General features: G+C 42.7%; 3 protein-coding genes across 3 annotated transcripts; 2 read left to right on the top strand and 1 right to left on the bottom strand.

The window, feature by feature from the left end:
- The first annotated feature begins 56,521 nt into the window (after positions 1-56,521).
- LOC107526362 (ubiquitin-conjugating enzyme E2 E1) lies at positions 56,522-116,413 on the top strand. The gene is made up of 6 exons (XM_087824920.1): positions 56,522-56,597; positions 57,750-57,934; positions 62,018-62,068; positions 111,955-112,087; positions 114,297-114,444; positions 115,619-116,413. The coding sequence occupies exons 2-6, from the start codon at positions 57,783-57,785 to the stop codon at positions 115,714-115,716; spliced, it is 582 nt and encodes a 193-aa protein (XP_087681046.1). The 5' UTR covers positions 56,522-56,597; positions 57,750-57,782; the 3' UTR covers positions 115,717-116,413.
- On the bottom strand, positions 116,119-126,685 carry NKIRAS1 (NFKB inhibitor interacting Ras like 1). Its single transcript, XM_016198786.2, has 4 exons — positions 126,587-126,685; positions 124,165-124,275; positions 120,315-120,556; positions 116,119-118,306 (listed from the first exon to the last, which is right to left on the bottom strand). The coding sequence occupies exons 2-4, from the start codon at positions 124,256-124,258 to the stop codon at positions 118,064-118,066; spliced, it is 579 nt and encodes a 192-aa protein (XP_016054272.1). The 5' UTR covers positions 124,259-124,275; positions 126,587-126,685; the 3' UTR covers positions 116,119-118,063.
- A 205-nt stretch (positions 126,686-126,890) lies between these two features.
- On the top strand, positions 126,891-132,914 carry RPL15 (ribosomal protein L15). The gene is made up of 4 exons (XM_016198875.2): positions 126,891-126,948; positions 127,620-127,801; positions 128,211-128,347; positions 129,227-132,914. Exons 2-4 carry the CDS (start codon positions 127,630-127,632, stop codon positions 129,530-129,532), a joined length of 615 nt encoding a protein of 204 aa, XP_016054361.1. The 5' UTR covers positions 126,891-126,948; positions 127,620-127,629; the 3' UTR covers positions 129,533-132,914.
- The last annotated feature ends 11,265 nt before the right edge of the window (positions 132,915-144,179 follow it).

The following is a 144,179-nucleotide window of genomic DNA, read 5'->3' as shown; positions in this document are numbered from 1 at the left end:
CTCTCAGACAAGCACCCTGCTGCAATACTCCGTCTCAGAGTCCACTTCTCAGGGATCCCAGCCGGGGAAACAGATCATTGACGTAGAAGCTAACACTGCAAGCACATAAAAGTACAATGCACTATAGTTGTGCTCACAGGACAATTGTAAAATAAATGTTTAAATGTTAGTACACTGCTTATCGCAACAATGAATTCCTTCAACCCTCGGTGCACAGCTTTATGTACATCATATGGAGATAAAAAGTCCTATGGGGTAGTTACCATTACTATACCATTTTACAGACGAGGCAACTGAGGATCGGAGAGAACAAATAAATCGTCCAAAGTGGCCACACGTTATGGCCAAGCCAGGGTCTGAACCAGGAGGCTGGTTCCAGGGTCCGTGCTCTCAGGCACCGCACTCACACACACACACACACACCAGGGTGCTTTGCACATGTCTGGAATATTTCTTCCTACAGGCCTGGGGCGTGAGGTCAAGGACTGTGTCAGAACCTCCAACACCGTCAGGCTCAGGAGGGTAAAAAAACCACACGAAGTATAAGAGCCTGAGAGGGAAGAATAGCACGAACGGGACAACAGATGGCAAATATCAGAGCAAAATTTCTAAAGTTGAAACCATGACTGTCATAGAAACGTAAAATGAGCGTATGCCAAACGCGTGTTCAGCTGAGTGTTTCCAAGGGCTACTGTGACAGATGACCCCAAGCCAGATGATTTAAACCAATAGATAGCCTGGCCGGGCGTGGCTCAGCATTTGAGTGTCGACCTAGGAGTCAGGCGATCGGGGTTCGATTCCTGGTCAGGGCACATGCCCGGGTTGCGGGCTCCATCCCCAGTCAGGGGCGTGCAGGAGGCAACTGATCAATGACTCTCTCATCACTGATGTTTCTATCTCTCTCTGAGAGGTCCTTTCCTCTCTCTGGAATCAATAAAGATATATTTTAAAAATTAAAAATAAACCAATAGAAATTAAGTCTCTTGAAGTTCGGGGGGTGGAGGGGCCAGAAGCTCACAGTCAAGGTGTCAGCAGGGCCACATGCCCTCCGAAGGCCCTGAGGAGAAATCCCCCCCTGCCTCTCAGCTTCCAGTGAGGCAGCATTTCGTAGCCTCCGTGGCTTGTGGACACGTCCCTCTGCTCTCTGCCACCATCTTCATATCACTTCGTCTTCTGTGTCCCCTCCTCTGTCTCCTATAAGAACACTTATCGCTGAATGTAATTCCCGCGGAGCTAATCCAGGATGATCTCATCTCAAGATCCTTCATCGAATTATATCTGCAAAGACCCCTTTCCCATTCAGGTGACGTTCACAGTTCCAAGGATTTGGGCATGGCCTATCTTTTTGGGAGCCACTGTCCAACCCACTACACCCATTAATGAGGGACCCAGCTGGATGGTAAAGTTAATTCAAAGGAAAACTGGAGACACAGAGGTTAATCTAGTTGGTCAGCAAAGGCAGGCTGAAATAACTGCTAAGTTAGAGACAAAGCGAATGGTTAATGTCTCACAGGGCAATAAAACTGACCTTTGGGGTTATCTTTTCCTGAAGACAGAAATCTGTTGGGACAAAAGTCTTTAAGTTAGCACATGACTTCACAGACTCACTCTAATCAGTAGTAAATGGAAAATTAAACAAAAGACACCTCTCAGACTAGTATTCTCCAATAGAACTTCCTGCCATAATAGGATATTCTATGTCTGTGCCGTCCAATCCAGTAGCCGCTAGCCACCTGTAGCTAATGAGCTCTTGAAATATGGCCACTGTGTCTGAGAAACTGAATTTTTAATTTTACTTAATCTCAGAAGGAAGGTGGAGAGGAGGAGGGGAGAGATTAATCAAAGAATTTATATGCATATATGCATAACCCATGGGCACATACGACAGTGTGGTGAAAGCCTGGGGGGTTGAGGGGGTCAATGGGGGGAAGAGGGGGGACATCTGTAATACCTGCAACAATAAAGATAACTTTTAAAAAAAAAGTTTAAGTGTAAAGAGCTACAAGTGGCTAGTGGCTACAGTATTAGCCTCACCTAGAGAATTAAATAGTTCCCGACAGGGCCTGATAGACAATGTTCTAATGTGCCACTGGATACGCTGTTGCCTTATTTCCAAATTTTCAGTTTTTCTTAAGATGTTAACAGCAGACTTCAAAATGGGCCGTCTATGGGGACTGGTGGCGACTGTGGAGACGGCCAGTTGTATGTCCATAGCACCAGGAAAGCACTTGTGTTTAATCCCAGTTAATCGTTGCCTTGTTGCCAGAAGTCACGTTTCAGGAGAAGCCAGGCATGTGGATTTTTATGCAAAATTGCTTAATATTTAGAGATTAGCCAATTGGCGACCTCTGCTCTAGAAGAAATTGACACTAATTATCCTCTCATAATCTGTTTATTTCTAGTTACTCTTGTTAATATGCCACACCACCCAGCACTGTGTCTGGCACATATTAGACCCCACCCCCACCCCAGTCGTGCAATTCATTTCAGTTTGACAAGTTTTGAGCACCTATTGTATGCTAAGGACTGGCTAAGAAATAGGTCATTATAAGGATGAAAAAGGCACTGTCCTTATTCTCAGGGTTTCCCAGCCTGACAGGGACACAACACAAAGCGCTTTGTAAAGTGTGGCGATGGGGGTGAGCACCAGGTGTCCTGGGAGTCAGGGTGCACCTGGCTCCAGCTGGGCAGTGAGGGGAGCAGATGACAACTGAACTGAACCTGGAGTAAAAGTTGGCCAGGTGAAGGGAGATGGAAGGGACATTTTTAGGCAGAGGCACTGGCATCGAGGGGAAATTGGAGCAGTCAGCATCACTAGAGCTTAAAATCTCAGGCCCAAAGTGCCAGGAAGTGAAGGGAGAGAGGAAGCAAGGGTCAGGTTACACAAGGTATTCTACCCACCACGGGGAGGGTGTTTTATCACTGGCTTATCAAGACAATGGGATGAATGAGTGGGTGAAAACATTCGCTCAGCAAATAGTCTCCAATATTTGGCTCTAAAGACACTGGCAATACAGGCAACGGAGGTTTATAATCTACTGGAGTGAGACAAATGGTAAACAAGTGAACAAATGCATAAGTAAGATAAGGTAAAATTCTAGACAGAATCTTCAGCCTTGAAGGGGAAACCGAGGAAACCAGACTGTGAGCGAACCAGACTGTGGGCGAACGACTGGCAGTTGGGGGGCGGGGGTGGTAATTAGGTAGCTGCTCTGGGAAAGTGGGATTTGATCAGGGACCTGAATGTCAAGGAGCCAGCCATACAATGACCTAGACTCAAAAGAACAGCGTCCCAGGTTCTTAACTCTAAGAATCATTTGGTAACCTTTTCTTATAGCCAGACTTAAAAAATAATTCTAAATAGGGAAACAATTAAAGAGCATTTGAGAACAGAAGGAAGAAGGATCACCTGTAATCTTACTGCGTCAACACCACTTTTCTTTTTAATCAGAGTGAGTTCCCCTCAGTCTGGACCCACAGGCGAGTGTATTCGATACACTTGATCATGATCAACTGTATGCATGATTTAGTAGTCCGCTCTTTTTACTTAACGTGGGAAGCATTTTTTGTGATAACCATAGTCCCGACCATTATAATTTTCCACTTCTGCATTATTGCCCATCCAATCTTTATTCTCCCTGCTACCTATTTAGGTTGTTTTATAAATTTTCATGTTTATGAGCATAAACATTTTTACACATACATGGTTTTCCTCTTCCTTTCAAATAGCTTTCTTAAGAGATTCCCGTGTCGAAGGGAATGCATATGTTAGAGCTTTGAATACAAGCTGCCAAATTGTTTTCCAAAAGGGGTGGGAAAGGAGATAGTGGCAGGGAGTGGGAGTGTGTGTGTGTGTGTGTGTGTGCGCGCGCGTGTATAAAAATATGAGCAGGCCAAAAGCAAGCCATCCTGCCCTGTGACTGGGGGTCGCTTTGCTCTCTATTATGTATTCAGTGCCAGGCACACAACAAGAGCTCCGTAATGGAATGAGTGACTGACTTCCAAGCCCAGGTTTTGCAGCTCAGGATTTGCCACTGAATTTGTTGTTATGCTCCAAAGGATAGAGAATTGACTCATCAGGAACAAATATTTTGCATCACTCTGCTTTGGTAGCTTTGGCTTTTGATTTAAAAACCAAACAAAAACAAAAAACAAATGCTAAATAGATGTTTATGGAGATTGGGCCAAGAAGGCAGACTGAGCACATTCAGCCTCCCTGTCCAAATCTCCAGAAAAGACTGAAAAGATCATGTTAAATGCAGTTTATGAAATCATGTTAAATGCAATTTGTTAAATCATCATGTTAAATTCAGTTTGTTAAATCACTGTGTTAAATGCAATTTGTTTCACAAACTGGGGAGTTCATTAAGTTGGTTCCAGGGATACAGTTTTCATGAAATACTTGCAAATAGCTGGTAATATGGGAAATTGAGGGAAATGGGGCTCTGTACCTACTTTTAAATAATCTTCCACTTCAGTTCCCATCTCTGCCTGTTGCTTGCTATTTTCAGCAGACCCGGGACTGAAAAAACTGGATTGTGAATAAATTCATGTCTTATGTTATATATCTATTTATATGTGTTTATGCATCCCCTTCAGCGCCTCCCGCACTCACTGGACCCAGGCTGTGATACACAAATACGGCGTTCACCAAGGGCCCTGCAGGGCCTGCACTGAAAGATAAGGATAATCTGGGTTCCATTGGTTTTTTTCAATTTTTATTTATTGATTTTTAGAGAGAGAGAAACATCAGTTTGTTGTTCCACTTACTTATGCATTCGTTGGTTGCTTCCTTGTATGTGCCCTGACCTGAGATTGAACCCGCAACCTTGGTGTATTGGAATGATGCTCTAACCAACTGAGCTACCCAGCCAGGGCCAGTGTAGGTTTTTATAAACAGCCTCTGATACTAAGATTGGTGGGAAGCTGATTTATTAGAAAATATTAACAGGGAGGATGGGTAGGAGAGTGGGGAAGTGGGACCAGGGAGGGAGGAGACCACCAACCAAGGGTATGATAGCAAACAGAGTCCTTCAGAGGGTAACTGGGGCTTAATGTGGGGAGCTCTGGAGACAGCACAAGTTATAACTCAGAGGTGTCCCTATCAAGGGGTGAGGGACCTGAAGAATTTATATACCCTGTCTGTACCAGTACACAAACTGTCCCCAGGGACATTAACTCCCAGACACTTTTGGGTTTTGGTGTGCAAAGTCCAGCAGGCTGAGGCCTGGCCTGAAAACAGAGACACAGATGCTGGCTGCTGGGAGCAAAAGCCTCGGGAGCCCTTTAGGTGAAAGTGATAAAGGGATTTGAGGGCAGGTGGATGGAGCTCTGCCAGCTCCTGCTTCAAGCTCACAGCATTAATCACCATGAGAACAACCCCTTGAAAGGAGACAATCAAATTTAACAACAAAAAAAAAGAACAAACATCTGAGAAATTGAAGTTAATTGAAAAAGAGAGAAGCTGACTCTAGAGAAAGTTTAATCAGTATCCTCATGGACCTAGAAGCAGGTATTACATCTGCTGAATCAAATACAGGTCTTGAAAATTGTTTTTGATCACTGCCATTAAAAAAAAACAGATGAGTAAAATAGCAGAGTGTGAACAGCTGGGGAACAAATTAGTGAGCTAGAAGACTGAACTGAGGAAGTCCCTAAAAAAGAGATAAAGGATATGAAAGAAAAGTTGGGAACGTGGAAAATAATTTCATAAGTTCCCACATCCACCTAATAACATTTTCTGAATCAGAGGACAAAGAGGATAGATGGGAGAAAATATTTTAATAGATAATAGAAGAAGAATTCCAAAGTTAGTAAGTACAGGAGTCGTCAGAACAAAACTGCCCAAAAAGACTCAAGCAGGAAAAATGAAAAATGCTGCATATGTAGTGGTGACATCATGGTAAAATGGTAAAATTCTAGAATACCACGGACGAAAGCAGAGTCCCAAATGGACTCCCAAGAGGAAAGGAAATTATACACTGGGGGGACGGGGGGGGGGGCTGATCATGCTGACCTCATAGTTCTCATCAGCAATAGTTGATGGGAGAAGAGAGTGAAGCTAGATCTTTAAAATTCTGTTGGGAAAAGGTTGTGAACCTAGGTTTGAAGTGAAAATATTCACATAGGGAACAAACACAGGCATCTCAGACAAGCAAGGACTCAGAAAATGTACTATTCACAAACCCTGTTGGAAACGATGGCTGGAGAACGCACTCTACAAAACGATAAAAATTAATTTAAGAGGAGCAGCAGCATAGAGAAGGAATAAAATAACTAATGAGAAAATAAACTGGTAAATGTTAAGAAAAACAAGTCTTAATCAGAGCTCCCATTTATCGAACACTTATAGCCTGTATAACAAATAGTAACCTTGCCGAAGATCATCTTCAAAGAAAGTGTCAAACCAACGAGCATTTCCAAATAAATGGGAGGCCTCTGTAACATCTTAATAAACGTCCCTGAAAATTGGTAAATGCAGAGACAGGTCCACCAGGGTCACGACTGATGACTTTGTTTCTATGGAGGTGTGAAATTTGGGGTCTGGGCGGACCCACATACCTGGGTGCCTGTCAGCTGGACCAACAGTCTTAGTCCTTGAAGGGGCTTCCTAAACAGCACACTCCCGCTAGCCCGCAGTCTCTCTTCTCAAACCACAGGTTGTCTAACTTGGTAAAACCTTGGTTGACTGAGAATGGATTTGTCTAATTTGCCCTCTGGTCCTTCTGTTACAGCACAAATTATTCCACTGAAACCTGCCAAGGGCTCCCCAGCCTTCCGCACTGACTGGGAAGTGAAGTTGAATAACAAATGTGCTCAGGCCATTGGGGAAATGTCTTGTTTGAAAAGAGAGGCCCAGCTGCCTTTGAACCGGTTGTTTTGCTTCGTTTTGTTTTTTTTGGTTTTTTTGCTTCAGACCCCCTTATTTATGACACCTCTCAGAACTTTCAAACTATTTGCTTTTCTCAGTGTGACTTGATTCTTTTGGAGTTAGGGGCCCCTTGCAGGGCACGCGGGTGGCATCACCTGCTTGTCCCCGAGTCGGGACCTTCAGTGCTATCCCTCTCCCTGCGGATTGCAGATCGTAATTACTTTCTGTGAAAGAGGGAGCCCCAGCACTGCAGCTTGGCGGGTCCGCTAAAAATAGAGCCTAGAGGTTATTTTTAAAAACCCTCATCCGGGGATCATGACCGTGAGTCACATTTCGCTGGAGTTTGCCTGCTGAGGGAAAACCACGTGGCTCCGTGGACGTTTTCAACCCTCCCCGAAACATCGCCACCCCTGCAGAACAGTCACACCTACCCCCCCAGAAGGAAATGAAGAAGGATTTGTGCACATGGAATTTTAAGGCCCGATTTAGTTTAAAATAGACATTCCGCATCCAAAGGATGTGCGCTATTTTCTCAGCACTAGCTCTTAACTGATGTTTGTCATGTGCTGGACGCTCTCCTTATTGTTAGCTTCATTCTCCTTTCCCAGGATTGTTCGTAATCTAATAAATACTCGCCAAGGAGGAGTTCCCTGGCATGGGAGGTATCTGTCTTCTCTGGGACATCAATTTCACTTGCTCACAGAACATTAAAAGGAAATTTTAAGTGATAAATGCATTAATCTACAGCTCCTTATGATTAGGCTGTTCTGGCTAAAACAGAATACATTATCTGTAAGACGTATTTCACACTCCCAAGGCACTTTAAAATAATGAAAACATATAAAATAATATCTAAGTAATTAAAGTAATGGCAAATAAAAACTTAGCTTTGTATGGAATTGCCTATTGGGGTAATATATCTCTTTTTATAAGCCCTCTGTGATGTTGCTATTAATTTTTAAGTAACAAAATATTGCTCTGGAACCAAAACTGGGATATTAACTACACATACACGGTTAATTGCTTTGTAAATGCAAAGTGCAAACTTCTAGTTTATGGGAATAAACCTTTGAGGTTATCTAATAAAATCTATACACAGTGCCCACTTCTGAGTCACCTGGGCAGTGGAGAAGACTCCCCCTATTGAATCCATAAAAATAGCCTCATTCGTCCATGTGCCTCTTCGATGAGCTGATCGGGGTGCATCAGGAAGCCTGGTTGTTCCGCACTTTCTCCCACCCTCGAGTGATCATTCTTTCTATCAACCCAGCCCCTTCCCTGATGACTCAGGCACTACTTAGTCTCCCATCCCCTTTCAGCTGATGGGTTTCCTGAGCCACAAGTAGGACACTTCTTAAAACAGCACCTTCTTATAGATGATATTCTGTCCCCAGATCAGCCTGTTCTCTGGGCAACCTCCTGCCATCCTGATGTCCCTAGTTCCCTGTGTCCCATGGAATTGGCCTAATGGCCTGATTTTTCTTTATTCACCAGACTGTGGTTGTCTCAGCACATCCCCAGTGAACCCATTTCTCCAGTGACCATGCTCAGTGCTCCACTGTATACACCACAGAGCCACAGACTGGGGTGTGGAGCCTCAGGTGCATGACTTAAGGACGCACTCACTCTTGGATTCAGGTAAGTGCAGGGTCAGCATTTGACAACTCGAAAAGTGAGTGCCTCCTTAAATGGTGCACCTAGTGCCTCACTCACCTACCCTCACCCTGATTCATTCACAATCCAGCTTTTCCAGTCCCAGATTGATGAAAATAGCAAGCAACAGGCAGAGAGGGGAACTGTAGCAGATTACCTAAGAGCAGATACAGGCCCCCTTTTCTTTGAATTCCTATACCACCAGCTATTTGCAAGTATTTCATGAAAAATGTTTCCCTGGAACCGACAGAAGGGACCCCTGGACTTGTGAAACAAATTGTTTTATATGATGAACTGTGTCTTACCAGCTCTTCTACAAACTAGTTAGAGGGAAAACACATGCCATATATATATATATATATACATGTATATATATATGTGTATGTATATATATATATATACATGTATATATATATATATAAAATCATTACATTTCCTAACATTTTAAAGGTTGTTATTTTTCCTCTTAGCGGTTTTCAATGTATATTAATATATTAAAGGTTCTGAGAATCCTTGTAGGAGAAAAAAAGCAGCCTATTCTAATTTGTTTCCACCAGGCTTTGACCACAGAACTTTTTGGGGGTGGGAGGCATCTATTAATATCATGCAGAACAGGTGTTGGGAGGAACTTGGTTTAGGAAACCATGATGGCGTAGACTGAGCTCTAGATTTAAGACGGGAGACATGAATTTGAAGCCTGGTCAGGGGCAACGGGCCCCTGCACACTGTTCACCCTATTCCCAGATCTGTAAACTGGGGGGTTGGATCAGAAAAAGGCTAAGGACCCTTCTAGCTGTAAGATACAAGAGCCCTCTGGCTATCTCTTCCTTCTTCCTTCACTGGTGACCACCCTCCCTTGGTTGGTGGGTCCCAGGGGAAAAAGATCTTTATATAAAAATGTGCCTGCCCCAAATTGGCACTTTGAGAGCAAACTTCAAAGTGGTATTCAGGTGAATTCAGGGAGAGCAGTCTCAGGCAGGAAATGCACTCTCCTTAAATATGTCAGAAACAGTACAGAAAATCAAACAGTGGGGCAGCCGAGAAGTGGCCACCCCTCCGCGAGCTCAGAGCTGAGAGCAAACTCTGTGCCAGGAAGACCTACGGGTACTGCAGCCCCTAAACCTTCCAGAAGTGTTGCTAAGGCTCAGGTTTGATTCTGCATCCGTTTAGCGACTTCAGTTAATTCCAGCTTCAAGCAAACTTTGGATGTTAACACTGATTGTCAGCCTAATTTTTATTCAAACATATCAATAGTTTCAAGGCCAACATTTAAAGGCAAATACTTGCTCCTTGTGCCAAAGTAGCCAACTTTTAAATAAGACACTTTTCCTGACTCACTAATAACCACCCTTTATCATTTTCCTCCCACATTTTGAGGGATCTTGTCTAGCAAATGATATTTACTGTCATTAATTTGTTTTCCCTTTTTAAAAGAATTAATCCAAAATGCTTATCACTTGGCTGTCTTCCCAGCCTAAAGCCCAGACACTTCTCTGAGTTATATTTATTCCTTCAGTGTAAATTTTTTTTGTTTATTTCGTATTGCTGTCGTTTATATTGAAGTACACGGACAGGACTTCTGTGACGCTGTTTAACAAAATACCTAATGAATACAAGCGAGTGCTTGCTCCCCAGCTGCTGCTGACAGCGGCTCTAAGGAGCGGGATTTAAGCACCTTTTAATTCATTCAAGCGCGGGTTTTCAGTGGACAACTGTGGGACCTTTCCTCGGGAGAGCTCATGTCCCAACTGAAATTTCCTATTCTCAGTGTAATAAACCTGTCACCAAGATCATAAAAAATTGGTAGGGAGTGCTTATTAAATGCAGATCCCTGACGCTCCGGGGCCCCACCCCCACCGTCCCATTGTGGCTGCCCCAGGGGCTCCCCAAACCCGCAGGCTCCATCCCCACCTTTCAACTTGCGCCTGGGAGAGTGGCGATGGGCTTGGCAACTCCCCAGAACCCAGGGATCTCCCCTTCCCCTCCCCTAAGGCAGTGGGGAAACGCTAGGGGCTCTTTGGCGGTCAGGGTTTCCTTTACAAGGAACCAGACCCTAGCAGCTCTGGTTTATTCTGGAATTCCCTGAGGATAGATACCAAGATAAGGAAAGATCCAGGTGCCCTGCCCTTGGAGAAGAGGGATCACCCAAATGAACGTCAGTACTATCAGAGTGGGTTAATACTTCTGAGATAAAAATCTTTACCTGCTCCCCCACTCCCACCCCAGTCCCTGCGTTTCTCCATCCCACCCCTTACCACCCATCCAGGCTTGTTAGCTCGCTGCCCCCAGGCAAGGCATGTGCCTGGGCAGAGCAGAAAAAATGTATCTTCTAGCTTAGGCTCCAGGAGCAGACTCATGTTTGCCTAAGCAAAATGGTAGAGAGAAGTGACGTTGGGCCCAGGCTAGCGTGGCTCAGTGGTCAGAGCGTGTGCCGGAGGGTTGCAGGTTTGATCCAGGCCCAGTCAGGCGTGTGCAGGAGGAACCGACCGATGTGTCTCTCTCACACCCATCTCTCTCTCTCTCTTTCTCTCCCTCCCTCCTCTTCTCCCTCCCTTCTTTTCCTTTCTCTAAAAATCAATGGGGAAAAAAATATCCTCAGGTGAGGGTTAACAGAAAGAAAAAATAATAATAAGATGTTTGAGGGAAGATTCATTCCAAGGCAGGAGAGGGATCAGGGGTGAGACTGGAAGGAGAAGCCAGGTGCCCTGCTTCCTAGCAGAATCCCAGGAGCAGCGAAACACGAAAGAGGCTTATAAAACCCGAGGACTGGGGGCACCTGTGCCCTGCTTCCCTTTGACACCCTCAAAGTTGGTGAGACCTCACGGAGGACCTGGCTTGGTGTCTGAAATTTCCACCCCATGACAAGGCACAGAACCAGCAGCATGAGGCCTCCACCCAGCACAGGACCCAGGGGGACAAAGTGATGTTCAGTGACCCGAGTAATGAGCCAGGACCCAGTGAACCCTCCAAAGTCTCAACCATGCATGAGCTAAACCAGAAAAGGCAGAAATGTGATTTAGATTGAGCTTCCACCACCCTAGAAAGGATGGAAGCTTAAAATAGAATTTAGAGGGTGGTGGGTGCAGGGTGGAGGGGGTCAGTGGGGAAAAGGGGGACATCTGTAATACTTTCAACAATAAATTTTTTAAAAAAGAAGGAAAGAAATTAGCTGTTTTTAAAAGCAAGTTGTGTTTATTAAAAAGGCCAAGCTCACCTTTTTACAAAAATGGGAAATTGGATCTCAGAATTCAAACTATAGTTTCATTAAAATCCGCTACAAGTATCCCCTGCTTTTCGAAAGTTCGCGTTACCACTTTGCTTTGACAAAAAAACCACATTAGTACCTATTTTCGTAACCCAAAGAAATCTGAAGAGGAGTTTTGCTTTTATGGAAAAAGGTGAAATCAAAAACAACATTCAGTGCTGGCAGCGGGCAGTTAGAGAGGCCGCAGGCACCCTAAGCTGGGAGAGCGGACTCTCCAGGCTCCGTCCCCAGCACTGACTCGGCGTCTCCGCATCAAGCGCCATGGCTTTGAACTGTGTCCAAGAGCATCTGTGCCTTATCTCCATTTATTTTGTGTCATCCCCCTAGCAAGATGTGTCCTAAGGTATGAGAAAAGCCTAAGAGAGTTCATAAGGGCGTTATGCTTAGTGTAAAACTGGATGTAATTAAGCATGTTGGTAAAATTTTGTAGGTTATTTTCTGGGTCTGTGAACTCTCAAAAAAATTTTCCATTCATTTAAATGGTAATTGCTTCTTTGCTTTATGCCATTGCAAATTATAAAAGGTTTCATAGGAACACTCTACTTTCACTTAGAGGGGGAAACCTGTATTGCACAGATCCGTTTCGGTAGACTGCTCTTTTCTTTGGAAAAACCGGGAGGTCTTAAATTTAAGGCTTTGCCTTTAATTTTATCCATTGGTTGTAGAACTCCTCCCCACCAATCTGTGATGCCCACTAATTGCTAAAAGGCAAAAGCCAAGACAGGAAGAAAAGTGGGGAAAATTTGGTAGCTTTGGTGCAAACTTGCCATGAATTGTCAAATTGACCCATCTCGTGTAGAGGAAGTTGACTGGAAGGGCCTAACATCAGTTCTCGTTCTCTGTCATTGCCAGTCCTGAGCAGCCTTCTCTTGTCTTAACCAGGTCCCACTTCTCAAATCATTTACAATAGGGAAACTTTCTTCATAAGATCCACCTCTCAACGGCCAACCAGCTAATCAAAAAATGTGTGTGTAGGAACCTGAGACAATCCAAATAACTAACTCTACCTGTTTGCTTTAGCCTTCGCCCTCACTGGGAGATTTGAGAGCTGCTGAAACACAAAAAATAAATTCCTGAGTTGAGTTTCCCTTCTGGGGCCTACCATCTGGTGAAGGCACGAATGAGCAATGATGTGCCCACAGGAAGGAAGAAATTAGGGGACTTAGGAGTGGGGCATGAGTACCACGTGGACCAGTGATTAAACCCTGGGCGACTCAAAGTTGCCTGGACTTCCAACCAAATCTGATTTGGGTTTTAATTCTTCAGGTTTCATTAGCCATTACAAATGAAAATTAGGCCCTCCCTGCCTCCCTCCCTCCATCCCTTCCTCCCCGGCAGCATTGATGAGCATTTAGAGAGTGCCTGCCACACCAGGAGTTTCACATTGGGGTGCCAGGGGCCTGAAAGTCGATGTGAAATTGCCAGTGTTTCCACCAAGTTGCCCCAAATAATAGGGCTCTGGGCTCCAACTAAATTCCTGAAGGAAAAGGCAGTTCAAAGGTGGCATAATTTGTCTCTGTTGGTAACTATTATTAATATATATTTTTAAACCACCACAACGCCTATAAGTCTCCATCTGAAAGCTTGACCTTCTCTCATTCAATACAGTCACTGAAGAATGAGCGAGGTGGAACTGCTTTTGCAATAGGCTTAGTAAGCAAGAGAGAGAACACTGAATGCAGGTTTCTCCTAGTGACAAAAGTGGGAGGTATGCGACAGTTTTGTTCTAGAGTTAACTTGTACAATAATGGGAGATTCTCCTCGCTGTAGAAAAACCCATATTTTGCATTTCCAGATATCTATTTTGATTTCTACCCTAGCATTTTATTATCAGCATCCGTAACTCTAAAAATATGTTAGAGTTGCTCTAGCCAGTTTGGCTCCGTGGTTAGAGTGTCGGCCTGAGGACTGAAGGGTCCTGGGTTTGATCCTGGCCAAGGGCATGTACCTCAGTTGCAGGCTCCATCCCCTGCCCCAGTGGGGCACTTGCGGGAGGCAACCAATCCATGTGTCTCTCTCGCATTGATGTTTCTATCTCTTTCTCTCTCTCTCTCCTTCCCACTCTCCCTGAAAAACAATGGAAAAAATATCCTCGGGTGAGGCTTAATTAAAAAATAATAATAATTAAAAAATAAAAATATGTTAGAGTGTTTTTGTTTTTTTGCTAAAATAGAATAAAAACATTGCTTCACCAAGGCATGGACATGGGGGGGGGGAATAAGTAATTATGCCCAGCTTTATAAGCTGAAGTTGTATTAAAGTGATTGATTGGTACTCTGCATGTCTTTTCCTGGGCTTCTTGTAACCCTAATAACATTGAAACCGCCACCTATAAGATAATTGCCTTCTGAAAGAAAAGAAGTGGGGAGTGTTTGCCTGTCTTCTTCAATTGACTATCAAATAATAGAACTGGAACTGGGTTCTGGGAAACGCAACCCTGCCAATACAGGGCCAGCGTTAGGCAGAACCAGCAAGTGTGTCCCGTCACCTCTCATTTTCAGCTCCTTCCATTTGGTTCCCTACCTTTCCTCCCAGTCCTTATTTATTATGAAGTACCGAAAGTATTTGTACAGAAAGTATCTGGGAGCTGGGTAAGCATGTAAAAGGTAGTTAAGGAAGGAAGGGAAGGAAAGAAAGGACATTGGACGGCAGAGCAGAAGGGACTTGGCTTCAGCGTGAGTGGGCCTGCAGGAGAATCCTGGCTCCACCTCTCAGCAGCTGTATGGTCCTGCAGCAGGTCCCTTATTCTCTGACTCCCAGTTTCCTCATGTGAAAACCTGGTTTGCTGGAAGAATTAAATGAGATGATGTATATGAAACACGTGGTTAGTGCTCAGCCGATGGTTTTCCCTGATTAGCCCATGTAAGTTAAGGTTTAAGAGCTTGATGTATGGTCACTTTTCATGGGTACTTTTTTTCTTTTAGGTTTTTATAAGACTTCCTGATGCATGAACTCAAAAGAGGAAGCCCTGTGGGAATTTCCCACATTGGGGCCGTCAATTGGGAAAGATGCGCTTGATATGTCATTGCCTTTGGGGAGTTTGTCCAATTATGCCACCAAGATAGTTTTTTCTGGCATTTCAATAAGACCCACTCTGCATCCTTTGTCACCAAAGAATTTTTGGCTTGTCTGTGTCTGTGGGTGATATCATTTGTGCTGTCATTAGGGCAGATGGTGGCCTGGGGCACGGCACTCAGAGAGAACCCCAGGGATGAAGTGACCTCTGAGATGAATGGTGTGCTCTTCTCTTACCATTCTCCAGTGGGTTAGAGGGTTATGAGGCATCCTTACATCTAGGACAGCGCCAGCTCACCCCTCTGTCCCTGGCTAATTATTAATAGCAACTCCTCCCTTTTCAGTCTTAAAATTACTCCAGTTTGGATGATAAATTAGATAGTTACTTTAATCAGAGTGAAGTTTATGTGAACAAAGACCATAAGTCACGGGAAAATAAAGTACTTTAGTTCATAGACTCTCAGATGCTTAGATTATATCCATTTTAAGATACGCCACCAGGTTGTGTACCGTTAAGAAAGAAAAACCCACCATGTTAGTTTGCTAGGCCTGCCATTGCAGAATACCACAGCCTGGGTGGTTTAAACAACAAAGATTTGTTGTCTCATGGTCCTGAGGCTAGATGTTCAAGACCAAGGTGTGAGCTGGCTTCGTTTCTTCTGGACACCCCTTGGTTTGTAGATGGCTGTCTACTCCCTGTGTCTTCATCATCTCTTCCCTCCCTGTGTGTCTGTGTCCTAATCTCTTCTTCTTATAAGGACATTAATTACATTGAATTAGGGTGTACCCCGAAGACCTCCTTTAAGTTTGCCACATTTTATAGACCCTATCTCCAAATACAGACACATTATGAGGTCCTGGGGGTTAGGACTTCAACATCTGAATTTTGTGGGAACGTAACACCCACCATTTAAACACTGGTATGCCATGAGTTGGTAGACGTACCTTGATGTCAGAGATATTGAAATGTGAACAACTGTACACATCAGAACTGCACAGGTCTAAAATACGGTCAGTCTGGACGGAGGACAACTAGTTCCGTTCTATATGCTTCGGTGATGGTGAGCACAGAAATCTATAAACCTCTTCATGTGGAACCGTCACTTTCTCCCCTTCACCCTCCTGGGGGACATGGGAGAGGAAGAGAGAGCAAAGCCACCCCGATTGTGATCTTGATTGCTTCCCCTCCCTGGTGTCTCACTTCCTGCCAATCCTTTTGTAACAGTGCCCCATGACTGCCCCTTCCGCTCTCCCCACCCACACCCACATCAGCCCTTAGCTCATACCTGGACAGTTTCCACAGCTTCTGAACCGGTCTTCCCACTTCCATCCCCTCCTTTCCCTCCTAATCCACCCTGACACAAGCCTTGGTCACAAGATGACTCTAAGAACTGTAGCCTTGGTCACGCCACACCCCTGGTAGGAAGCCGATGCTGGCCCTTCATTCCTAAGGAGTAAAAACCAAATGTGTCTCCACCTAACACTGAGGTGTGGGCCTCTGTGCTCAATCTGGCCCCAGTCTCCTATCCAGCTGCCTCCACAGCCCTCCAGCCCAGCTGGGGTGTCTGTGTGCTCTGTGCCCCTAGACTGGCTGGCTCGTGCTCTGGGTCTGTCTGAACGCTACCATGTAATTATTGCACATAGTTATTTATGTCTGACTCTCCAACTAATAGCCATCCACATTATCAAGACTGTAATGGACTCTATTAACCACATTGGCTGAGAAAGGCCTTGTTTCTCCTTGGCTCCTCCAGAAAGAATGAAAAGTATTTCCCCCCACCCCCTCCTGGATCCCTCCCGGGAGAGAAGGTGGCCTTTGTGTCCTGAAGTCTGACTTCCTTTGGCCCCAGAGAGAGTTAACAGCCTTTTTGTGTGTGTTTTCTGTGGGGGGAAAGGGAAGCTGCCTGGTGGGATGACCTCCACCTTTGTTTTCTGAGATACAGGCCACAATAACCTGGTGGCTCAGAATAGCTTTTATTTCGCCTGGAAGTATTTTATATGAATTTTAAATATTAGTTGCAATTTTTTAAAAAATGGGAGATTTCCCATGAAAAATCTAAATTTCTGGGTTCTCTTGAAAAACTCCAAGATTTTCACATGGCAAAAATTGGGCAGGACTGAAGTCATGCTGGTCCCCTTTGGATATGTCACGTACTTTCCAGTTTACCACAGTTCCCACCTCACCAAGGTCTTACACCACTTGCATCACTCATTTATGTACCTGCCTGTTCTTGGAAGCATCTGAGTCTTCAACCCCTGCTTAGACTCACCAAGGGGATTGATATGAAGCATTTGAGGGAAAGGAGATGGTGGCCATGAGCTTCAAGAGCAAAAGAGGGCCCTGGCCAGATAGCTCAGCTGGTTAGAGCATCACACCAATACACCAAGGTTGTGGGTTTGATCCCCTGTCAGAGCACACATGAGGATCAACCAATGAGTACATAAATAAGTGGGAGGACAAATCGATGTCTCTATCTCTCTCTGCCCCCCTTCCTCTCTCTCTAGAATCAACTCTTAAAAATTTATTTTTTTAAAAAAGAGTATAACTTCAGTTCACCTTAGAGAGGTCATAGTAGGGGCCTAACTGAAATTTATAAGGAAAAAATAATAAAAGTAAATAAAAGAGTGAAAGAGAGCGTCAATACTCCACAGGTCTTTAGAACCTGGGCATGTTCTAACATACCTTCCTGAGGGAGCAGGACCAGGGATAGAGATGGCTGGGCGAATGGATGCCTGTGAGGACTGGGCTCTAGGTGTTTTCTTGGAGACTATCAGGGAAAGTCCCCGTGGCTGAGCTGGACCCAGAGAAACTGAAGCTACCCTCACAACTGCCCGCAGAGGTGCCCACCTTTAATGGGCATGGGCAAGGCGCAACAGAATCAGGGACCACATGAAGCAAAGACCTGGTACACCTCCAATTTCCTGCCTGGCATAAGACCCACGGTTCTTGTACAACCTAAGTGGGGTCATAAACCCTTCATATCAGAGTCTATGGTGTAACCCCCCCCGGCAGTTGTTCAGTGCTCAACCTGAGTACTATATATATATATGGTCGCCCTGGCTGAGGACAGTGTGTGTGTGTGTGTGTGTGTGTGCGCGTGTGTGTGTGAAGCCTCTCAAACTGACTGATTTGGACTTCTCACCAACCCCGACCTTGGAGACCCGGAACTTCAATTTAATTTTTTAAAAGACATGTAATATATCTTACTCCCAAGTGCAGTTTAGTCATCAGGTTCTGTTACAAAAAATAAGTAGTTCTCTGGAGCAGAGAGCATGTTCCATTCTTCTATACTCCGTCCTGCAGAGCACATGGGTGTTGACTCTGACTACAGGTCTCACACAGAATCTCTCTCCCCAGGAAAACTCCCATCTGTCATTTTCCTGAGTGACCAGTCCTAGGCAAAACTGGTTTATGCCGCTCAAATGCCCTCGAGGCTTAAAGCCACTTTCAATGTTTGCAGCGAAGAGTTTCATTAGCATATGAGTTTCTGCTTATATAGACCAGTCAGTGTGTAATCTTTCCAGGGGGGAGTTCAAACCACCCTCTCTGCTTTTAACACTCTAGGCACTGCCTTAAAGTTTTGAGTACCTTGGATTAGAAATTCCACTTTTAGAAATTTATACTAAGAAAATAATCAGGAAATACCAGCCAAGACCTATATGCATAGAGGTTTATTGTAATGTATTAATTACAGCAGCAATAATAAGAAGCAACCTAAATGCTCCACCACTGGGGAGAGATGAAATACATTCTGACACACTCATCTGATGCAGAGCCACGCAGCCTTTGAAAAGAACGTGTGCAGGGTATTGGACGGAATGAGGAAATGGTTACCACATATGTGTAAAACCTCTAATTACCTCTAGATGTGTTAACATTTTTAAAAGGATGTGACTATTGTTAAAAATATTCCCTGTCTTCCCCAGACCCTGACTCTGGGTTCAGCCATGAGGCTTGTTTAATCACTGGGATATAAGCAGATGCGATGCTGGGAGAGGACTGAAAAGCATTCGTACCCTGGCCGGTGTGGCTCAGTTGGTTGGGCATCACCCCGTGCCCCGAAAGTTGCAGGTTTGATTCCTGATCAGGGCACAAGCCTGCATTGCAGTGTGCAGGAGGCAGCCGATTGATGTTTCTCTCCCTCTCTCCCCCTCTCCCTTCCTCTCTTTCTCTAAAATATTAATGAAGTATATTTTTTTTAAAACTTTTTCAAAAATTTTTTTTAAAAAAAGCATTTGCATCATTTGGCTTGGTCTCTTGAGTCTTTGCCAGAGCCATGAGAACATACCCAGGCCAGCCCACTGGTTCTGGGGAAGGGTGACAGACATGTGCAGCCAAACCAAAGCACCCCAGCTGAGCACAATCTGGTCCAGCCAACCCCCGGTGAAGCCACAGACCCGTGAGAATAAAGAACGGCAAACCCACTGCCGGGGGCTTGTCATGCAGCCCTTCTGTGGCCCCCAGGGACTGATACAGGGAGCAGCACACTCTACTTCTACAGAGATCTTGTCCCCGGTGATAAAGCATGCACACACTGGTGCGATAGTCCTTTACTCTTCTCTTCAAGTGCCCATTTGATCCATACCGAGTCCATCCAGGCTCAGGGGAGGGGACATAAACTCTGCTCCTCGATGAGAGGCGTATTACAATAACATTAGATGAACATTTGGATGGAGGTATTTTATGGCCTTCTTTGCAAAATATAATGTATCATATATAATTCTCAGAACATTGCCTTATAAGCACTATATATGTGTTAGCTATTTTCATTCAACAAATATTTATTAAACACCTACTATGCACCAGTTACTGTGCTAGGACATGGAGATGAGCAGGGCACATCACAGAGGTGGTCCCTCTGTTCATGGGCTAACCAAAGAAAAGCTGCAGGCTAAACCGGTTGTAAGAACCCCATAGTCACTGACTGGATGAGCTACTGGGCTGGAGATAATTTTCTAGTGCGTAGGGTAGCCTTGGAGGAGCAGAAAATAATTCTGGCTCTAGAAGCATTGTGCTGTGATTGTGTCTTTTGTGTCTTTTGTGTCTCAGCGTCTCTGAGTGTAGAAGGGGGAGGCCAGAGTTCTCAAAGGGCTTAGAGTCCAACTCTATTTCCATTTCGTTCAAATAGTTACTATAGCTTTAATGCAGAGCAGGTGCTGGGCTTGTTAAAAAGCAACTGAAGGAACCTGGCTAAGCTTAGGGGTAGCTTGCAACTCAAAGTGGGATCCAAATTGCAACAGCCTCACCCGGGAGTTAGAGAGAAATAAATGCAGAATCTCAAGCCTCACTCCTGGACCACTGAAGCGGCATTTTTATTTTTAAAAGTTAATCTATCATCTTAGCCATCTTTAAGGATGACCACTCAGTGACTCTGAGAACTTTTGCATGGTTGTGCAACCATCACCACAGAACTCATCTTACAAAACTGAAACTCTGTACCCACTAAACAATGACTCCCACCCCTCTCCCCCCAGTCCCTGGCAACCGACATTCTCTTTCTCTCTTTCTGAATTTGAATAATACTCTAGGTCCCTCCTGTAAGCAGAACCATACATTTGTCCTTATGTGACTGGCTGATTTCCCTTAGCACAAGGTCCTCGAAGCTGATCCATGTTGTGGCAGAATCTGCATTTTAGCAGATCTTCAGGTCCTGTGTATGCACATTATAGTCTGAGAAGCACTGCTTTACTAGATTACTGGGAGCTGAGCAGAGGAGGGGAGAATGTCTAACAGGGCAGTCTCGCAGGGATTCAGGCTTCCCTCTCTCCTCCTATAGCCACTGCTTTGGGATCATCTTCATGGCCATGTGTGTGAGAGCAATTTTGGATTCCTGAGATCAGCCACTTGGGCCCCAACCTGACAACAAATGAATGGCTAAACTATCCTCTGGGCATCTAAAGTTTCAGGCCTGCAGGAAATATGCTCATGAAAGTCTAACTTGTGTGTCACTCACTGAATAGCAATGACAATTAGATGTCTGTGGCTGGACCACACAGAGCTAGCAGCCCATTTAAGTTCACATTTATTTAATAACACATAGACTATCTAGTGGCAGCCACTATTCCAAGTAGTTATCAGATATGATCACCTTTAACTCTCATAACAATTCTAGGAGTAGGAGTTATTATTACCCCCGCTTTACAGATGGGGAAACTGAGGCACGGACCAGTTAAGTAACTTTCCCAAGGTCATATGGCTGGTAAATGATGGAGCTGGAATTTGAACCAGGAAGTAAGACTCCAGGACCCGAATGGCTACACTGAGCCTTCTCTCTGGTGATTGCTTGACCAAGTCTTCTGCCAAAACTGGGCAAGAGGGAATTATGTAGATTGTGTCTACTTTTAACCATAGGGGTTAGTTTATATGTAAGAAAAAAAACAATAGCAGAAGCTAGAATGTCAGAAAGTAAGTAGGAAGCCCATGTGATCTGATGGACTTTTTCTCAGTAGCACAGAAGAGAATTTGGGGTCCATGTTCAGGTTACAAAATAGTCAGAAAGACTGGCTTCCCCCCTACCTCCCTAGCCATACTTTCTCTGCCTCCTTCACAGGTTCCTTCCCCTCAACCTTCTCCAAAGCCCCCCTCCCTGTCCCATGCTCTCCTTTACTAATCTCAGTTGTTCTTTGGGCTCCCAAGCAAATAACTCCCAAATCCATGTTGCTTGCTGTGATCTTTCTTCCTGGTTCCAGAGCATATTTCACTTATTCTTGGTATCTCAGTGAAAATGTCACACCAAGATCTCAAATCTACCCCTGGGAAAATGAGCCACACTGCTTAATTAATACCTTGGGGATGAGTGGGGAGCCCAATGTCACGGCCAGACTGCTCTCATATTCAACATGCCTCAACAGCACCCATCATCTCCCTGCCCAAGCCACTCCCCCAAGCCCCCAACCAGCTGCTGATCCCACACCATCACCTCTACGAGGCCTGAAACCTTTGTCGTCATCTCCCCCTTTTCTCCAAATCTTAAAAAGTCTTCCCTCCTCGACAGGTTTCAAATCTGTCTTCTACTTTGCATGTTGTCAATGTCCGAGCTCAAGCCCTTATCATCTGTCTCCAGCTTTCCTAGTCCTACCTCTACCTTCCTCCCCAGTGCCCACCCTACACACAGCTGACAGACATCTTCCCAAAACACAGATCAGCACCCTCCACTCCCTGGCACTGCCCTTAACTCCATTCCTGCATCCTGGGTGAATTTGCCGGCTGCTCAGTGAAAATGACCTCCTTCCTTGCTCTTCTTAAAAAAGCAAACTCAAACTTAAGAAAAGTTGCAAGTACAGTACAAACAGCATTTTTGTTCCTGGGCCGTTTGAAAGTAAATTGTAGACCTGATGCCCTGAAAATTTTAGTATGCATTCTCCACAAACAAGAGGGACATCCTCATACATACACAGCACAATCCTTGTAAAAGTTAACATCAGTGCATTGCTACCATCCAGTCCTCAAGCCCCATTCAAGGTTTGCCAGCTATCCCCATAGCATCAGTTTCGTAGCAAAAGGGTCCGGTTCAGAATCACATGTGCACCAGCGGTCATGTCTCATTGGGCATTGTCAGCCTGGAGCAGCTCTTCATTCTTTCCTTGATTTTTATGTCCTTGACATTTTTGAAGACTAGCGTCTCAACATGTACAAATGCCCCTTAATTTTGGTTGGACCTGAGGTTTCCTCTTGATTAGATTTGGGCAGGAATAGTGCATCTTGGTCAGGAATATTGCAGAAGTGACACTGGATTCTTCTCATTGCATCTTACTGTGTGGTACACGATCGCTTGGATCCCTTGAGTAGAGTGGCGTCTGCTAGGTTCCTCATCAACAGTGGCTCTGTTCCCTTTCACAAGTAGTTTGTGGAAACCATTGAAACTATGTACATATTTCATTCCTCATCAGACTTTCAACTGAGTCATTTATTTATTTCAGAATGGACTAGTGGTTTCCTATTTTATCCAATGTGTTCAATATAATCCATTACTATCATGTCTTCTCTCCTCCTATGACATTTGCCTACAGAAAGAGGCTTTTAACCACTTTTTTACCATGGAGACCTGCGTTTACCAAAAACATGTGTTTCATTCCTATACAGAAGATGGTTGCTCTCTGAGTTTTTGTTACCCAGGTGCACACAGTTATGGCTTGCTTATGAAGCGAAAGTTGTCACAACGTGAAACTTTGTGCTAAAGGACAGTAACACAGTCCAGGCTCACAAAGTCTGCCCTGCTTCGCACTAACAGCCACCTTCCCCCGTTACATGAACACTTTTGCGGATTTTAGCAACATCCAAATTACAACTCAAATCTGTTCGTAAGGTGGAACTGCAAATCTTGTGAAGCCGAGGGGTCTCATGAAGTCCATGAAAGTAATTTAGCCGCTGCTCAGAGCCCTGCGTGAGGCCAGAGAGCAAGTGCCAGAGAGGAAATGGGAGGGAGGGCGAGGCGACCGAATGAAAAGGGTTCCAAAAAGGCCCTAAAAACAGGTACGGCCATCGCACAATTTTGTGGAATAAAAAATGACCTTCTTGATGAGTGTGATGTGAAAGTCAGAATTGAAGTAAGAAATAACACACGATTTGTTAATCCTCTCCAGAGGATATTTTTTCCATTGCTTTTCAGAGAGCGTGGAAGGAAGGGGGTGCTGGTGAGAGAGAAATATCCATGTGAGAGAGGCACATAAACTGGTTGCCTCCCCCATGTGCCCCAACAAGGACCTGGGATCGAGCCTGCAACAGAGATACATGCCCTTGGCCGGAATCAAACCCGGGACCCTTCAGTCCGAGGGCTGTTGCTCTAACCACTGAGCCAAACCGGCCAGGGATAACATACAATTTTATCAGGGAAAAAAAAAGTTTCGATTTTTGTTTTTTCGCAGAAATTGAACATGGCCGAAACCATCATCTAAATTGTGTTAGGGGGTAAAGTTATTGGTGTCTTTTTTCAAGATAAAATGCCAATCAAATATTTTCTTCTCTGGTCACTGTAAAGCTCCAGTCCCTCTGTAACCGGGTCCCCTTTAAATGGCCTTGACTTGGTGCCAGTTATCTGCACACTCAGCAGGAAGCTCAGAGCTGCTGTGGCAGGAGCGAGCGTCTGTCCCCTCAATGGCACCCTTGCATGTGTCACCTCTCTCCCAGTCCCAACATCTCCTCTTTCCCCCCCTTACATCCCCTGCCCCCCTGCTTATTTTTTACTTTCTAATCTCACTCTCCTTATTTATCAAAAGGAGAAAACATCCCAGCCCAACTGACTTCACAAAAGGTTGTGCCTATAGTCAAACGAGTTCACAGATAATAACAGTAGCCGCCAGCATGTACTGAACCTCTGTTCTGTCTGACCACATGCTATAAGAGCTTAACGGGGATTATTGCAATGAACTCTCCCAAACTTGTGAAGGTAGAAGCCATTATTTTCTTGTATTTTACAGGTAATTGAACTGAGGCTCCAGGAAGTAAAGTAAGTTACTGCAGTTTCCTCAGTCATTGCAAGAGTGATAATTTGAGTCCAGTAGTTCCAGCTCTTAACTGCTAGGCTGTCCTATATAGAGAAGAGCTTTGAGAACTGATTACAGGCATCACTGTTATTATGTTTCCCCGTGTATGCTCCGAACTCCAGAAGATATTGGGTGATAATAGGAAACATTACTAGAACTCATTCCTCGTGTGCGTGACTGGTTGTTTGGACCCCAGAATACTTCACTACTGGCACCCAGTGGCACCCATAGGCATTGCCTAACCCTGCCCAGACCAATGACCCCAATCGATAGGCCTTGGAAAATCGATTTGACTGTGAGTAGTAAAACAGAAGCAGACCAACTCTCCCCAAAGGACACTTCACTCAGTCCCCAAGCCCTCCCCCAGCAGCTCTGGTAGAAGCCAACTTAGCGGCTCTGCCCGGCTCTTCCAGGCCTAGATGGGTGGGACCAGGCACAAGGGCCTAACAGGAAGTTTGGTTTCTGTTAGATAACAGAGGAGTCAAGATCTGTGTGGGGCTTGGTGCTGGGCACTAGAATTTACTATTGGCAAGTGTAACAGGATTGTTAAATGCCCACCTGTAAGATGCGTAAGAACCCATCCACACTGCCACCTATTCTCAGCTCCCACCCCACCCCCACCCACAGGGCTACCTGGGGCAGAGGGAAAAGTAGGGTTTCCAGTGCAGGGCCCCTTTCTCCTCTACAGACACCCCTGTTTAATGCTCCTCCCTTTGCCCAGGCTCACCCCTGGGACTGGACTGAGTGCCTGACCCCATGGGACTGGAGTCTCACTGCTCTGCTTTGCATGGACACTGCATTTGCCCCCAACCGGTCTCTGCAGGAGCCCAGGTTGATGAGAGGGTGCTAATTTGCTTAACAGGCATGAAGAGGGGGTTGTGTGTCAGCCTGGAGGTGTTGGATCTGACTTAGGCCGTAAACCACTGATTTCTCATAATCTCAGGGGACCTGGGAGGTAGGCAGGGGCAGAGAGGACGGGAGGAAGAATCATATTTGTTGACATATGCTAAAGACCCCCAAACCATTAGACTTCTCTTCCTATTCAAGACTTTTGGTTGGATGGAAGGGTACTTGAGAGGGTCCTCTTGTCTTACACATGAGGAAGCTGGGGCCCCAAAAAGCATCAGGACTAGAGCAGATACGCCCAGATGGTAAAGGGCAGAGCTGGCGATCAAACCAGGTCTGGACCTTTACTCCAGCACTCCCTCTACGGGTTAACATCACACACCCAAGTTTGAACAGACATTACGCTGTGAAATGGCTAATGCATAGGCCTTTATTCAAAAGCCATAGCTTAGGCATGTCAGGCAAGAAAAACTGGGGCAAAGGACCTCTTTTAGGATGGTTTGGGGGGGGTGTTGAGGACATCTGCTGGCTTTGCCTGCCCACCAGTGCTACCACTTACAGTTGTTCAGGTGTCCCAGTGCACACGAGTATCCTGCTGAGGAGGCAAGTGGGTCAATCTCCAGCTTTAGCTTTGCTCACTCAACCACGTGTCCTAGGTGTGGGGCTGCTTTTGGTGGGGAGATGGAAGGTAGGTGCCATCCATCTCCCCACCAAATGGTGGGAGCACAAGGCTGCTTCAACCGGAGGAATCCAACGCACATTGGTCCCATATGGCTAGCTAGGGCATGCTGCATCCACTCCCCTTCTGAAGCTGAAACACAATTTTTCTTTTAGGGAACTAGCCCCGACTCAATCTCAGTGGTTTCATGGAGCCAACCCCACTCTCACCTCAAGCAAAGGACCAGTGACTCACGCCTGTAATCAGTGACTCAAGAGCATCAACCCCAGAATTATTGCTGAACTATTGGTCCTGAGGCAACCTTTGGAGTGGCTACTCCTGGGAAAGGAAGAAGAGGAAAAGAAGATGGCATTGCCCGGCCAGGCGTGGCTCAGCGTTTGAGCATCGACCCAGGATCCAGGAGATCACAGTTAGATTCCCAGTCAGGGCACATGCCCGGGTTGCTGGCTCGATCCCCGGTCAGGGACAAGCAGGAGACAGTGGATCAATGACTCTCTCATCATTGATGTTTCTCTCTCTCCCTCTCTCTCCTTTCCTCTCTCTGAAATCAATAAAGATATATTTAAAAAAAAAAAAAAGAAGAAGAAGAAGGCATTGTTGGAAACCTTGGAATCAGCTGAGTCTGACCAAACCCACCCCTTAAATTAACAAATTATCTGAACCAATTCTTTTTTTCCCTGCTTAGGCTGGGTCGTGTGGAGTTCTGTCCCTTGCAACCTAAGGAGTCCTGACCACTGAAGAGAGAGGAGAGAGTTCACGTTTCACCTGATCTGAAAGCTCCTCTACCCGATTGCCCAAGAGAGCTTTCCAAATCTAAACCAATTCTAATCACCCATCCTCACCCCCCCCCCCAGGGCGCGTTAGGAACCTTGGGGAGAGGAGAACCCCCGAGCTCACACCTGTGATCGCCACCCTTCCTCCCCTCCGGAAGCACTTATCCCTCGGGTCACTAACGGTCCTGTCAAGCAAAGACCTGCATTTTAAATTCCATTTAAGCTTTCAGCAGAGCCCGGTAACCAAATGAGACAGCACGGAAAATATATGATTTTCATTATTATGACATGGAAAGCAGAGCTGTCTAATTGCTTTTGTCCACTGGTGTATAAAGATTGAGACCAGATGTGTTTAAGGGGAAAAAAGAAAAGAAAAGAAAGAAAAAAAAAAATGGCTTGTGTTGGCCGTTGCTTTGAACAAAGCAGCCTGATTCTCTCTCTCCTCCCTCTGTCCCCCCCTCCCTCCCTCCCTGCTCCCCTCTCCCCCTCTCACGGGAAGACGACATGAAAGTGTTTTAACTGCTTGTAAGTTTTCACAGCCTTGTTGATTTTGCTTTTCACAGAAGATAAAATTGTGAAATTGGCCTTGAAAACTTTATTTTCACTTTCCTCCATTCAAAGGGGCGCTTGTGGAGCTAGAGCGCCGGGCTGCGGGTCAGGCCCCGCTCCTCTGTCCCCGGCCAGCTGCGGCCCCGCAGAGGCTGAGCGAGCCAGCCAGGGGTCCCAGTGCGCACCAGACCCCCTCCCGCCTCGGGCCTGGGGAATAAAAGTCTTCACGTGGAAATCCACAGGAAGGGATGAGATGACAATCATCTTTAAATAGAACCACCCAGGGCCCAGCTTCTGTGTTTCATTTTCCACAAGAGCCCCTAAATCTGCTTCAACATTTTTTTTTTTAACCTCTCCAGTTATTTTTAGCACACCCAGCCCACAGAGCCCAGCAGGCCCGCAGGCTCTAATGACGTCCTGAATTGGGGGGGTGCGGGGGTGGAGTCCGCATCTCCTTGGGCAAAGGTGCATTTGAAGCATGTAAAGCAAAACAAACCAAAAAAAACGGTGCAGCCCTAAACACGTGGTGATTTAGAGGCCAGGCTGCTTGGCCCGGATGCGTCTCTATGAAGCCAGGGCTGCCCACTGGAAATACAATTCATTGAAAGATTACCTTGTTATTTTCAAAATTAATGTCTTCCCTGAAAATTCAGGGCTTGTCTGGTGGCTTGGGAAAAGAAGGGTCCCGGTCACCATGCGCCAGGGTGTGGAGCCAAGCCTGGAAAGTGGGAGGCAATGGAAGGCAGGCTCCTCCATCAAACCTCAAAGGGGCTCCTTCAGCTCAGTTCCTGGCAGCCAGCAGAGCCACTTTCTCACCTGCTGGGGAACAGGAGGTTGCTAGCTGGCTGCTCCCCAGTGCAGGAACCTCCTCCCCATCCCCCTGTAGCTGCATCACCGAATAATTACAGGGCTCATGGCTCCATGGGGGTCCTTTCCACTCTCTACAGAGCCCCGCTCAGTTAACCCCTGATTTGGGGGAGATAAATAACTTTAATTAATTTTCCTCACCTATTTTATAGGCAATAAGCCCTCAGGGATAACACTAGAAGACAGAAAAAGCGATTGTATGTAAGATTATGAGATTTTAAATACTTTCAGGGGAGTGGGCAACGTTCCCCAGCACTTACTTCCACACACCCATCTCTCCGTCCATGTGTGTATTGCCATTTCAATGAGAGTTGCACAAAATTCAGGTCTTTCTTTTCTAATATGGTGCCCTGGCTTTCATTCCAACCTGATTTCCAGAGGGAGTGACTAACGTGTGGCATTAATGAGAACAGTCATTACAGAGACTTGCAGTGGAGAAGGCGGTAGACTCATTCTGGCGCTGTTCTTAGAAGCCAGGTGATCTTGGGCAAGTCATTTAACTGCTATGAGCTTTGATTTTCCTTCTCTATGGGATGGGGCCTTGCAGCATTTTTACGAAGATTAAATGAGAAATGAGTGTAGTGCTCAATAAATGGGACTGCTGTTATGATTAGATCATTGCCAACCAGAGCCTCCCTTACAACATGACCCCGGGATTGATGCTGGATGTCTCCCCCCGAAGTGTGACTGCCTTATAAAAAGGTGTTCAGTACTTGGATAAATGGAGCAGAGTCTCAGCTACAATGTGGAACCCAGGATTCCAGCACATTCTCCTTCAAGGGCCTGTGCAAGAGATGTCTACTCAGATATGCTTCTGCTAAGGGAGACAGGTGCCCCACCAGCCCCCCTAGAGTGGCCTGAAGGAGCAGGCCTGGGGGGCCAGGCTCTGAAACTAATAGACTTCGCAAACCAAAATTGCCTGACTACAGCAGATGTGTCAAAGTCAAAGGCAAGTTACTCTTTGAGGAATTATGCCCACTCCAAACAAGGCTCTACATGCCACAAGCTAATATCTCCTCTGTTTTTCATCTCTAAATTTTGTCTACTGCTGCAGCTACAATAAATAATAACAGAAACAGCTACCATTAATGGAGCACATATTATGTGCCAGGAAATTTAATGTTTTACACTCGATTCTCAAAGAGTTTTTGCTTTAATTCACAGAAAGTCCTTTTCTTTAATCCTGCCCAAATGTCATTCCCATTTTACAGCTAAGGAAACCAAGGTTTAGAGAAGTGGGATAACCAGGACTGGGAACCAGACCAAGCCCTCCAGCCAAGAAAAATGGGAATGTTCTCTGCTCCCACATCTCCAGTGGCAGAAGCAGAAGAAAAGAAAAAAGGTAGAAGGAAGCCGGTAGGAGAGGTCTCAGGAGGCCTGCACCACCACATCCGATCAGGTATATGTGACAGTCCAGGTCTGCTTGGCATCACTGCAGGCAGAAAGAAGTTGTTCTGAACCCAGATTCTGATACTACATACTGGCTGAGGGACCCTGGGCCACTACTTACCCTCTCTGAGCCTCAGTTTCCTCTCCCAAGAAACAGGAATTATGTCAGGCCCTGAGCATACTGATCCTACCTGAAACCCTAGGGTGTTTCAAAGGTCCTTGAGCTAATACCCAAAGTCCTAAAAGGTGTTTACAATCCCTCTCTCCAAGAGGTCAATTTCCACCTTTGTCTTTAAAACTATGCATTTCAAGTATTGCTTACCAAAGTTATCTGACCAGAAAACTCAAGGAGCCTTGTTAAAAATTTACATTCCAGGGCCTCACCTTGGAATCACTGAGTTAATCTCTACTGTGGGGGGAGGGGGGCATGGGAACCTGAATTCTTTAATAAGCAGTCCCAGATGGCTATTAAAATTAGAAGAGTTTAGAAATCTCAAACGTGAATGGCCATACCAAACACCTAGGGATCTTGTGGCAATGCAAATTCTGGTCCGGCCAGCTGGGTGGGCCTGAGAGCCCATGTTTTTTCACAAGCCCTCAGGGGATCACTGTGTGGCTTTTGGGAGCCACACTCTGGGCAGCAAGAGAAACTAACAAGCATGATCTGAATGGAATTGAAAGGCCTTAGTTATTAGCCTCAAGGTCTACCAGTGCTTTACAGTCTTTGCAAGACTTTTCACATCCGTGTTCTTGAACCAGCAGAACAACCGTGTCAGGTGGTTACATATGGGGTCCCAGCAGCACAGCAGTCAGGCTGATCTCTGTAAGGGACATGGCACTTTCCTATGGGTGCCCATTTATAAAAGGCATGATCCCAGCACATGCTCACTCATGCATTCAGTCAACAAAGAGATTGTGCACCCACAGAGCTGCTAAGGACACCCCCAAAGGGAAAAAGAAAGTCTGGCTGTACCATGGTTCTTTCCACCTGCCTGGGCTGGGTTTCTGGCCATGGAAGTGCTTGGGTAGCACTTTCAAATTGCGTCATTTCTTAGAGAAATTTCGACTCTGGAATCTCCCTGCAATCTGCATCTGCCTGTCACTCTACCCATCTCAGCTCACAGGCTCAGCTGCCCCACTGGAGGCTCTGTCCCCACTTCCCTACTTTTGTTTCCTTTCCCTTCTGCCTGGGTGCACACATTAATTGTTGTTGTTTTTTTAACTTTTTACTTTGAAATAATTTTAAACTTTGAGAAGAATTGTAATAACAGTAGAAATAGTAAAAGGATGCAGCCCCTTTGAAAAACAATTTGGCAGTTTCTTAAAAAGTTAAACATATAGCCTAGCAATTCTACTCCTGGGCATATACCCCAAAGAACTGAAAACATATATTTTGGAACACAACCTAAATATCCATCAATGGATAAATAATTAAATAGAATGTGGTATATGCATACAATGCAATATTATTCAGCCATAAAAAGAAATGTGGGTGAACCTCAAAAACACTATGTTAAGCAAAAGAAGCCAGATAGAAAAGGCCACATATTATATGATTCCATTTACATGAAATATCAAGAATAGGTAAATCCATCGATAAATAAAATAAATGAGTGGTTGCCATGGACTCGGGATGTTGGAAATGGGGAGTGATTGCTTAATGGGTATGAGGTTTTCTTTTGGGATGATATGAATGTTTTGGAACTAGATAGAAAAGAATCCAACTCAACATCCAGGATTATACAATGTATTTAGTTGCCAAGTCTCTTTACTCCCCTTTAATCTGGAACTGTCTCTCAGCCTTTAAAATTTTTTTTCATTTCTTTTTTTGTGTGGGGGTGCTTTCCTCCCATTGCCATTTTTTGAAGAGTATGGGCCTGTTGTTTTGTAGACTGTCTCTCAGTTTGGGTCCATCTGATTCTGTCCCCACGATTCAATTCAGGTTGTGCATCTTTGGCAGGAACAAACCCCAGAAGTGATGCTGTCCCCAAGGCCTGGCAACCGTTTGTCCCATTACGATGATGTCCACTTTGATCACTTGGTTCAGGCACTGTCTGCTAGGTTTCTCCACCATAAAGCTACCGTTTTTCTCTTTGCATTTAATAATAAAGTGTGGTGTTTTTAAGATCTAACAAAACTAATTCATAAAATTATTTCTTGGTGCCACCTGGTATGTTTGTCACTCATTCATTCAATCTCTACTTAGTCCAAGAAGGATATAAAGCTTTATATACATAAAAGTTAAGATAATCCCTGCCCTCCCAGAGCTCATTGCTTTGTTGGGCTGACAGGTTCCAAAGTCCTCAAATTCTGGCATACTGAGTCTGTCCAATATATTAGCTACTTCTTTTATCAGTTTTGTAAGCTAAACACGAGAGAGGGCTGTCCGAGAATCAGGACAGAATATAACTATTCTGACCATGAAAACCAAGCACTTGTTAAACTCTATTGCAAACAGTAGAGCCTAGAATAGTCAACTAGATCAAGCTAAGAACTGAAATAATAATACACAGGCTAAGTAAGGCACAGGTTTTTGCTGTAAACCTGTTTCAATACTTTGTGCTTTTAAAATTATAATTGCTTTTTCTTTGAGCTTAATATTTTTAATGGACTCGTTCTTTGAATTGTTGGACTAAAACTTGATTTAAAAGGAACTGAGAATAATAATAGCATGTAAGTACCGAACCTGGAGGGATGCTTCACCTGCTGCCCTGTGATTGCAGACGTGCTGGTTTTCATTCACTCATTTTCCATGATGTGATTAATCTTTATTGTACCCAACGTGAATTGTCAAAAGGAGGGGGGAAAACATACTGACAAAAATCTATTTCTTGTGCAGCTTCCAAGTATGCATCACACTGTGTCACTTGACTAATTTTGAGTGCTAGAAAAATGATAAAAAACATAATGTAGAATTAAAGGACAACATATATATGGCTCAGATATTTGAAGATAGTTCCCATTCTATCATTTGCTTGATTTGCATGATTTCAGATTGATTTTACTATTAAAATTACTGATTTTGTTGCAAAAAAAAAATTTTTTTTTTACCTGACAGGATGCAGGCTCAGTTTCTAACAATTTCCCAGCAGCTGGGAATAAATGCACTGGTCCAGTCACATTTTCAGTGCCTTTTTCTAGAAAGGACCTGCATCGTAGCCACCATGTATGTGACAAAAATACAGGAGTAAGCAGCCCAGTTCAGTGGTCAATGGGTGTTTGAAGTCATTGCTTGTTAATTTTTTGAAAAAATGCTTATTTGCTCTCAATCTGCCTTCTCTTAGGTCTGCTTACATTTTGAGATCTGTCGGCTGCGATGTAATTTTAAAAACAGCTATTATTTTGTACTAAAGTCATACGTGCTCACCATAGAAAAGGCAAGTACAGCACAGTAAAGATATATCGCTCATAGTTCCCATTCAGAAATATTATATATAAATAATTTTATCTATAAAATACTTAAGGCATTTTGTGTTCCCTTTCATAGGGTGAAATATATGTATATATTTATAAGTATATGTATATGTAATGCACACACATTTGCTATTTAAGCCATGGCTTTGTAATTGTGTTGTGAAGAAGCTGGCAATAGTACACATAGCAAAAGCAAAGCTCACCTCCACTCCACTCTCCACCCTTCCCCTGACCACACCTCCCTGCAGGTTCTCTGAGGCCCCACCAGCGGCCCAGTCTTTTCTACCCTTTGATTTCCCAGTGTATCAATAAAGGGCTGTTGTCTCTGGGCCATAAGCAACACCCACCCCCAGCTCAACACCAGGCAGGTGGAATGGGTACCAGGCAGAAACCGCCTCTTACTGGTGGCTACCCTGCAGTTTTGACTTGCCGCATCTCAACTCAACAGGGTGACAGCGATATCTTCACATTTTGGTGACAAACAAAACCAAGGCATGAGTCCCTCTCTTTAGACCCTCACGTTCATGCTGAGGCACAAGGGCTCAGGGACACCCAAGGAAATAAAAGAAGTGATGGAACTGTAAACAAAATCCTAGGCCAAAACTGCTGAGCTTTGTGGTCCCAGGAAAAATGGCCAATATTTAACAAGCATTTCCACAGGCTGCTTGTTATGCTCAAGACCTAGCATTTTATTTCATCCTTCCTACAAGATAAAAGCTATGGTGATTCTCACTTCTCAAAACAGAACATGAGGTTTAGTGGGGGTAGCAGAGGCTGCTGTTGCTCCCACATCCCCTTCCCATTTTGGTGCCCCCAGCGTGGCTCCTAGTAGCCAGCACTGTAGCTTGTGAGAGCTGCCCCAGGGCTGTGAAAATCCATTTTACTAGTGAATATGACAGGCCAGAGGAGCTTGGGAATTAGCTGCCCTCTTGGAAGGCCCTTAACATGTGCCTGACATGTGTGAGGTATAAATGCCCAGCTCCCTCATCTCTTGGCTAGGATGGTTGTGAGCTGTGTGCTCTATACCACTTTCGGGAGCTTCCCGCAGGTTGAGGCTTCAGTTGCTCACTGTGGCAGCTGGCTGAATAGTGCACCCTTATTGGCTGCTGCCATAGACTGACTAAAATGTTTATGTTGAAACCTCATGCCCAGTGTGGTGAGATTTGGAGGTGACCATTGGGAGGTGATTAGGTCTTGAGGGTGGAGCCCTCATTGAATGGGATTAATTAGTGCCTTATGAAAGACATCCTAGATACAAACTTCCAGTTATAAGTCATGGGAATGTAATGTTCAGCATGGTGATTATAGTTAATAATACTGTATTGTATATCTGAGCATTGCTAAGCGAGTGGGTCTTAAAAGTTCTCATCACGAAGAAAAACATTATTACTATGTAATAAAAAATTATTACTAAAAAAATTGTTACTGCCCTGGCCAGGTAGCTCAGTTGGTTAGAGCAGTGTCCCAATACGCCAAGGTTGCAGGTTTGATCCCTGATCAGGACACATATAAGAATCAACCAATGAATACATAAATAAGTGGAACAACAAATCGATGTTTCTCTCTCTCTCTCAAATTAATAAATAAAAAATTTTTAAAGTTAGCTTAAAAAAATTGTTACTGTGTGTGATGAATGTGAACTAAACTTACTGTGGTAATCATTTCATAATACATACATGTATCAAATCATTGTGTTGTGCACCTAAAACTAAAACAATTGTCATATGTCAATTATATCTCAATTAAAGACACAGAGAGAGACTGCAGAGAGCTCCCTTGCCCCTTCTGCTGTGTGAGGACACAGCGAGAGGACAGTAGACTATGAGCCAGGAGCAGGCTCTCAACAGACACTGAATCTATAGGCTACTTGATAGTGAACTTCTCGGTCTCTGGGACTGTGAGAAATAAGTGTCTGTTGTTTATGTCACCCAGTCAGTGGTACTGTGCTATAGCAGCCCAAACAGACTAACACAGCTGGCCTATCTCTGCACCTCCCAGATAACTAACTATCCCGATTCCTCATCTTAGGGTAGGCTCCTGGGGGAGACTCAGCTAAAAGAAAGGTCCAGCAACTCTTCCAGAGGGAGGCAACTTGTCAATAACGGAGGCAAGACTGGAACTGTGAGGTCTCTCCAGAGCCAATTCTCATAACTTCCAGGATGCATTGCTTCCTCAACTTGGGGACCCCCTTGGGGGATCCCGAACTTTGGGCTAGCTGGGATCAGAGACGGGAGGAAAGAGGTAGCTTTCTCAGGTTCTGTTATAAAGGCCCCGCTGCCCAGCCCACAAAACTCGTCACCTTCAAGGCCACCCCATCAAAGACGTTCCTCATCAGCCCAACGTCACACACTTATCAGACCACACATTGTCCTTCTGCCTGTCTAATGGAGCTGCCAGGATTGGCCTTCCTAAGTCCCCAGTACATAAATGTCTAGAGCCGGGCAGCCAGAGGGCGTGTGGTGACCTGAGCTTCCTACCTGGGCAGTGTGCCCGCTGCTTGGGACAGGAGCAATGGCTGTCTTTGTTCCCGGACAGTGTTCCTGCTGCCTGGGCCTGGCAGAAGCTGGGGCTTTGCCCTGCATATGGCAGATGGGCAGAAAGTTCCGGCAGTCTGCATGCCTGGCGCAAAGCCCCAAAGGACACACCAATGTCTTTGTGGAGGATGCCAGGTCTGAACGGTGCCACAGGGGGCCGTGCCACAGAGGGCTGAAAGGACCAGGCATCTTTCCTTTCAAAGGAAAACCCATGTTTCAGAACCACTGGGGAGTAAGTAGCTGGACACCATGAAATCATTATCCTTTGTCCCTCTGAGACTGAGTGTGAGGTTGCAAATTTCCCAAGGAAGGCATGTGATTCCTTTCTGTAAGGCATGATTCATTCCAGAAGAGTCCACTTCACTCTCCTCGTGATGAGCAATTGGAATCAGTACCTTGAACATATAAACAGGAGCAATGTCCCCCATTTAGGGGAATAAGAAAAGTCTAATTCTGTAAGATTCCCAGGTGTTCAGTTTCCTGTACTGCTGACGGTGAGAAGACCCCAAATCTCTATTTTACACGGGTCATTACCTGAAATCTGTGGTGAGCAGGAGGTCGCTGCAGGCCTGTGTGGGGCAGCATGCCACCTGGGCACTAAGTCCAACCCTCTTCAGGATGACCTTTAGCGGAAGGGTGCCCAGGCGTTCCTCCTGGGAAGAGGCTATCTCTCCATTACCTTGTCCCCAGGTTCCGGCAACTAGACCCCCACCCCGCCCTGTCCTCTCCAGCTCCCGGCGTCCCCTGCCTCTCAGGCTAGAGCTGTCTTCCCAGCTTCCCTTTCCTTATTGCTCTTCTAGAATGCTTCACCACGAGGCCTTTCATAGAATGCTTTCACCACTCCTAGTTTCAGGGAGAAAAAATATCAACAGGTATAAAAAAAAAAATTTTTTTTAAATAATCATGAAATTGCAGAATGGCTATTGTGAGGATTAAATGAGGTCATATAGAAAAAGTATCTGACCCAAGAAGTAAAAGAAAAGGTAGAATTTCAAAGTCCTGATATGGGACATACAAACGGGAAACTGAGGCTGAGCAGCTAGGTAACTTGTCAAAGTGATCGGCAACGACTGGCAGCTTTATTATGAAGCAGAATCCCGTTTGGATCTTGGTTTTGCCAGTTCTGACTTCCATGGCTTCTGGCCTTAAACTCTCCCGGACTCAACGTTGCCACGACTGGATTAAAGAGATGAAATAGTACCTCCCATTAGCGTGGTTGCAAGGATTAGAGATCAGGGACGTGGAGGCCTGTCCTGCAGCTAGCATTTAAAAGAAACACTTAATAAATGCTGCCTGTTCTGATAGAAAGGACGGGGCAGGATGTCTTGCTCAGGGTGAATGAAGAGCTGCTTCCCCGGGTCTGTGAGCCTAACCTGAGCATCTCCTCCTCTCGGTTGTAATGGACCCTTTGGGGGAGTGGGCAAGGGGGGGTTGGTCTCGATGTGGCTTCTTCTGTAGATCCTTGGCCATAAGACTTGTGTTCAGCTAGTCTTCAGTTGGTTATTCAGGTTGATTGTTCTGTATTTTAGTTGTAATTCCAATTTGATCCTGGGAGGAGGTGAGTGTAACTTCCACCTACTCTGTTGCCATCTTGGATCCTGTTTTTGTTTTTGTTTTTAATGTATAGAGAATGGTCTGGAGTGATATACACCAACCTGGAAGCCATAGCTGCTTTGGGTGTGAAACTGAAATTGAGAAGGGATTGAAGAAGATTTCCTCCTTGGCTGATATACTTCTGTTGGGTCTGTCTGTTTGTTTTTAGCAGTGAGTATTGTTGACCTAAGAATGTCCAAACCTGTGGAGAACTTTTATGACAGTTTATTTGGACCAAACTGATGACATGCCAGGAAGCAAGATCGCAAATGCTCCCGAGAATAACAGTTTTGCAGTTCCTTTTATACATTTGGAATTAAGGAAAGAATGTAAGGAAGACTGTAAGAAGGAAGGAGAAAGCGAGGCAGGGAAATCTCTATGATTGGATTACAGGATAGTTAACAAGATTATGTGTTCTCTTGTGGGTGGTTTTGCCTCCAGCGAGACTGAAAAACTTTGCCATTTTAAAGGTGTGTTCACTTAGCTGCACTAGAACAATGCATGGGGCTTGCTTAAGGCGAAGAAAGATAAACCTTTTTACTAAAAAAGTTATAGGCCTGGGAACTGACTACCCCTCCATGACCTGCCCAGTTAGGAATTCATGATCAGATTACCCTGTGAGGTTACTTTCTGTCACTTGAACTTGTCAGATTTATTCCAGAGCCCCTTTTCTCATTCACAGGGCATAAGCATTATTTATGCATTTTTGAAACAATGAAAATGGAAAATAGAATTAATGGGTGTGCGCAGGGGGAGCCAACACAAACCTTATACCACCCCATCACAACCATGAGCAGAATTATTTTCACAGACAGCAACAGGTCTTGGGGTTATACAGGTTAGCGTTACAGGGGCCCTCCAGATCTGTTAAAATTGGCCACTCGACTTCTCTGGTGGAGGAGCTACGCTCATCTTCCCAGTGACTGTTCTGGTATCAGAAATGAGCCATGAGAAACCACAGTGGGTCCAGGGGGCCGCTGTAATTGATTGGGGAGTCCCAGATAGTCTGACTTTACAAGGAGGTGTCGCTATGAATCTGCTATTCTAAAACTCACCTTGACAAGATTTAAAAAAATTATCTTTTGAAGCTGATCGTCAGAAAAAGGAGACTTTATGAAATGTTGGGTGCTTCCAAGTAGGCCTCTATCAGAGTGCAGTATCTTTGGGTGTCTGCTTCTCCTTACCTGTCTTCTTTTTGGGGAGGTTCCATGGTTGATTCCCAGGCAAACATTCCAGGGGAAAGAACTGTCTCAAAGCCAAAATCTTCAAGGAGCCATCTTCCTGTACAAAGCTACCTCAAGGCAGTGTTTGTGGTTCAGGGCGGGTGTGGTTCTTGCCTGCAGGTGGTTTTGGATCTAGCAGTGTTTCTCAGGTGGCTGTGTCCCAGTCCCAGGGTACTGGCTTTACCAGGCAGTTCTTGGACCCTCCCCAACTATAATGAATCAGGATCCTTGTAGGTGGGGCCCAGGAGTCTACGCTGTTAACCAGTTTGCCCAGGTAATTCTTCTGCACAGTCAAGGCTGAGAAATATTGAAGACAGGGCTTGACAGAGGTTGTGAAGGGTCATTTTAGAGGCATAACCATCAGCATGTGTGGGGCTCCTGAGATGCCCTCCTTCTTTCTTGGACATGTAGCTTGACAGAAGCTATTCATTAAATTAAATGATATAATTACTAAGGAAATTGTCACTTTGTTATTGAAGTTACACAGTTTTTTCAAAGTAAGCTAAAGTAAGCTACACTGAAAACGGTTATGTTGAGTTTTACATAAGATTATGGAGTTTCAAGCATTTCTTAAAAGTCAGGAAAACTTGTCTCTCAAGTCCCCGAATGTTGTAAACCCTGGCAGTTAACCTTCAGGTCCTTGTAACCTGTCCCAAAGTCCAGTGGCAAAACCTGAAAGAACAGTACCAAATGTTCTCTCGTGCACACACACTTACGACATTTGACCCTCCTTAAAATAAAGCAGAAAACTCAGGGACATGAGGCAGAATCAGATCCCAGCTATTACACAGCCTTGTTTGTGGAGCAAATGAAAAAATCATTACACGTTTTATTACACTTCAGAATCTGTTTACAACCGCCTAGTCATTCTGAGTTTGGATTTTCCTTTGAAATAAAAAGCCCTGTAAAAAAAATTAATAATAATAGAGAGGGATACTGTATTAAAAGAATGGTAATAGAATTGTATAAAAAAAATCAAAATAGATTATAACATTGTCATTCTTCATGATTCATTCAACATTCACTTTTTCAAAAATAAATTAGGGCCCGGCCCATGTGGCTCAGTGGCTGAGTGCTGACCCATGAACCAGGAGGTCACAGTTCAGTTGCGGTCAGGGCACATGCTTGGGTTGCAGGCCTGATCCCCGGTCGGGGCACATACGGAAGGCAAGTGACAGATGTTTGTCTCTCTCTCTTTCCCTCTCTCTAAGCATGTCCTCAGGAGAGGTTTAAAAAATAAAGAAATAGAGTCCAGGCAGCGTTCTAGGGACTTGACAACAGCAGCGACTGATCCTAAACAAGCACCCTTGTTCTCATGGAGCTGTTACTCTAGTTGGGAAGGATGAAACAAATACGTAGAATACCATGTGGTGAGAGATGCTGTGAAGGAAAATAGGCAGGGTTAGAAAGTAGAGAGGGGTCAGGAGGGTTTTCTCCTTTGGAAGCGGGGGAAAGGTATTACTTTTTAGATGAACCAGTCAGGGGAGGCCAAGGTGACATTTGAGCAGAAACTCCAAGGACCTGAGAGAGAGTGAGGCAAGCAGCTAGATGGAGGTGGGGGTAGGGTGGGGTGGGGTGGGAGCAGCATGCATCTGTTCTGGCAGAGGGATCAGCAAGGGCAAAGGCCCTGAGGCAGAAGTGTCCTTGGTGCATTTAAGAAACACCTAAGATATCAGTGTGGCTAAAGTAGAGTGTGCACAGGAAAAGTAACAGGAGAGGAAATCAGAAAGGTTGCAGGGAATGCCAGCCCAGATAGGACCTTACAGAGTTGGATTTAGATTTTGCTCAGAGCTGGAAAGCTACTGGAGGGTTTTGAGCAGAGAAGTGACTTTATACAGAACAGCAGGAGGCCACAGGTGGAAGAAGAGAGACTGGTTAGGAGGCCACTGCAGGAATCCAGGTGAGAGGTAATGACAGTTGGACCAGGGGGGGAGCTAAAGGTCATGAGAAGTGTTGAACTCCTCTCTTCCTTCCTCTTGGTTGTCAACTAAAGAGCTAAATAGGAAAAGGTTTCTCTATAGAGACATGACCTGGAGCAAGCCCAAGCTGACTGAGCCACCTTTCTGTTCAGGTGTGCCCTGCCTAATTCTGCTCTTCGCTTGCCCTTCCAAGAGAAGTCTCCAAGTTGTGGGTAGTCACACTCTTTCTCACTCCAGGTTATTCCATCCTTACCAGGTGAAACAGCATGTCCCCTGAAGACCTTTCATTGGGAAGACTCCATTGACCTCTCTGCTCTCTATTTCTTGTGCTTTTAAAAACAATGTCTTCTTGCTCTTAGGAGACAACCACCTCATTGGGGACATTGTATTCAAAAGGACAGAGAACTCAGCTCAGGAAGCTGATTTACCTAGCATTTTATTGACTGTGGCAAACTGGAGGAAAACCCTTTCCTAAAATCCCAGCCTTAGCCTATTTGCAAAGGCTATTAAATGCAACCGGTAGACCTTCCAGGAAGGCTCATTTTTGAAAATCAGTCCTCCGAAGACAGTTGCAAAGAAATCATCTCATGGTAGAACTTGAGGCACAGAGAGGAGATGTTTGTGGCCAAGGTGGGAATGGGAGATGTCTAATTTATATCATTTGGCAGCTGCCCTCCTTCTCCACATCATTCATTCATTCTGTTCTCTCATTTATTGATCCATTCATTCACCCATCAGATGTGTTGGATACCTACTATGTGCCAGGCACAGTTCTGAGCAGAGCAGTGCAGAGACTTGAAAACCAAGGCAGCCCTACCTAGCCAGTTTGCCTCAGTAGTTAGAGCATTGGCCCTCAGACTGAAGGGTCCCGGGTTTGATTCTGACCAAGGGCACATACCTCGGTTGCAGGCTCGATCTCGGGCCCTGGTGGGGGTGCTCACGGGAGGCAACCAATCAATGTGTCTCTCTCACATCGATGTTTCTCTCTCTCTCTCCCCCTTTCACTCTCTCTGAAAAGCAATGGAAAAATATCCTTGTCGGGGATTTTAAAAAACACACCACAAAGGCAAAAACGAAAACCAGACAATTCCTACTTTGAAGAAGCTTGCACAGTTGGATCACCACCTTGCATTCTCTGTCCCACAGGCGAAAGCTTTCATTCTGTGTCCCACAGGTGAAAGGGGCTGTGATGCCCAGAACAAACGTGGGCCTTCTGCAGGGCCCTAAAACCACTGAACCCCGAGGCTCTCCTGGGCTTCCCTTCAGTCCCCCACGAGGTTCTCTCTCCAAACACACTGGGTCTACCACCAAAATACTCAGGGCAGCTCGGATCTGGATTCTTAAATTGCAGCAGAAGGGATTAAAACTACATGAAAAGAACTTTCTGATCCGGCGTCGGAACCCTGGGAGGCAGCTTGTGTATTCACTGGTTTAAAGTGCTTAAGAAATGCTCATCCTGTAAATGTGAAGAGAGAAAAAATCCAGGATTCAAACGTGCACATAGACTATGATTCCTATTTGGTAAAAAATAATATATTTATACCCATGCACATATGTATGGAGAAAATACTGAAAGGAAATGCTAGTAAATGTGTCGGTGGTTATCCTGAGATAATGGATTTTGGGAGGGTTTTCATGTTTTCTTTATCTTGTCATTTTCCAAATTTCCTGCACTGAATGTTTCGAATTATCCCTCAATAGTAACTTTTTGAAAACCGATTTTTAATCGTTGCTACCATTCATGCCATGATGTTTGCTCCAACTTGAAAAAAGCCCTGTAGAGACGCTGAGAAAGCTGCGGCTAAGTTCCACTGGGCTCTTAGCAACAATGTGGAGCCAGCTTCATTTTACAGATGAGCAGCTGAGGTGCAGAAAGGTTAAAAAGACAGGATCCCACGAGGGTCAGAAAAATAACATATGCTCAGGGCAGTATCCTTAGAGATAAGCAGCAGCAGTAGAGTGTGTCCACCAACTGCCCTGGTCGGTGTGGCGTGGCTGGTCGAGCACCGTCCCATGCACTAGGAGGCTGCAGGTTCAGTTCCCCGCCAGGGCACAGGCCTGGGTGGTGGGCTCGATCCCCAGTAGGGGGCTTGCAGGAGGCAGCCAATCAATGTTTATCTCTCTCTCTCTCCCTTCCCCCTTCCTTTCTCTCTAAAAAAATCAATAAAACATATTTTTTAAAAAAGAGAATGTGTCTGCCCACAGCCCCAGGGTCTTGTTAAAATGCAGATTCTAAGCAGCAACCGTGTGTAGCCAGTGCTGCGGGTCCAGGGATCACACAGGGGTAGCAGGGTCCGGAGTCAGGTTAGGATCCCGCCTCTAAGACTGATCAGCCAGGAGACCTGCGATCCCTTGCTTATCCGTGTCTCCGTTTCCCCCTCTGTAAATCAGGAACGTTCGTTTGTGCCTCGCAGGGTGGTTATGAAGATAAAATGAGACAGGATCTGTAGAGCATTCAGCGCAGCGCCTGGCCCAGGGCAGGCTGGGCGACGGCCGCCTTCGCAGCCCAGCGCCCGCTCTCCGGGTTGCCCCATCCCTGCTCTCCGGTACCCGCCAGCCTTACTGGAACCCATCAATGCCTCTCTTATTCCAGCCGCCCCGAGCACAGTCTCAACTCACCCACACGTAGATGTAAATATTGTCTGAGGGGCCTCTGTTTGCAAGAAGGCCCAGGAAAATACTAGGTCTTTCTTTGCTGGAGAAAATTTACTTTGCACTTTTTAGAAAACGTACGGGATCTTGGGTTGAAATGTTTGCCTGGGGGGGCTGAGAATTAAAATTTGTGTACCCGGGCCCACCGAAACTATTTTCTGTGAAGATTTCAGTTTTAAAAATAAGTGCACAGAACGTCGGAGGAAGAAAAGAAAGTGATTTTTTGTTTGTTTCGCAGACACTTCAAAGGGTTTCCTCTTACACAGATGTCAGGAGAAGGTGGTGACTGGGAGCAAGGGGGGGGGGAGAGAGGAGTAAAGAAGACCCCGAGAGACACCCCGTTTACTGGCAAACTTTCTCGCTCCCCGTGCCAGTTCTCTAAGACCCGCACGTCGGAGGAGTGGGCTTCCGAGCTCAGGGTCTCACTTGCCCAGGGAAATTCCCACAGGGAGGAGACACAGGTTAGGATGGATCAGGGACCCTCGGCCTGGGTTCCGGTTTCCCCTTTTTGCCCAGGTGAGGATGAATGGGGAGGGCAAGGTGGCATCCTGCCTCCTGGTGAGGACTGGGACTCGCCCACCTGGCAGGTGCTGGGGCTCGAGCCCTGCATTTTTCTCAGTGATGACTGTCTGCAGGGTGGCCGCATGGCTTCATTACACAATGTGGTTGTTGACTGTCGGTCTGGATAGACTGTTGACCGAAGAGTGGTTATAGCTGAGATTGAGACAAGAGCAAGAAGAGTCCAAGGTTTCCTGGGGCTTACGGGGGCCTTCTCTCAGCTTCCCTGAAGGTGTGGCCTGGCTGTGGCCTTTCTTTCTCCACAGGTCCTCCCCCCTTCGGCCCCCCATGAAGCCTGGCTTCATGAAAGTCCTTCTCTGGCAGCGGTTTGTTTTGTTCTGGTGAGTGGCACCAGGGACCCCTGAATTCTCTCCAAAACTCCACCCTTTTTGACCAATGCACCTAGGTCCCCCCAACTAGATGCACAGGGCCTGCAAACAGCAGGGAGCCAGTAAGTGCCCAATGCTGACAACATCGGAGGGCACCATGCAGTTTACAGAGCACCAGCCCTCCTGGCCTTACTTGATCCTTAGGACAACCTGTGAGGTGTGACTGAAGAGCGTCACTTTATAACTGTGAAAACAAGGACTGGAGATGAAGTGACTGGACCCAAGCACACAGAAGGTGGAGTGTTGAATGATATCGAGGCAACCAAGTATGAAGTGTGAAGTCAATAATATGATATTCTAATATAGAATAAATAAATGTTCCCCAACTTCGCCTGAAGTTTGATGAAATTTATACTCTGGTCAGGCTGAGGCTATTTTAGGCAAACCGCTTACTATTTATGCACCTCTGTGTACTTTTCCATCTGTTGCTGGTTTAACAGCTGTTTGTTCATTCCATCATTCATTCATTTATTCATTCAACAAATATGTATTGATTGGCTGCTGGGCGAAACCCGAGAGGATGGGAAAGAAGACACACTGCCTGCCAGAGCTTTGAGGGGAAGGCGGCAAGGGGAGGGACGCCAGAGCAGCTGCAGATTAGAGAGCTGGGCTGGGAGAGTCCTCACGAAGAACCCTACAGGCTGCTGGGGTGTGTGTGTGGGGGGGAGTGTCCCCCCGGAATGGTGAGAATCCTTTTCTGCTGCTGGTACAGGAAATGTGAGTCTGAGTCCCAGTTTCTAAAGCTGCATTTTGCAACTTGATTACTTGTGTTCAGCTTTTCTAGGTTCACCACAAGGCATTCTACTAAGTTATGAGTTTGCATACTCTTAGGGTTTGAAATTCAGCTGTTGATAATTGTAGTCATTATTTATTGCCATCCATAGGCAGCTGGGTGGTTAGGCTCTGGATCAGTCCTGAGTTTGAATTCTGGCTCTGCCACCTAATGGCTGTGTGACTCTGATAAGTTACTTAACCTCTCTGAGCCTACATTTTCTCATCTGTAAACTAGGGATAATAAATGCAGCTACCTTAAAGGGCTGTTGTAAAGATTATGTGAAATAAGGCAGGTAAAGTGCTTAGGACATAGAAAGTAATCAATACATTTCAGCTACTAATAATTAATAAAAGTGTACAACCCTTCCCACCACTCCACCATCTTTAGGAGCTTTAAAGTGGAAATAGGCTATGGAAAATTTTAAGAAACCAACCACTTTGTTATAACCATCCAGTCGTGGTGAAAGGTAATTATAATTTTTCAATTTTGTGAATACCTTACATACTGCTGAGACTTTGGTGTCCCTCCCCCACATGGGTTGATATATATATATTTTAATCTATTTCAAATATCTTACTGGCTTTTATATGTTATAGTAAATATATCCAGGATTAGGGTTATTATAGTTAACAAATTAAATGCTTTGTATTTCTGATATGTGAGGCAGAATGGAAAGGCAGGTGGGGGGACTTCAGTGGCAAAGATCTGTGCCTAATGCACGCAGGAGTCCCAGCTCTCTTGACCCTGGGTAGACATAATATGCAACGGCTCTGGCTGAGGATTCTGGGGGTTTCGATTCCATGTGCCAAGTATGATTCCATATGATTTCACACCTTGGAGGGGACAGATGCTCATCTGAAAGGCTTAACCCAGAGGACCCACTGACAGTCACGCTTCTTTGCCTTAACCACGACCTTTAAAAAGGAATTGCGTGGTCATCATGTTTAGGAATAACTGACCAACTACCTCTCTTGATACAAAAATCCTGGAGGGGAAAAACAAACCCAAAACATGTTTTATTTTTTACAGAAACAACAGAACAGAGCCTTTCAGAAACCACATGGTCTGTTCATATTTTTTAGGACCAAGCAAAGCTATTTGGAAATCAATATTTAAACATTTTTATGAAGTGAGCCATATGTCAAATAAAACAGGACAAAAGGAGTAGAAATGTGAAGGAGAAAATACAAATATCTGTTTATGGTGTCATTTCATATGTCTATTTCCCTCTAGGCAAAGTGTTTTATTATTGCAGATGTGATTCCTTTTATGCCATTGTCAGTGCCACGAGAGTAGGTAAGTAATAAATGATTCTGATTGTTATTTTATATCCATATTGTATGTCTTCCCCGGTAAATGCCTATTCATTTTGCGGTTATTAAAGTAATAGAATAACATCAGTGAAAGCCTGAAAACTAGAAAGGAAAAAACAAAAACAAAAAACCATCCTCCCAATCCCCTGACACAGCAACTGGTATTTCTGTATTGATGCTTCACTTTTGTTCGGTACTCACAATGATAGCCTGTGCAGGCTCTGTCATCAGGCTGGTTGAGTTTACACCCCTCTTACCAGCTGTTTGCCCTCAGCCAAATTGCTTAAACTCTCTGAGTCTCAGTATCCTCATCTGTAAAATGCAGATGATAATACTAGTACCTGTCTCTCATGGTGAGTGTGAGGATGAACTGAAAGAGTGCGTGGAAAGCTCTCGCATAGGGCTTGACATGGTGATTGCCCAATAAATGGTAGTTACTGGTGGTGTTACTATTATTTCTCCTGTGGTCTTTACCACAACCCCGTGAAGTCACAGAGGTTAGTATTGGTTTTGTCTCTCACAAGAAAACTGAGGATCAGACAAGCCAAACGACATTCACAGTTCTGGCTGCAGGCCCAGTGGTGTTTTTAAGACAAATGAGAAATGGTTCTTGTTTCTGCTTCTTGAGAGATGCCTTTTAAGGGACAAGAGGTCACTGCCTCTCGTGTGATACAATGGGAAGCTCAGAGTGTCACCTATGACTGACTGCCTTGCCAAAATTTTTTAACTGGAATGAATCACACATTTCTATGAAACCTCAAACTTACAGGACATTGGAGAGATAGGAGGTCATGTTAAATGGTACCACGGGGAAAAACGATCAGGCAAATCCAGAATGCAGCACATTCCGCAACACAAATTGGGGCGTCTTTTCAACAAGCTGGTGCACAACTGAAAAAAAAAAAAGTGGGCGAGGTGGAATGGTTGGGGGTTGTTCTAGGTTAAAAGACCAAACAAAAGCAATATGCAGGGTCTTAATTAGAATACTGACTTGAACCTAAAAGAAAATTAGAGCATTGAATATGTACAGAATATTTAGACAATACTAGGGAACTATTGCTAGTTCTGTCAGGTGTGATAATGGTATGTGGTTATTATTATTTTTTGTTGTTGTTAATCCTCACACAAGGATATTGTTTTCATTGATTTTTTTTTAGAGAGAGTGGAAGGGTGGGGGAGAGAGAGAGAAACATCGATATAAGAGAGATGCATTGATTGGTTGCCTCCCGCCTGCACCCTGACCAGGGCGGGGATCGAGCCTGCAACCGATGTACAAGCTCTTAACCAGAATCAAACCCAGGACCCTTCAATCCAAGGCCCATATTCTAACCACTGAGCCAAACAGGCTAAGGCAGTATGTGGTTATTTTTTGAAGAAGCACGTTGAAGAATTTAGGAGTAAACTGTCTCGATGTCTATAATTTGAAATCATTTAATGAAAAAATAGTGTAAGCAAATAGAACAAATATGATCAATTCTTGAATACTGATGTTGGAGTGGGTATATGGGAGTCCTTGTACTATTCTTTCTACTTTTATGAGTGTTTGAAATTGTTCATAATAAAAGGTAAATAAACAGAACCAGCAAAAAAGGGGCCTTTTTAGAAAGCAGAAGCTGTGTATTAAAGTTGCTCCAGGGATGGCAGAGTGCCATGTCCAAATGCCCACTCAATGATGGTGACACACAGAGCAGCTTTGCCTCCCATCTTACATGAGTGGGAGTTTCATGTATCTTTCATAAAGAGAAGACACAAAAATCCTACACTAAACACAAAACCACTCTGTACTGCTGAGGAAAACCTCTCTAGCCATTCCTATCAAGGGCCAAATCTAAATGAACTTGTTTGGGGACTGTACAGCATTTAGATGTGCAATAAATAAATGATGGGATGGTATCAATAATCATATGTGTTTTTAATGTAAACACACTGGAGCCCTAAGCAAGTCTGTCTTTTGTTTTTGTTTTAAATATATCTTTACTGATTTCAGAGAGAGGAAGGGAGAGGGAGAGAGAGAGATACAAACATCAGTGATGAGAGAGTCATTGGTCGGCTGCCTCCTGCACACCCCCAACTGGGGACTGAGCCTGAAACCCCAGCATGTGCCCTGCCCAGGAATCGAACCACGATCTCCTGGATCCTAGGTCGATGCTCAACCGCTGAGCCACATCTGGCCGGGCTGGGTTTTTTTTTTTTTAAAGAAGAGGATGCTTGATAATTTTGGTAAAGATTGATCCATAGGCAGGGACGGAGCTAAGAAAAGTCTATAGAATTTGAGTTCCCTATTCCGGGCTCTGCTCTAAACCACTCATTTCCAAGTGAGAAAATTTGAGAAGAGCAAATATATTCACCTCCAAGTTCATAAAAATCTTTATTTTATTTTCATGCCATGTTCAAGGAAAATAGCAAGTTTTCATTTCATTCTCTAGCAGTTTCCAAAAATAACATCTTAAATACATACCTCCTTGGACCAACTCCTCCCCAGCCCCCAAAGATTTAAAGACACAACTGGAACTAAATAAACTCTAAATATTGGAATGTAAAACTCAGTGTTAGAAAGGATCCTTCTATTCTCTCTGCTTAAATCACTCAAGGACAGCAGTGCCAAGGAGTGACCCAGAATTGTGGGTAAGTAGTTTTTTCACTATTTGAGCTTTTCTGAATATACACCTTTACTTTATGTAATTATATGAAAAAAAAATCTGTTTTCAAAGAAAAGTTATGGCTCTTGACCCCTGAATCTAGCAAAAATTAAGAATTCTAAGAAGAGAGCAAATATCGCTCCCAAATTATCAAGATTGGTCATAAGAACCTGAGCAGATGTTACAGAAAATGACTTTTTCAAACATAAAGTGCTGATTATAATAGTTTTATTGCTTCTGGGAATCCAATAAGCAAATCACATAGAGGAAAATAATCGTGTTAAAGAACCTAAACATTCTCACCACCATTTTCCACACTTGCTCGTATTGTGATTGACAAAGTTCCCAGAGAAGGTCCATGTGTTTTAAACTTCTCTGAAAACCCCCACTTGCCCACAGCCGGTTTCCTTTTGGATCTCTCGACTGAACACTTTTTAGAGGCTGGACTAACGTTCCATCTAGAGAGAAAGAATTGATTCCAAGTAAGACACAAATCCTCTGAAACGATCCTTCACCTGACAGTTTTCCAAACAAGTTAAGAGGAAGCATCACATGCTTGGGTCCTTCTGACTCACTCATTTAGAGAGGAACATTTCTGGGCAAAACCCAGATGTTTTCTGACTTACCTGTTCATTCATGCTCTTTCAGAGGCGCCTGCCACTGTGACAATCAATCAACAGGTGTTCCTCAGTTCCACGAGCTTGGCTTTGGGCTGGAGTTGGAATAGGGCAGGGGTCTCCTCCTCCCTTTGCTTTGCTTACAATTTCTCAGCAGACAGGAATCAATGCCAAACAGCATATAAGTGAGGTTTAGCTGCGTGTTGTCTTCTGATCTATTAACTCTGGGACAGCCAAAGAAAGTCCCAGGTCACTGAATTAAGTCTTGAAAAATACATTAGGTCAGGAAAGTGCGTTAGATTCAACTGACGATAGCTTCCATTTATTGGGCACTTAGGCCATACCAGGCACTGGACTAAGCATTTTACAGACGTTTCTCACCTAACCTTCAAAAACCTTATAAAGTGAGTTTTATTATTTCAGTTTCACATATGCAGTAACAAGAGCAGTGTGGGTATTGAAACCACTTGGTTCATTCTCTTAACTGCCCTGGACTGTGCTCCCCCTAAGGTGGAGGAGCGGAGAGAAATGAGGCAGTGGGGAAAGGGTGCAAGGACCTCCTCAACTTTCAGCCCTCCCCCCCCCCCCAGCCTGTGGGGGACCCAATGGTGATGTGTGTGACCTCAGCCACAAAGCCAAAGGGGTCAGGCCCCACCTGTTTTCCGGCTTCATTTTCCTGTTTGACTACTTCACCAAGATCCAAAAAGACTTCTGGCGGTGACTAACGTCAGGAATGAAACAGGGAACTAGAGGAACCTTAGCTTCTATCCTCACAGTTCCGTTGGGCAAATACCTGTCTCCACCTCATTGTGAGATACAGGGTTGCTTTCAATTCAGTGAGTGTAACTCAGGAAGCAAGGAGTGAGTGAGCGTGTGTGTTGAGCAGGGAATCTGCCCCCAGCCTAATGCCCCTGCTGAGGTGCTAGCAAAGACTGACAGAGCCCAGCTGCACCGAAGGCAGAGCTGGGGGGACAGAACAGAGCATGCTTACCTCCACGGAGGCTACCTGGCTCCCACAGGCCCTGGCTGCCGCTGCATGTTTGGGCTATAAAGATGTGGATTCCACAAGTCCCTATCTATTGTCCGCTTTGATTAATCCAAGGGAAAGCTCTTGGTTCTGCCGCTAACTAGGCCTGACCTCAGAAAACTCACCTCGCTTCTCTGGACCTCAGCTTCCACGTCTGTCAATAGAACAAGGTACCTCTGATGATCTTTAGAGCTCTTCCAACTGGGCACTCTGAACCTCTGATGTCAAGGCTGGAATCCCCTTCCATGCTGGGGGGCTGGGCGTCACTGCGGGCCTCATCCCGGGACACTCATGCGTCCCTAGGAATAGCAACACAGACCCTCTTCGTCCCTTGTCCACTGCTTGATGGTGTACTCACACACATGTGAAGGCTGGAACAGCAAAGGAGGGGGAAACAGGGAAACAGGACTAGTAAAGACCAGGATATGGTTTTCTTTCCCCACCTTTGTTAATTTTTTTACTGTGTGCCTACTAAGTGCCAAGCATTGCTCTAGAATACTTTTAAGCAGACATTCTCTGCCATCAGGGGACTTAAATTCCCAGAGCTTCAGCATTACACAGTGATTAATTAAACAAGCATGGAGAATCAGGAATTAGGAGCTGCTTCCCTAAGCCTGGACTCCTCAATGGCTTCCTTGGGGTTTCCTTGACTTCTTTCACTTCTTTCTGGCTTTTCTACCAAACTAATCTTTTAAAAATACCCCTTAGGCTAAAATGCCTCTAATATCTTTCCCTTGTACCTTTTACCCTTTAATGAAATCCAGGCTTCTTAGCTCACCGGGGAGCCCCCCTGCAAACTCCAGGCTCCTACCTTTCATTCTTCTCGCTGTCCTTACTTTTTTGAGTCTTTCAACCAATTAATCTAGCCACAGTCTCCGCAATCACTTTTCTTGAGATTTTCTGCTTCCATATATATTTTTGTTCTTTAAAGAGCTAGTGGTTAGAGTTTTAAAATGTACTAAAGTAATGCACACTTATTTTAAGAAGTGAAACAATACAGAGATATGTAACGAGTTAGCAATCTTTCCTTTGTTCCATTTTATGCTATTTAAATCATTTTCAGACATCAGGGCTCTTTATCCTGTAATGGTTCAGTGTATGTTTCCTAAAAACAAGAATATCCTCAGTATAGTTATCAACTTCAGGAAATTTAACACTGATATAGAACTTCAACCTAATCTAACTCCCACACTCTAATTTTTTCAGTTGATCTCGGCTTATCTGGGAATGGTTTGCCATCTTTTCCAGTCCTACTTGTCCTAGGTTATAATCCCTTCTACCCTGGCCCTTGCTGGAGGTCAGAGTGCCTCTTAGACTTTGTTTTGTTTTTTTGTTAATCCTCACTGGAGGATATTTTTTCCATTGCTTTTAGATAGAGTGGAAGGGAAGGGGGAAGGGGGAGAAACATCGATGAGAGAGACACATGGATTGGTCACCTCCTGCATGGGACCCGACTGGGGCCGGGGAACGAACCTGCAACCCAGACACGTGCCTCTGATCGGAACTCGGGATCCTTCGGTGTGAGGGCTGGCACACTAACCACTTAACGACACTGGCCAGGGCTCTTCGACTTCTTTACATCTGCCACAACACCCAGCGCACACAGGGAAATTAATAAATATTTGTTGATTAATTGATTTGGGGCTGAGGCATTAATACTGTCTGCTGCAAAGACAGAACCACTCATATAGGTTTCGCAAGTCAGTTGGTGCCTTTGTTGCCAATTGCTTCTGGGATTCGCAATTATTGAGGTAAGTTTTGGATTCAAAACCGGATCCTTGACTGTAGATTTGCCACACCATGGAACTGTGGGGGTGTTGATGTTTTTTAAAAAAAGTTTCACAATAGATAATTAAGAATGTGAAATAAAAGTAATTTTCCCTACTATTTTATCCCTCCAAATGTTAGTAACTAAAAAAGCGGTAAGGTTAAAAAAACAAAAAGAAAAAACAAAAACAAAACACCCCACCTCCCAAAAGTGTTAAGTTCAAGAAAAGGTTTCAGAGATTAATGAATCAAATTGCTCACTGCAATCCAGTATATTCCAATATAGTGTGTCCTTATGTTACCAATGTTTAGGAGGTTGAACAAGGCTAGTATTTTTTAGAGAATAGGCCATACAGTTGAGATGCTAAATTATAAGTTGAAAAAAATGCTTTCATATTAAATGCTACCCATTTGTCATATCAAGCAAACCTTTCTATCCATGCCTGAGAAAACATTAGATTTTTATCAAGTCTTGGTAAATTTTGAAAATCACATGGTTGTTCAATGCCTCCATGTGGTAGAAAAAATAATATAGCTCTGTCCTAGCTTCCTGTGATAGCAACATTCAGGACCAATAAAGTCTGACAATGCTTAGGAGAAGGGTTTTTTCAAAGGGATCAGTGTTTTTTTTTTGTTTTTTTTTTGAAGAAAGCCTATGGAAAAATGACCTGAATTGAAGATAAAAGGCCCAGAACTCATTAGGCTTCGTGGAATTGACCCTTCTTTGGGAAACTTGCTTATCTTTCTGAATAAAGAATGGATTTTTTTCTGGCAAAAGAGCATTGTGAAATAAAGCAAGTGGACCAAAATCCACAGTAAGTCCATCTTTTTAGAAAAGCTTTATAGGAACTCTTTTAAAATTCCAAACATAAGGTGTGTTTTTTCTTTTGACACAAAAAGAAAATCCTTTCTATCCATCCATAAGGTAAATTTTAAAACCCATATTAAAAAAATGTTAATTTGCTTGGCAGGTTTTTTTGATCTTCACAGGAGGATAGGTTTGTTATTGATTTTAGAGAGAGGAAGTGGGGGGGGAGAGAAAGAGAGAGAGAAGCATGGATCAGTTGCCTCCAGGGTATGTACCCTGACCTGGAATCAACCCAACTGCCACCTTTCCGTGTATGGGAAGATGCTCCAAACAGCTGAACCACACCGACCAGGGCTGCCTGACAATTTTTGGGGTGTGAAATTGGCCAAAGACAATGGTTGCCTCTATGAAATACTGAAGTTCAGTGAAAGCAAGGAGGCGTAAAAAGGAGTGATCAAAGTGAGGCTGGGTCTCTTGCTTTTGAATCAACTGTGTCATTTCACCTCCCAGGGATCAGTCAGCACCTTGATCTTCAAGTGCTTCTGCTTAAAAGTGCTTGATATTCTAAAGATGGCTTGAAGAGAGTTGGATCATTCTCAGAATCAGGAAGAGGTATTAGTAAAACTTGAAGCCCACTTTCTCATAGGCCCGGGTTATCACAGTTTTGCACCACTTGAGCTTCTGTGACTGGATGCATCTTTTAAATGTAAATTGAGCATTCCTATCAAAGCATCCCACCGACCTGCATGCATTTGCTCCCACTTGTATAGACAGCCACAGAGATGGGGGAGGGGCAGAGGGATATTTTTATGGTGTACTCCTTGGTTTCTTTAGGAGAACACAGCATGAGAATGTATTATGTATTAAAACTGTATTCACAAATATGAAATAAATAATAAGGGTTATTCTCAGGATGGAGAGTAAGAAACTTCAATAGGGGTCATTAACTGGTTCAAGTAAATGTTATAAAACAGTGATTCCCTTAATTTGCTCTATTTTTTCACTTTCCCAACTGTCTCAATTGTTTATGTTTTTTAAAATATCAGAGTTCTGTTATATTTAACACATCTTTTTAAATACAGTTGAGGTTCCCCCTTCCCCCTGCACCCAGCCTCCAATACTATCAGAACTAACAAAATTATTTGTGCACAGCAAGGGCCATAGCCAAAATTTGCTCACAGATTGACTCCATGACCTTGGACAAGACATACTGGCTTTCTTTGCCTTAATTTCTTCATCAGTAAAGCAGGGACTCTGAAATCAAAGATATCTTAGGCCCCTTCTAGTAGATAAAACCCTATGATTCCTTAACTCTGTCTTTCTCCTAGGAGGTTTCTCATCCATTCTAAGTCGTAAAGACCTGTGCCCTAACAAAACTCCTAAGAAGTAGGATCAGGGAGGGATAATTAATCATTTACTTTGTATAACAGTTAAAAAAACGTGTTCATTATAGGTACACATTTGATTCTTTTAACAATTCTGCCAGTCAGTACAGGGCAGGTACTCTCACCCTTTATAGATGAGGAAACTGAGGCCCAGAAAGGTCAATTTAGCTCCTTCGGCCTTGTAGTTAGTAAGTAGAAAAGCTAGAAGGTTGTAAATGAGTTTTAATTTTTTATGACTGAGACAGTGAGACAACTGTATATTTAAAACAACCTGACATAAAGATTAGTCTTTTGAGAGCAGTGGATTTCTTTCTGAACATTCTGAGGCTTTTATTCCCCCTCAGTAGGTCATTCCCCAACCATAAAGCACTAATCAGGGTTAGAGATAAGAAAGACTAGTACACAAAAGAGGGCTAGTGTCCTTGCAGACTGGTGGCTGGGAAAACACTTCCCTATAGAGGAGGAGCCCTTCGATTTCACGATTTATCTCCCCAGGGGCCTGTCCAACGCAAGCATCAACAATGAAACACAAAATGCCATATTCAGTTGTTTTACAAAAATATTATTGTAGTTAGTATCCAAGCCTACAATTTTTGTAAACTGAGATGGAAGAAAAACCCATCCACCTTCCTAGTCACCTCAGCGAATGGAACTTTTTGTTCTCCTGTGTTCTCTGCCAGCTCTCATCTTTATCCATAGGGTTTTTTTACTGGTTGTAATCATAGCGTACACACGTAGTTTAATGTCTCAGAAACCCAAATTGTCGCAAGAAAGTCTCAATCTTAATAACTGTCTTTAGGTTATTTTCTTCATCCCAGCTGAGTCTATTTCATGCTTGCTTATTTTTGTTTCCTCTTGAATTTATCTTTCTCATCAGAAGTACAAAAAGTATACAACCTGGTTTTATGGAGATTTTGTTTTGTTTTCAAGTAGCTTATAGCAAGAATGTCATTATTTTTATATGCTCCACCAGGACTCCTGAAAGCAAACAGGTATGTCTGGGGATCTTTTCAAACTTTTTATGTATTTGAGTGACTGAGGGATAGCTCTGTCTGCAGGCAGGCGGCTAGAGGCTAAAATAATAATCGATGGTTTTTTTTCCCAGCTACTGGACTCCTCAATTCTGACAATTCCTAGTATACAGTTTCTTGGCAAGGACTGAGCAACCAGCCTGCACAATTACTTTATGAATCTTGATAAAGTCGGAGTTTCATGTTGAAGGCTAGAAGGAGTTTAGGGGGGGGGGTGGTAAGAATGCTTGTTTCGCTGGTTCTTGGATATGCCATAGGCTTTATATCTTGTGTTGTCCTGCAGATCACTGAAGCCACTGTTGCCATGGGAAAGGATGGCCATTTGAATGAGATCATTTAGAATGGCCCGGGGAAATCTGATGGTGCTGTTTAATGTACTAGACCTTGTATGTGTAGCATTGCACATCTCTTCAGTTTCCTCCAACTGAAATGACAAAGAAGAAACTAAATCATAATTTGACGGCTTAGTATTTCTTGATGCTTTAATCTTAAAAAATTAATATTGGTAAAAATACTAAATAAGGTACAATTCGGAATAATTACTGAGTGACTATTTTTTAAATGATTGTTGGACTAGCCTTTATATTGTCGCTGAAGAAGGTACAGGAGTCTCCAAAAGTTTTAACCCAATTTCCAAACATCAAACTTTATGTCTAAAGGAAACGGACACCAAGAATTGGAAACCCAGTCAAATTCGGTAGCCAGGGGTTTATGCCCAGGGACGCCTCTCATGGGTCAGCCTGCTGCGCCTTGGTGTTTACCTGTCACGAAGTCCTTTGTGTCACTTTCCTGAAACATCACCACTTTCTATAAAAAGTGACTGGCGGGACCTGAAATTGTACCATCGCACGTGCTGGAGCGGAGGCCTCGGGGTGCGGGGCTCCCTCCCCGGCGCGCCTAAGCCAGGACTCCTCGCAGGTGAAGCGCCCGAGGGGGAAGCCCAGAGGAACCCCGCCTCGGGCTTTCCCCCCCCCCTAAGCTGATCACTTTTTAGGGGGAGCTCCCTGTGCATTCTCTAGTCTGAAGTCCACGCCACCAGATTACCATCTTTCCCACCAATTTGCCAACCCCCCTGGCAAAAGCCTTTATTGGCATGAACTTCCTCTCGCGACCCCCCCTGTTCCGTGCGGCTCCAATCGCTCCCGGCGCCCCCCCCCATCTCGGATCGGCTTCCCCTCTCCAGCCCAAGACCCAGGTCCCCAAACCACTCGAAAGGAGATTCGCACCCTTCGCCCCCTTCCCGGGCGTCCCGCGGCGGCGCCGGGTGGGGGAGCGCGGGGAGGAGGCCGGGCTTCCCGGGGTCCCGGGCCTCCTCGCGCCCCGGCGGCGCGCAGGGGGAGGGGAGCGCGGGTGGGTGGGACCGGGCTGGGGGAGGGGAGCGGCGAGGAGGAGGAGGAGGGAGTGTGCGAGCGTGTGTGGCTGGGGGAAGCCATTGCCTGTTTAATAGTTGCTGTTGCTGCACTTCCGCTTCTCTCCCAGCGAGAGAGACACGAGTGGCCAGGCCCAGCCGCAGCCGCAGCAGCAGCCGCCGCGGCGGCACGGAGCAGCCAGACACAAAGAGAGGTACGGGGATCCCCCCGCCGCCCGCCGCCCCCCGGCCGCGTCGCCGGGCCCCGGGGACACCCCTCGGCGCCTCGCCGCCCCGCGCCGCCCGGGCCGCCGGCCACCGCGCTGGCGGGGGGTGGGGAGGAGGCGGACAGGGACGGGGAGCCCCAGGGGTCCGGGGCCCGTCCGCGGGGGATGGGCAAGGACCCGGGGCCGCGTGGGGTGCGGGGCCGCCCGTGTCGGGGGCGGGGGGGGCATCGTGACTTGAACTGTCAGCGCCGTCCCGGGAGCCCCCCGCTGGCCGCCCAGGGGGCCGGGAGCGGGGGAGGGGGAGTTGGGGGAGCCCCGTTTTCCCCCGGGGTGGGGGACCACGGGGATTAACCTCTCCCGGGCGGACTGACTCATTGTTATTTTTCCGCCGAGGAGGCTGATCCGCCCCCCCTCGCACCCCCACCCCCACCGGGGGTGGTAATCGGGCGCGTGCTGGGGACCCCCGCGGCCGCGGAGCCCCACGCCGGGCGGCCAGGGCCAGGCCGGCGGGGAGGGGCGTCGGGGCGCGGCGCCGGGGGCCGGGAGCCTGGCCCCCCTCTACCCCGCACCCCCACCCCCCGCGGGCCTCTCCCTTCCCCCACCGGGGCACCAGCTCCCCGCCTCCGTCCCCCTGGCTCGGCTTCCTCTCTTACTCCTCTCCGCCCCTCCTCTCTTCCCGACCTGGCCAAACTCCGCTCCCGGCCCCCGCGGCTCGCCCCGGCCCCCCGCCCCCCGCGACCCCCGGGAAGCCGGCACAAACAGCCCCGAGGCCGGCCTAGCGCCGGGACCTTCCCTCGGTGCCCGGCCGCGGCGCCCGCGCCCCCGCCCTGCGCTCCTCCGCCGGCTCGGCGGCTCCCCTCCCAGCCCCGAGGGGAGCCCCGGGGTGGGGGGGCGAGGAGAGGCCGCACGCTTTGCTCCCGACCGTTTTCCTGCTGTGTCCCCCCCACTTGGGGCCAAAAACAAACAAGCCGCGTCTGAGCTGCAGAAGCCTGAACGGGCCTGAGGACTTTGAGAAGCGAGCGGAGGGCGGGGGGCAGCCGGGCGCACCCCGGACCCGAGCCCTGCCGACCGCACGCGCCTCCCTTCTCTACACTGGCTGCAGGGTTGTGTTTTTCTGTTTTGTTTTCCCTCCCCCTGCAGGGGCTGTTTGCGGGGTGGGGTGGGGGGTTCGCTATGTCGGATGACGATTCGAGGGCCAGCACCAGCTCTTCCTCATCTTCGTCTTCCCACCAGCCAAACGAGAAAGAAACAAACACCCCCAAGAAGAAGGAGAGTAAAGTCAGCATGAGCAAAAACTCCAAACTCCTCTCCACCAGCGCCAAGAGGTACGGTACTGTTCACCCGCAGGCTTCCTAGGTCCCGCACTGCCTCTCGCCGCACTTGGTCTACCTCCCAGGGAGGGTGGACTTCACTGCTCCTCGTGATTTATGTGTTCTTAAAAATGAAAAAAAAAAGGGCCTTGGAAGCCCTCATTATTTTTTCTCTATTGCTGCTTTTTTTCCCCTTCTTTTAATCATTGTCCACCTGCAGCTGTTGTGGCTTGCCTCTCTCGTTTCTGGCTGAAGTTTGTAAGAACCCTCATTACTTCTGTTACCGACCCTTCAGTCTGATTTCAAATTACTTGTCCTATTAATCACTAACCTGTGACCTCCCTCCCCTCCCCCAAGGCTGTCATCGCACTTAATTACTAATACCTGCCCAGACAACTCTTATCAAAATGAATTCTAATCCCATCTGACATCCTCCTCACCTGTTGCACATAGGATCTTTTCCTGAATAGAGCTTTCCCCCACAAGTTGTATAAGGAATAAATAACTCGTATTGGGGGGGTAAAACGTTTTAATAGGTGGAGACAGAAGTTTTCGGATGGAATTTAAAGAGATTTTTCTGATTTGGAGAGTTGAGGCGAATGAGTGTATCAGTCGACATATGCTATAAAATGATAATTCTAGGTTATTTGGGGGATTCTCTTTTGTTCTGTTAAAGAGATTCAATTTACCAAATTTCAGGAGACTTTTTTTCATGCTCTTTTCTGTTTGTTGTAAAATGTGTTTTTGTTTTTTTCGAAGTTAAATTCAAGTGGTGGCTTTTTCTCTCTACTCTTTTCCTCTTATGTCTCTGAAGAAGCTACTTTTTACCTTCACCATCCTTCAGTAATGTCCTCTGATCCCCGAGACCCTTAGAAGAATCTATGGCAGATTCCTGGGAACCCCCATACATTTCATAAATCCTCACTGCTCTCAGGTGGACAGTCGTTAACCGTAAAGTGGCAAACCAGAAAGATAGTAAGAAATCCAAATGGTGCGTTAGATAGGGATATCTTTCTTGAAAGAATGTAAAATGAAATGGAACACCACCAGGCTGTAGATCTCTCCCCAATGAGTAGTGAACCTGGAACTTGGAGTTTGAAAGTTTATTCTGACATCTTCCCTGACTTGAAATTTGCAATGTTGGTAAAGTGCTTTGGTAAGTTAACCATGGGCAGATGAAGGAGTGACTTTAGCTTATTTTAAGTAGTGTAGAGGTCTAGAAGTAAGTGGCAAGATGCCTTGACAAGAGTGTTCTCATTTTCAGAGGGTTGGTTTGATTGTGTAGCTACTTCCCAGGAGTCCTAACGGGCCCTCATTGATTAGCCCTGTGCTGGTTCTCCCAGAACCTGGCATCTACCCTGCCCACTTTCCATGGGGCCTTCCTTAACCTGCCCCTTCCCCATCTTCCTCCCAGGGTCTGGGCTCCTAAATCCACACTGAAGCGGCTTTTGGCCTGAGGTGACTGACAGGATATTTGCTTTAGGTCATTAGTGTTTTTATATTTTGCTGGCTATCCCTGCTGTACATGTATATATTTGGGGGTAAAGGCACAGGTTTCAGATATAAAACAGCCTGCTTTGTGTCAGCAGATGACAAATTTGTCACTAGACACAATTTGTCCATTTATGCTAAGGGAGTTAAAAACTTATTTGGAAATGCCTGGGAAAGACGGTAGGTGTAAAAAAAAGAAAGGCGGGAAAGTACAAATAGTAATTTTACCTATGAAGTTAAACGTCAGTTTTAGCTCTCTGGATATTTTGCTGAAAGACTAGCTGTTAGTGTTAAAGCAGAGCTAAGGTTAATTGTAAAGGTAAAAAATGGGGAGAGGGACAGTGTATCCAGGAAAGAAGGGGAAGTTGATGTTAGTGGGACCCTGTAGAAGCAGCTCTGTGAAATACATTGATTTGGAAGAGGGTGTTGCCCATAGAATTGGAAAGGAGCACATATATCAGGAGATAGATTGAAAAAGAAGCCTGAATTGCTGACAGAAGGTAACTTAACAGCATTTTGGGAAGTGGTTTCTAGGCCACCCGTAGAGGAAAGCCCCCTTTGAGAGTGGTCTAGACAAGAATTACTATGTGGAACATATGAAAGTATTACTCCTGCAAATCTTTTGCCATTACTCTGGAAATGTGCAAAAGTTGTGTTGTAGAGATGAAGTGACTAAAGCTGTCTGGTATTACACTTCTTAGGTATTAAAGAAGCAACTCCTTTTTTTGTGACTGTTTTGTAGTAGAGGTTGAGTTGACAAGGAGAAAGGAAGTCAGTATGCATTTTTATACAAGATGTGCTCAGGGTGAGGATATTTTTCCCCCCTAACTACGTAGGTCTTAATATACAGCCATTCTAATATGCATGCAGGTAAAGAATCAGGAAACCAGGGCTCCAAACTTTTAGTCTAACTTAACGAGCCCCAGCAGCCATCCAAATATCTCAGAAGTGAAATGCTTCTTGGTAGCAGAATTTAGCAGGACACAGATGAGTAGGTGTCAGTGGAGATTGTGAGCAAACCCCTTTCCAAGGCTGACCAGATTTGTAGGGGACAGGAAATGTTCAGAAACAGGAAGGTTTAAAGAACTTTCCCGGTCACCACCTTTAAATTCTCTTTACTTACACCTGAAAAAAAAAACCACAGTGCCTTATAGAACGTATTCCCCATCGCAGCCAGCCGGCCTGTCTTCCTACCCTCAAAACCTTTGGAAAGCGAAAAAGCGTCCATTGTGATTCAGATTGCCTTTAGTTGTGTGTTAGTGTTAGTTTTTTTTTTTTACTATGCTGCCTCGGTGAGACTTTTTAAGTTAAACCATAGCCCTTTAGGGTTTTATATGAGAGGAGCAGAAAAAGTTATAAAAATAGAAGGTACCATTTCAAAGGTGGAAGAGGCTTAGAGGCCTCAAAGTTTGCCGTCTGAATTGATGCTCTAAGCGCCTAGGTAAGCAGAAGACAAAGGCCAGGGCTCGGTGTGCACGGCCTGGTGGCGTCGGCCTGCGAGTGGGGGATGGAGCCCTTTGTGAAATCCTGGGCTGGCGCCGGGAGAGGAAACTGGGGAGCCCCGGGTTCTGGGGGCCGTGTGGGGTGGAGGAGGAAGGGGGCTGACCCAAGGGAAGTTCGAGGATGTCCTGGGAAAAGGCCCGGAAAGGTGGGCCGGGAGTCCGGGCGGGCGGGCGCGCGGGCGCCCGGCGGGCGGTGCACCTGTGCGGGCCGCGGGCGGCTCCTGGGGCCCGGCCTCCGCGGAGGGGCTGGCGGGGGTGGTCGCGCGTGGGCCCCGCGTGGCGTCGGGGCCGGAGGTTCCGGGGCGCGGTGGCGGGAGCTGGGGAGTCGCCGGGCGTCCCCGCGCGGCTCTCCCCACCCCGGCCCGCAAGTTGGCCCGCGCGGCCGGAGCCGTCGGGCGCGCGCGCGGGGTGGGGGCGGGGAGCCCGGGCGGCCCGGGGCGGCCGGGCGAGGGGGCCTCCTGCAGGCCAGCGTGGCCCCGCACCCCGCGTCGGCGGGCCGGTCACTTGGGGCCCGAGGGGCCTCGAGGGGCCTCGCGGGGAGCGGCCATGTTGGCGTCGTCACTGAGGACACGGGGCGGCTGGGGGGAGGGGGCGTTTTCCCCCGGGCAGGGGCTGGCGGACCCCCCAGGTGCCAGGGGTGACCCTGCGGGCGCGGCGGGGCGCGGCCTGCCCGCCGGCGCGAAGGCTCCGATTGCTCGGTCCAGGGCCAGGAGGTGCCGGGGACGCCCGAGTGCGTCCTGACCCGACACATTCTAGTTCAGGTCGGAGAACCAGTCCGCAGGGGAGCTTTTGGCTTAGCTCCCGGGTGGGAAACCCCGGCACCCGGCGCTGCCTTCGTGCGCGGGGCCGGATTCGAACCCAGGCGCCCAGGGCCCGCGGTGCAGGGCCGGGCACGGGGCCCCGCCAGCCCGCTCGCGGCCCGCGCACAAGTGTTCTCCCGAACCACGGGCCTGGCGCTTTGGGTGCGTGGCCCGCGTCCCCTAGCGCAGGACCCAGCTCCCCCCGCAGGAGGGGGGCGTCCCCGCCAGACCCCTGCCCTGGGCTGGGAGGCCACCAGCGCTAAATGTTTCTTGTGTTTTTCTCTCTCTCGCCTCCCTGACTCCAGGATTCAGAAGGAACTGGCAGATATCACTTTAGACCCTCCACCTAACTGCAGGTGAGCTTCCTTTCAGATCTGATTCTCTTAAAAATTCTTCTAAACTTTACGTTGTGTTTTTTTTTCATTATTATTATTTATTATAAGCTTTTGCTTTTATTCTTTGGTTAATGCTTGTTTTGGTGTGCGAACATCAAGTAACAGCTGAAATTTATTAACCTGAGTATACTGTTTGGATGAGCCTCTTAGGCTCTCAGTGTTACGTTAAAGAGAATTGATAGATTTTTGGGGGAGTGGACACTTTCACACATATGGACTGTAAAGTGAATTTAAAGATGCGCGTTTGCCTAGAACCTTTCATATGCCATGGACGGTGATGCTCAGGGACACTGGCTTACAAAGTTGCTTTGCTGTCTTAATCTGTTGTTCCCACTCTACTAAGAGAGCATAGAGTTCATCAAACACTGGCTTGATGGGTTTTCTGTTATATATAAATTTTGTGTTGGGCTTTTGGCATACCAATTAGAAATTAATCTATGGCTTTGATAAAAAGGTTTTAAGTTATTTTATAGACTTAAACTCTTATGTTAAGGTGTTTTTCTTTGAAATTGCTTTCTTCAGACTGTAGATAGTACATACGTGTGTGTTTCAATTTCAAAACAGTTTGATACTAGTTTTCAAAGGGTTGTTGATCACTTTGTTCAGAATACCTGTTTTGTTATTTGCTGTTGAGTCAAGGTGGAAAACTTGAGGACTTCACTAAATCAGTGAAGTGAGGAAAGACTTGTTATAATAGAGCCATTTATTTAAGGGAGCTTAATTGTTCATTTCTATTACTCCAATTGTTTAAAATTAAGTATGACATTTAGCTTCATTCTCAGTTCTCATGATTGGCATTGGAGTGGGATGTGAGGTTTCAGAGTGTGCTAAACTTACAGGTAGGGGTAGAAGTTACAAATACTGTGGCCGTACACAGAATTTAAATCGAGCATGTGGAAATACTGAGGTTGAAAAGCTAAATGAAATACTTTGCTTCTTAACACTGAACTTTCTAAACTATGGCTGATGGAGTAAACAGAAATGTTAATTGCCATTTTGGTTACATATGTTGTTAATGTTGGTCAGGTGTGGGATGTTCCTTGGTACAGTTTTGTCCTGTTGTGTAAGGAAAATCATTTCAAGTTCGAAATGCTCTTAAACTATAGTTTATAGCTGCACCACCCAGTCATTCTCTGGCTATTAAGACTCTTCTCAGACTGTTGAGAAAGTGGAGAAATGGGTTAGGCTTAGGGCTGTGATACCTTCCTCTTTTATTTTCCTGGAATCGTTCAGGTGGAAGCCTGTAGCTTAGCTTCCCTTGGTTGTGTTGAATCCATAGGCTTGGTCTGTGCTCTCTAGTTAGTGCTCCTGTTTGGTATTGTGTCTTCCATGTGTCTCTGGCAAGTTCAGGCAGCTGTAGCTGATACAATTATGAAGTTGTGTTTTTGTTTTGTTTTGTTTTTATAAATCTTTATTGATTTCAGAGAGAGGAAGGGAGAGGGAGAGAGAGAGTTGAAACATCAATGATGAGAGAGTCATTGATCGGCTGCCTCCTGCACGCCCCCCGACTGGGGACCGAACCGGCAACCCGGGCATGTGCCCTGACTGGGAATCGAATCACGATCTCTTGGATCCTAGGTCGATGCTCAACCGCTGAGCCACCCCCGGCCGGGCAGATTATGAAGTTTTAAAGCATGGTTTCAGAACTAGTAACATCAAAATGTGTTAAGGCTTTCTTGCAAATAAGTGCAATCAAATTTAAAAATTGTGAATAAAGGTTTTCATGGGATTAATTACTTTTTAAAAATAGGATAAGTACACTTTAATTTCACACCATTTTAACTGAGTTTACGTGTGAGATATTTGTGCTGCTGAACATGTAGAACTTTTTATCCTTGGGAAACCCTCCTAATTACCTTTTTCAAGGTGAAACCTTTAAACATTGCCTGTGATCAGGTGACTCACCGAACTGGATGGTTATTGGATGGTTGGTGGTGGGAGACAAATTTCAACATATTTACACTTTAAAAAATCTCTTCGATTTCAAAGAAAACATTAGGCTTTTTTATTTTGCAAGGGAGTGTGTATTATGTTGACTTTTAAAAATGAAGACTGCTGTATTTTCTGAAGACATTTTGCAGGAGGGATGTTTAATATGAATCACAATTTCTAGTTTTGGTTGCCTTACTAGTGTTGACTGACTTAATGTTATCCAGTAGTTCCAATAATCAGCTTACTTAAATAAGTTTGGTTTTATGTTTTGTGTTGGTACTTTATGGGATTGAATTATTTAATGTATGTTATTTTTGGAGATGGAAATGGGTAATTTAGTGTGGAGATACTTTTTGAAGTTAGCTTCCAGTTAAAATATGTGAAATAAATGATACACTGAATGCATGCATATTTTTTTATAATTTAAAAAATGTTACTCAGCATAAGAGTTTAATAGTTTGGGATTTATGAAATTGTAAATTCATCAATTGTAAATTATATTTTGAATTCATTAAATAATTGGCTTTCAATTAATGTATCTTATGTATTAACCCTTTGTAGGACTGATTGATTGCCTTTTTTCAATCATTGTTCAGTGTGTAGTTTTAAATTTAAACACATTTCTTTATTAAAATATAGCAGTTGCTACATAGTAACTTGAAACAGTTGAATCAGTGTGAGAGATGCTTCTCTTGAAGGTGCATTGCTCGTGTTCAATAATTTTAGCACTTGGCAAACATATTTGGCTTCGAAGTTACTGAACTTCAAAACTTGTGTGAAATGCAATTGTTAAATATGTTCTAATGTATGAGCTCATAAAGTTAAATCCTTAGTGTCGTATATCATGTTAAGTAGATTTTAAGTGAATATTTAAAAATTGGTTTATATTGCCATATCAATCAAATTCTTTGGTATCTCTGAACTATTTGGTTATATATATGTATACAGCTAAGTCTCCCAACTCCTGTACTGCATTTGATTAGGCTTTTCCCCTTGCATTCTGGCTCTATTTGTTTAGGAAAAAATATTTTCTTAACTACAGTAATGATTTCCTAAAGCATGCCATATCTTGGATGGTAAAATTATGCCTTTTAGGTAGCTGGTGAACTCTGGGCCATTAGAGTCAGTTTTGCAGCTGTTATTTATAGCTTAAGGCTCAAGCTTTGCTAAATTGACTAGTTATAGCTATCTAACTAATCTGTAGACATAAATGTCTGTAGACACTATGTCTGCACATAATAAATGATGCATTTTACCCAGGTCCTTTAAACTTCAGGTTTTACTTAATGGATGTCTTTTTATTATGAGTGAACTACTCATATGGTGACTTGAAACCTAAAAATTCAGATTTTGGGGGTGCTGTTATTTTAGGATAAAATGCCTTTCAGAAGTCAAGAAACATTTCAAGCATGGTACAGAATAATAAAAATACATTTTCCTTATATGTGACCTTACTACATTTTGACCATTATTTTTCTGTTTCCCAAATATGTAAACCTAAGTCGGTGCTTTTTATTTTTCTGGGGAAACTACTATGTAATTAGATATAATCGGTTTTACATTTTTACAGCTAAATAATACTTTTTTGAAGATGATTTAAAGGCTAAAGAGAATTTTAAAAACAAATGTAATGCATTTGTCTAGGAAGTTAAATGTTCTCACCCTTCTTTTACTCATTTACTAAAAGGGCCAAATGCCTAGCTTGCCTCCCTGAGTGTTGTAAAGTTCAAATGAGTTTAGAGTTTTCTGTGTGTGTTAGATTAGTGATATTATTAGAATCGCCCACTTAGCTTCCCCCCCCCTTTTTTAATATATCTATTGATTTCGGAGAGAGGGAGGTAGAAACATTAGTGATTAGAGAGTCGTCATTGATCGGCTGCCTCCAGCACACCCCCTGCTGGGGATCGAGCCCACAACCCAGGCATGTGCCCTGACGGGGAATCGAACCAAGATCTCCTGGATCCTACTAGGTCAGTGCTCAACTGCTGAGCCACACCTGGTCGGGCCCATTTAGCTCCTCTTAATAGCTCATCTTTTTTTTCCTTAAAGTAACATTGCCTTTTATTGCTTATATTTTAAACACAATTTTAAGCCATTACACAATAATGTAAGAATGCACATTTTTGAAAAGTTGAAACGCAGAAGTTGTGGAGGAGAGAGTGAAAGATCCCCTCATGACCTCATCTGATCCTGTCCCTTGCACAGAGATGTGTACTGGGTTAGCACTTGATGTGTATTTTTCTGGATAGTTTCTGTGAATTCACATTGTTATACGTATCTGGTTTTGCAAATTCTCCTGGAATTAGTGGTAATAGTACAGGGTGGAGCAAATATAGGTTTACAGTTTGTATGGAAAATGATACAATAATTAATAATACAAGAATAAACTCTGTGTTTCACGTACTCACAACTGTAAACCTATTTTTGCTTCACCTTGCATTGAGATGTCAGGTTAGAAGTCCCAGGCTGCTAACCTTGGAATGAAAAGAGATTCTTTCCTTGCAACAGTGAAGGCGTATGCACCTTGTTCGAATTTAGCTTGTTTTAAATGGTGGTTTGTTATAAAAAATGGGTTCTGCAGAAGTCATCCTTTACAAAATCCTATGTCATCTCACTTGCTGAGAAATGTCCTTCCTTTTATGTATCTTTACTTCATCTGATGCTACTAAATGCATTAAGAATACCGATGTGACTTCACCGTCTGCATATTTAGTTTTGTTCTAATTTTTATTTGGAGAGCAACCACTGCAGCGTGCTTGCCTTTATGTGCGTAAAGACAGTGTTGAAAATAGTGAGAACCAGGAGACTAGAGTGTCAGCACAATCAAAATAGCACCCAAACCAGGGTCAAGTGGCTGGAAATTAGATCATTGCCTGGGGCCTCAGTGGGTAGGAAGGCAGGAAATCTATCCAGAAATGAATTGCCTACTAAATGAGTAGGCACTCACATGGCTTTCATGTTTACCAAAAGACTATGGTTCTGGGTTGTAAAGCTATGCTGGTTTCGTTCCTCAAAAGGTTAAACTGAATTACCATATGACCCAGCAATTCTGTTCCTGGGTATATACCCCAAAGGATTGAAAACAGGGACTCAGACAGATACTTGTCCATGGTCACAGCAGCATTATCCATAATAGATCAAAAGAAGCAGCAGCCCAGATATCTGTCAGCAGATGAGTGGAGTGGATTAACAAAATGTAGACTATACATACAACGGAGTATTATTCAGCCATATAAAGTAACGAAGTTCCAATACATGCGACATGGATGGGCCATGAAAATGTTATACTAGCTGAAATCAGTCAGACACAAAAGGACAGATACTCTATGATTCTACTTAACATGAAATATCTAGAATAGTCAAATTCATAGAGACAGAAAAATTAGAGGTTCCCAGGAGCTGGAGAGGGGAGAATGGGAGATACTTCTTAAAGAGTTTCTGTTTGAGGTGATGAAAATTATGGAAACAAATAGTGGTGATGGTTGCACAACACTGCAAATGTAATTAAGGGCACTGAATTTTACACTTAAAAATGGTTAAAACGGCCAACTGTATGTTACGTATTTTACCACAATTAAAAAAAAAGGTAAAAAGCCCGGCTGGGCGTGGCTCAGCGGTTGAGCATTGACCTAGGATCCAGGCGATCGGGGTTTGATTCCCGGTCAGGGCACATGCCCGGGTTGCGGGCTCGATCCCCAATGACTCTCTCATCATTGATATTTCTATCTCTCTCCCTCTCCTCTCTCTGAAATCAATAAAGATATGTTTTTTTTAAAAAAAGTAAAAAAAGATACTGCTGTTAAAATGTTAACAGTATTTTGAAGGAAAATGCTTATAGCTTAGGAAGCAGCACTTCAGTTTTTAGGGATTCTTATAAAGGATACTAATGTTAAACTCCTGTCACAAACCGTGTCTGTTACATGTGAAAAGTCACCTCCTTCAAGGAGCTCATAATCAAGTGAGGTGGAAAGAGATGCACACACTGATTTTGAATAGTACTTGGAAACTTGGAATCTTCCTTGGAAGATTATTTGGAAAGTAATGCACATAACATGTGGAAGGTTCAGAGGAGCAAGAGATGACTTTACCTGGGTGGGAGGGGTCCTAGCTGGGGCTCTCAGCGATCTGGGGAGCGTCATGGGGGAAGTGAGAAGTGAGGCGGGAGGACTGAGGGACATGCAGTGGAGGAAAGTGCAAGCAGAGACACAGCGAAGGGAAGGCAGAGGGCACTCTTGGGCAATAGTGAGAAGTCAGTGGTAGGATATACAGCAAGGATCAAACTTGTGTTCCTTGGTGTCAGGCGGAGGCTTTGAGTTTCATTCTGGAGATACTGGAGAATCACGGAAACCCTTTTGAGCTGGAAGTGTAAGCCAGCTAGAGCTGAGTATCTGGATGGAGACAAAGCGGGGGGATGAGTAGAGCTTGGTGGGAACCGGGAGACTTGGAGATGGCTGCAGTAGTCCAGGTGGGAGGCCAAGAGGGCCGTGGGGAGAGGTGACGGCCGTCAGTGTGGAGCAGGGAGAGGTGACGGCCATCAGTGTGGAGCGGGGAGAGGTGAAGAAAGCCGCAGAATCTTGAGAACTTGGCCACTGATTCGGATACGGAGCACTTGAAAGGGATGGGGGTTCTGTGGGTGTTGGTACCACTAACAGAAGGAATAGGGCAGGAAGATGAACAGGCCTGAGGGGGACAGGTTAGATCATACTCCCCAGGGGCAGTTATTTGCTTTGTTGACCATATACAGGCACAGTGTAGCATATTGCTGCCACTTAGTAGGCTCTCCGCAAATATCTGCAGTTTGATTATATGTTTAAGTTTATTAGTAATCAGTCATTGAACGCTCAGGCCTACTTTTAGGTTAGATGAGACAAATTAAGTAGCTTATGAACTCCCCAGAAGGTGCAGTGACCGCGATTTCTTTGATTCTGATCCTACATGTTTCCCCCCCCAATTCAACTTTTTCAGTTGGAAAAATTCAAAGCTACAGAAGAGTTGAAAAAATAAAACGGGAACAACACCTGTCCTTCACCCTAATTCATTAGTTGTGAGAATTTCACCATGTTTGCTTTTGTCCCTCTTTTATCTCTATATATTTTGCAGAAGCATTTGGAAGCGAGCTGCATCCGAATGCTTCCATGCTTTTAGGCTTCCATGGGCTTCCATGCGTTGAATCTGAGGGGGGTCGGCAGGGGTGCTGAGGCTGCAGCTGGCTTTGGGCGTCCACATTAGATTTGAAAGTTTGGATGATAGTTGAACTTTCTGCCGGGGATTGAGAATTGTGCTTTGAAGGGAGTCTACAAATGAAGGATGGGAAAGTAAAGAGGACCTGGAGAAGAAAGAAACAAAGGGGAGAGCTGCTGAGTTGCTTAAAAAAAAAAAAAATCTAGGGAATTTTTCTTAGATTTTAAAATGTAAAGTTGAGAGTGTGTTTAGTAGGCTGAGAAGCAGCAGCTGGTTGAGAGGAGCAAAACAGAGAGGGAGACGTGATGTTTTTAAACACAATTATCGAGAAACTGATAGAATATATGGAACTGAGGTCCTAAGAGGAGAGTGTGTATTTAGAAAGGCCGGTATTTTGGAACTTCATGATAGTGTGACTGTTTTCTAGAGGATTGGAAGCGTTTTTGGGCCCGAGTAACACTGCAGTTACTTGTATGGGACTGAACAGCAGCAGCACCTGTCCCCAGTTTGATTTGGTTTGTCTTTCCCAGTAGACTTTAAGTTCCTTGAGAGCAGGGATTATGTCTTTGCTTCCCTACAGTGTGTCCAAGAAATACTAGATCAACAATACCTATTTGTTAAATTAAAACACCAGCACAAACACCTAATTCAGGTCTGATGGTTGAATGGAACATCTTCATTACCCTGTTCAGAAAATAATGGCAAGAGCTGGGGAAATTGCTGTCGCATTTTACAGCTGTCCACTGCTGGCATTCTTTCCGGGTTGGCACCCAGGCAGTTTTGGCAATTCTCACCTTCCCGGAACCACAGAGCAGCTCTGGACTGTAGTGTGATACAAAAGATGTGATCGTGCTGCAGGCTGGATTGAGAAGATGCATAAAGAAAATATCAATGCCTTTGATTCCCATGTTTTGACTTTATAAGATTGCTGTTGGCCAGCAAGTGTGGTTTAGAAGTGCTAAGTTAATCGCCTTCCTAGAGATGGTTCCTAAAATCTAAAGCTTTTTCAGGTAGTTGGTTATGTTAGAGATGTTGGCACCCGCCTGAGACACCTGACACATTCCCCATCATCAGCCCAGTGCAACAGGGTTTCAGAATAAGCCCATTCTCATTCAGCCTCTGGTATGCAGCCGGGCTCTGAAGTAAACAAAAGGCCTGGTAAGTGGTGTCAGCATACGCTTCTAATCCTCTGGGAAACCTACTCTGTAGGTAAAGAAGCACAAAGCTCCTTGCTTAAGAACTGGAACCCAGGAACTACTGTGTCCTAATGGCTCTTTTCTTGAGGCACAGCATATGTGAGTGATTACAGATTGCTTTGTGGAGTCCACGCCACACTACATAGATGGTGAACCTGCAGAAGGCCAAGGTGATGTCTGCCCCCGGTCAGGAAAGTCGTGCAAAACCAATGTTTTCATATGCAGGACATAATTGAAAGTTGACACTGGGTTATGCTACCGGGGGCAGCGCACTGTTCACTCACACTTTCGTTAACAAAGTAGGCAAAACCTGAATCTGTCTGCTTTCTAAAGGACCTGAACAAGATAAAGTGAAATGCCAGGACAAAATAAAGTTACTGGCATAGGTATTATCCAGCTTTTATGTGGCCTTCAGCAGTGCAGGTGCCACGGATCACGTCTGACTTGTCTGTAGTGACTTGTGTTGGCACTAGATTTTATTTTTTTGAAAATCTGGCAGCTTGAACCTTTATTTTTAGTGCTTTTTTTTTTTTTTTTTTTTAAAGAAAAAAGTATAATTAGAAACTTACAATACAAAAATAATTTTGCCAAACCTTTTAAAAGTTTTGTTGTTGCCCAGCCGGGCGTGCCTCAGTGGTTGAGCGTCGACCTAGGATCCAGGCGATTGGGGTTCGATTCCCAGTCAGGGCACATGCCTGGGTTTTGGGCTCAATCCCCAGTCGGGGGCGTGCAGGAGGCAGCTGATCAATGACTCTCTCATTATTGATGTTTCTATCTCTCTATCCCTCTCCTTCCCTCTCTCTGAAATCAATAAAGATATATTTTAAAAAAATAAAATAAAAAAAGTTTTGTTGCTCAACAGGATTTCACATCAGGTCCACCACGACATCGGTCCAGCCTTGTGAGCTCCCCCCACCCCCCACCATTCATGCCTACTGACACTCAGCGGGGCGGGCATACTGTAGGCACCAAAATCACCCCGCCACCTGGGTCTGGATGTCCAGTTGCCAGAAGCTATGATGGTTTCTAGCCTGAGCTGGACTCTTGCAGGACCCCTCCTACTGCTTAAATTTGCAAACACTGCCACACTGGCATCACCTTAATGCTCAGGCTAGAGTGTGCGGCCCAGCCCTGAGCTCTGAGCATCTGCACAGGACCCATGGTCAGCCAGGAGAGTCTGAGGACAGAGACCCCGCTTTTACTCCTGGCCCTGCAACCAGACAAGGCTGCCTCCTGGTTGGCCCTTTGGCTACCCTGCACAGCACTGCCTTCCCAGGCCCACAGAACTCCCCCACCTCATCAAATAGTGATAATCAATGGAGAGGTCCTGTAGGGTCCACCAGCACTAAAATGATGATCATTATGTGGACTACCAGGACATTGGGTGTTTGTATCCATTTAAATTGATTGATGGAAAACCGATGTGTGATGAATCCTATCAGTTTAATAGAAAAAGATTTGAAGCATATTTTCAAATAGCAGTAGATAGAACTCAGCTTGGGATGATCTTACTTAGAGAAAAGTTTTAAATAGGATACAGCTGAAAAAGTAAGGGTTGTAATCAGAAAGCAGTGTTGTACAAGAGTAAATCAGATCATATTTATTTAAAATATAGAATGTCTGCTGTGTGCTGGGCATTGCTCTGTGTAACTACAACAGACCTGGCCTCTGGCTTGTGGAACTTGAATTTTAGTAGGCAGTACAGACAGCAACGAAGAAAAGTGGATTAGTAACTATAAGTTGTGGCCAATAGGAGAGAAATGAACAATGCAGTGATGGAGAGTAATTGGGGGGGAGGGGGGGTGCTACTTAGAGAAGGCTTTAAAAAATTAGGCAAAGACCGGAAAGATGAGAAGAAAGGAGAGCTGGTGAAGGGCACAGGAAGAACATCCGGACAAGGAAGCACAGATAGAGGCCCTGAGGTGGGGAGAGCACGTGGTGCAGGATCCTGTAAGCCATGGTACAGAGGTTGGATTTCATGTGTCCCATTTCTTTCTGTGGGAAGCCATTCAAGGTTTTGAAGCAGGGAAGTGACATCACTTCAGTAATGATTTCAAAGTCTCTTCCCTCCTCCATGCTGTGGAAAATAGCTGGGCAGAAGGCTGAAGTAGAAAAAGGGAGACCAGAAAGGAGGGTATTGCTCTATTCCAGGTAACTGGGGATGGTAGCTGGGATTCCGGTGGCGGCAGTGGAGATGAGGTGGAACACCTGGACCCGTGAGGGTTTGCATGTGGGAGATGAGAATGGGCCCAGAATGGCTCTCAGTTTCTGTGGTTTTAGCAGGTAGGTGATGGTGACATTTTGCTGATATGAAGAAAACTGGAATGGGGGTGTGTGCGTGTGTGGCTCTGTGTGCACGTGTGTATGTGTTGGGATGAGACCAGCATAGAAAATGAGTCCTTTTGATTATGTGAGGTTTGAGACAGATGCTAATGAGGCATACAAATGAAGGTGCCAAGTAGAAGTCAGAGATAGGTACGTGGAGCTCAGAGGAATATTTTGAACTCGAGATAGATAAAAGCCTGAGATACACATACATTTAGGAGGCATCAATATATAGAGGCTTTTGAATATCTGGGAATGCCTCTGTCTCACCTAGAGAGCAGAAGTGTAGTGAGAAGAGGACCCAGGATGGAGACCTGGACATCTAGCATTAGAGGTTGTGTAGTCTAAAGGAGACACCAGCAAAGGAGACTGAGAAGGAAAATTGAGAGAGTTGGTGTCAGAAGGCAGTGAGTGGAAGGTGTGTGGAGTTGAGTCGTCATGAACTCTGAAATAATGCTGTGAGGTGGAAAGAGAGGAAGCCAGTAAGCAACCATTGGATTTTACAACTAATTTGTTGACCATCATAAGTCAGCTGCAGTGTAGAGATGCACAAGAGGGGAGGATTTTCAAGAAAGAAAAGGTGTTCGTGTTACCCTTCCCAATTAGAAGATGTCATTGTGCTTATCCAAAGAAGGGACTTAACATTACCTGATTTTTACACTTTAGGATAGGATTTCTTGTGTATATAATTTTTCATATATACAGCTTGATTATGTAGTTTATCTTGGGAGAGACCTTATCATTTTTAAAAAATATATATTTTTATTGATTTCAGAGAGGGGAAGGGAGAGGGAGAGAGAGAGAGAAACATCAGTGATGAGAGAGTCATTGATCAGCTGCTTCCTGCACGCTCCACAACCTGGGCATGTGCCCTGACCAGGAATTGAACTGCGATCTCCTGGATCCTCGGTCAATGCTCATGCCAGCTGGGCGAGGCCTTACCATTTTTAATGGATTCTCTGTGTGGTTTTTTTGTGTTTTTTTTTTAATGGTTTCCACTCTTCTTCCTCCACCAGAAAAAGTTATCTTCTGCTTCACTAGAGTCAAGCCCTTGGTGATCTTATGGCTAACATCGTAGTGTGGGTTCCCTCAATAAATGGTGCCAGGTTCATATATTATTACATCTTGATGAGTCTGTTTTGCAGGGCTTAGTTTAAAAATACTAGGGGGTAGGTAAACTGGAAAATCAATCAACTGTTGCTGCCGTCCTTAAAATTCTTCACATGCTTTGATTTGCATTGACGTTGTCCTCTGGGAGTGGGTATACGTGTGTTTACTTGTAACACAGCTTAAGATAGTCATGACATTCAATGTCTTTATGCTTTCAAGACTGGCAGTTATGTTCCTACTTCACATGGAATGTACCTGGATCTCCTAAAGCATCATAAGAGTGTCATCTTTCCAGTCTACCAGTCATGTTTCATTAATTTGTTTCAGATTATCCCAGGTACTCTTGGTCTTGCTTAACTTTATAATTCAGGTTGTCCCTCTTTCTGAGATTGATCTTGTTAAGACACAAACTTGTAAATTACAGGCAGTAAGTTGGGGACAGTAAGATACCTAGAATTATTGCCGAATGTGGTTAACAGTTTCGTGTAAGAAAATGTCCTGCAATGCAAATGGTTACCTTAGTACTTCCCATCAGAGCAGTATGTGTACATAGCAGCTTGTGTGTAAAAATGCAGACACCAGATTCCCATTCAGATTGGGAGTGTGGGGGCTTTGGGTGTAAATGATCTAGCTGGTATTTTTATTCACATCAGAAGTTACCAGTCAAGGCACTACATTTTTAGTCTCAAAAATATGCTATGTTTTATTGACATGTATGCCTCTATAGCATATAAGTATTTGGAGGAGAATTATCTGTATTAGTCAAATAACTTTGACAAATTTCTAAATTAAAACGGCACGAAGAAGTCATTTTTGAATAACGTAAAGTTTCGGACTTGAATACTGGTGCTGGAGGTCACTGGGCGAGACAGAGGCAGCCAGTAGACTGTGGCACTTGGGCAAGTGGTGACTCAGACCTGTAAGGGGACAGCAGAGTTCTGGAAGCATTGAGGGTAGAAATGAGGAAGTTTTCAGGATTGGGGAGACATTCTTCTAGTTCAGAGAGTATTAGTTGGATTCACAGGAGTGTTAGGCACTGCTGAGGGAATCGAATGATAATGCAGAACAAGTGTTTTGGCTGCATAGGAACTTTGCTTCCCAAATAACTTAAATTTTTCCTACCACCACTCATAACCCATTGGCTTTATAAAATTTTATTTCTTAGCAGACTTTGCTAGAACACATTTATCATAAAGACAAGGAAATGGTTGAATTAGAGTACGTCAAGGATTCTAAAAGAAAACATTTGTTTTGTAACAGGCACCCAGGAGGATTTTTCATAAACATGATGGATAACTTTTCTCTAACCTAAGTAAATATTTCAAAACAAATGTATGTTAAGTGATTATAGTGGTGTGTGAGCAGAGACTGGCAGTAAAGCTAGCAAGGTCATGTATTACTTAATATATATGATACTGCTTTGGCCGTGGTCCTTTTTTGAGTAACTCTCTAGGAAAGTCCTCAGAATGCATAGCTTCGTTCTTCAGCTAGACTGGTAGCCACCCCCCCAAAATGTTTCTTCTTTGTAGCTTATCCTGAGATGTTTTCACATCCGAAGTGTGTTTATTACATAGTAAATATAGTCAGGTGACAGGGACCAGTCCTAAAATAAATCATATGTTGAAGACACAATTCTTATTAGAACTGAAGCTTGAAATTGGTTTCCATTCTGTCTGGCCACACTACTGGATTCTATGTAGATGTAGAGATTTGTTCTACATTTTACTATAACTTTTTACATTTCTGTATATTGGGAAGAAGTTATATATTGTAGTACCTGCAAGTGAAAAACACATGATCGTGAAAAAAGTAAAAAGCTGTTAAGATCCTGGAGCCCAAATTAACTTTTATGATGGAAATTTGTAGTGAGGAAGGACTGGATGCTCCCTTTTCTGTCTCTGTGTCCTATTTATTATGGGGTGTATATTGATAAGTTAATTTTTATCAGTTGTCTCTGTCACCAAATTACTCGTGCTTTGTTTCTTTTTTTTTTTTTTCAGAGCCACTCTTGAAACTTTTCTATGTTCAGTCCAACTCTCGTTTAAGTCCTGATTTAAACTTCCCCACCTGGTAGTGAGCCCCTCCAGAGCGGTAGTCACCTTGCAGTTCTGAAGCTTCTCTGGTATCCCACGAGCCCCCAGCGTAGTGCAGGGTTTGAGGAGGGTAACATTTACTGATTGTTATTGGACCTGGAGGTGCATAAAAAGAAATGCTATCTTGTTGAATGGGCTAATAAGTAAAATCTCAGGATACCTAATGACATCATGGCAGGCTTAATTTGCATTTTCCTTTCTGGTTGAAATCTGGCATGTCATTCTGGCATTCCTGGTGGGCTCCCTCCCCTTCCTGTTTCTTCAGGGAAAAAAGGTTAGCCAGTTGGCTGCCGTTTTCTCAGCAATTTCTTCTGGACGTGCTCACTAGAGCCAGAAAATAATTTGTGACACTTGGCATTTCTAGAAGAGATACAATTGCGTGCACCCAGACTCTATATATATGAATTATTATGAGCTTAAACTTGGAAGGTATGATTCAGCAGGTATTTACCAAGCCCAATAGATTAGTAATTACGTTCCCTGAATGAGTTTTTAAAATACGTAACATACTGAACACATTTGCATCATGAGAATTGTCTGTATTAATAACAGATTTTCCAGTTAAGTCTTATTACTACTTTTGCACCTGCCCGCCTGTGCCCTGCGTGTGGCACTGCGTGTGACCCGGCTGAGCGATCCAGATCACTGACCACGCTGCCAGCACTTTGGTCTGCGCCCGCCCTGGTTTATTCTGTGGTGTGGCCCTTTGACTTACAATACAGCTGCAAGCAGCTGCTGCTCCTCGTATTCACGCGCTCGTTCTAACGTTCACTGGGCCTTTCCTGTTGTGCCAGGTACTGAAGACAGTGAAAAAGACGACGATAGGATGTCCCTCCTCTCATGGAGCTTACATTCATATGGCGGGAGGGACCGTTAAAAGTACAAAAGCAATTTCTTAACAATACAAAGAAATTAAAGTGGGGAAATGGCATAGTGAGCAAGTGACCAGGCAGGTCGCAGCATTGTTAGGGTCATTCTGGGAGACGGCCATGAGTGATAACAAGGACCCTGCTATGAGAAGGGTATTTTAGGTGTTGACATTGTGTGTGAGGATGAGAGTGGCAGATTAGGCAGGCACAGGCCGTAGTTTATTAATTTTAGTAGAAAGCCACAAGAGAGTTTTAAGCAGAAGAGTGATATACCACCATGGTTGGCCTGTACTTGAAGAATATCTCACGTAAAATTTCCAATTTATAAAAATAGAGATTACAGAAATACTCTTGGTAAAAGCCTTTTGTTTTGCCTTACAAACATACTCACAGACATTCCTTTATATAGCATTTCCGTTATATATCAGGATATAATTTATATCTTCATACCTATTATATCTAAACATCTATGTCTGTCATATGTAGAAGATTTGAAAAATTAGGGACATGCTACCCAAAATGTGTGTCTGAACCTGTGAAGGGAAGTGAGCACAATGGGTGGGCTGAAGGTTAAAGTATGAATGTTCTCTAATGCATGTGGAGCGTTCAAGGCCAACAAAAAACCCAAACCCGACTTCTTTCTTGTTTTTGTAGTCTGCTTGCTTCCGCACTGTCCACCTGCGGGTGAAGGTGGCCTGCGTCTGCCAGGATGGCTCTATCTCTTCAGAGCAGGAACAGCAAGTGAGAGCTCAGGGGAATGATCACTGACCCTCACTGGTCTGGGAGGCGGCTTCCCACTCTCCTCCCAGTCTCCACTGGGATTCCTGTGATAGTTAAAAGATTGATCTGTACAGAAGCCCAGATCTGTGTGATACGGATACATAGAGAGGATGCAGTCCAGTTTCCTTGATTTGGTGGATGCTTTGGAGTAATAATTTTGCCATAATTTTTAGTTTTGATAGCTGGAGTATTTGGACTAAAGGGGACATGTAGGCCAAACACAGGTGAGAAAGCTAATAAACACATTGGAGTAGTGATGTGATCATTCTTAGGTGTGTACTGGAAACTTCAGTTACTAAACCTCTTTAGTTTCTTATGCTCTAGAAAGGACATAAAATGAGATGTAATTGCAGCATATCTTAAACCATTACAGGAGGTTCGAGGTTGAATTGATAAGAAATTACATTTCTTACAGAAGGGAAATTTTTCTTTTTGAAAGGCCAGTTTGTCATGGTTTTCCTCCTGTCTGAGCTGATAATAAACAGTTTAGAAAGGGGCCCTATCCATTACAGAAAAATCACACGTTATTCAAAATTCTTGAGGGGACAAAATTTCAGTGCAAACATAACATGGTGATTTGCTCACAGGGAAACACCACCAATTGTACAAAACAAACAATATACAAGAAACTTCACATAATTTATATTTGACTTTGAAATGAATTTTAGTAATTTTGAGATGTGTCCAATATTGTGTATTCACTTTACACTAAATAATGAAGCCACAGTAGAAAGCCTGATTTATGATATCCTGGACAGCTCTCTAGTTTAGCTTCTTTCAGTCGCTTGCCTGAGGTCTGGCTCTTAAATGATGACGCTGTCCCGTGGCACTTTGTACACATCTCTACAACATTTGTCACTCAGTTATAGTCGTTTGTCACTCTAACAGACTAAGTTCTTTAAACTCCAATTGTTTTATTTTTATTCTTGTGCCCAACACCAGGAGATGCCTAAAAAGTTTGAATTATTACTGAAACAAGTGAGAGTGATTGATTAGAAGTAGTTGTGTAACTGTTTTACCGTGCATTTCTTTAGATTTTAATATAAGTCACCGAGAAATTATTGTCAAGCTAAAGTGATCAAATAAAGTCAGTTTTAATCTTTTAGTAGTAATAAAACAAAACAAAGCAATTTATTTTATGTAAATTTATCCTTAAGGTTTTCTTTCTGCCTCCCATGTGCAACCTAACCGGGGACTGGTATTGAATCTGCAACCTAGGTGTGTGCCCTGACCAGGAATCGAACCCACAACCTTTTGGTGCATGGGACAATGCTCCAGCCAACTGAGCCACTTGGCCAGGACTCAAGTTTTCAATATAGGTTTAATCTTAAGAAAATATACAATATACCCCGTCTAAAAATTTAGATCAGTTCTACAATATGAGAAAATGGGGTCACTATGGGATCAGTATTTGGATATTTTCCAATGCTAGTTGAAGCATTTGCTGGTAAAGGCATTGGAGTTTGCAGCACAATAGGTTACTTTTCTTTTTATATTTGGAAAAAAATCATTTTATAAAACTGCTTCCTGGCCCTTTAGAACCCTCTACAGTCACGCACCGCCCTAATGATGCTCTGGTCAACAATGGACCCATATATGATGGTGGTCCCATAAGATTAGAATGGAGCTGAACATTTCCTATTGCCAGCGACATTGTAGCCTTCGTGTCATAGCGGGATGCATTGCTCAGGCATTTGTGGTGATGCTGGTATAAACAAATGTGCGCTGCCAGTGGTATAAAAGTATAGCACATACACTTATATACTGGGTAATAAATGACTCTACTACTGGTTTATGTATTTACTATACTTTTTATTATTTTAGAATGTACTCCTACTCATACGGAAAGTTTGCTGTAAAACAGTGTGCTGTGTTTACCGTGTCTCTTGATTGATTGCATCATTTTCTCTTGAGCTTGACTTGTGTTGTTTGTATGGTAGGTAACATTCTGTACGGGCTTGCAGCCTGGGAGCCGTGGCTGTACCACACAGCCTGGGTGTGTAACCATCTCGGTCTGTGTAAGTGTGCTCTGTGGCATTCCCACTACGGCACATTTCTCAGAATTTATCCCCGAGGTTAAGCAGCACGCGCCTGTTTCTGAAATGCAGGTGCTTGATCTCGGGGTCACCCTAAGTCTCCGTTCAGTGAGCCTTTCCGGAGGGGCTGCAGACTTATCCTGGGCCTTCACACGAACTCTTCTAATATCCCCTTGACAGGACTGTCAGTGGGTGTAGAGAGCCTCAGTCGTTATATATTACAAATGAATTCAGAGTTCACAAATGTCGGTAGCCTTCTTGTCCAGCCCCTTACACACACGAATAAAGATCACCAGTAATGAAGAACTGTAAGGTTTATATCACTCAGGAGTCTTTTTTTTTTTTTTTGGACGGGCTGACATCACCTGTTGAATCTAAAGTTGTACAAATCTTTAGGTTTAGAAGTCAACAGCGGAAGGAAGAGCAGTGTGACTAAATACTGGAGCCGAGGCGGGTGTGGGTCCTGTGGAAGCTCATGAGAGAGCCCTGGTAATGGGCACTGCCTTTTATCCCTTCCCTCATTACTCCTCTCAATCCACCCACACGTGGAACCTGTCCCTGCCTGAGTGTACCCCCCCCCCCCCCCCCCCCCCCCGTGTCATGCAGCAGTGGGGAAGGTGTGGCACCAGATGACTGGTCACAGTTGGAGCATCAGCACATCACAGCGTTAGATCCCCCACAGAGGGGTCATAATGGACCAATGAAAGCAGTAATAGCTAAGTCCTGTTAGGTGGCTACTGTGGGTCAGGCTTTGTTCTAAGGGCTTTAAATGTAGAAACTCATTTAAAATTTAAACCACCCCTACTGGTGGGTCCTGTTATCCTCATTTTTCAGATGATGAAATCAAGGCCTAGGTTAGATGTAATTAGTAAGCGGAGGAGCCAGGAGAGGAGCCCAGGCCGACTGGCTCCAGGGCCTGTGTTCTCAAACTCGCCTCTGTGTCGAGAGTTAGTTAGGGAGTTCAGCTTGATACCACTTTTGTTATTAGTTAAGACCCTTTATGTTGCAAGTAACAAAATCCTAACTCATTGAAATAAAAAAGATGAGATTATTATAAGGATATGTGAGTATGTGATTGATAGCTCAAGAACTGAAATGTCTGGGTACCAGAAACAACAGAAGCCAGGGATTCTTTCCATCTCTCATCTCTGCTTCTTTCTGCAAATGCGCCTTATTTTTTCTGACATTGCAGACTGTTGCTGGCTGCCCACAGCCTGCCTGGAGGAGCATGACCACAGACACCCAGAGAGGAACTGACCTTCCCCCTTCCCCCAAAACCTAGGGTAAGGGCCAGTTAGTGCAGCTTGACCTCTGAACCAGCTAGTTTGGTAGTTAAAGCGAAAGGGTCCAAGTGACACTCATGTTGACAGTTAATTCAACAAAATGGAAACTGGTTTCTAAAGGAAGAAACTTTCATGATAGCTTTTAATGAACTAGCCATTTGAGTTTCTTCAGTCCTCTAAGCTCTGTGAGAATAGGGACATGCTAGCCACCTAGCACAGTGCTCCAAAAATGGTGACTGCTCAGATGTTTACTGGGTGAGTGAAGGAATAATGAATAATTTTCCTGAAAAGGGAACACTTATAAAAATAGAATTCTGTTTTCTGATCGCTGTCCAGGCATAGATACAAATAGTGTACTGGAACAGAACATAGATGTTTAGCAAGGGAGAAGGGACTGTACTTCTCCTGGGGTATAGAGACCGAAAAAGGGAAAAAATAAAATATTAAAATTTATTTGAACTATATAGCACCATATCTCCCTTGCTCTCTTTTTTACTGTTTCTTTTCTTTTCCTCCCCTTTACCTCCGTGTCTGTATGTTTGTCTTGCAGCATTTCCTTTTATTCTCTAACTCCAGCAGAGTATAAAGTGCAAATACTTCTTTATTTTTTAAATACAATTTTTGTGATGCTTGTTTTTAACCTAAAAAAATGAGTAGTGTGTGGTATGTTATATGCCTCCCTTGAAAGTGAAGTATTTGATCGTCTTATATGAAAAAAAAAGAAGAATTTAATAGCCTGTTCCACTGGGGAAGATTTGTTTCCTGGACACTTTGGGGCACCTACATTAATGAATTGAATTTCGTTTTTTATTTTAGATCAATGGTTTCCCCCCATTTTTAGAATATTAATACAGTGTTAGGTTGGAAGATACAAATAAGAGTAATTCAGAAAGCCACATGAGGTCTGAAAGCCATCGTAAGCAGTTGAAATATTAAATCTGATGCCACAGGATAGGATGTTGGGAAACAGTGGCAGCCTTAGCAAGGCTAGAGGAAGGGTAAAGAACGTTATAGGCACGGCTGTGAAGAGGCTGATTTGAGATGCCAAAAGTTTCATATAAAAAGCTTGAGCTTTTGATAGATGACTTAATAGGTTAACTCGTAGTCCGTGTGCAGACATCTTTTGAAGTGTCTTTGGGCGAGGACTTTACAGCCCGTGTAGGAGCCCCGTGGTGCTTCACTATTCGGTAGTCAGGCAGTAATCTTTGCTAGAATAAAAGTTTGGCTTTGAATCTCACAAATGTCAATTCAGATTTTAACTCTGCTTCTTACAGGCGCTGTAACCTTGGGCAGATCACTTAATCTCTCGCAACTTTATATAACCTCTATCAAATTATCCTTCAGAGGACAAATATTTGTCACCATTTAGGGTGATTTTTCTAAAACGTCAAATTGTTTTACTTCCTGCCTTACTGTCCTGCCTGTCAGCTTCAGGAACTCTGCAGCCTGTCTCATTACCATCACCCTGTAGCTTGTGGATTCACCCCTGACCTCCCTTCCCCAAGTTACTGTTACTGTCCCCTTTGAAATTAGAAATTGAATAACTTTTTTCATACAGTTTTATAAATATTTTAACTTATAGTATCTCTATAATGGGAGAATTCACTTTGGGGAAATTTTCTTTAAATATGATAATATCTGGACGTTCACTAAATATAATGCCCATAGCGTTTTAGTTGTGAGTCAGTGTGTCCTTGCCTGATACGTAAGCAGAAAATCCACCCGGGATTGTACTTGTTTTTTTCTGAGGAGGACATGTATCCAAAATTCGGTGTGGGGGTGACTGTAGACAGGTGTACTTGAAGTTGGCTCTGGGTTTCCTAAAGCCTTTGATTTCAGCCCAGTCTCTCAGAAGCTTTAAAAAGGAGATGCACAATCCCCCTTCCCTTTCCTTTCCTTAAGTTACGGAATTTCTTTTTAAAATGAAAGTGAATTTATGTCGAATTTTGTTTTAAGACTTGTGGTTTTCCCTACAATTCTTGCAAATCAGTGTAAGCAATCACTGCCCTAATTGATAGTATTTAAAATTTAGAAGAACTAGAAAGAGATACTGGACTAGTTGCACAATGTTTTAACATTTTTAGGTTTTGTGTATTGTGTTAATCGCTTACTTGAAAGTACTCGCTTAAAGCAATCTAGCACTGTTTTATGTTTAGTGCAGTGGCTCTCAACTGTGGCTGCTGTCTCAGTTACATGAAGTATTTTAAAGAAATACGAACTCCAGGGCACCCCATTGAATCGTCGTGATCCCCAGGGGAGGCTCAGGCATCTACATGAAAACAAAATGCAGAAGGCAGGGGTAAGAACGAAAGAAGTCATGCATATTTTGCATATATTGTACCTCTGGTCTTGATTTATGTTTTTATGACATAATCATAAATTATTAAAACAATACTCATTCAGTTTTAGAAACTTTTTTTTTTCCTTCGTTTTCAGACTTAGAGAAGGAAAACCTTAGGGTAAAGATGAGGTAAATTTATCAATGAATACATTGTTGTTCGAAGAACTCTGGTGTGCCCTAGCCGGTGTGGCTCCGTGATCAGTGTCGACCCTCAGACTGAAGGGTCTCGAGTTCGAGTTCGGTCGAGGGCACATTCCTCAGTTGCAGGCTCCATCCCTGGCCCCAGTCGGGGCACATGCTGGAGGCGGCCAATCGATGTGTCTCTCTCATAGATGCCCCCCCCCCCCCGAAAAGCAATGGAAAAAGTATCCTTGGGTAAGGATTAGAAAGACAAACCCTAGTGAATTGAGACTGAATTCTAATTCAGTGTGTGGTTCTGTGCATAATCTACAGAAATAATTCACCAAGTAAAAGGTTCATTTCGGCATGTAATAGCTTTATGCCTAAAGGCCTTAGGAAAAGGGGGGGAAGGGTTCAGCATCCGTTTCCTCTGAGTTTTAAGCTATTTCTCATAACCTTTTCAGCTGCTGCTTTTATAATCTGGTTGTAGCACAGACAAGATATATATTTCAAAAACAGGTTTTCAGCTTTTACTACTGATGTTAAGATTACTTTTTATCTTACATGGGCCCTTGGGAACAGAGGCTGTTTAGGATGTAGGTGAAATTCATTGAAACAGCAAGAACTAAGCATTTTAAAGTCTCATGAATGTCTTTAAAGCACAGTGTTTGTAACTAAAGTTAATAGGAGCATCTGAAATTCAGCTAGTAAATTAGCCATCCATTCATGGGATGGAGGAAATAGCTGATTTAGAGTGCCACAAAAAATATTGTCTCATTTCACTTACTGGTCACAGGTTTTCACCTCTAACACATTCACTCATTAAACATGAGATATCGTCCACATGTTGGGGGCTGTATTGGGGGTATCCATGTAAGCAAAGAAGACTAGGTCCAGGCCCTGTGGGTGCTCTTATTCTGGGGGAGCAAGGGTTTTTAAACAAGAAACAAAAGGGCTCTAAATGTTACTCTGAAAACTGCAAGGCGCCTTTGACTCTACTGGTCAGAGGCAACTCTTTTGTTCTTTCCCCAAAAGAGTGATACTGGCTTTTCTTGGAAATGATAGAGCTGAAAGGGAACTTAAATTGAGTTCACGCCTCATTTTACAAATGAGAGCACTCAGATCTAGTGAGGTGATGTGCCTTTTGCTAAAATGGCACAGCTGAGCACTGGCATGATTGGAGCTAGAACACCAGTCTTCTGGTTCCTCCCCATGTATGAGTAAGTAACATACGACTAACAGGGTCATGCCCAGAATCTAGTCATTCAGCAACTTTGATTGACCTGCTTTATGGTATCTTATGTGAGATGCTGGGGTTCCTCAAAACAAAGAAGATAAAGCTCTTATAGTTAAGTAGTTCACATCTAGAACGAGATGGGCAATTTTGGAAAAAATTATAAAGGAGTTTCTCGTTTAGCTTATTAAGATGACAGGTTCTGAAATCAGATTGAGTTGAAATCCTAGCTTCCCACTTAATAGATATGTAAAGTTGGGAGGAACATAAATCTCTGTACCTCAGTTTTCTTTTCTGCAAAATGGGAGTAGGTTTTTAGGATTTAAAAACATATTGTGTGTAAAGCACTTGGAACAGTGCCCAGCTTTTAGTAAGCACTCAACACATATTAGCTATTATTACTATAAAAAGCCTCTTTAAATAAAGTGATACTAGCCCTGGCCAGTATGGCTGAGTTAGTTGGGCGTCATCCCTTGCACCAGGAGGTTGCCGGTTCAACTTTGATTCCTGATCAGGGCACATGCCTGGGTTGCAGCTCTATCCCTTGTAGGGGCCTTGCAGGAGGCAGATGATTGATGTTTCTCTCTCACATGGATGTTTCTTTCCCTCTCCCTTCCTCTCTCTCTAAAAATCAAGAAACTGTTCTTAAAAAAAAAAAAAAGTTATACTATATTCTTTTCCCCCCTCCATTTTACAGATGAGGAAGTTGAAGCATAAAGAAGTTAAGTAACGTGCCCATGATCACACAGCTGGAAAGTTTGGGATCCAGGACTTAAAAACAGGGAGTCTAACCAAATGCTCTGTTTAGATTTTTAGGAGCCTTATAGCCAGAGAGTGCCTCCCACCAGTACTAGAAGATCTCTTAAAATCCTAAGCATCCCAGGATAGTAATAATGTGCTGTTAAATATTTAGTGATAACATTTGCTTTCTTCTGAAGAGAGGAGGGACTAAATTTTGGGAATGTTGCCCACATTATCCAAGCGCAATTTGCTGTGTTTTGTGCTTTGTTTTGGTTTTTTTTAGCCGTGGACTGATCCCAACTTGAAATTCAAAAGGATTTGTGATATGTTAAAAATCACAAATGTCTTGTATTTTACAAAGCATTGGACATAGTGTGTGGTTGGTTGGTTTTGATTTTGGCTTTTGTTTTGCTTTTTCATTAAGGAAGTAGCCTACATCTGATTTGAATAAGAATGGTTTGTTTGAAGAGCATCGTTTTTACCAACCTCAATCTTTTGAGGAACTTTTGACACACAGAGAGTTAAATAATATATAGTGTATACTTTCAGTAGAAGACAGACTCTGGTAATGTGGAGAATTGAGAATTACAATTCTTTATATCATTCTTTTGAAAATTTCCCTTTCCACCTGTCTGATTAGTGTCTAATAAGTTACAATTGGAGTATATATATGACTTTTTAAAAATACAGGAATACCTCAGAGATATTGCCAGTTCCACTCCAGACCACCACAAGTAAATTTTTTGCTGATGGAGGTAATCTTGCCTTCAATTTGTAAAAAATGCAGCAGCTGTGAAGTACACTGTGGCGAAGCAGGTAGACCTGCATTTAGTACGGGTTTCTTTTAAGCAGCATATACTTGAGACTTGCTTCATTTCCAATCTCACAATCTTTGCCTTTACATTCGACTGTTTAGACCATTTACACTTCATGTTGTTGTTGATACAGCTGGGTTTAAATCTCACTATTTGTGAGATTTGTTTCCTGTCTCCTTTTTTCATGCTTTATTTTGGGCCTTTTTGTTGTTCTTTAATGATCATGCATGTTTTGTTGGATTACTAGGCATAACGTTTTGTTTTGTTTTCAGTGGTGGTGAATTTAGAGCTTATAGAATACATCCTTAGCGTGTCACAGTCTGCCTTCAAGTGATATTATGCCCCTTCTGGTATAGGATCCTTCAGCATTTCCTCCTGCAGCTGGTGTGATATTACCATAAATTTTATTCTTACACGTTAGAATCCCCACAATACTTTACTATTTTGGCTGTAAACGCTTAATATCTTAAAGGGATTTAAGAAATAAAATTTATGTTGTCTACAATTTTATTACCATTTTGGTGTTCTTTTTTCTTCTGTTATTATTTTTAGTTCCAGATATGTTCCTGTTATCAATTCCTTCTACCTGAGAGACTGCCTTTACCATTTCTTACAACTGGGTCTGCTGGTGATGAAATCTTTCAATTTTTGTGTGTCTGAAGAAAAGTCTTCATTTTTGAAACATTTTTGTTGAGTGTAGAATGCTAGGTGACAGTTTCTCTCTTTCATTACTTACGGCTTTTGCTCAGCTGTCTTCTGGCTGCTTTGTTTGAGATGTCTTTGTTCTATACGTCTTCTTTCCTTTTTGCTGCTTTTAAGATTTTATCTTTATCATTGGTTTTCTGCAGTTTGATTATGATCTGCCTTGGTGTAGTTTTCTTCATGTCTCATGTGCTTGGGGATTATTGAGTTTTTTTGATCTATGAGTTTATAGTGTTCATCTGATTAGGAATATTTTTTTGGCCATTAATTTTTTTCAAATATTTTTTCTGCTCCTTCCCCCTTTGTATGTTAAGCTGTTTGAAGTTATTTCATAATTCACTGATTCTTTGTTCAAAGGGCTTTTTGTCTGTTTCATTTTGAATAATTTCTTTTGCTGTGTTTTCAAGTTTATCCATATTTTCTTTGCAATATCTAACATGCTGTTAATTTCATCCAGTGTTTGTTTTTTAATCTCATATGTAGTATTTTTTAATATCTAGAAGTTTGATTTGAGTCTTTTTATAATTTTCATCACTTCTTCTAACATAGTCTTTGTCCATTAATTTTATTATCTCTGGATCTATTTTTGGATCTTTTTCCCTTCCTGGATTTTCTCACATTTTCAAACTTTTTTCCATATCTGGTAATTTTTTAATGAATACCAGACATTGTGAACTTTACTTTTTTGGGTGCTAGGTATTTTCGTATTATTAAATACTCTTAAATTGACAGTTAAAAGTTGAGATGCAGTTAAAGTTACCTGGAGATAGTCTAATCCTTTTGAGATCTGCTCTTATGCTTTTTTCAGAGTGGTCAAAACAGTTACTAAGGCTAACTTTTCCCCTCTGCCAAGACAATACTGTTTCGAGTATTTTACACATTGTCCTGGGAATTACAAGCTTTTCCCTCTCTAACTAGTGGGAACAGAAACCATTCCTAACCCTGGCAGCCCTGGGGGATTGTTCCCCCTGTTCCTTCTGGGCGCTCTTGCCATGGCATAGCCTACTGTTGGGCGTGTGCGGCACTCAGGCAGGCGCTTGAGGGGGTCCCTCCACAGACCTCGGGAGTTCTCGCCCTTGTGGTGCTCTCTTTTCTGGTACTTGTGAACTCTGGCCAGCTGGGTTCTCTTTTCCTGTACCACAGGCGCAATTGTAGGTCTCCCTGTGTTTATTTTTTCTTTCTCAGGAATCACTTCCCCGAGCTGCCTGATAGCTGAGTGTCTAGAAACTCCTTTTTCATGTATATATTTAGTTTTTTAAGGTGGTAGGGTAAATTTGGTCCCTGTTATCCCATCTTGGCTGGAAGCTGAAGTGATTTAAAAACTAAATCCGAGACATTTTTTGTAAATAAAAACTAGTCATTAGAAAGCAGTATTTTCATGCAACTCCAGCTTTTATACCTTTATAATGATACTTACTTTTAGAAATGTGTTTGTACTGTTTGAAAAATTGAAATGGTATAAAGATACGGATCTTGCCACAGTGAGTGTGGAGGGGACAAGCTTAGCTCATCTTAAGTGACTAGTTTTTCACATTTTATCTGCTATAAATGAGTAAGAGATTTTATTTAACATTTATCTTGCCATTTGGAGACTGGTACTGTTTTGGGGCATATCATCTGCACTTTGCAATTAGAAAATTTAATTGTTTTAGACTTAATTTTTAACGCCTCTATTGATTTAGGATTAGGTATATTTTGAGTACATATTAATTTCTTTTTTAGTTTATTTCTATTAAGGTAACATTATATAAGTTTCAGGCATGCAGCATTATAAATTGATCTCTGTATAGACTACATCATGCTTACCACCAGAAGTTTCGTTTCCATCGTAACCATACAGTTGAGCCCATTGACCTCCCTCAGCCTCCCTCCACCCCCTAATACATATTAATCCTAATAGGACTATACGTCAGGCCACATCAGAAGAATATATGTATTGGTTGTAGCAGGATTTACGTGGCTCCATTGTTACAGATGTACATTGCTACTTTCCACAAGTTTCTGATAAGATTTAAAATGAAATATCTTTATTCTAATAGGGAGAAAATGTAAATGTCATATATTCATCTCACACTTTTTTTTTTCATTTTTAAAAGTTGCCTTTTCTAAACCAGTGCTATTCAATTCTGGGCTTCTGGTGCCACATCTGTAGTCATCATTGACCCAAAAAACCACATGACTACCACCTCTGAACACAGTATTGTACTGTACTTTCTGACACACATTTGAAATCCTATGGGTTGGAGAGTGAAAGAGCCACATGCAGCTGAGAGTCCCAGTTTTATATCACCGCCCTGGATCTTTCTGTTTCGTGGAAGTGTGTTTGGGTGGTTGTGGTTGGAGTTCTAGTAGGAGAGGGGTGAAGGCATTCTGGGTGGGTGGTGAGAGGTAACTACTGTTGGAGAGCAAAAAAGAAAGTCTCTTTTTAAAGACTTTAAGCAAACAATTTAGTACTTTGATTACTGTAGTTATTCTTACACTGGATCAGGAAATTCATTTACCTTAAAACATTTATTGTAACTAGATAAAAATAAGTATGGAATAACTTTTAGTTTGACCATAATGGGTGGTAAATATCAGATTTAATAAGCTTTATGTTAGGATCAGGCAAAAAGGTAGATTGAAACTATTTTATCGCCCATTGAGAATTTTTTTGTTTGGGGGTGTTTTTTGGAATAAATGTCTTCATTTCTGTTTAAATATCACTAAACTGTCTCATCTTCAGTGGAGTTGTAAGGCAAAAGATCTTTTAGGCCTCCTTTTGTTATATAAACTGAACTTAGAATTTGAAATAAATGAGTCTCTTATGTACACTTCTGTATCAAAACTTATTGTGACATGAAATCTCATTTACCATAAGTTACAAGTGTACTTCCAGATTTTTAAAAATTTTGATCCTTGAAATCATAAGATTTTATATTCTTTGAGGGAATGAAGATTCCTCATTGTAGAGCACTAAGTGGAATAGACATTTACAACTTACTCCTCTGGAATTGATGCTCAAAAGGTCTTTTCTTCCTTAACACCTGTGACTTCTCAGGAGAGCAGTAGCTTGTTTTATTGAAATAAAAAACCATATCGTAGTATAGTTATTGTTATAACTACCACAAAGCATACCATGTACTATTAAATTTAAATAGTATACATACTATATATGAAAATCTGTGTAAATATAATACTGCTACTTAGACTATTTACTAAAATATTCCACAGTATACATACTATATATTATATATAAATATATATATTGAAATATATATTATAGTGATATATAGTATGGTATAAAGCTGTTTTTCCAGCAAGAGCATAGTTTTAGGACAACTTTCTTCATCTAAGATTAAAATTGACTTTCTTTGGGAAGCCATCTGTGACCCCAGACTAGGATTTTTTTGGGGGTGGGGAAGAGGGGACAGAGAGGAGGCTGTTAGGTTACCATAACATCTTGACTTAGTCTATCTAATTATGAGGTTAATGCCAGTCTTGTTAACCACAGGATGTGCAATGCCTAATCTATTATCTAGCACACAAGAGATGTTAAATATTTGATGGACATTCTAAATTGTGCACAGTATTTTGCTGTTAATGAAAGCAAGTCAGGGCCACTGACTTGCACAACTCCATGGAGCACCATTCACATAATGACACTAGATTTTCTCAGTTTTATGTTTGCTTGCAGAAATTGGTCTTAAACCTTTGGTGCTTATTGCTACTCAAGTAGAATATAATGGTATTTGAACACAAAGTTATGTATTTAGTTTTTATTAGACATAGTCAACTTTCAGTAAAGGAGAGCTATAGTAACTAACTCCCTACTTTCTCCACTGTCACCTTCCACAAATCATTTTCCCCTCTGCTTCCTACTGGTTTATTTTTTAATCCTCACCTGAGGATATATTTTTATTGATTTTCAAGGGGGAGGGAGAAACATTGATGTGACTGAGAAACATCGATTGGTTGCCTCCTGTACGCACCATGACCAGGGATTGAACTCACAACCTAGGTATGTGCCCTGACCGGGAACCGAACCTGCAACCTTTTGGTGAACGGGATAATGCTCCAGCCAACCGAGTCACCCGCTAGGGCTGGTTTATTTTGTTTTAAACCAGGACCTTCTCACTTTCCCCAGAGCATCCATATCATTAGTACTGTCCATGCCACAGTCATCTGTAATAACTGTGTGGCAGTTAGAACAGGGGACAATCCCGATGACTCTCAAATCTCTCTGCATCCATCCTTGACTGCCCACTGGAGTCAGTGTTTTTGATCAAACACTGGAACTTAAAAACAAAACATGTCTAAAACATAATTATTTTTTCACCCAAATGCTTTTATTGCATTCCTTTATATCTTTAATGTTACCATTTTTTTACCCATGTTATAGATATTGCCATCTTTTCCTGCATTGACTCTGGTTGTACCCATTCAAGATGTTTTTATATTTCTTTCATCATTTATGATTTTTTTCATGATTAGGGTTCCTTTTAGAAAGGTCCTGTTATGTGTAAAACTGGAGTTATTTAAAATCAGTGGTAGAGTGGGGAGGATACTTAAGGGTGTAATGTTTTGATATATTATTTGTATGTGTTCTTTCCAATGTTTTTAGTGTTTATATTTTTAACTTATTTAAATGGTGTATTTTGTGTCTGTCTTTTAAGCTGTCCCTTTGCTATGCAAAGGTCTAATTTTTGCTTCAAGCTGCTACATAGTATCCTATGGGGTATATTCATTTTATCTGCAATAGCCCAGGTTGCTTCCAGCTCTCCCTTACCACTGGCAGAGCAACAGCGATCATTCTTGTATACATTTTTTTATGGATCTCTGTATGTAAGAATTTAGCCAAATTACAGAGGATAATAGGGTTTGCTTAAATTTAATTTGATTTAAGTTTTGCCAGATAGCTTCCAGAATGGCTGCACCCATCTCCATGCCCACCAGTAGCCAGGCATGAGAGAGTTCTTATATACCTGTCCCCTGGGCATATTCTGGTTTTCTACTTTTTGCCATTCTATAGCTATACAGTGGTATCTTGTAATTTGATTTGCATTTCTTCGATGATACCACTTGTTAGCCATGCTCACATGCTTGCTAGATTTTTGTGTATCCTGTTCTGTTATATTGCCTAATCATACCGTTTGCCCACTTTTCTGTTGAAGTTCTGTTGGGGTATATTAGATATTAAACCTTTGTTTTAGATTTTGCAAATATCTTCTCCCACTCTGACCGCTATCTGCTAACTCTATAGCGTAAAGATGTTAATTCTCCCTGATATAAATTTAATTCATTCCTAACCTAATTCCAATTGGGTTTTTTTTTGAGGCAACTCTATAAACTTAATCTAAACTTATATGTGGAGAGTATGTCCATGAACAGCTAGGTATTAGAAAAAGAATAAATTGGGAGAGGGGAGTTGCTTTGCCAGATATGAAGACTTGCCCCAGTAGTGCACTGTTTTTATTGCCCTGGCCTTGTGCTAATAATATAAACAGATCAAAGAGGTCAAGTTAGAGTGCTCAGAGATAAACACATGTATATATAGGATTTTAATGTGGGTGGGCAGAGTAGGCTTACAGTTGTTTGTAAGGAAAATAATAAAACAAGAATAAACTCTGTTTCGTGTACTCACAACTGTAAACCTGCTTTTGCCCCACCCTGTAAGAGGACTGTGGCACCATAAACACAGTGGGGGAAAGGATCGGTGGTGTAGGGAAAGCTGACTCATCATATGGAGGCAAATGAAACTGGATTCCTAGCCAATTCCATATGTGAGGGAAGATCTAGACAGGTGAAAGGCCGGCGTGTGTGTGAAAAGTAAAACTCAAAAGTAAAGATCAAAAAGAACGTGACCCATAGGCGAGGAAGGACTTTTTAAGCATACCTTCAAACGCACAAATCTTAAGGTAAAATGAGATTAATACAAGAAATTAAAATAAATGTTCTGCTTTATGGACCTTTTATTCACTTCAGGATCTAAATGTCAGGCAGTGTGTACTGCTGCTCTTCTTTTTAAAAATATATGTCTTCATTGCTCTCGGAGAGAGGAAGGGAGGGGGGAGAAACGTCAGTGATGAGAGAGTCACTGATCGGCTGCCTCCTGCAGGCCCCCGACGGGATCGAGCCCGCACCCGGGCATGTGCTCTGACCGGGAATCGAACCCTGATCTCCTGGATCCTAGGTGACACTCAGCCGCTGGGCCACGCCCGGCCAGGCCGCTGCTGCTCTTTAGGGGCCGGGGTATGTGTGCACTGTGTTGAGGGATGGAAGCCTCTGTCGATTAAGTGGCTCCCATTTTACTTGCTATAAAATTAGGAGCCTCCACATGACAATTACCCCTTTTCCTGAGCACCTGTAGGGGAGTAGAGTCTGGATCAGGGTTTTCTGAATACATTGTCTGCAACAGAGTAACTTAGGGTGGTTATTAAAAAAATAGAAATTCCTCTTTTCTCCGTCTTTCCATCCCCCATTATTTGAATATACAGCAGGTCCTCAAATGATGTTTCCTTCCATGTTGTTTCATTATAACGTTGAAGAGATGCTGTAGGAACTTAACTCTTGTCTTTATCAGTTCACTTAAAAAGGTAGATTTCTAAAACACCTTTTTCCTTATTTGGTTAATGAAAGGGTACAGTTATGCAGCCTTCTATGGGAAGAAACTCCACCACTCTTAACTAGTTTATATTTTTAATTTTAAACTTTATTAAATTAGTACATATCTTAGTTGATATGATGTAAGTTAATTTTTGTGTTTGATTTCAGTATAATACCTTCACTAATTATGTGGAATTTTACTGTATTAATTTTGACCTTTAAATGAAAAGATTAAGATTTGACTATTGGAAAACCAAAATGTATCCTTTGATTTTTTTTGTCTGACAGCTGCTATTGATACTCAAACAGTCATAATTTCTATGAAAATTGTGGCACTTACTGCTTTCAGAATAATTGTGTAGATTTAAATAGAGCTTCAGGACTCAAAGCCACTTTATGTAGTACTTCCTTTACTTCTCAGGGTTCATCTCAGTGTGGTGGTATGTAGGATATCATTAGCCACACTTTTCAGATGAGGAAACTGAGGTTGAACCTGAACTTGCACACTGTTCTGATTTGCAAGTTCCCTGTGTATTTAGTTATATCAGACTCTTCAGTGTACTTTGAACGCTTTTGAAAGCAGTATAACCCCTTCTGAAAACAGATTTTGGGGAAATGAGGCATTTAAAACATTAAAGCCACCTTTTTTCCTCCATCTGGGGTATAGTTTGAATGTCGTTGCTTTGTAGTAGATGTTATTTTTCTAATTGCCAAGACTCTGTAACTGTTCAGACAGCAAGCTAGTATTTCCTGCTAAATTTGTATCAGATTCTGACTTTGCCTTCTCCCATTGGACTTCCATTAATGCCCATTCAAGCCACTCCGGACCTCCATATATCCAAACTCTTCCCTGGGGAGCTCCTGTTAGCTTGTTCCTGGGCCTCAACAGATTTGCAGGGAGCAGGGCTTAATAAAGGGGGGAGGGGAGTTCAGAGGAATCAGAAAATGTCATGATTGGCAAGAAAGTTTCAAGAAGGCAGGGCTGATGATGAAAGTGGGAAATGCCGTTTCATTTTGAGACTGGAAGGTCTTCGGTGACCTTTAAGAGAATAAGTAGTTCACTGTAGAATATTGAGGTAAAGCAGATTGAACCTCGGGGAGGGCATGTGTGTAGGTAGAAGCAGAAAGTTGGCACTGAAGGGCACAAGAAAGCTGGACTTGGCCCGGAGGGATAGAGAGATTTAGAAGTATTTCAGGATTAGTTTAGTTGTGTTTTTCTTTTTGCATGATGAAGTCTGAACTTTTGTAACCAAGTGTTAGATTCACTGACAAAGGAAGGAGCAGTTTGATAAAGACCACAGGTTTGTCTTGGAAAGAAGCACATATACTTCTAAAATGAAAGGGGAAAAGAGGAGTGCAGATTTTGAGGGACCAAGAGATACCAAGATAAGTGAAAAGTCCTTATAAGTAATACAGTTAGTGCTTCTTAAAGATGTTCTTGCCAAACCTCTACCTTTCGTTTGCCTATCAGACTGGAGATAGGTGGCAGCCAAGGCAAAATCACACTGACTGTATTTAGGAAATGGTTTGGCGCACATGGGCTTCTTTCACCTGCCGCTTGTGAGGGACTTGTCTCATCAGTGTGGGTCGGCCTGGTGAGAGGCAGGACTTGCTTGTGGTCTGGTGAACCTTTTATATACATCCGTGGAAACTGCTTCCAGTGCGTGTTCCTCTCGGGAATGAGTCTGAGTGACAGAGGTGCCAGTGGCTGTAAGAGGGGGCAGTGGCTTACCTAGGCTCTGTTGAGAGGCTGGGGGCCTGGGGACAGTTGAGAGGTGCTGGGCCAGTCGAGTCCCAGGCTTGAGACCAGTCCTTTCCTTTATGGAAATAGATACTCCTCAGGGCTACAGAAGCTGTTACCACAGTAGTAAATTTGGGTTTCAACACACGGCTGATTGATACAAGGCTCCTGATTGTATTTTGTCTCACAAGGATATTGAAAACAAAATCACCATCTACTATCAGCATTTCACAAAGGGCAGGATACTTTTTTTTTCTTTTAATCACAAAATATGAAAAACTTGATACCAGAATGAGGGGCAAACCTTTATATTGAATAAATTCAAATTTATGGAAAACATACTTTATCCTTTGTCTTGGACTTGTAAGACCCGCTGGCCTGCACCGCTGAGGCTGTTCATTTTGGGGAACTTGTTCTAAATCCTTGTGCCCCTCTTCCACACCCTGTCTCACAGGTGAAAGCATGGGAGCTCTTCTGGATGAAAGCTGGCATGTGTGGGCAAGTGTGCGTGCATGTGGCGGGGGAGAGGGAGGAAAGGGGAGAGGGGGGTTACCCATATGAGATTTTTATATTGGGCCCATTTCTAAGCTACCCTCACTTGGGCTCCCATCCGTTCCACTTCCTTTTTACCCAGCTTCTAACGATTTACCATGTATTTTATCCGTTCCTTGTTGGCCCTCCTCTTAGCCTGGAGTTTTATGAAAGTAGGCACTAGCTTTTACCGTTTTTGTGACTCTTGTACCTAATAGAATATTGAACAAATATTAAAGTCTAAATAGGTCTTTTTAATTGGTTTATCATACTAAACCAGTCAGGATTTATTTTATACTCTCACTGTTCCATGCCTAGCAGCCCCAGCAGCCAGAGCCAAGGACATTTTCCTTCGCTTCCTTTTGAGGCAGGTCTTCTCCAGAACCATGTCCTGTGTTTAAGGTTTTGCACGGAGCAGATGTGTGAGGGGCTCTTGAAGCGAAGGATGGCTCTGAATTGTTATTGCTGAAGGAGAAAGGCATTTTGCTCCGAGACCGAAACTCACAGGCTCAGCCTTCGCCAGCCAGCCTGCTCTAGCAGCTGTCTGCTTCTTGGCTCCTGGGTGCTGTCACCTTGGCTGAGTGCAGATGAACGCTGTGTCCCCTGCTCAGGTTTCTGTGGGGCTGGGAGGAGTGCTGCAGCTGCTCCTCCAGAGCTGATGACTGCACCTCACTAACTTTGTTTTGCTAAACAAATCTTGACTGCTCTGATTTTACCTTATTAGCAATGTCTTAGTTGGTATGCCTTCCTCTTGGCTTTGTGTGGGGCTCAGTGTTCATAATGTGAAGTGTGCATTGACAAAACACTAAAATGCTGAATATTGTGACAATGCCTTTGGCTAACAGAATTCCAGAGGCATAACTAGTGATCAGAAATGCACTGGATTTTAGTGGCTATCCTGAGGTTTACGTTGTTACTCTTTTTATTTCATGCCTGTGTGGTGGTGAATATGCCTGTTTGAGAATCTTTAAACTTGTGAACCTGGTTCTTAAAAGCAGCACCACCCAACCAAGCTGCCAGATAAACTGATTTAAAAGTATTCATTTTGCTTAAATGTTTTCTTCCAATATTCTACCACCTAAAAGAATACTAAACCTGATATTTTTAAACTTCTTGAAATACACTTAGGCATTACCTAAAATAGCATGTATACTGTGTTTTTAAACTATCTGCATATAACAGCAAGCCTATTAAGTAAGCTTATAACTAATGATCAGTATTTTCTGAACTAAAATCAGAGTAGTACATGGTTTGACAGTTTTCTGAAATGTTGATAAACATACAAGGTTGTAAACTAAATTCACATTTGTTTATTTAGGAAAGAGTGGCTTAACTAAGCGCTACATGGAAGTGCTTGGGAAGGCGCTTGCGATGCCTGGTTAACAGAACCCCTAGGAGACGAGGCAGGTCATGGAGAGGCCGCTGGGTTCATTTCTGCTCATTGAGGATTGAGTGTGGATGTCTCATTTGTGTGCATGTTGATGTATTCAGAGGCTGTCTGGTTTATCGATAATTTCACACTTTAGGATTGTTAGCAGGAAGGATGCATGACTTCCCAAGGACAGTTTCTTCTGTCACTGCTCTAATCCAGGTTGTTAGGTCTCCATAGCCTCTTAATTAGGCTCCCTGCTTCATTCATCGAAGGTCTAATGTGTAGCTTCCTCTTTCTGAATAGCTTGATGTTTTCCGTGTTCAGGGTTTTCCACTTCTTAAAACAGTGACTGTTTTTTCACTTTACTCCTGTAGGCAGTGCAATTAAAATCTAAATTGCTTGGTAGGAAATAAAGCCCTCTGTGATCTGTTCCCGCTGAGTCTTCCCAGTTCCATTTTCAGCTACATCCTGCAGGTGACCCTCATCTCGGTACCAAAAGGTCTCCACTTTGTTCTACTGTTCCCCCGAAAAAGGCCAGTTCGGCTGTCTAAGCATAACTCAGACATTATTGCACTAGGAAACCTTCCCAGTTCCTTTAGAATAAATTTCATACTGCCTCTGTACCTGGTTATATTTTAGTTAACATTTTACTTTGCTTTATGCCATGTGTAGTACGGTGGGCGGGCATCAGACTGTATGTAGTGAGTCCATAATTAGTAGGCCAGTATTTTATGTTTGATTTCTGAGAACCACGTAGATGATCATTTGGAAACATGGCTAACTGTGATACTTGGAGGAACTCAAATTGGTAAAAGAAGCCGTTGTTTTTCCTTTCTGTCATTTCTCATTTATTAGTTTTATTAAAAGTATACACCAACATAGTCTAAAGAATCTAATATTTCTTTAAGATTTGTTACAAAGAAACAACTGTTCCCAGCAGCTTTCCCACATTTTGCTCTCCCTCCCCGTTTTTAGGCAGTTACACCCACCTTACTTGCTGTTTCAGTTTTGGGCAATAACACCTGGTTCCCAACAATGAACGGTGAGGCTTTAGTTGCCCGCGCCGCCAGGTGCCTTCGCCAGCACTGTTCGTCCATGTTCGTTTGTTAGGTCGTTGTTTGTTCTGGGGACACTGGTCACAGCTCTGCGTAGCACCACGATACCTGTTACCACTTTTCCTGAGTAGCTTCTTTTTCTCCTGGAGCTAATTTTTTTCTCTCTCCTTTTCTTCCTCTCTCCCTGCTGTCTGTCTCCCTCACCGCCCCATAGTTTTTATACTTACCACTAATTCAACTTCAGGTGCTTTCACAGGTGTCCAAGCCTCCTCAAAAGACATCCAAACGCACTGGGTATTGTAAACGAATTTCACATTTTTTGAGGAAACCTCCAGGCGCCCGATCTGTTCCAATGTGGATAGACCACCTCTGAGTGGGTCACACTAGGTGCCCTTTACCGTGTCTTCTTGGGCATTCTCTGCTCTCTGCTCCTCTCTACTCTCCGTTGGATCTCGGTTCCTTTATCTTTTTCTTTGTTTACTCCTTTATTTTGTAGAGTTCATCCCCCAGTAACTTCCTGAAAAAGAATCCTTGGAAGAGAAATTTTTAGAGACCTCAAATGTCTGAAAAGATCTCTGTTCTCCCCTCATATTTGATTTTGTGTGTGTGGGTATGGGATTTGTGTTGGACATTATTTTGAAGACATTGCTCCGTGCCAGCTCACTCCCAGTGTTATTACTGAAATCCAAAGCCAAGCTGATTGATTCCTTGTATATTACCTCTTTTTCCCCCTCCCTGGAATCTTTTTCTCCAACTTACTGTGCACTTTCAATCTGGAAATCTATGTCCTGGGAAGTTTTCTGGAATTACTTTTGACCCTCTCTGTGTTTACCCCTTTTGGATCGCTACTACTGTTCAAATCTTGGACCTTCTTATGGTCCCTTTAATTTTTGTGTATTTTCTCTCCTGTTTTTTAACTGTCTTTTTCAATTTTCTTGGGAGATTTCAATTTTTACCCTTCATTGAGTTCCAGAAAAAAAATTTGTTTGCTTTCATTTTTATTTTTTTATTTAACTAAAAAAAATTTTTTTTCCCAATCCTCACCCAAGGATATTTTTCCATTGCTTTTCAGAGACAGTGGGAGAGAGAAACGTCAGTGTGAGAGAGAGACATGGACTGGTTGCCTCCTGCACGCACCCCAACCCGGGGCCGGCGATCGAGCCTGCAACCAAGGTACATACCCTTGGCTGGAACTGAACTGGGGACCCTTCAGTCTGCGGGCCTATGCTCTAACCACGGATCCAAACTGGCTAGGGCTTTGCTTTCATTTTTAATTTCCAAAAGCTCTTTCCCACATTTTGTTGAGATATAACTGACATACAGTATTCTTTCAGTTCAAGGTCTACAACATGATGATTTGATGGATGTATGTATTGCATAATGACAATAATAGTTTAGTTTACATCCATCACTTCACAGTTACAATTTTTTTCTTGTGATAAGAACTTTTAAGATCTACTAGTTTAGCCTGGCCAGCATGGCTCGGCGCTTGACCATCAGCCTAGGATCCAGGAGATCGAGGCTTGATTTCCATTCACAAGGCACATGCCCGGGTTTCGGGCTCGATCCCCAGCAGGGGGCGTGCAGGAGGCAGCTGGTAATGACTCTCATCGTTGATGTTTCTCTTCCTCTCCCTTCCTCTCAGTGAATAAGTAAATAAAACAAAAATTTTTAAAAAAAGATCAACTAGCTTAGCAGCATTCAAATATACATTAAATTCCCAAATGCTGTCACCATGCTGTATGTTAAATTCCCAAAACATATAACTGGACGTTTGTGCCTTTTTACCATCTTCTCTCCCAGTATCTCCACCCCCGCTTTTTTTTTCTTTGCTGAATGTTTTATTTTAGTCATATTCTTGTCTTGTCAATGCAATATGTTGTCTCTCTGGGTATTAATGATGTTTATTTTGAAGTTTTCTTTGTAATTTTTATTTTCTCTAATTGGCCATCTTCTGGTTTTGATCTTTGTTTGCATGTTAGAGAGGAACCATGCTCCTGGTTATCTGTTACTTAGTAAGGGAGCTTTTAATGTCACTGTATTGAGGTCTTTCCTCCGGGCTGTTCATATTCCCCAAAGGAGACTGCCTGGAGGGTGAAGGCCAGGCGGTGTTCTGGGAGCTGAGGGAGAAAACTGGGGATCTTATTGTCTGGCATGCATAAGCTCATTTTCATTACAGCACCTCTGCCCTCATGCATATTAATGTCCCCCAGTTCAGAGAGCCTGAGCTTTTAACCTTTCCAGAAAATAAACCTCAGTCTGGCAGGATTTCTATTGCTGTGCAACAAATTACCACAACTTGAGCAGCTCAGAAGCAATATACATATTTAGTATCTACAGGAATCGGCATAGCTTAGCTGGGTCCTCCACTCAGGGTCTTTCAAGGCTGCGGTCAAGGAATCGGCTGGCCTGTGTGTTCATCTGTCACTCAGCGTTCTCTTCCAGGTTCACATAGTTGTGACAGAGTTCACTTCAGAGTTCCGTTCCTTGCAGCTGTAGGACTGAAGCCAACAGCTCCTTGAGGCCAGTCTACGTCATAGCAGTTTACATCATCGAGGCTGGCTCCTTCAGAGCTAGCAGAAGAGCCTTTTCTCCAGTCGGCTAAGATGTACATAACCTTTTGTAGAAACCATCTAGCGAGTGGTAGCCCCTCCGTGTTGCCTTATTCTGCTGGCGAGAAGCAAGTTACAGCTTCTGCCCATCCTCATGTGGAGGAGATCAGACAGGGTGACAGGAGGAGGAGATGGTGCAGCTCATCTGAAAGTTCTGCCTATCACGGAGGGTCTGACTGCTGCTTATGGACTTAACCAACCCTTTAGAACCTTCCCCTGCCTCACTCTCAGCTTCTCCAAGTGCCACAAATTCCAGAGTTGTTTAGGGCATTGTGATCTTGGCTTTCTTCACAGCCAGGTTAGGATTCAGCTTCCTTGGTCATGTCAAGACCTTTACCCCTTGTCCATTTGCCTCCTAGCTTTCAAACTTCTACTGATGCTGCTCCTATCTTTGTACATTTATGCATTTCTAAAAAAACCTTCCCTGTCGTGTTGGTGTTTGGAGAAAGAGTAAAAAAGCTGGTGCATGTATTCAGTATACTGTCCTTATGCACGTGTTCTGAGGTCGCCTCCACCCCCCGGTTCAGCACTTCAGTTATGGGCGTGTTTTTTTTCTTTTAAGAAAGGAAAAAGAGATTAAAAATTTTCCACTTTATTTCTTATATCTTTCTTATTCTTTATCTTTATTTCCAAGCCATGTATGTGGACTCTTAGCCACATTTTGTACCTCTAAGTCAAACTCCTCACCTTAGGCTTGGGGCAGCTGCCTCCTCTTGATCAGAACTTTTCTTGCCTCTAGGCCCTTTCTATAGAACATGTCCTGAACAGGCTTGCACCTTAGCAGTTAGTTCTCTGAGAGTGTATTTCATATAAAATGGGAAATATTAGCTGACATTTTTGTTATACAGGACCCTTTTCTGTTTGGGGATAATGGTTTGTACTCCCTTTGGTATTAAATATTGAGATATTTAGAGTCATTTTAGGAAGCAAATGATACTAACAGGTAGCTTACGCACTGCCTGGTGTTAATTTGCAAGCCAGAGTGGTGGCTGGCCAATGGCCGCTGGTGGTAGTCCTCTGTGTTGGCTTACCAGTCCCAGTACAAGACTTGTTAGACTTCGGAAGTTTTGAAGTGTCACACGTGAATGCTCCAATTTGGGCCTCTCTAGCAGCTGCTTCATTGTGTAGCTTTGTTAAAGCTGTTGCCTACTGCTCAGCTAGAGGGGTGTGTTAGACCGCAGGACAGAGATTTGCCGATGAGATTTAGCAGTGAGAAAGCAGCCAGACCCTCCCTCCAAGCCCAGCCGTGCATTTGACATACAGGCTGTAGCCTCACTCATTCAGTCTCCCTGCCCTTTGCAAATATAAACAGCCTTCCCCTTTCTCTCCTGGCCAGCTGGGGCCAAGAAAGAAGCCAGCGACTCTCTCCAAGTGCAGTAAATAGCTGTCCTCACCTCCTGACCCTGTGATTTCCTGGTGGTTCTGAGTTGTAGATCCCGCAATGGAGAGGGAGGGAACAAAGAGGTTGTAGAGGCCTGGGCTTCACAGAGCATTGAGCAGTGGGTGATATTGTATCCTCAGGCGGGGGTTGACCTCCATTTCAGTGCAGGTCATTCCAATGATTGCTGGACCTCCCAGTGCCACTGTGAACTAGAATGGAGTGGGGTGGATCTGAATTCCTGGCCTATGTCTGGGACCAAACTGAGTTCTGAGGTGGGGAGGTAGGTGTCATGTTTTCTACCTACTTCTTTTTAGCCTTTTTTTTCCTCCTTAAAAAAAGAACTATTTATTTCTTGTTCTTTTTGCAATTTAGGAACAAAACATTTAGACTATTCAATTAAACTGATGCTTGTTTCCCCAAACCATCTTTGGTTTTCATGAAGCAGGGGATTTTCATTTTGGTAGTTGTCACATTATTATCAAAATACTGTCTCCTCTACACGAAGTACTCTGTGTGGTATGAATTTGTTTTCAGTTAATTCATTTCTACAAATAAGGTGCATCAATTTTTGTTTTAAGAAATTTTCATACCTCTGAGCAGATCACAAGATTTTCTTTTCCTGTTTATTCCAGCTTCCATCCAAATGTGAAAGAGACATGAAACAAGGTAGGAAAGGCAGACTAGTTAATTTGATTAAACAAAATTGGTGGTGAGTTCAGAGGCAGGGAATTTTATTGGAAGCTTCGTGGATGTGGTGGGAAGAACAGTACCATAGGGAAGCCTGGATTGCACTGGCAGAATGGGATGTGACTTCCTAGCTTCAGCACTGTGTGCAAACACATCATCACTTAACCTCCTGCTTCTGTTTCCCCAAGTGGGGATAATGTTATCTTTCCTGATACAAAGGATTTGAATAAAGATAAAGTCAAAGTTTATGAAAGAACTTTGAAAATGATGTTCCTCTGCAAATGTTAGGGTATTTTTCTGCTTTTGATTTATGTTGGTTCTTGGAATGATATTTTAAATGTACATGTATATATTAGGTTAGAACAAACTGATACCTAATAAACTTTGGAGAATTGAATTCAAACTTTATTTTGCTTATGCTTAGGTAAATTTTCATCTACTTTACCTCAATATAATTTACATACAATCCACCCACTTCAAGTCCTTCATGTTTTGATGATTTAGATAAATTGATAATTTAGATAGTTTAAATTGAAAAAAATCATCTTTGCTAATAGTTGATATAATTGGTAAGTGTATTTGCTAAGCAGGCTACTAGATCCCCTCATCTTGTTTTGAAAAGAATTCTCATCTTGCTGTTGCAATAAACTTGAGCCCCTTTGATTTACACCGTGGGAGGGTTTGCAGTCTCTCCCTGGATTCAGCCTGTCTCTCGGCGCCATGTCTGGGAGCTTGGTAGAAAGATAAGGTTAGGAACGAGCACCTGGACTAAAGACAGGAGGGCTATAGTCTTTAAATTAAATGTCAGTGGAAGCTTTTACCATAGGGCCAGATCTGTGCTTTAAATTGACCACAGGAGACCTTAACCCCTTGTAATCACTGATGGTTTTCATAGGGCTGTAAGTTGGAGATGGGAGCAGTCATATTCATTTCCTGTGAATGACTTTCAGGTCTTCATCTGAATGTGCAGTAAATCAGGAATGAATTTGTGCACACACACACACCCTTAACAACTGTGTTCTAAGCCATAGTCTACAAACTGTGCTTAAATAGCCCAGACTGAGTGCTTTCCATCCCCCAAGCTCTTGGGGACTGGCTTTCTAGTCAGAAACCCTACTTACCCCAGCGTAACCATAGTTACTTTCTCTGTTAGTTGACTTTCTCTATTACTAGGTGGATTAGATTCCGTTAAACACGATCATTCTTTTTTTAAATCCTAGTCATTTAGATCTGTTTAAAGGAGAAAATAAATCCCCTGCATCTCATTCTGCTTTTTGAAAATGAGGGTGTCTTGCATACTGGTATGGATTTCTTGAAACCAGGTTCAGGAAGCAAACCTCATCTCATCTAAGAGCTGCATAGTGTATTATAGTATGATTGTTACCCAATTTATAAGTTGAAAATTTGTTTATTGGCTATGTGGGTTTCTTTCGAGAAATGCCTACATACTTTATCCATTGTTATTAGTATGTTTAAAGTTTTTTCATAGTCAAAATATTAATTGTTAATCATGAAGAGGCATATCTCATTGTGCTTTGTTTTATTGCTCTTAACAGATGTTGCTTTTTTTCCCCTCCAAATTGAGGGCAAGACCCTCCCCTCCCCCCGCCAGCAAAAAGATTACAACTCACTTTATTGCGATGCTCAATTTATTGCAGTGGTCTGGGACCAAACCTGCAATATCTCTAGAGTATGCCGGTACTACAGATACCTCTGCCCATCCCTTAATCCTTAAGTGATGTCTTTCTCTGAAGGATTTTCCGTTTTTATTAGTCACATATGTTCTTTTCCTTGTATATGTGCTTTTAAAAAACTTCAGTGGTGGTTCAGCTTTGGTTTCCACAGAAAGAGACTCTTGAGATGAGATGAGAATTCAAATACAAGGGACCCTTGAACAACATGGGTTTGAACTGTGTGGGTCCAATTATACATGGATTACTTTCAATACATATGTACAGTACTAAAGATGTATTTCCTCTTCCTTATGATGTTCTTAACATTTCCTGTAGCTTTATTGTAATACAGTATATAATGCATGTAATGTATAAAATTTGTTGACTGTTTATATTATTGGTAAGGCTTCCGGTCAATAGTAGGCTATTAGTATATTTTTGTGGAGTCAGAAGTTATATGCAAATTTTCAACTGTGCAGAGGAGTGGTGTTGGTGTCCCTAACCCTGGTGTTGTTTAAGGATGAACTGTAGTTTCTTTAATGGTGTTAAGGAACAGAGTAGAGGTGGGAAGTAATACTGTCACTAAAGGATGCCTTATTTGCCAGCTCCCACATGAAAGTTGCCTGGAGGAGACTGAGGAATTGGGTAAAACACCTGCCTCAGAGTTGTCCTATCCAACAATTAGCTGTTGTTTGAGGGCTGCTCTTGGGGAATGTTCCAGTTATTTACTGCTGCCTTACACAACACCCTAAACTATGTGGTGTAAAACAGCCACCACCACTTATGTATATTGGGATGACTAGGGCTGGGCGCTCATGCAGAGGCTGAGGCTGGGGTCACCTGTAGGCTTCCCCTCTCACGTCTGGGCTGGGCAGACTAATGACTGAAACGTCTGGGGCTGCTCAGGCACCCCACACTCTCTGTTGTCTTTCCCCATGGTTTCTCCACTGTATATGCGTCAGGTGTTCATTACAGTTTCCAAGGCACGTGGAGGAAGGGAGGGAGACAGCTGCACATGAGCCAGGGAAAAAACCATCTCAACTTTTTAAAAAGAACCTAATTGGGAAGTCACACTGCATCATTTAGGTATCATTATGACCAGCCTATATTCAGAAGGAAGGGAATTAGACTCTGCCTCTTGGAGGAATGTCAGAGAACCTATGGATTGTGTTGTAAGATCATCACAGGGAGTTAATTTTACCTCCACTTCCTGCCAGTTGCCACGGGCAAAGCAGCTTTCAGGCAGAGAGATGCAGATGGGCAGCTGGGAGTTGACAGGAGCATGCTGGACCTCGAGGGCGAGGGGTGTGGGTGAGGCGGTGACAGACTCTGCTTCCAGGCTGTAAAGATAAGGCTTCCCCACTCCCCCAAATATAAAACTATTCATTTATATTTTCTTCTAGCTCCTGTTTAAAGCTTTCAGTTTTAGTTTTGTTTTTAATATCTGATGGGAATAAGAGTCACTTATTTTAATGGTTTGCCAGTTGTGTTAATAGCATTTAAAAATAATATGCCCAGCTGTTCTCAAAGTTTCAGGATCCCATTACAGTCTTAAAAATTATTATAGACCCCAGAGAGTTTTTGTTTAGATGATTAATAATTATGGATTTTTACTGTATTCAAAATTAAGGCTAAAACATTTAAGACTATAATTAATTTAAAAATTACAAAAACATGTTAACCTATTTTTAATGAAAAATAACAATTTCCCAAATATGAAAAACTTAGAAGAGTGGCGTGACTTCATACATTTGCAAACCCCTTTAACGCCTGACTGAGGGCGGCTGGATTCTCACATTCGCGTCTGCAGTGTCTGATACCGCATCACACCGCACGCAGTCTCAGGAAAATTTCACAGTGCAAATGTGAGGGAATGAGAGTTAAAAGGCAAATAGTGTTGTCGGACTAAGAAACCAGTTTTGACGTGCGGACTCGCTGAAAGGGCGCTGGAAGCAGCGCTGACCAAGCCTTTCCCTGCCGTGAACCCAGCTTTATCGGAAGGCCTCCAGTCAGGCAGCTGGGCTAAAATGAGACACATATGCTTGAGGGGTTTGCTCACAACCTTTGAAGGAGGGCGCAGGTTGAGGGCCAAGGACCAGCAAGATTTCTCGAATTAAGAGACTGGCCGGGGAGTTCCAGGCTGGTTCGGTTGGGCAGTGCAGGGAGGTGTTCTGGCATCTCATAAATAGGTAAACCATGCCATCCAAATTGGAACATTTAAGAGCAAAAGCGGGTGATGATAAAATGTAAAATTACTACTAAATAAAAGTTTACCAAACTGGGATATAAATTCACACCACATAACAAGTGACCAAAAAAAAAAATCACTGCAGCAAGATATTAGGCAACTCTTTTTCTGCTCTGTGCAAGATGTTGAACCTGTTTCTTGCGCATTTACACTCACTTCACTTCCCACATTCCCCACTGACATGCCCGCCTACCTGCAGTCAGAGGTTGGCAGCAGTTGCAGTGTGGAAACTGCAGGTGACTGGTGAATGGGAAGCCTTTAACTAGGATCATTTCATAGTCAAATAAGTGTTCTACAATCTTTTCTTAGAATTATTGAGTAAAACCTGGTAAGTTCCTCTTTGAGAATTTTGGTATCCTTTAAATAGCTTGTGTGTGTGTGTGTGTGTGTGTGTGTGAGAGAGAGAGAGAGAGAGAGAGAGAGACACTGTTACTTTTGAGGGTACAAGTGTTAACTGCACCTTAATCCCTCAAAAAGTCTGAAGGTACTGTTTTCCCCCAACTGCCTCTCACACACAGTACAGTTATCCTAGTAGAAGATTTGGTTGTGCTTGTAGGCCCTGTGAACTGATTCCTGTAAGAACCAGAGACTAATAATTGATTTCTATTTACTTATTTAGATAGCAGTTTTATATATGCTGATATAAGCATTGCAACTAAAAAAATCAGGACTCAAACGCTTGACTCTAAGGCAGATATCCTGGCTCTCGATTATTTAGTGGGAGTAGAGGAGTAATCACCATAGCCTAAGAACTTCATTCTACTGTGACCCTGTTTCTTTAACTTCTCTGGGGAAGAAGCAAATTATAATTGTTCTAAGTCAGACTTGTTTAGAAAAGAGCTATTGTCTGATCCACTTTTATCCTAAATAACTACCTGTTTAACTTGCATAGGAAAATAGCTTTTGAGACACAAGGGATGATGTTTTTTTATTTAATTCTCTGTAATGGTTCCTGTGTTGTTCAACTCCTCCCCCCATTGTCTTTTGGGCCCTTGTCGAAGGACTAGTTTGTCATTGTACTTGCTTGCTACCTACCCCCACTTCTGTATTCGTCCAGAAGTTAAACCATGATTCATGCTTAGCTTAGTTTATTAAATGCTCACACTCAGCCATCCCTAGTTGAGAATGAGGTCCCTTGATGTCCATGGATGTTTAGGTCTTCCCTTGCCATCCCTACTGGAGTCTTTTTCAAATTATATTGAAAATAGTTTTCTTTTTCAAATTGTGTCCCTACGCTATGTGCATCTAATATTTTTCAATATTAGACTATAAATTTCCAGTAGTGCTGGATTATTGCATTTTTTCCTAAAACAGCAGCACCTAAGGTTAAACTAAAAATTGAATGGAGCTGGGCAAGAGTGAGCTCTTTGTGGTGTTTTGTTATTATCTAACTTGAAAATGCTGTCATGTAAATCTAAACAGTGAGCGGTACATATTTTGAACAGCTCATTAAATACTGTTAATTACTGTTAGGTGGGAAATTACTGCTGTATAGAAACTTAAAATCTGGTATCAGAGAGATTGTGCACCCACATGGCTATAGCATTCTGAGTAATCTTTCTGGTTTGGGACAAATTCCACAAAAGCTCTACAGCTTCCATAGGCCTCACATCAGCCTTGTGCTTCATGAAAAGTTATAGGAACATTTCTTTGAAGGTGGATCTACTTTCTGCTGGAGGAAGACAGTGGGCACCACTTCTTCAATGTTGGGAAAATGATTTTGGAGGGGCTTTTTGTGGGAAGACCATTCTTGGTGGGCATGATCATGTGGTTTTTAGACCTTGTTTTGAGTTTGTTTTCCTCCCATTTGGGCCTACTCTGTTCCAGCATAACTGCTTAGATACATAATTCATAAGTGGGCACCAGCTTTTCTTGGGAGTCCTTTAGGTTGGCCCTTGTCCAAAAGGTCTTTCCAAGGGGCAGTAACCTGAATGGTACATCCCTAGAAGTACCACCTTGTATGAGGAGGATTCTCTTAGTTATCAGGCCTGTGGCAGTGATTGTTCCAGTTTTTAATAGCAGTCGCCAACCACTAGCCTGGTTGTTAGTCACCTTAATGAGGTTTTCTGATTTTTCAAGTCCCTTCTGCCACTCACTTCTGGGTTACAAATGGCTACCATTTTATGAAGGGATGCTGAGGACAAGAATTTATTTCTTTTTCCCCCATAAAATTCCTCTCAGTGCGTGTGTTAAGTAGATCTCCTGGAGAAGGCAGCTTGCGTTCTCTAGACAGTGTTGGGAGAGCCTCTGGGGGGGAGATGGATTCCCTCTGGTAGACTGCTACATGCCTGTTATATTATCTTTGTCTTTGAATTTCTTAGCATAGTTGAATAGATTAAGGCTGGATTTTGAGAAGTGTGTTTGTCATAGGGAATATAGATCTGATTGTGGATCTCTTCCTACGAGCATTACCAGGGTTGATGCTTTTCTTACTGCAAAGAATTGTAAACAGTGGAGGAGAGAGCTGGATAATACAAATGGTTAATTTAAATCTAGAAGATTAGAAAGAGTTGGTATTCACTGCCACTTAATGCCATCTCTAGCTGACTTCTCAAGCTTTAATGTGCATAGGAATCACTTGGGAATCTTGCAAATTCTGATGCAGAGGTCTGGGGTGGAGTCTGAGGGTGCATTTCTAACAAACTCCCAGAGGATGCTGATGTTGCTTTGTCCAGGGACCACAGTTTGAGGCCTATAGGAATTTAGGTTATATGCTTGTCTAACTTTTAATAATAACCATGGGTATTGAATTTATTTTTTCTTTTTTTTTTCTTCTGTACAAGGCACAGAGCAATAAAACAAAGATAAGAGGATAGGCACTGGACCAAGTCTAGGGTTAGACTGACTTTACTCTTGAGTTTTTTCTGGGTCTCTTTCTTAGTATCACCAAGCTGACTTCGAGAAAAAGTGTATGGTACTGATCACTAGTTTGACGTGGCAGCTTGGAATGCTACCAATACTGGGTTTTAGATGGCCTAGCTTCTCCTCTTGGCCTTGGTTCCTCAAAAAAAAAGGGGTTGGGGTTAGAGTAGCCTTTTGCCTTTAAGTCTTAGACATCATGAACTAAATAAAAGAGGACAGTTCATCTTTTTATCTGCAAAATCTGTTTTAGTGTTGTCTTCATCTCCTTAGCTCACTTTTCAGTTAACCCTGTCCTGATAAATAGGTGTCATAGCTATATCAGCCAGTGTCTATAGATCTTCTGGCCAGGTACATATGCCGTATGTAAATATGTAGTTAGGAAGGCAAACTTCAGATGACCAAGGACCAGTTATGACCTCAGGATATGAAGCAGTAATCAGGGTGGTATCCTTTCACTAGAAAGGTTGTTTACTGCATGTTTCTAGAGGGCTACTTAAGAGCTCTCCTGTGTCCCACCTTGGGAAGATTATGGCCAGATGTCATGTAAAGTAGTAGGAAGCCACCTTTTCTTTTCTAAACTTAAAGATGGTCTCTGCATATAAGTATGACTTCATATTACAATGTTAAACAGTCTCTCTTTTCATATCTATCCAGACTAAAACAAGTTTTTGATAGTTCTAGGGAATACCTATCACAAGGAGATACCAAAGAACCATACGATTTGAGATAGTGGGAATAATTAGTGATCACAACCATTTAATGAGAGACTTCTGTGGGTCTGTTGCTTTTCACCCACACACGTCACCCTTATTTTAATTGTCAGAACATTCCTGTGAGGTAGGTGGTGCCTCCTGACTATTTTGGGCCCTACTCTTCCCAATAGCCCCTTTTCTGCCATGTTTTTGAGTCCCCAAGTTCTAATTCTTTATGGTTTTCTTATATATGCTTGTTCCCCTAGTGTATGTTTCTGTTGCTTCTTCCACTCCAAATATCAGACTGAAGGGGAAAAAAAATCAGTGGCTTTAAGAAAGTAAAGTATAGGGCCATGGGTAGATAGGTGTTTTTTGTCTTTTATGTCTCCCCTTTTCTCTTCATCTCCGCTCTCTTTTAAATGAAGGAATTGGGCCTTATCTCTAACCAGTTAGCAGGGGGCATATTGAAGACAAGGCATTTTTGTTTCATTATGGTAAACCCCTGACATTTAACGCTCTGCCTAATACATGGACATTCCATAAATGTTTGAGTGAATGAATCCAATTCATACCATACATTTATTTAAAGAGCAATTTTGCCTGCTCTGTAGAAATTATTCTGTGTATTGATTGATATATGTCTCTCCAAGTAAAGACCTTTTACTTTGGCTGATATACATCATCATCTTTGAAGCAGCTGTTACTAGTTAGGTTTGAGAAATCTGAGATGAAAGTGTGTAAGTTAACCACTGTAAACCATTACCTGTTATCACCATGCTATGAGAAGATCTTTTACTAACCAAAACCATTTCCCAAACTTTTTGTCTTTTTCTCTCTTCTCAATATCAGAGTATTACACTTTAACTTGTTTGGTTGGATATATTAAGCTCTTCATTGGTTTTGGAGTTGGAAGGCAAATATTTTTATATTTTTATTAATGTACTTCTAAATACAGAGCACTCTGTAAGCCAACACACTGCTTTGAAAGGGTAGTATGGCCAAATTATGAGGTAACTAAATGTAAATAACACTGATTTAACAGGTAAGGGGTAGATTAGCGTCCCAACTATAATATTTAGAGGACCTGATTATGGGATTTAATATATATTGAAATGAAAATGGAATAATTTGTAGCTGGGATACCTACCTGTCATTGTGTTCTCCTTCCTCCCAACATGGTTTGTAAAGTAAAAAGTGCTGCAAATGAGGGTGAGATTATAGAGATATAAGAGCAAGGAAGAACCCCAGTCAGCAGGTTAGAAATGATGTTCTGTGAGCAAAAAAAACTCCTGTAATCTGTCACTAGTTTAATGTAGTTCTGTGTGCTGTTTCTCTGTTTTTGACGTATGGTTTACATTTTCTTATGACATGTTGAGTAGTTTGACAGTTGAGGAATTTCTTGCTTTATGCACAGCAAAGTAGGCTAAGAATGGGTTTAACATTAATTTATCACTCAATTTACTTGACCTAAGGCTGGTGGGTTCAGTACAGTCCTGCATCAGATTGTATCCAAAAGATACTTGTCTTGTGGAGAGGATCCACAGAGTAAACAAAAAGGGAGAGGAGAGGGGATCTTTTTCCTTTTTTGAAACACTGTAAAAATTGGGATGGTGCCACCTTCTACTTCTCTTTTGATGTATTATTTCACAGTGCTGGCCCCAAAGGCGATAACATCTATGAATGGAGATCAACCATTCTAGGGCCACCAGGATCCGTGTATGAGGGTGGAGTGTTCTTCCTCGATATCACTTTCACACCAGAATACCCCTTCAAGCCTCCAAAGGTAAGGGATTCCTCTGGTTTGTATTTAACTGTACATATTCCCATAAGAGATTATTGAGGCTTTTAAAATTGTTTTTAATCACACAAAAAACAGATTTGTATTATATCTTAATGTAGCAATTTTCAACCCTTTCCATCTCATGGCATACAATGAATTACTAAAATTCTGCAGCACACCCCCCCAAAATTTTTTTTTTGCTCATCTGACAAAAATAGGTATAATTTTGATTCATTCACACCAGACTACTATTGTTGTGTTGGCTGTTGCCATTAATTTAATAGTCTAAGGAAAAAGAGGTCAGTGCCCCTAACTAAGTATTGCCATGTTTTGAAAATTCTTGTGGCACACCCGTTGAAAATTGCTGCCTTAATGAATCTCTAAGTACATTTGAACACATACAAAACACTCCTTTGGGTTGACGTTTCCTCATTTGGAAGAGACCTGCTACAGTTGTCCCCCCTTATCCCTGGAAAGTAACCACACTATCAAGTCTACATATACAGCTGACCCTTGAACAACGTGGTTAGGCGTGCTGACCCCCGTGCAGTTGAAAATTCACGTATAACTTTTGACTTTCCCCATACTTAACTACTCATAGCATATTGCTGACCAGAACCTTTACCAATGAACAGTCAGTTAACATATTTTGTATGTTATATGTATTATATATTGTATTCTTACAATAAAAATAAGCTAGAGAAAAGAAAATCATAAGGGAGAATACATTTATAGTATTTATTGAAAAAAACACACACATATAAGTGGACCCACACAGTTGAAACCCATATTCAAGGGTCAACTGTACTGTTTTTTCCTATACATACATACCTATGATAAAGTTAAATTTATAACTTAGACATAGGAAGAGATTAAGAACTAATAATAAAATAGAACAATATAATACACTGTAATAAAAGTTAGATGAATGTGACATTAAGTAAAAGAAGAGTTACTTGAACAGGCACTACACTACTTTGACAGTTGATCTGACCACCCACACGGCTATGGGTGGGTGGCGTATACAGTATCAATATGCCGGACAAAGGGATGATTCACATCCCAAGCAGGGTGGTGTGAGATTTCATTACCTTACTAAGAATGGAGCATAAATTAACACATGAATTGTTTATTTCGGAATTCTCCATTTAATATTTTTGGACCGCAGTTGGCCATTGGTAACTGAAATCATGGAACACAGAACTGATATGGGGGACCTACTGTATTTATAGTAACATAGCAATTAATCCCCTAAAATGTCAGTGCACTGAGACAATTAGGAATCAAAGTCTCCTACCAAAGCCTCAGATTCTGCTCGCTAGGCTTTAGATTTCACATCCGGGATAGGTGGGATTGCCCAAATCATCTACCTCCTTTGACACTCAACAATATGATTCTCATTCACAGTCAGAGGAAAACCTCTTCTTGGGGTTGGAGTAGACTGTTAGATATATGTACAGTTGCAGAAGCAAGAAATGATTAAAAGTCGGTCAGTAAAAATAAGTGGTAAAGTTATAGGTTATTTTTACTTTGGAACAATTCCAGGGTATTTCACAAATAAAAATTAGACCAAACAAAATAACCCAGGCTCATGTCTGTCTCCTGCTGTGGTCCTTGCCAATTTCTGGCTCCTCACCTGTGGAGACTCCATTATAGTGAATTCTGTGACTACGCTGTACAGGATTATCTGCAGGATCTGATGTAAAGGTCAGAAAAGGCAAAAACAAATATCTTCAAATTTTATTACAGCTTTTTGAGTGTGTGATCATTGTTTAATTGCATCTTGTTTAATTGTCTTTATGTTGTACCTCAGTTTGAACTTACAATTCTAAAGCTTACTTTGAGGCCTTGTAGTACTTATCAGCTAACACAAGAGGTCAGCAAACAATTAGCTATTTTGAAGCTTGGAAATGTTAAGAAAATATTAAAACTGTTAAAAGATGAATTTAAGAAATATTTAAGTTACCTTGCTTTTTTGTTGAAGAATACTTTTAAATGAAATTGACAGTCCTTGAGATTGTACAATGAACATGTTTAATCTCAAATTTATCAAATGGTGTCTTAACCTATCTCTTAGCAGCTTTAAACTGTTGTTCACCTTTTTAAAAACTGTTTGTTTTTTAAAATTTTTAATTAGGGCCACTCAGTTGAAGAGGTAATTTAGTAAAAAGCTTCATTATTTGATGTTTTCTGTTTAATACTATCTTTTTAGGTTACATTTCGGACAAGAATCTATCACTGTAATATAAACAGTCAAGGAGTTATCTGCTTGGACATATTGAAAGACAACTGGAGTCCGGCACTAACCATTTCTAAAGTCCTCCTTTCTATCTGCTCACTTCTTACAGACTGTAATCCTGGTAAGGTTAATCATTTTTTACCTTGTTTTGTTCTTCCTTGCCTGAAAAATACTTGTTTTCCACATAAACTAAGAAAAATAAAATCTGTACTTTATCTTTAGAAAATCTATCAGCTTTCAAAGTACAAAATTTTCAAAGCAATTTTTACTCAAGAGACGTTCAGTTTATTAGTTGGAAAATGCAGCAACTTCACCCTTAATTGACATATGTTCTAGGAACAAGGTATTTTAAACTAAAGACTTAGAGTCTGCCACAGGTTTTCACATTTTCAGTCATTCTCCCTCATTTCTTTCCCTTCTGTACAGGGTGGGGCAAAAGTAGATTTAGAGTTGTGAGTATGGAAAATAACACAATAATAAACTGTTTCACATACAACTGTAAACCTACTTTTGCCCCACCCTGTATATTTCTCATATGGTTCTCTTAAACCACAGACTTCTAAATGTTGAGCCATCTGCCTGTCACCTCACCTGTGTCTGCAGGTTTCCCGAGCACTTGCCCTATAGCTGGTTACTGAGGCGGTGGTCAAATTTGAAAGTGATGTTTCTTTGCTGAATACTTACTGATTACCAGATTGCAATGTGGGGAAGGGGGGGACTTAATTTCCTGTACTAAAAATTTTTTGTAAATAAAGCAAATATTAATTGTAAAGATTATATTTAGGATTCGAACACTATACTTTTATACTTACGTCAGGTTTTGACCTGGTCTGACTTGGACGTCCAGGTTCTTTCTAGGCAGACAGTGTAGAGGTAAATAGTTTTACATCGCAGTAGCCAAGAGGCCTCTGCAGCATCGTAACTGCTGCCAGTGAGTGAGTGAAAGGGCACACGAACACAGCTGGATGTTCACTGTAGTCCAGAGCCTTGAACATTCCAGTTTCTAACCCGTAACAGCAAAAACCCCTCTATTTGGGTGGTGGTTGGGAGAGGAACGGAATGAACAGAGGAGACAAAGCCAGAGCAGTACTCAACGCCTGAGCATTCTATTTTGATAAGAATTTTCTACCCTGTATGCTATGTTTTTTAAACTACCCAGAATGGTATAGTGTTTCAGAGGTGGATTTGATCGCATGTACTTAGCACATTTCTTGCCAGGCTGTCACCAGCTTAATTGCTAAAACCCTAAATGCTCTTTTCCTTTCTCCAAAGTAACCTGCACCCTTCTCTTCCAGCCGACCCCTTGGTGGGAAGCATTGCCACTCAGTACATGACCAACAGAGCAGAACATGACAGGATGGCCCGACAGTGGACCAAGAGATACGCTACATAAATTGGGTTTCACAAGTCCTACGTTATTTGTCTGTCACAGAGAGAGCTGCTTATGGTTTTGAAGGGGTGGGGGAGGGTGGGTGTTGGTAAAGAGTAGGGTATTTCTATAACAGATATTATTCAGTCTTATTTCCTAAGATTTTGTTGTAACTTAAGGTATCTTGCTACAGTAGACAGAATTGGTAATAGCAACACTTAAATTGTCATTCGTTCTGCAATATAAGCTAAAATGTAGTACAGAGAAGAATAGACATTTGGATTCAGTTGCTTGTAGTCTGTAAATTTAAGCCAGCTTAATTTTGTACAGGTTACACACATGGCCATTTATGTGAAATCCTTCCAAGACTACATACTTTTTTGTTTAAAAAAATTGGAACTTGTTTTCCCTTCTTGGAAGGGAACATTGATATTTAAAAGTTTTTAGAGATTGTCATCTCATATATATTAAATGAACACGTGACTATAAGACACTTATAGGAAATGAGTAGTTATGTATTTTATTTTATATGCCAATCTACTTTATCGTGAAAAGATTAGAGGTTTGAATCAGGACTCATGAAAACCTGTAGTAAAATACCTTAAGCTGTTAACTGTAAGGCGTGGAATAGGAGTTGCTCAGTGGATTGGTTATATGTTGCAGACTACTTAAGTCTGCATTTGTTACTGTGCTAATAAACATTATTAAAACAACCACCTAACACTGCTGTATTCATTTACTTACTTTTGTGTTTGTAGTTTGAAGATTCTTTTAAACTGGATCTTGGCTACTAAAGCAACGTAGAAGTAACTGCAGACTGAATGAATTGGTATCATTTATCAGGCACCTGTGTTAGGATTGGTATATAACTCTAATTTGTACAACGGCCTCCTCACAGGATAGATTTTGAGATGTCTTAGAAACAAAGGGTTAGGTAATCTAACCCATCATCTTTCAAAGATGAACCTTTTTAAAAACATTTCTAAGTTGCAGGTGCTATGGTGGCAAGTACATGAGAAATGGGTTCTCTCATGGATGAAGTAGTACAACCACATTAGAGAGCAATTTGACAGCACCTAAGTGTTCACATCTGTAGGATGCGGCAATTTTATTTCTTTGTATCTACACCAGAGAAATTCACCCAGGTGCATGGGGTGAAAGTACATACACATTCATTAAGCATTTAAAAGGACTATGATAAACTATCTTCATGCCAATATAGATCTAAGTTCAGTAGAAAAAAAGCAAAACTGCAGGATGATCCTAGTATATTACTTATTTAAAAATAAATGTAAAAGTATTTATCCACCTAAGTAAAATACACAGGAAAAAAGCTGGAAGGTCAAACAGTAAGTGGAAGAGAAGGTAGGGAATGACTTAACCATACCTCAGTGATCATTTCTGACCAAAAAATATATTTGTGATGAGAAATTTTAAAGAATTAGGCAGTGGCAGCACTAGCCTAACCTAAAGGTATTCCATTGAAGATGTTAAAATTTACTAGATGTTTCCACATTTCTTCGCTGAATGGCTTATTTCATATTTTACATTTAAATCAAATAGTTAACTGCTTTCACATCGAAACCACTAAGTAGCTTTTAAAATTAGTAAAAATATTGTCAATTTGCTAAATACAGTAAGCCCCATTGCTCAGATCTTGCCAAAATCTTCAGAGAATCTTCACCCAAACTCAGATATCCAACCTGAAGACTACCTGTAGTCCAATATTTTTATGATACATTTTATTCCACATGGCTACATGTCCAGAAAACTATTCCAGGAGGTGTAGTACTCCTTGTGGAAAATAGAAGTTTTACTGGCCTTATCTGCACAGCAGTTTCTAAAGAAACAGTTTGAACATACCACCTACTACCTCAAGCCGTGCTAAATGTGTAATGTGAACAAAGCTAAACCATAGGTTTTGTTCTTTTTAGCAAGCTCTCCACCAGATAAAATTCAGCTTACACCCAAACTGTTTACTGTTTGATCGAATTTGGAGACACACACAAAAATTCCATTTCATAATCCTAGGCATTAAATGACTAGTGAATTTTTTAAAAACAAAGTTATGTTTGAGCTAAGACTGCATAAAGTTATACAGAATGATAGCTTCTAAAACATTAAAGGGAGGAGGCACTACCTGTGTGCCAATATCAGGAACAAGTTTCAAGCAACCAGAATGCAAATATGTTATTTCATATCAGGCAATAATAAGAAGCTTGGCCCAAACAATTTAATAGTAACCTAAAGTGTGTTAAGTACTTCCTTAGGGATTTCCGAAGGACCAAAGGTAGCTACAAATGGCCTATTTTAAATATGTTCACAGACACTTAAAGGCAATCACTATTCAGCAAACAACTGGCATTGATTTTTAGTTCTCAGAGCTAGAATTCCCTTTGTTTTTCCTCCCAGGCAAAGGAAAGCTGGATTTGCTCTGGGGCTGGGAAAGTTTGCTGGCTAAGAGTGTGAACGGTTCAATCAGAGTTTTCCGATCTGTAACTGTTACCTCCCACAGTCGCACCTTCTCACTCTTTGCCCATTCCTGTGCCACTTCAGCGTCCACTTGTCTCTGCTCAGAAAGGTCGATTTTGTTTCCTAATACGACAATTGCTACCTGAAAAAAAAATGGGTAAAAAGATCACACTTTGCCAACATCATCAGCTCCTGGCCAAATGCAGAAATAAAGAAAATTGTCCTATTTAACAAACTTCTTCAACACAACTGATTCTCAGATGTGACCTGAATAAAAAAGTAGGACATGAACCTCACTCTTGTCTGTAGTGCATTTCTGTTAAAAATGCAGATACCCTACAGGCTGCTATGAAACATTTTAATTTAGCAGCAGGTGAAGTTACTCAGGTATGAATGGAAGCTAGACTCAGGGAAATGAACATCTAGGATACAGATAATGTTCTGTCTGAAATGTACCTGCATTTCAGTTTCACTATACCTGCTGTGTGCTGTTTCCCTAAACATACTTCCAAATACACCAAGAGGAGTACGAAAGCTGTGAGTTCTGCACCCCTAGAACCTGTTATATGAGAATAGGAAATTCTGTTCTATTCGCATTATTCCTAATCATAGAAAACTACCTGATGCAAGCACTAAATATCTGTTGAATGTATGGACCAATAGGAACATTTTACATTTAAATAATGCAAGGCAATCAATTATATACTTACATGCTTACAGCCAGGCACCTGTTTCAGGTGACCAAAACACAGCAGTCACGCCCTAGCCAATTTGGCTCAGTGGCAACAGCACTGGCCTGGACTGAAAGGCCCCAAGTTCCACAGGCTCGATCCCTGGCCCCTGTCAGGGCCTGTGCGGGAGGCAACCAATTGATGTGTGTCTCCCTCTCCCTTCCACTAGCTCTGAAAAGCAATGGTAAAAATATCCTCGGGTAAGGATTAAAAAAAAACCTGCCCAGCCAGGCATGGCTCAGCCGTTGCGCGTTGACCTAGGATCCAGGTGATCAGGGTTCGATTCCCGGCCAGGGCACATGCCCGAGTTGCGGGCTGCAGCTGGTCAATGACTCTCTCATCATTGATGTTTCTATCTCTTGCTCCCTCTCCTTCCCTCTCTCTGAAATCAATAAAGATATATTTAAAAAAAAAAAAAAAAGATACTTTCTTAAAAAACAAAACAAAAAAACCCCAACAGATTAGTGTTTGTCAGGGACTAAAGGGGTAACAATGGGAGAGAAATGGGTGTGGCTATACAAGGGTAACATGAGGGGTCCTTGCAGTGATGGAAATGTTCTGTATCTTGACTGTATAAATGTCAGTATCTTGGTTGTGATATTGTACTATAGTTTTTCATGATGTTAACATTGGGGAAAACTAGTTCAAGATCTCTGTTTCTTAAAACTGCATGTGACTCTACAGTGATCACAAAATTTAACATAAAAGTAAAATATAAAAATCTAGGTTAGGAACACCTAGCCTGTGCTGTTAACCAGTGCATTATAGGATGTACTCCTAGATGGTGAGGGATCAGCCATGTGAAGGTCTGGAAAAAGATCTGTGATAAGAGAGTTCCAGGCATAGGAATCTGCAATTGATAAGAACTTAATAGGGGAACAAAATTATCATGTTGGAAAAACAGAAAGTAGACCAGTGTCAATGGAGTACAGTGACGAACAGAATGACAAAGATAAGATGAAAAGGATAGGCATGGGCCAAGTCATGTAAGACTTCATAGATCATGGTAAAGCTCTTGTTTTTAAGTGTTAAATGGGTAGAATCTAATAGTTACTACGTTTTTTCTTTTTTTTTCGTTTTTTAGTAAGGCTAAAGACAATCCTATTTAGCCTAGAAGATAGTGAAGAGCCCTAGGAAACAGTGATGCCACACAGTATGGACTGAACTATGTAGTACTTGTGATATGGAGTCATTAAAATTCAACTTATACATGGTAACAAGCAAAGGCAGAAAGTCAAATGCTGGTCCCAACTGAACTCAGTCAGTCCTGTATTTCCTGGGCTAAGGAAAAAAAATGAAGATTATAGATACTGTAAATACAATCTGATGGCTTAAAAATATTTTAACTGCCCCAAATGCCATGCTACAACTTAAATAGTAATATAATTCACAGTTGGCATTTTTAACTTACCCACTTACCTCTTTCTTGTCTTTGAACTTATCAATTTCTTTCTTGAGAAGCTCCACCCTTTGAAATGATTCAAGATTATTCACACTGTACACCAGAACAAAGCCATCAGCAAATGAAAAATAGTGCTTTGGTAGTTCCACACCTTCCTGTAGGCCTCTGGTGTCATAAAAATGTAACTGTTCCTTTACTCCCCGATCTGTTTCCACTGAGGCCATATACACATCTTCCATTGTTTCACAATCTTCCATTCCTGAGATGAAAAAGAAATTACTCTTATGTGTACAAATATCGAATCACTGTCCTTTAGAAGGTGTTGGCTTTTTAGGTTCCCTGTTTACTACATGTCAGAATCATATTTCTATTTACTAACTTTGTTCATTTACTATAACTACCTTTCATTTCAAAGTGCTTTTTAAAAACATATCTTCTGTATAGAAATAAAAGTATAAATAAAAATTTAGTAATGACTTAATACTACATATTTTTTAAATAAGAGTCAAAGAACTGAATACCTAAATTGGAAGATTAAAGGCTGATTTTAAAAGTAGCTTCAACAACTAAGTGGCCCCATTTTCTTCTCCATCAGAGCCAAGGACAGGACCTGGAGTAAATCTGCTGGTTCTTTCCTGTACAACTTACTCTTATTTCCAGGGTCTGTTTATGGGACTCAAAAATTTATATGCCCAGTCTGAGCCTGAGTACCAGGCTTTAATCCCCATGCACCTACTGGGCACTTTTACGTGAATGTCCTGCAAGTGTTTCAAACTAACAGAACTTGTTATCTTTCCTCCCCATACTTGTTCCTCCTCCTGCTTTCTCCCCTTGATCACCACCCCCCTGGGCAGGTTTTAGAGTTCTCTTCAAACAAGAAAAGTGTGTGTGGAAGTTACCTCAGCCACTTCACTGCTGAAACCTGCTCAATACACTGCCTCCTTCCCACCAGTGTGTTATTAGCACCTGAACTGCAGCAGTTCGCTAAACACTTGGTCAGCACCTTGTATCATCCTTTCTAGACTGCTCAAATGCCAACAACATGGATCCTCTCCTGATTATCCGCTTCCCTCCTTTCTGCTCCTATGGTACAGGAAATACCATTTAATGCTTAAATCTTCCTATATTGGTCCCCTCCAAAGCTGGAGTATAAACTCCTGGAGAGCCAGAACTGTGGCTAATCTATCATGATAGCTCTGAGGAATAACAAATTGACTTACATACATAGTAAGTCCTAAGTAAATGTTTGCTAAATGAGTGAATTCATAATGCCCAACTTCAGTCCCTTTCTTGCCTGAGTGATCCTTGTAAAATGCATTCCTGATCAGGGCACATTCCCAGGTTGCGAGTTTGATCTCCAATCGGGGTGTGTATCGGGGGTGTATGGCAGGTGAACGATTGATGTTTCTCACATCAATGTTTCTCCCTCACCCCTTTCTCCTTCCTTCCTGTCTCTCTAAAATCAATAAACATATCCTCAGGTGAGGATTAAAAAAGCCAAAGGTAAAATCCTAAATGTGGTAACATTTAGGTTTCCCCAACAAATGCCCTACCCAGGTCACCTATGAAGCTCAGTCATAAATTCTATCCAGCCCGGCCGTGCGTGGCTCAGCAGTTGAGCGTCGACCTAGGATCCAGGTGATCAGGGTTCGATTCTGAGTCAAGGCACATGCCTGGGTTGCAGGCTCCATCCCCAATCGGGGGCGTGCAGGAGGCAGTCGATCAATGACTCATCTTTGATGTTTCTCTCTCCTTCTTCCTCTCTCTGAGATCAAAGATATATTTAAAAAAAAAAATTTTATCCACATGCTTACAGTTTCAATGAACTTTTTTTAAAAAAAATATATCTTTATTGATTTCAGAGAGAGGAAAGGAGAGGGAGAGAGAGATAGAAACATCAATGATGACAGAGTGACTGATCAAGCCCGAAACCGGGGTATGTGCCCTGATCAGGAATCGAACCCTGATCCCCTGGATCCCATGTCAGTGCTCAACAGCTGAGCCATGCCCAGCTGGGCTCAATGAACTCTTTAGTTCTCCATCTTAATTGTGAACAGACAATGTAGGATTACCAGATACCTGAGGGAAAGGGGGGCCAAAAGTCAGAACACACCTTAGAGAAAAAAGACTGCAAAAACCGAAAGCTCACAACAAGAAAACTACCCAATATACTCAAAGAGAGATGATAGTGCATCCATGAAATAAGAACAGGATACTAATAAGTGAAAACAACATAAAGGCTGGAAGATAAAGATAAGGAAAAACTTAAAAAGTGGAACGAAATACTGAGAGATGGAAAACAGGAGACAAGAAAAAAATTAGGTTACTAGTCTAGAAGGTCCAGCACCCAAAAAGAGTTCCAGAAAGAGAAGAAAACACAGAAGGGAAGGCATCAACAAGATAACTTGGATTGAAGAATATGCATTTCCATATTGAAAGGGCCAGACTTCGTTTATGTATTTCAGCTAAACATTCAACAGATTGAATACAAAAGCAAGTAGACATATAATCCAGCTGCTTTCTATTAAGCTGGACATTAGATGGTCAAAAATGTAAATCAATGCTCTTCTCACTAAATTTTTTTGAAGATATATTTTTCATAAAAATTATAGCATTTGATATGTATTATTTTAAGTACTATTTTTAAAATTTGTTTTAATTTCTAATACAGTAAAAATACAGCCTACATAAACAAAAGCTGTTTGGAGTTTTAAGAGGGTAAAAGGATTCTTTCCCTCCCTGCTCCTCTCCCCAGCATAATTTATTTTTTGCACAGACATAAATTAGAATCTGGAGGTAAAAAATTAAGAACCAATAGTGCAGCATTTGTGACAGGAGGGATTCAGAAACCAAAATGTTTGAGAACCGCTGGCACAGACACCATAATAAAAACCAAATATGGATTTGACCAAAATTGTTAAATATTTTGGGACAGTGAGAGAGAAGCAGAGCTCATCAAAATAGTTAATAAAAGTAAGATAGAAATACGCTCTAAGCTACTTACCAGAGATATTTCGAAAATCTATGATGCTACTTCTCTCTCCAACACAAACCTCATTTTGTTCTAACTTATATTTGTCTTCCTTACTAACCATGACCTCCTTAAAGCCAAAGATGCTGCCTTCTTCACCTCTGCTCTCACAAGGCCTCATCACAGCCTGTTTCCTATAGGCTGTTGTAATGATTTAACTCAATGAATGAAGAAAAGAATGAGATAATCCAAATCACAGAATTAGGTCATACTGCAGAAAACAGCTGCTTTTTCCATTATGAAAACCTATACAGCAGCATTGGAAAGTCATGTTTGAAATAATGAGATCTTTCAGTGTATTTTTTTTTTTAAATCTTCACCCGAGGATATGTTTATTGATTTTAGAGAGAGAGGAGGGGAAGAGGGGAAGGGAGAGAGAAACATCAATGATGAGAGTGAGTCACTAATGGGCTGCCTCCTGCATGCCCCCTACTGGGCATTGAGCCCGAAACCCAAGCATGTGATCTGACCAGAAATGGAACCGTGACCTCCTGGTTCATAGGTCGATGCTCAACCACTGAGCCAGGCAACCTGGGTTCTTGTTTTAAGTCCGTGATTCTATGACTCCGAGACCACTATTCATTATGTAAATATATAGGAAACTACATATATATAAAAGATATAACAGCAAGCACTCTTGAATTTCACTATCATAAAAAATGTCTGTCTTCTCTCCCCCATTTTTTCCTCCCTCAATCTGTAGATTTCTATGATCCTTTTGGTCCCTCTGGATTACACTTTTGTGTACTGTCCCCCATCTTTAGGTAAGTATGACCAACAAAAGACCCGTAGCAGTTCCCAGAACCTATAGAGAAACTACAGAAAAATGATCTTACCAATAGTATGATTCCCATAAAGGAGCTGCTCCAAAATTGCTGTTTTCCCCACAGATAACAAGCCACACACCACAACCTTGCAGCCTTTTCCCATCTTGTCTCAGGGTATCACTGCAAAGAGAACAGATCTTTAAAACTGTATACAGTTGAAATGAATAATTTCTTTTTCTATGTTTAAATTTAATAAATAATACATACATGGGGGATTTCAAATATAAAAAAAGATATATAGAATAAGGTATACCCTTCCAAACCCCATTCCTAGTCTCCTATTTGCTCCCTTAGAGCAATCAGTGTTCAGTTTCTTATATATTTTTGCAAAAGTAATCTAGATAAATGTAAGAATAGATGTATCAAATACAGATAAGAATACACATTTGCTGGTTTTTAAAAATAATAAACACCTTTTATACAGGCTATTTCAATACTAATTAAGTCTACAGAAATCTGATCAAGTCTTGAAATCCAATAAATCTAGGAGCTTTTTTCGTAACTAATTTTTAAGTTGATAATTTTGTATGGCCCGCAAGTGATGTTATAAATATCCAAAAGGCCCTTGGCAGAAAAAAGGTTCCCCACCCCTGATCTATGGTATGCTATTTCTTATATCAGCAACTATGGCCCATTTAAAAAGGTTTTCTACACATTCCTCTGAGTTTATGATTGATTTAATGTCATCTCATTTATCATAGGATTCTACTCACTCTGTGTATAGTGGTCTCCTGTAAGGTATGATACCATTGAATCCTCCTCTCAAAGCATTTTTCATGATAATAGTTTAAAATTTCTTAATTTTTTATTGATGGATTGAGAGAGAAACACGGATTTGTTGTTCCACCTATTTATGCATTCATCGGTTGCTTCTTGCATGTGCCCTAACGGAGATCAGGAGATAGCACCTGCAACCTCGGTGCACGGGCATGATGCTCTAACCAACTGAGCTATCCCGCCAGGGTGACAACAGTTAAAATTTAAAGGAAGTTGCCACCTAACCACAGGAGAAGAAAATAAAAAGAAACAAGCCTTCCAGAGGATAAGAAAAGCGATGTCAGCAGAGAACAGTTCTGTTGTCAGAAAGGCTGCTACTGGGATATAAATTCTGATTTTTCTATTGTTACTTTCTCTTGTTATTCCCCCTTCCATTTAACAAGAAAACGAAAAGCCAATTAAAGCCAAATAAACTTTTGATTTTTATATCGCTTACATCTTCTTGCCCTCAACAAACAAATTTCTTTTTCAGTTCCTAAAAAGAAAAACAGGTAAGCCACCTAGTTATCCTTCTGCTCAAAATCCTCCAATCTTATGCAGTCTGCACACCCGAAGTCCTCATAACCTTCACCTGTCCCTGTCACCTACTGGTCTCCCCTGGGGCCGAGCCCAGCCACAGGCCCCCTGGCAGTACCGGTATGAATCCCAGGCGTACCCCAGCCTTGGCACTTTGTCCCTCTGACTGAAAGCAGTGCTCACATCCTTCAGGTCTTTTCTCAAACGTTAGTTCTCAAAAAAAAAAAAAAAAAAAGACGCCCTGAAACGTTCCAGCCAAAATTTCGGCCGGTGCCCCATTCCCCATCCCCCGCTTCCCTTAACGTCTGTCCTTAGCATCCAGTATCATCTCCTACTAGGTTAACGGCCCGTTTCCAAGAAAGCTGCAAGTCCTGCCCTGACCATTGCCTGGCACGTAGTAGGCACCTCACAGATACTCGTTAACTGAACCAATGCACCGCGTGAGGACTCTTGCAATGGTAAAGCTGCGGTTATAAAGAGGAGGAGGGAAGGAAAATAGGAAACGGGCGAAATAGCCTAAACCGCTAACGATTTAGGAGGTAAATACGATTCTCTTAAACCCTGGCCACACTTAAACTTAGAATTTGTAGAATTAAACCACACCACTGTTATCAAAAATGAAAATATTCTGCAGACGCTGAAAAGCTAGCAAACCATTTTTTCAATCAAGAACGCAGCGCAAGATGCGAGCGTTTTCTCGACATTTCTATCCTAAGCACTCGCACCTGCCACCCAGACCTCGGCAAAGAAATATTCCGCTTTTCTAAAAAACTGGTTCTGACTTAGCAATACCGGGGAACGGAATCCGTGCTGGGGGAAGGCACGGAGCCCGTCTCCCTCTGCCCCGCACCCTTTTTAGGGCAAAATCCCTCGGAGCTGGGCCTGCGGGGGCTACAGCCCGAGCCGGCCCGCGGGTGTGGGGGAGGGTGCGGTGCGCGGGGCACCCCCCTCCTGCCCCCCGCCCCACGGCCGCCCCATTCGGGGCAGCGCCGCAGGGGTCTGTCAGAGCCGCCTCGCGGCCCCGGGTGTCTGCGTCCGTCCCGGGGTAGGAAGGGGACAGCGTCTCCCGCAGCGGCACCTCCAGAGAGGAGCGCGCGCTGCGTGGAGCGACGCACCCCCATACCAAAATGACACATACCTGTGCCCTCCGCAGACCCCGAATAGAGCGGTGCGTTGGCTGCGAGGCTCCAAAGCAGGTTTCAGCTACTGGAGCCCCGCCCCCAACTTGCCTCCAACCCTCTCGGCGGGTGTAGGACGCGCTCGGGCTGAAGCCTCGCCGGGGACAGTCGCCGAGAGAAGCGGGGGGCGGGACAATAGGGAAAGCTGCGCCCAATCCCGACGGAACTCCGCCCACCGGGCTCTCTGCCGGAACTACATGTCCCATGAGGCTCTGGGCGGCCGCAGCTTTCTACCGGAAAGAGTTTCGCTGAAGTGGGGGGAGGAGCCCAAAAGGGATTGTGGGAGAAAGGCTCTTCCTTTCCGTCTGGCCGCAGCCATCAGGTAAGCCGTGTTGGGATTATTGGCTATTCCATCCGCCGCCGATCTCCCTTCGCTTGGGCCATCCAGGCTCGGGGACGCTGCGTCCTTGGAGGTCTCCCTGCCTCCTGTGCGGCGCGAGTTTGATCAGGATGCGGGGCAGCGGGGTTATGGAGAGGCGGCCCCCGGGGCGGGTTGTGGGGGGGATGATGTGATGGCGGCGCGAATTCGAGCTGGGCCCTGAGCACGAAGGAAAAGGAGGCGTGGGGCGGAGGACTAGGAGGCAGGGCCAGGGCTTGCTAAAGCGAGCCTGGCCGGTTGGTTTGCGTAAGTGCTTTTTCTCAGAGAGTTTACATCGGCGGCGGCGACGTCTTCCCTGTGTTGTCGGCGAGGTCTCTTTGCTGACGGGGCCGGGCCTTTGGGGACGCCTCCTGCCGCAGCGATCCGCCCCCTCGGGGCCCAAATCTAGCGCCATTCATTCGTCGAGCAGTGTGCGGAGGGCCTTCCTACGGTGCTGCGCGCTGCTGTCCGCGGGCGCCGAGGGGGGTTAGGCTAGCTGTGCGCTGCAGTTTGTGCAGAGCCATTTTCATCCTCAGTGGTTTCCTTGTGGTCGGTGGGGAACTAAGATGGACGGACGGAGTTTTTCCATTTCTTTTAAATGGAGGCTGTTTTTAATACTCGGTTTTGTCTCAAAGGTAAGCCAAGATGGGTGCTTACAAGTACATCCAGGAGCTGTGGAGGAAGAAGCAGTCGGATGTAATGCGCTTCCTCCTCAGGGTGCGCTGCTGGCAGTACCGCCAGCTCTCTGCGCTGCACAGGGCCCCCCGCCCCACCCGGCCCGACAAGGCGCGCAGGCTGGGGTACAAGGCCAAGCAAGGTGAGTGGTGTCTGCCTGGGTGCTGGGATGTAATTGTGTTCCCGGGAAAATACAGAAACCGGTGGTTAGGAAGAGCTGCTATTGCCCCAATGTCTTCCTTTCACATAGGGCTTTGAGCTATCAACACGGTGAACTGTTGGACCAGTTAAATGACCACACACCGTTATGTAGCATGTGGGTCAGATTATAGTTTGAGTCTGGACTAAAGCATACTAACAGTATACAGTGGAAATGAATAGTTAATGCTCACCAAAGTAGCAAACTGGTATTAGATTTTACCTTCGTCTGATATATAGTATTGACTTATGGTCTGCATGTATTCGTTGTAGGAGCAAAAGTGACATGTCATTGAGTCTTTGAGTTTTGCCTTTTGTGGCTTTTATAAGACCGTCATAATTTTTGTGTATAGGTTATGTCATATATCGGATTCGTGTGCGCCGTGGTGGCCGCAAGCGCCCTGTTCCTAAGGGTGCGACCTATGGCAAGCCTGTCCATCATGGTGTTAACCAGCTGAAGTTTGCTCGAAGTCTTCAGTCTGTTGCTGAGGTAAGTGGTTTTTGAGAAGCAGTTGTATTGGTTACCTCCTGGAGATGATGTAGAAGGATTTGTGCATCTTTTCTGATGGCTAACTTATGCCTAGGTGAGCCCTTTGTGTTTTAGGTGGGGTTTGTGAGTTTTACTTATTAATCTTGGTAAAGAGTTTTTGTCAAAGACAAAACTTTGTTACTAATTTGTCTTTGCTCATATATATCAAAAAGTGTTTTATGATTAGGGAACACTGGAACCTTAGCTTTTGAAGGGCAGTAAACTTTTTGTCTTGAAGAGGACGTCTCCCCAGGTATATAGAAGCTGTGCATTTTCAAAAGGTGACGGTTGCCCTGGTCAGTGTGGCTCAGTGGTTAGTCAGCCTACACAGTCAAGGGTGGGAGGTTTGATTGCCAGTCAAGAGCATGTACTTGGGTTATAGGTTGATCCCTGCCAGGTGTGGGAGGCAACCAATCGATGCCTCCCCTCCCCTTTCCACTGTAAAAAGCAATGGAAAAAAATATCCTCAGTGAGGATTAACGAAATAAAAGGCAAAGAAGCTATGCAAAAGAGACCTTTGTGGCCTGCAATTTTTAAAATATGCTGAATGTTAAGATTTTTTATAAAAGTTTGCTGGCCCCGCTCTATTGTATTAGAAACAAAGACAAGGTTCCAGAATCCTAAATTTTGTTAGCCAGATAGCCTTAACATTCATGCCTTAAAGGCATTCTCAAACCCCATTCATTAGGTAGGGGGTAATAATAGGGAATAGTAAGTTTACCTTTTCATATTCAATGGTCACACCTTAGTCATTTGTCAAGTGGTGAACTAAAGAGAATTCTTGGTTCCTAATTTGCTACTGTGGGAAATGTGGGAGGCTCACCTTTTTTCCTCTTCCAGGAGCGAGCTGGACGCCACTGTGGGGCTCTGAGAGTCCTGAATTCTTACTGGGTTGGTGAAGATTCCACATACAAATTCTTCGAGGTTATCCTCATTGATCCATTCCATAAGGCTATCAGAAGGAATCCTGACACCCAATGGATCACCAAGCCAGTCCACAAGCACAGGGAGATGCGAGGGCTGACATCTGCAGGCCGCAAGAGCCGTGGCCTTGGAAAGGGCCACAAGTTCCACCACACTATTGGTGGTTCTCGCCGTGCAGCTTGGAGAAGGCGCAATACTCTCCAGCTCCACCGTTACCGCTAATATAAGTAATGTTTGTAAAATTCTTACCTAATAAACAATTTAGGACAGTCATGTCTGCTTAAAAGTGTTCTTTAATTTGTTAAAGCTAGTTGTCTGCAGATTGTTTCATGAATGCATTGTCAGATTATGAAATTTAAAGTGCAATAATGTTTGAAGACTACAAGTGATGGTGTATCCTGTTTCTCATAAGATAAACGCTTTTGTCTTTGCTTTATCTCAGCGATTTTCAACCTTTTTTATCTCAGCACACAAATTACTAAAATTCTTCGGCACACCAAAAAATATATTTGTTGCCAGTCTCACCAAAAAAAAGTATGATTTTGATTCATTCACACTGGATGGCTATTGTGTTGGATGTTGTCATTTTTATGTTGGACAATCTAAGGGGAAAAGAGGTTAGTGCCCATGACTAAATAGTTAGATATTGCATGTTTTAAAAATTATTGTGGCACACCAGTATGCCACAGCATACTGGTTGAAAATCGCTGCTTTATCTTAGGGTGTTTTCTATGTCAGTGTTAAAATGCTGTTTGGTATAATAGGTGTAAAATTCTGTGAAAGGAGTGCAGAATTAGCCAGTAGATTTGTTGGTGCATGTGACGAAACCACAGCTTTATTGGGGTAATGCAATGCTCTGCTGGTTTACTCTCAAGGGCCTGTTTTTTGTTTTTAATTTGGCAAGGATAAACATTTTTAAATTGAATTTTGCTTGGAAATGCAAGATACCCTGATCCATTTTCATGATCCTTTGCAGAAAAATGAAAATTAACTAGAGGTTTCACATTTTAAGATTAACCCAATATAACTGCTTCTGAAGGGAGAAAAGTTTAAAAGAATAACACCTTTTTTAAGGAGAATTGAATGATCTGTTGCAAGAGGATTCTTTTAAAATTAAACATCCTGGTTTACTTAAAACTGGCTTGGTCTCCACAGTACCGATTCACGTAAACTGTGAAGACTCCTGGTTCAATCCCATGACTCCTAGGATCTGTAGAATAGTGAATTTCATGCAAAGTAGTAATGGAATTACACTGGTGTGTATTGAAATTAGACCTGAAGTAAAAGGGAATTTAAGGTGTGTTGTGCTAATTAGTACCATTATGAATTCTCTAGCCACTGTAGGGGGGGATATGGTTGGCTTCATTTAGGAGTACTTCGTTGTTAGTCCATTCAGTCTTACAAATCATTTTGGGTCAACCCACTATCCATTATTCCCATAAGGCTTCTGAGAAAAGTCATGTAGTGGGTGTCAATACAAGTTCATGGTTTCTAGTCTTAACCTTATTCATTGTCTACAGTTCTCTTTTTCATCCCTGCTCAAACTACCCTCAAAATCCTTAACCATTCCACAAACTTTCCAGACCTTCAGTTGTGCCCACCTTGATGTTAAAGCATACCACCACATTCTGTGTGCCTCTTCTAGTAGACTAGGCCTCTTTCCCAGGGAGAATTTGAGCATGTAGGAAATTGGCCCCAATTTCCAATTCTGGGTTTGCTGACTTAATATAGGTAGTTTGGCTCCAAAATCTGATTGCTGGTTTTCTTTTTTTAACCAGTTTTTCTTTTCTCCAGGGGTCTTAAAAGGCTCAGTTAAATGACTTCCAGAAAACATAGCAGACTCATAAAACCTCTCAAGACCTTAAATTCCTTTCCACTCAAAAATCTCAAACCATCTATTTTGTGTGTAGAGGTTGTTCAACTAAAGGAATAAATGTCTGTTAAACAAATGGACCTTCTGTTATCTTTTGTCATCTAAATACTGATGTGCTTTAGAGCAAACCAAATACCCTAACCTGCAGAAAGGTATCAAAACGCAGAACCTGGCGGGCTTGGCTCAGTGGTTGAGCATCAACTTATGATCCAGTAGATTGCAGTTCAGTTCCCAGTCAGGGCACATGCCTGGTTTGCTGGCTCGATCCCCTGTCGGAGAGCTTGCAGGAAGCAGCCCGTCAATGACTGATCATTGATGTTTCTCCCCCTCAAGTCAATATTAAGACATTTAAAAAAAAAACACATGATGGCAGAAAGTCAAGAATTTGTGGGAAAATGAAGTTGTACTTCTTTAGGAGTTTTGTCTCTTGGTTCTTTGGTCCTTGCATGAATTAGAAAAAAATCATTTAAGTCTTTTTCAAACTATGAAGGATCCTTATTAGGGAAGGGCAGGGAGGGCTCAGACCTACCTCCAAGAAGGGCTTGCTCCTGACCTTGTGACCCTACAGTTTTGTCTCTGTACAGCAGGCAGCTGTTAGGTCTTAACATGTCTCTCCTGTACTTGATACTGAAAGTCCTTATAAAAAACTTTCATGATCTTCCTACTTCCACCATGTGACTTAATGGCCTGCTCTCCTCATTCCATCTCATCCCAGCCTTCCTCAGACAAGCCAAGGGCTATTTCTAACGCCTTTATGATGGGAAAACCTAAGTATTAAATGTCACTTTAGAAGCTTTCCCTGACCGCCCCACAAGTTGTGCTGTTTGCTTTAATATTTCTAGATTGGCACATGATTCAAATATACATGAACTGATTATTATAATTTTCTTTAGAAATTGCCTGGCCGGGTGGCTCAGTCATTGAGGGTCGACCCATGGATCAGGTAGTCATGGTTTAATTCTTGGTCAGGGCACGTGCCAGGGTTGCGGACTTGGTTCACCAGTAGGGGGCGTGCAAGAGGCAGTCGGTAGGTTCTCATGTTTCTATCTCCCTCTCTGAAATCAATAAAAAACACAACACATTAAAAAAAGCAGTTGGTTTCCCCACAAGATGTAGGTAATAATTTTTACTGCTGATGAGCAAACAGACAAAGATAAAGCAACTTGATCAGGTCACACAGATAGTGGCATTCTGGGTTCATACCTCCTCTATAACCTTAAATTCTGATTAGGTAGTACATGGACATGGCTAAAAACTCAAATGTTACAATAGGGTCTACAGTAAAAGTCTCCCTGCCCTCCAGTTCCATTTCTGGAGGCAATTTTAAAAATTTTTCATCAGGAGATACTTTCATAAATGTATAAACAAATATTTTTTTTCTTTTTTACTGAAACGGTAGGATATCTCACACATTGTTGATTTCTTTCATTTAGTTACATATTTCTGATCTTTATATCGGTTCATAAAGAGCTTCCTTATTCTTACGACTGTAAGGTATTCCATCAATATGGATGTTAACTTGTTTCATGTAGCCTCCGCTGATGAACATTTAAGATTTTTTTTCAGGCCCTGGCTGGGTAGCTGAGTTGGTTGGAGCATCATCCCAATATACCAAGGTTGCAGGTTCAATCTCTAGTCAGGGCACAGAAGCTGCCAATGAATAAGTGGGACAACAAATTAATGTTTCTCTCCTTGCCCTAAAAATCAACCAATAAAATTTTGTTTAAAGTTTTTTTTTCTAATCTGTTGCTTTATTTTAAAAAATTGCATATATCTTGGCTTATCTGTAGGATAAGTTCCTAGAAATAGAGTGACAGTGTTAAAATGACCTATATTGGCAGAGAAAGTCTGCTCTGCTAGCCTGATCAGGAAAATTACAGTATTGGTTTTATTTTTGCACTTCTGCGTGTGGCAGACGCAAAGCCATGTGTACACCATAGGTGTTTTTTTTTCCTGGATGTACAGTTAAACTATGTTTTCTTGGTACCTTATACATTTAGGTAGGGGTCTTATGACTAATTCTTGCCAATAGAGTGGGAGCAGAAGTGATGTCACTTCCCTCCAAGACAGTCAAGAGCTGGTATGCCTGTGCTCCAAATAGCATCCTGAGAAAATGGAAGAAAGCTGCTCAACCCCTATCAGATTGCCCAAGTCAGAAATAGACTTTATTGTGTTAAGCTACTGTGTTAGTTGTGTTTGTTCTTATGGCAGCACAGCCTGCTTTGACCCTAATTGAATAAGTAAAGCTGAGCATCAGTTACATATTTAAGAGTCTTACGTTTGCTTTACAGTGACCTTTTATGTTCCTCTGTTTATTTTTCTGTCAGAATCTATCACTACCTGGGGATGGGGTGCATGCAGGGTGGAGGGGATTAATGGGGAGAAGAAAAAATGGGAGGGGGACATCTGTAATACTTTCAATAATAAAGATAAATTTTTTAAAAAATTAAAAAAGAAGAATCCATACACTCTTAAGTACCATGCTACATTAAATGAATTGGAGGGTGGCTGCCAGCTCATTGCTGCTATGCTTCATCATTTCTCTGCTCTCAAGATTCTTAAAGGTGAATTTATGTAGAATAAGTTCTTGAAATTTCAACTTCATTATTTGCTTTCCATTCTAAGCTCTGATTCCATTTCCACTAAAATTTCTAAGGAAAATGAGAAGATATATTGTATCAGGCACACTAGATCCTACAGTAACAACCCCCAAATTCAGTGGCATAAAATAATAAAGGTTTGTTTCTTGCACATACTAATGTTCACTGGGAGTTGGTCATGGTCGCCTCTCCGGAAACCACGATACCGTAATAACCACTGTCTGGAACGTGGCTCGTGGCAAAGGGCGAGCAGCACGGCCCAGCATGCCCTGGCTGGCAGAGCCGCTGCTCAGAAGGTCCAGGCAAGTCCCAGGGCTGTACGAGTTCAAAGGGTAGGAAAGTACATTTTATCGTGTGCCTGGAAGGAGAGGAAGAACCAAGTATTTGTGAACCCCTCTAATGGCTACCACGTACACTAAGCCATTTGATTTTCCTTTGTCCTTGCACACACTTGAGGGATCGTAGAGAGCAGTTGCTGGACAAAAGGCAGCAGGAACCAGTGCAGTCCACACCGGAGGAGAGGAAAACTTTATTACTGAACATTGCTTAGGATTGTTAGCATATGATGATAATAACACCAGACTTTTAGTCAGCTTTTGTTATTTTTAAAATCTCTACAGACAATGCGACCCTCCTATTGAGTTGATTCATTTGGCAAAATAGGGTAATTCACAACTCTGCAGCCAATTTTCCTGCCTCTTCATTATGTGACATGGCTTCTTTCCGGTAAACCACATAAATATTTACTGAAAAGTACTTTAGAATTGCACTATCCACTATGGTAACCACTACACACCTGTGACTAAATTTTAAGTTTAATTAAAGTCAGTTCATCAGTCACACTAGCCACATTTCAAGTGCCAAATGGCCGCATTGGCTACCATATTGGACAGCACAGAAAATATTTCAACCATCAGAAAGTACAGCGCAGCTCTAGACCCTTGACATTCTTTTCTCCGATTTTTGTGATATATCCCAGTAGATAAAGATGAATCATCTGAAGTCTGCATTTTCCACACAAAGTGTGTTTGATGTGTAACTTTCGTATCAGAATAGTATTTGTTGCTACAGATTTTTAAGGTGTATAATTACTAACTACTTCCTTTGTCTGGGTGATATTGGGTTTTTAGAAGTTTTTGACAAAAATTTTATCCCAACAGTACTAACTATAAAAGAAACGATGCAACACCTTTTCTAAGAATAAAGGTTTTGGTCTAAAAAGACCGTTAGTTTACCACTGGCTACAATTTGGCCTGCATCTTTTGCCAAAGTGCTAGATACTCAAAGTAAGTTTTATAAATATTCGTCATTTGGAGATAAAAACCAATTCTTTGGATTTGTCCTGGAAGGATCAAGCTGACCTGACATGCCAGTAGGGAGGTGACATGCAGCCACAAGCTACATCTGGACAGTTACCCAGCAACCCTCTCCCTACAGCTCCATCATCACCCTCCAGGTCAGCCTTGGGAGTGTTGGCTGGTCATTTAGCTTGTTCATAGATTTTTAGCTATTGTTACTAAGGCTGCAGTGAACATCATCACTATGTGTAGTTTTCAACTTATTTTTATACAGGAAAAATAAAACAGAGGCTCTTAAGAAGACACATTGATCAAGTTTCCTTTTAAAATCTGCTGCAAAGGTGTCATAGTTGGCCTCTTCCTTTAAAACTCAATCAGCCTGGCCGGCGTGGCTCAGCAGTTGAGCATCGCCTGTGATCCAGGAGATCAAGGTTCGATTCTCGGTCAGGGCACATGCCCGGGTTGGGGCTTGACCCCCCATGGGGGGGCGTGCAGGAGGCAGCCGATCAATGATTCTCTCATGATTGATGTTTATCTCTCTCCCTCTCCCTTCCTCTCTCTGAAATCAATAAAGATATGTATTTTTTAAAGTTTTTTTAAAAAGTCAATCAGAGCATTCAAATTTATTAAAGCAGCTGGAACACACAGTTCAAAACTCACTCAAATCCTGGTAAAGGGCATCTCACTGCCCCGCCTCCTCCCAAAATTGATTATGTCATCTAATTTAATTGGCATGCTATGAACATCTGAACTCGTTTGCTTGCAGTTCTCACTGTCACTTAACAAGAGGTTCATTATTTGGCAGTCCTAATTAGTTTAGAAACAGTAAATGATGGGTAATGTAATTATCAGTTATTTAATCACTAAACTGCTTTCTATGAGACTGTAAACATACAATCCGGGTTCCAGAGGTTGGAACTAAGCTAGGAAGTTTCACTTATCAGAAAAGAAAATCCAAGAATGATCATGCACACTAAAGAATTCTGTTTATTGGCCTCCAGTTGGATTCTGTGGATAAGGGTCCGCTAGAATCCACTGCTGTCGACACATCCAGCGTTAGTACTTTGATTAGGTTGAAAAATTTTTAAATGCTCTGCCTCTCCCAATTTAGTAGTTCTCTAATTCATTCATTCTTATTTAGTTTTTGTATATATGTTGGTATAATAACAACTCATAGATTTTCTTCTCTGTCCTCACTCTACTCTTGGTCTTTACTCCTCTTGTAGTCAGACAGTGAGGAGAGAATTCAGACCCCCAAAGTAAGGTCATTAACAAAACCTAGGGACATGACCAGGAAATGCCAACCCCAAAGATAGAACCCTCCACTGAAGATGTTAGCTGCCAACTGCAAAGTTGTCCTAATATAGCCCATCCTACAATCAATGTCTAAGGCCACAATATCATGGACTGTTTTCATGTCATTTGTAACATGCTTCTGAAGTTCTGAAAACGCTTTGAGCAACAGCATTACCCTTGTTTCCAAATGGTACTCTTTCTCTCATCGTCAAGAATGTCACCAACTGTTAGAGAAACCACTGCCTTTTTCAATAAAATAAAACTTTCGTCTCAAGGTCTTGTAAATTTGGACTCCAAGTGGGGTTGGGCAGCTGGACTATTCGAGACTCCCTTGACCTACTAGGGCTCTTAATGATCATCACTGCCCCCACTGTGGCGCCCACTTAATACTCTAGTGGAGCTGGGCCTAGGAGAAATTATTTAAAGAGGACTTTAGTAGAACCTAGAGGATAACAGGAAGGAAAGAACTAGCATGTGTCCAATTAGATCGTCTGGTTTTACAAGATAAGGAATAGTCTCCGGGACTCCCTCTGATGCCTCAGGCAAGCTTCTAACTCTCTTGTGCCTGGATCTTCCATTATAAACATGAGAGAGAGCCCCGTGAGTTAGCAGTGCGGTGGTTACAGGCAAGGAGGCTACAGTCACCTTGGCTTACGTTCAAACTCCTACACTTCCATTTGCTGGCAGGAATCATGTTGGGCAAGTGACTTCTAGTTTTTTTTAAAAAATCCTCACCCGAGGACATTTTTTCCATTGCTTTTCAGAGAGAGTGGAAGGAGGAGAGAGAGAGAGAGAGAGAGAGAAATATCGATGTGAGAGAGACACATCGATCGGTTGCCTCCTGCACATGCCCCAACCAGGGCTGGAGATTGAGCCTGCAACCTAACTATGTGCCCTTGGCAGGAATTGTACCTAGAATCCTTCAGTCCGCGGGCAGATGCTCTAACCACTGAGCCAAACTGGCTAGGGCTGGCTTCAAGTCTTTAAGTCTAAAATCCCTCATTTGTAAAGTGGGTAAAACAATCAACCTAGCGTTTATCGGTATTTTTCCTATCCTATCTGGGGAGGAGTACTCCGAGAGCCTGGATGTCTAAGTCAGACTTTTTAGAGAGAAATATTGCTATAGTGGGACAAAGGAACCTATTAGGTCACGATGGCTTGAATAAAATTTCTCTTAAGAGCCAATTCCCTTCCCTCTAATTCTGCACTTTCCTGAGCAACTATTTAATAATTTAGTCTTTCAACTGTACCACAAGTAGCTCTTTTTCTGTAGACCATAGGTCTGGATTATCTGTTTACATATCACTAATATAAAACAGTCTTATCTGAATACTATTAGTGCTCATTAACCCTTCACTTCCTAATATTCCTTAGTGAGTTGATAACATTTTCTAATGATGTAAAGTGTATTTAATTCTGATGTATGTCATCTTTGATTCATATATAAAAATAAATTCTGTTGCATCTTGCTCTAGAAAAAAATTTTAGGCTAATATTTTTCCCTAGAGAAGTGGTAATTTGAGATAATGTTATACATAATTCTGAATCAGAGATTCCTGTGCTAGTGGTTTATCACAGAAGTGCTCTCGGGAGAAATGACAGGGGAAGAGAAGCCAAGGAGGAGTGTGATTTCAGCCTTACAGGGGGTTGTTTCTGCCTGATCCCACAGGGGAACTCAGAATTTGTCCCAGCTCATGCAGGGAAACTGGGCTTGCAGTAGTCAGCCTCGGATTCAGGGCCACCCTGGGAGAATGTAAACTCCCAGGCACTGGAATGTAAGCTAGCGTGCCAAGTGGCACCTGTAGGTCAAGGGCAGGCCTCCCATAGGAGTCCCAGGTACAGAAACAAAAGCGCACAGAAGCTGAGGAGGGCCACACAGAAGCGGTAAAGGACCCGAAGGAATTTGACTTGAGCACTAACAACCTCTGTCTCACAAAATCACAGCGATTTCATTATCTTCTCTCCAGCTGGGGTTTTATTAAGAGACTATTTTCACTATCAATCATTTCTTTGGCCAACATTTCAAGTACAATAAAATCAGTGAACAAGTTTGCATGAATTACCTAGCTTTGGATGTTTTGGAACTGTTCTTAAAACTGAACCTGTTTTAGGTAAATATTTAAACGGGGTGTTTCCAAAATACATTTGTGCCTTTAGGGGGGCATAATTATTTAATTACATGTAGTCTCCTCTATATATGATGATTTCTAATAGGCATCTGAATATTGTAATTTCTAGGTCAAGGATGTTCCAAAAAATTTTACATATCTTAAAATAAATGAGAGCGTTCTTAACAAGCTTACCCTAAATCACTCTCAATTTTGAATAAGTAGTAAACATATGTTTGACTTACTGGCTAATCAAATGAAGAGATTAATAGTAAGTTGTTTTAAATTTTTAAAAAATTGATTTGAGAGAGAGAGAAACATTGATTTGCCACTCCACCCATCCATGCATATTTTGGTTGCTTCTTGTATGTGCCCAGACCTGGAGATTGAACCCTCAACCTTGGCTCATCAGGATGACACTCCAACCAACTGAGCTACTCAGCCAGGGTCTAAATTTTTCACATGTTAAGGGAATATTTAAAATGAAAATGAAAATGAACTCTAAAAACCATGTCTTAGGTTACCTATAAAATTATTTTTTGCTGACAATTTGTGGGACTCTCAAACTCTTTAAACATAATGCTCTCAAGTATGAACTTTTTTTTCATTATAGGAAATTTGGAAAATATAGAACATGAAAAATTACCTGAATTTCAACACTCAGAGAGAACCATGTTATCATTTTGGTTTCTTCTAGTTTCTTTTTTTTAATTAAAAAATATATAGAATTTCCACTTTTCATAATGGTGGTATCAGTAATTGATAGAATAACTAATCTGGGCAAGCTCTCTCTCCAAGTACAATTGGAATAGCAAAATAAATTATATATATATAATATATATATAATATAAAATTTTATCTATCCATTACAAGGCAAGCAGCGAAGAATTATAGAACCCAGATCCAGGAGAACGTGGGGGTTTCAGGGAGGGTGTAGCATTCAGGCCTCTTAACCTGTGGGGTATGTGCTGATTCTGGAAGGGGTAGCTGAGGCTCAGAGGCTGACCAACACTTGGACAGCTTGATGGGCTACCAGGATAAAGACACAGGGACCCATGTCCATGTGATAGCCCCTCTACACTTTGGGTGGGATTGCCCAAGATCTACACTTCACAAAGCAGAAAGAGTGGTGTTTCTGAAAGTAGGCAGATAATGGCACTTTTTTTCTCAAAACTCTCCAGTGACTTTCAATCTCAGAGTAAAAAAAAAAATAAGAAAAAAAGATTGAAAACAGGACAAAAGGCCTGAAAGACTCCTACACTAGTGCTTTCAACCCATTTTGGATCCAATAGACTCTTTTTATAATGGGAATTTATAATGTCCTTTTTACTATCATAACATGAAATTTATAGATAACAAATTTACAAATATAATTTCAGATAAATCAATATAATATCCAAACTTTATATAATGGAAAAATAAAAGCAATTATAATAAAATGATATGTATTTCAATATGTAAATTTCTGGACACAACTATATCAGAAGATGTAATGAAGCCATAAGATGGTATTTTTACCTGTATGCAAAATTACTGTGAATATAGCCTGATACTACAAGTGTATGTGTCATGAGCATACATACATGCCATAAGCCGCCAGTGATCTGATTTCTTAATGCTTTAAAAACTCTTGGTAAAGTTCCAAACAACACAACCTTTCCTTCACTCACAAGGTAATCACACTCCTAGAAAATACATTATATATTAGAACTGTGCAAAAAGTAGTTTGTGTTTTGTATGCGAAGCGAAGTTCAGTTCTAGACTCATATATAATAAAACGGATTTTTCTCTGTCCTCTGTAAACGTGGCAAGACATTTGCAAGTTGTGTTAAACACAGGACAATTCCGCAGCCATGACTATATAACCACAAATACTAGAAATTCTAAAGCAGAATATTTTTAGTTTCACACCACATAATTTTGTTTTCTGTTAAGCAATACTTCAAAACTGTTTTTATGGTGTAATACTAGCAGCCTCATAAATATTTCTGTGAGGACGCAATTTTTGGCCTTTTAAAATTTACATACTTATATTATAAATATTAACAATGCTTAAGAGAGGTTTCTAAATTTAGCTCAAAGGGCGACAAAGTCATGACCCAAACTTTATATTATTTCAGAAGAGATGGGGAGTGTTTATGTGTGTGCTTGTTATTTGCCCCTTCCTTCCTTCCTTCCTTCCTTCCTTCCTTCCTTCCTTCCTTCCTTCCTTCCTTCCTTCCTTCCTTCCTTCCTTCCTTCCTTCCTTCCTTCCTTCCTTCCTTCCATCATTTCTGTGCAGAAACATTTTTTTCCACAAAGGAAAACATCTCACCTTTCCTCACCCCCAACAAACCACTCCAATAAGCCAAACCCAAACACCGAGAGTAATCGCATCCTCATGTTTTGCCATCGGTGTGAAGCAGGAAGGAAGCCTGCATCTCAGGCAGCTGTGGGCCACGCTGTCACAATGACATGTCTCTTGTGATATTGGTTTTTTGAATGATTAAACGGTTATTTAGACATTTGAATGACATCATTCTGTTGCAGTTCCTCTGCCTGTTTTGCTTTCATACAGCAAATGTGTTAAAAATGTAAGTCCAGCTGGAAGTTTCTTTATGCTGAGATCAGCCCCGTGGCCTGCCTCATTATAGGGTGCCTGCAGGGTGGCACCGCTGGGCAGGCGGCCAGCACCCTCGGTCAGCAGGAACTATTTTAGCTCAATTTATAAAGCAGAAGAAAGAGATCCGGTTGACTTATAAGGACCGACTCTGCAAGAATTCATGCTAACCACATGGTGATTATTCACAGCCTGCCCATCTTCCTGAGAAAATGAAACACTCTCCGGAGATTCTTTTCCTCTCCTTTAAATGAAAGCATCCATTCTTGCTCGCTTGTAAAAAAAAAACCAAAACCATCAAAAAACAATTCCAGGGAATACCATTAGATTTATTATCTAACAGATTTTTAAAGAAATCTATAAAAGATGGCTTAAGGGGTCCATGTACTAAATGACTTCTAAATCTTGAAAGAAAGCAAGGTGAATAGTGGTGATGGCCGGCCCGACTACGGTCTAATTCACCCACTCTTTCCCTTTTTACCCTGAAGGTGATCTTAAAGATTTCTCAGTTTTTCAAGTTGTTCTCATGTTATGAAAATAAAGATAGCCCGGCCGGTGCGGCTCAGCAGCTGAGCATCAACCTAGGATCCAGGAGATCACAGTTCGATTCCTGGTCCGGGCACATGCCCAGGTTTGGGGCTCGATCCCCCATACAGGGAGCGCAGGAGGCAGCCAGCAGCCGATCAATGACTCTCTCATCATGGCTGTTTCTATCTCTCCCTTCCTTCCTCTCTCTGAAATCAATAAAAATATATTAAAAAAAAAAAAGATGAAAACAAAGATGAACTTTGTGTGTGAAATCAGCACTCTAAGGCTGGAACCCAGCCTCTCCACTGCTTACCACGCCTTTTCCATCCACCAGTCTCATAAACTCAAACCGGCTGCGAGTTTTGCCTTTTCTTTCCTCATTTTGAGTGATTTTTTTAGTGTTTTCATTTGTTTCTATAACAAGTTACTACAAATTTAGTGTCACAACGCAATACAAATTTATTATGTTGCAGTTCTGGAAATCAGAAGTCCAAAATGGGTCTCGCTGGGCCAAACTCCAGGTATCCGCAGGGCTGCGCTGGTTCCTGGAGTACATGAGGGAAAATCCACTTCTCGTCTTTTCCAGTTTCTAGAGGTTGCCCACATTCCTTGTCTTGTGGCCCGGTTCCCTCTTCTAAGCCAGCAAAGACTGGTGCAGTCCTCAGCCTGTGTGGTGCTGGCACTGACTTTCTGACCCCCTCCTCGACGTTTAAAGGCCCTTTGATTACACCGGGCCCACCTGGCTAATCCAAGATCATCTATTTTAAGATCGGGTGATTGATAACCTTAATTCTTTCTGCAACCTTAATTCCCCCTCTTTATGTAACATAAGGTTATCTCAGGTCCCGGGGAACCAAGTCGCAGAATGTGGGCATTTGGGGGGCATTATTCTGACCACCACAGCGTCTGTGACTGTCAGGCAGTCGTGACACATTCAGGTTTCAGCCACAGCGGCCTCCTTGCTCAGTGCACCTGCTGCTTCCTTCCACAGACCCTGCCTTCCAGGGCCCCTGGCGCCTCCCTCTCCTCCCCCTCGCCCACTTGGCCTCCTCCCCAGCTACCTGTTCCCCACAGTCTGAATGGCTAGCCATGGTTCAATCCAAAGCCACCTCTTGACGGATGACATTTGTCACTCTCCTCTAGTACAGCTCTTGGCACACACGGCTCATTTCCTCATCCCGTGCTCAAATGCTGACCGAGGAATGTAAGCATGCCAGGCAAACGGAGCACACGCGTGAGCAGGGTGGGCAGGCCCCTGCTCCCGTGTTTCCCGTGTTTTAGTAGAGGAGACAGTAAACAAGCCGATGGATAGGATACTTTCAGACGGTGACAAGGATTGCAGGGCAAGGCCGGGTCGACATTAAATAGGGACCAGGGAAACAGAGGTAAGATGTGGAGGGTGAGAGGGAGACTCCATGGGATGATCCGAGGGAAGAGCGTTCCAGGCAGAAGGAGCAGCGCATGCAAAGGCCCTCAGCAGGGAATGAGTTTGGGAGATTGGAGGAAAGGAAAGGGGGGCAGCGAAGCTGGAGTGGAGGGACGGTCAGGAAGATAGCATAGAGATAACATAATTTGAGCAGAGAGATAACATAATTTGATCAGGGCTTTTAACAGATCACTCAGAATGGGTTGTTGGAGGCAAGATTGCAGGCAGAGAGACCAATTAGGAGGCTGGATGTCAGGATGGAGAAAATCACTAGATGGCCCAGGGAAGTGGTTAGAAGTGATGAGGAATTGTAACTGTCTGCTTAGTGGCAAAGTCTTAAATACCTACTGTGGCAAAAGGTTAAACATATTCAATTAGTTAATAACAAGCATATTATGAAGACTATGTAATAGTCCTTCCTCATTAGAGCCCTGGAGTTCCTTGAGGGTAGAGACGGGCATCTTTTCGCCATCCCCAGGACTTACTACAGTGCCTGGTGTGTAGCAGGTATTTAAAATGCTGAGTGACATAGCTTTTTTCATCTCTAGTTATTTGACTTTTATGGAGTAGGACAGTTAGACCCGACCTTCACCTCTTTACTCTATCAGCAGCTTGGGTACTTGGTACAAAGTGGGGAAAAACTATGCAGTTAGCCCAATCATACACTTGGTACCAATTCTGAAATACCTGGGGGGAATTTATCACATTTTTAATGAATTAGATTAAAAACAAAGCAGAAACCAACAGAATTTAAAAAAAAAAATCAAATGTATAATGATGTTACAGTAAAAATAAAACTTACAATGGCTAAAACTAAACATGGTAAGATTTGTGGCTGACTCAAAAATAATAGAATTAAATCTCAGCAAATTGAAAATCTGCAAATTTGATAAGGCAGATAGACTTGAAAGAAATAAGTTCTTGAAAGAAAGAGTTGAAGATCTGATTTGGCCAAAATTTTTTTAAAAATTAAATTGTTCAATGATTCAACTATTTTTATGAGATCTTGAGGGAGAAGTTTAATTTTTATGAAAATAATTCCAGGAAACCAAAATAAAATGGGACCTAGGTTTAACTTTACCATATAAAATATTGACCATTTATTAATTTGTTCAACAATAAATTATTCAAGTCAAGGTGG

The sequence above is a fragment of the Miniopterus natalensis genome, chromosome 15 (genome assembly GCF_054644295.1).
Source record: "Miniopterus natalensis isolate mMinNat1 chromosome 15, mMinNat1.hap1, whole genome shotgun sequence".
Taxonomy (NCBI): Eukaryota; Metazoa; Chordata; class Mammalia; order Chiroptera; family Miniopteridae; genus Miniopterus; species Miniopterus natalensis.
The sequence above is the reverse complement of the archived record's forward strand: the minus strand, read 5'-3'. Positions and strand labels throughout refer to the sequence as shown.

Bases quoted from the DNA above. Each gene is read 5' to 3' on its own strand.
- RPL15 (XM_016198875.2), top strand. From the start codon at position 127,630: ATGGGTGCTTACAAGTACATCCAGGAGCTGTGGAGGAAGAAGCAGTCG. The intron at 127,802-128,210 runs GTGAGTGGTGTC...TTTTGTGTATAG, and splicing joins GGGGTACAAGGCCAAGCAAG to GTTATGTCATATATCGGATT. The intron at 128,348-129,226 runs GTAAGTGGTTTT...TTCCTCTTCCAG, and splicing joins GTCTTCAGTCTGTTGCTGAG to GAGCGAGCTGGACGCCACTG.
- LOC107526362 (XM_087824920.1), top strand. From the start codon at position 57,783: ATGTCGGATGACGATTCGAGGGCCAGCACCAGCTCTTCCTCATCTTCG. The intron at 112,088-114,296 runs GTAAGGGATTCC...CTATCTTTTTAG, and splicing joins ACCCCTTCAAGCCTCCAAAG to GTTACATTTCGGACAAGAAT. The intron at 114,445-115,618 runs GTAAGGTTAATC...CTTCTCTTCCAG, and splicing joins TCTTACAGACTGTAATCCTG to CCGACCCCTTGGTGGGAAGC.
- NKIRAS1 (XM_016198786.2), bottom strand. From the start codon at position 124,258: ATGGGAAAAGGCTGCAAGGTTGTGGTGTGTGGCTTGTTATCTGTGGGG. The intron at 120,557-124,164 runs GTAAGATCATTT...TTTTCATCTCAG, and splicing joins TTATGGGAATCATACTATTG to GAATGGAAGATTGTGAAACA. The intron at 118,307-120,314 runs GTAAGTGGGTAA...TTTTTTTTTCAG, and splicing joins AGTTCAAAGACAAGAAAGAG to GTAGCAATTGTCGTATTAGG.